Source organism: Zalophus californianus, chromosome 11 (assembly GCF_009762305.2).
Source record: "Zalophus californianus isolate mZalCal1 chromosome 11, mZalCal1.pri.v2, whole genome shotgun sequence".
Taxonomy (NCBI): Eukaryota; Metazoa; Chordata; class Mammalia; order Carnivora; family Otariidae; genus Zalophus; species Zalophus californianus.
In genome coordinates this window covers 106476914-106616137 of record NC_045605.1, presented here as the reverse complement: position 1 = coordinate 106616137, position 139224 = coordinate 106476914, and the positions used below count along the sequence as shown (strand labels likewise).

The 139224-nt window shown below is 52.7% G+C and overlaps 6 protein-coding genes and 1 long non-coding RNA gene across 19 annotated transcripts in view; 2 read left to right on the top strand and 5 right to left on the bottom strand.

Annotated features, from left to right (window-relative positions):
• Window positions 1-29768: 29768 nt before the first annotated feature.
• Window positions 29769-31717, bottom strand: LOC113913523. The gene is made up of 3 exons (XR_003517247.1): window positions 31574-31717; window positions 31195-31277; window positions 29769-31094 (listed from the first exon to the last, which is right to left on the bottom strand). It is a non-coding gene; the product is annotated as an uncharacterized LOC113913523 (long non-coding RNA).
• A 20494-nt stretch (window positions 31718-52211) lies between these two features.
• Window positions 52212-58292, top strand: LOC113914941. The gene has a single exon (XM_027580565.2). The coding sequence runs from the start codon at window positions 57132-57134 to the stop codon at window positions 58143-58145; it is 1014 nt and encodes a 337-aa protein (XP_027436366.2). The 5' UTR covers window positions 52212-57131; the 3' UTR covers window positions 58146-58292.
• Window positions 58293-70593: 12301 nt separating this feature from the next.
• Window positions 70594-91792, bottom strand: FRMD8 (FERM domain containing 8). 10 transcript variants are annotated; one of them, XM_027580678.1, is made up of 11 exons: window positions 91642-91792; window positions 91289-91373; window positions 89442-89621; window positions 85494-85595; window positions 85170-85228; window positions 84886-85052; window positions 82670-82894; window positions 80410-80533; window positions 79315-79458; window positions 74424-74727; window positions 70594-72454 (listed from the first exon to the last, which is right to left on the bottom strand). In XM_027580678.1, the coding sequence occupies exons 2-11, from the start codon at window positions 91371-91373 to the stop codon at window positions 72336-72338; spliced, it is 1509 nt and encodes a 502-aa protein (XP_027436479.1). In that variant the 5' UTR covers window positions 91642-91792; the 3' UTR covers window positions 70594-72335. The 10 variants fall into 10 exon arrangements, with proteins under 10 accessions (XP_027436479.1, XP_027436480.1, XP_027436483.1 ...); XM_027580679.1 differs by having other exon boundaries at window positions 74424-74724; XM_027580682.1 differs by having other exon boundaries at window positions 74424-74628.
• Window positions 91793-97235: 5443 nt separating this feature from the next.
• Window positions 97236-102348, top strand: SLC25A45 (solute carrier family 25 member 45). The gene is given in 8 exon segments (XM_027580644.2): window positions 97236-97355; window positions 98691-98734; window positions 98936-99007; window positions 99311-99376; window positions 99378-99500; window positions 101574-101669; window positions 101671-101833; window positions 101993-102348. Coding segments are annotated over 8 exon segments (864 nt in total). The 5' UTR covers window positions 97236-97318; the 3' UTR covers window positions 102256-102348.
• Window positions 102349-108734: 6386 nt separating this feature from the next.
• TIGD3 (tigger transposable element derived 3) lies at window positions 108735-111663 on the bottom strand. The gene is made up of 2 exons (XM_027579900.1): window positions 111481-111663; window positions 108735-110547 (listed from the first exon to the last, which is right to left on the bottom strand). Exon 2 carries the CDS (start codon window positions 110529-110531, stop codon window positions 109101-109103), a length of 1431 nt encoding a protein of 476 aa, XP_027435701.1. The 5' UTR covers window positions 110532-110547; window positions 111481-111663; the 3' UTR covers window positions 108735-109100.
• Window positions 111664-114865: 3202 nt separating this feature from the next.
• Window positions 114866-128498, bottom strand: DPF2 (double PHD fingers 2). Of its 2 annotated transcripts, XM_027580849.2 has the most exons (12): window positions 128385-128498; window positions 124120-124280; window positions 123380-123487; window positions 122892-123055; window positions 121593-121685; window positions 121353-121431; window positions 120799-120840; window positions 119577-119714; window positions 119323-119451; window positions 119129-119241; window positions 118207-118288; window positions 114866-116186 (listed from the first exon to the last, which is right to left on the bottom strand). In XM_027580849.2, exons 1-12 carry the CDS (start codon window positions 128414-128416, stop codon window positions 116110-116112), a joined length of 1218 nt encoding a protein of 405 aa, XP_027436650.1. In that variant the 5' UTR covers window positions 128417-128498; the 3' UTR covers window positions 114866-116109. The 2 variants fall into 2 exon arrangements, with proteins under 2 accessions (XP_027436650.1, XP_027436651.1); XM_027580850.2 differs by lacking the exon at window positions 120799-120840 and having other exon boundaries at window positions 114979-116186.
• A 7379-nt stretch (window positions 128499-135877) lies between these two features.
• CDC42EP2 (CDC42 effector protein 2) overlaps window positions 135878-139224 on the bottom strand; it is a 5917-nt gene continuing 2570 nt past the window's right edge. For 2 of the 3 annotated variants that reach the window (XM_027581080.1, XM_027581079.1), the window contains one exon: window positions 135878-137392. In XM_027581080.1, the coding sequence (XP_027436881.1) occupies window positions 136410-137054 (645 nt within the window). In that variant the 5' untranslated portion in view covers window positions 137055-137392 and the 3' untranslated portion in view covers window positions 135878-136409. Of the gene's footprint in view, window positions 137393-137851; window positions 138345-139224 lie in introns of those variants that run through there. The other variant, XM_027581081.1, reaches the window with a different exon arrangement.

Below are 139224 nucleotides of genomic sequence, written 5' to 3'. Positions count from 1 at the left end.
CGGGAAGGACTGCGGGGAGCGGCTTGCCCGGAGGCCCGAATGGCCCGTAGGTGCAGGACGGGGACAAAGGCTGGGGGAAGGGTGCGGCACAAGAGCGTAGCCCACAGCCCCCCCCCCCCCCGGCGTAGGGATACGCGGGCCGTGAGCCGCCGCCTCCCTTTGTGAGGCGCCGGCTCGCGGGCGGGCACCGCTGGCTCTAACCGGATCCAGCCGGTCCTAGCCGCCTCCGGGAGCGGTGGCGGCGGCGCAGCGCACCAGTGCGCATGCGGGCCCCGCCCCCAGTCCCTGTGCCTGTGCCAGAGAATGGCGTTGGGGGGGTGGGGAGCATGGGGCAGCAGGGTTTGGGTCCCGCGGCTACGCGGCTGCCCCTCCGCCCTTTCACCGCGCTCGGGCTGCGCTTCCCTTACTGGGGCTGCTGCCCTCCCTCCTTCCCTCCCATTATACAACCCAGGCCTGCCTTTTCTTCCCCTTTCCTATGCTTTGTCATTCCTCCATGTTGTATCAAAGTCATCCATGAATTGAAAGTTCGCACAGGATCCCCCTGTAATTATCAAATGCTATTTCTTTATTGTAACACATTTGGGGTGTTTGCATGCCACCAGGTCTTACTAGTCTAGGATGCGCGAGGTGGAAGAGGGTCTCCGAGACTGACCTAGCAGCTGCCTCACTTTTTGGAAAAGAAACTAAAGCAGAGACAGTGAGGAGCTGAGGGACACCGTGGCTAAAAGCCTGGAATCCGAGGGCGCTTGGGTGGCTCCGTTGGTTAAGCGACTGCCTTCGGCTCAGGTCATGATCCCGGAGTCCTGGAATCGAGTCCCACATCAGGCTCCCGGCTCAGCAGGGACCCTGCTTCTCCCTCTGACCCCTTCCCCTCTCATGCTGTTTCTCTCTCAAATAAATAAATAAAATCTTTAAAAAAAAAAAAAAAAGCCTGGAATCCGCGACTGGCTGGTGACACCCGTCCTCTCTCACCTCCAGGGGGGCTTTATTGTGGAATCTACAAAATGGCAGGTCTCTAGGCACTGAATTCGGAGAGGGTAAGAAGGTGTTTAATGACACGATAGTGTGGCAGCTGAATAGTGACATGGGGAATTGTAGAAACTCGACATTCTCTGTTTTCAAAACCCCTTTGGCGTCCGGGGGCAGGTACTGACCTCCCCACCCTCGCTCGCCTCATGACCCTGCCAAAGCTGTTCGAGTTTAATGTTCTTCCCCACTTTCCCTTTAAGGGCGGAATATTACTGAGATGCAGATGGTTCCCTTCAGACACAGGCTTGATGTTTGCTCTGGATTGGAAAATTTTTAGTGGGATTTTAGCGCTGGAAGGAGGAAAACTGAGTTGGGTCACCTCATTTTACAAACGGGGAGCTGGGACCCTGGGGAGTTTATGATCTGCCTAAAATCAGACACAGCTAATTAGTACCAGAATCTATTCCTGAATCCCAGAAGTTGACCTCGAGCTGCTTCCCTTCCCCCTCCCCTCGGCCTCGCCCCGCCCGCCCCGCCATGCCCTCTCCCGGGGCATCTGTCAGCCTCAGCCTCTGCGGGTTTTCTCCACGGGGCTGGGGAGGGACTCAGGACCTCCTGTGTCATCCATGCTCTCTCCCACTCTAGAGCTCCTGAGATGAAGAGCTTGAAAGTGCTTGATGCAACTCGATGTTGCAAACGTAGTCATTTCCATTCTCTTTACAGATTATAGCAATTTCCTCGTACTGTTAAAATGGCTGTGTATTATTTGGTTAATTCTCCACGGGTTTGGGGAAAGAAATAGAGATTTGAGTGAAAGTCAGCACTCAGGAATCTGTTGTGCAGAAAGAGATGACTTGCCAAGCAAGGCCAGAGAGAAATTTTCTTTTACCGGTTAGTAAGTGAATGATATTTTGGAGGAGATCATGGATGCTAACCCCTGTTTTTACTGCGTAGGCCCAAACATTTACTGACTTCGTCTCTCCTAGCTTTTGTTTGACAAAGAGAGCTTTGCTGTCTCCAAAATATCCTCATTCCTTCCTCCTCTTTATATAGTGAGTGCCTTCTTTTCTGGAAACGTTTACTTAAACAAGTTGGCCCCAAATCACCATGTTCCTTGGTGAGGCTATTAATAATACATTTGATTATGTGCCCTTTTCTCAACTCCTTGAGGATCCCTTTAACATAAAACATTTTTTCAAGGCCCCTCCTCTCTGGCTGCATCCCTGTTGCTTTTAATCAGAATGTCTGATGGCCACGGCTCTCTCCACTGACGCGGCCGTATCCTGCATCACCTCCATCTGAAGCCTAGCCTTCATCTGGGCCTAATGACTCAAATATAAGAGGGCAACTCCATTTTAGCGACTGGTTTCATGCCCCCTCCCCCCATAAAAGCCTTGGCTAAAAATAGGTGGCCCTTGGTCTGTTTGTGGCGGACACTCCACTGACAAACACCCGTGTGACCTCGGGCACTAACCCAGATCACTTCTCATTGGCAGTTTCCTTCTGTGTAAAATGAGGAGATTAGATGAAAGGAGTGATGGTGCTAATTCCATAAAAGGCAGTAAACAAAGATGGGAAGGGAGTGGGGAAAGAGGCCTCCTGGCTGTGGCTTCAAGGAGGTGGGGCAAAAAAAGGACTAAAGGAGCAACAATTTGAGGTTAGGCCTCTGGGCCTTTTTTGTCAGCAAGGCCCGACCTATTGGCCTATACCTATCGCTCCGGACAAACGTCAGGCCAGAAACCTCCAGAGAATGCCAGAGTCCCCTCCACTTCCTTCCCTTTTAAGCAAGGTCAGTCAGGTTTACTCAAGAGAGGAGCCATCAATGGCCTTCATTTCTTGGGTCTGGAGTCCAGAGTTCAGTCTGGGTGAGAATCCAGCTATACCTCTTTTGTTTGATTTTATCTAATCCTGTGATTTTTATCTAATACTGCCTTACCCAAGACTGTTCCGGAGATGCAGATCAAAAACGAAAGGCAAGGGGGTCCCAAAAAAACAGCTCTTTTCTTTTCTAAGGACTCTAGGAATTTGCAGTTCCCAGCCCCCTCCTGTTGCCCGCCCACCTCCCCAGAGCTGATCTCTGGAACGATAATGGTGCAAACATTTGGCTCCCTGTCTTGGAGGGGCCAGCTCCAGCAGCCGGAAAATCCCACAGAGGTGACGCAGCTCAGGGCTCCGTCATAGGGAAGAGAGATCATTGTTTTCTAGGGGATTTTGAACAGCTAAAAACGTATGGTGGAGAAGGTCTGACATCAACCCCTGACACCCACCAGACACACTATTATAACCTTGCAGAGAGCTGAGGGCAATTCCAGCAAAAACAAGTTACCAAAACTACAGGCAGCCATGTCATTGGCCTTCCCCAGAAGGCTGTCAGGAGAGGAAGCCCGGGGCTTCTCCCTCTCAGGCACTGAACATGCCAAGGCCGAAAAGTAAAGGGAAACATTCTCCTGCTGTCTTCCTGAGAGAGGCAGCCATCTTCCCACTGTACCCTCCTTGAAGATGTAGAAGATTCTGTGTGAGATAGAATCCTCTTTCTGGGGGGAACGAAGGAGAAGGTATCCCGGAAGAACCGTTCCCCCACCCCCAGCCCATGAGCTCCCTGCTGCTAGTTCCCTTCTTTAGTTTATTCACCACATAATGTCCTTGGCGCTGGGCCCTGCAGCCTGTTTGCGGATCTTTCGGGAAGGCCTGGCAATGGAGGCCCAGCTGTAGCACCGTGGGCTGCTGGAGGACAGTTATGAAAACAAAGGGCAGAACATGGCTTTCTAGGGGAGCTGCTTCAGCTTTATCTCCCCAGCTTAAGAGCTCTGCGAGGCCCCTCACAGGCTTCACCCCAGCGTTTCTAGACCTTCTTTTTTTTAATTTTATTATTATTATTTTTTTTTAGGCAGTGTTGTACTGCTTTATTTTTATTTTTTTAAAGGTTTTATTTACTTATTTATTTGAGAGCGTGAGAATGAGAGAGAGAGAGAGCACATGAGAGGGGGGAGGTTCAGTCTCTCTGTAGAGAGACCTTCTAAAAAGAAGGTAGAAGTGGTGACCTTTTTCTTCTTAAAAGATTTTGTTTATTTATTTGACAGAGACATAGCGAGAGCAGGAACACAAGCAGGGGGAGTGGGAGAGGGAGAAGCAGGCTTCCCGCAGAGCAGGGAGCCCAACGTGGGACTCGATCCCAGGACCCGGGGATCATGACCTGAGCCGAAGGCAGAGGCTTAACGACCGAGCCACCCAGGCGCCCGTTTCTCGCCCTTCTTTCCCCACACTGTCTTCCTCCCTCTGGTCACTCCTCTTGTCCCAGTTAGTCTGGAGTGGAGACTTTCTATGGACCTCCTCTCCCCAGCCAAGGACAGTCTGCTGTGCTTTCCTGGGCCCCTCTGTTGGCCTCAGTGTGTCTGTAGGTCGGTAAATACAGCACACAGCTTTATGTCCTGTGACTTTTCTTGAGCACTGTGCTGCGTGCTTTCCGTGCATGATCTCCTTTCAGTTCTCACCCCGGTTCCCTGGGAGGGAGACGTTGCTGTTATCCCTGAGACCGATGAGCAAACTGAGGCCTAGGATGTCTCTCTCGCCACCACTAGGGCCTGGCACACAATAGAAGCTCTGTGTGTGTCTGTTGAGTAACAACTAAATGATTACATTGGAAGAGCACCTCTTTGGGAGTTAATGCCCCAAGCAGAATAGGGAAGGAGCATGTGTGGCCCAGGCTCAGCAAGGGCAGTGTGACTGACTGACTCATCACTGAGCACGGGAGGGGCTGTGAAAGACAAAAGGGTCCCCGACCTGGAACGTCCTGGCCAGAGTCACTTGTGAAAAATAAGCTCAGTCACTCTGTGAGGTTTTCAGTAGTTTGTTGTGCTGCTTGAGTCCTGAAGGGAAGGGTGTTAGGAAGGAAGCAGGATGTGGTTAGACAACTTGACGTGCTGTGGTAGCAACAAAAGGCATCTGCTTTTGAAAGAGATGAGACTGCCCATTGGGGTGCAGTGCAATTGTGGGGAGCAGTAAGAAACCGGGTCCCACTTCCCTCTCCGGAGAACTTCCAGACAGACTGATCCATGAAGAAACCCGAAGGCCACCTTCAGTGTCTCTCTCCCTAGAGCTCCAGCTGAACACTCAGCCTCCAGAGCGAGGGGAGCAGCGGCTGAAGGCTCGGGCCTTGTTGTCATTCCCCTGGTGTGACCCACCACGGGAGGCCCCGGTCAAGCCTCACCTGTGCGGGGGGGCCTCTGCTTACTCCGCCTCCAGGGCCTGCCCAGTGGACCTTCACAAATAGCCTTCTCCTGAGGTGTATTTTTCAACACAGGCCAGGTAAAAACAGAAGCCTGTGGCCTTACAGGTCCTTCTCCAGGGCTAATGTAACAGGAGAGCCATCCAGTGATCAAGGTGGAGTAGACCCTAAAGCTCATTAGGTGGCGGGAACTCACTAGAAAGCAGGGGAGGAACAAAGAGGAGACTGGGGTAAGCGCTGGCATGGCTTCAGTTACCTGGAGGAGGAGTTTGGACTCTGCTCTTTGGGCCTCTCCGACCTGGGAGAGGCCCCGGCCGTGGGAAGTCGTGTGGGGCTGCTGTTTACGAGGTGGCTAAGCTGGGAGAGATGGCAGACACGGGAGGGCCCGGGAGTCCATTGTCAGAGCCCAAGTCAGAGGCCATGGAGGCCTGGATGGGGGTGGGTGGTGGCCATGGAACAAGACAAACGAGACAGGGAAGTCTGCCGCAGGCTCTCTGGGCTCCCCACACTGGTGTCCTCCTCGGGCCTCGTTGGCCCCTTCCAGACTCATGTTCTTTAAACACTCAATGACACATCCGTTTGGAAGGTACCTCCCCGACTCTTCAGATGACACTCATTCTCATCACCCTGCCTAGACGTCACTCCTCAGGAAGGGCCTCTCATATCCAAATCATCTCATATCACCACCCCATAGTGATTCTGTCACAACACAGCCTATATTTTCCTGGATACTGATGGGTGTTAACATGTTTCCCTTGTTCCTCTGAAGGTCAGGGCTACTCCGGGGTTTACAGCCGGGCTGGCAGGGAGGGTGGAGGGCCACTTCTAGAGCCTGAGAGTGGGGCCCAAGGAGCCTCCTCAGGCTCACTCACGCACAAACATGGGAGAGGCAGGTCTGGGCCAACCTCCCTGAGGGAGAGTCCCTCCCCAGCTGTGGAGAAGGGTGTGGACACCACAGATACATCATTTGGCTCCATTCTGTCTGGCCCCTGCACCCAGCTGTTGCTATTCAGGAAGAACCTCACTGGAGTGGGGGCTGGGGCGGAGCTGGGAGCCCAGTGTGGGGAAAGCAGGGCGGGGGGCGGGGGAGCGAGAGAACTTCCAGTGTCTTCCCAGCCCCACCCTCTCCACAGAAGTCACTCTTCCACTTAGGAGCTTCTAGAAATAAATATACAAAATGCTACCCCCCCCCAAGAAAATAGAGCATCCAGATAATTTCTCAGGAGCAGAAGTATTGGGGTACCCCCAATACTCAGGGCTTATGCCAGCCCTGCTACCATGTGCTCTGGGGGAGAGACACCCACGTGGAGCTGCCCTGGCTCAAGAATACTGCAGTAATAGTGGACACTGTCACTCCCCTCCTTTGCCTTCCCAGGAACAGGAATCCTGGGGCTTCCGAGCCCATCAGTGTGGGGACAGCCTGGTGATCCGTAGCGGCGTGATGCCCTGTGCCTGGAGCTCAGACAAGTTCACAGCACATGGGTCTTCTCTGGCTGTCACCAAGTCTCTAGGGCTGCCCCAGGCCTCTGTAGCCACAGCCTACACAAGCAAAAGAACTGTGGACACAGCAGGGCCTGGGAAGAAGGTGGAGCTGAGAACAGCTTTGGGAAGAGAACCTAGGTGGAAATTTCCATGACTGTTCTGCTCAAGCAAAGACCAGCTGAGGCCCACGGTGTAGACAGAGGCTAGAGAGAGGTTACCAAGGGTCATCCTTCCTCATTCTCCCAGATCTTTGTCACCTACTGCCCCGCCCTGAACCTGGGCCATAAAGCCCAATCAGTTATGTCCCTTCTGTGTCCCCTCTCCAGCCCTATTTACTGCCAGCTCCCTAGTTCATGGATATCTGCTACCTCTCCCCCAAGGACATGCCCATTCTCCCTGCCAGTCGGAGCCCCCCACCCCACCCCTGCTTTAGGAGCCAGGCAGAGCCCCTTTCCTCCCACAGGACGCCTTCCCTGCTGAATGGTCAGTCTGTCCTGCAGCCATCGCGGGCCAGTGACCTCAGCACTCCTGTGATCACACCCTTCCCCCAGTGACTCATCTGTTGTTTCAGGAAGCTATGGTGTACTGTTTATCATTGTCACTTTATATCCTTATAAACAGAGTCCCAGGCTACCTATAGCCCTGTGTCAGCCGAGAGCAGCTCGGCATGCGGGTTTTGCAGCGTCCACGCAGCTGATCCTGTGTGGCCTCTGGCCTGGGCTGGTCCAGGGGACTCCGTTTTCCAGTGGCTGGGTCCCCAGACCCACCTCCAGCCCAAGCCAGCACTGCCCCAGCAGGAGTCGGCTGGAATGTGTGTAGGCTGGACTCCCTCCCCGCCCCCAGCCAGAATGCCAGCATGGCCACTTTCTAGAGGCTGAGAGGCCTGGGCCCAAGGCCCAAAGCCTTCCCTGGGGCCTGTCTGGTGTCACCCACCGGCCCTCAGCTCCAGCCTGGCAACTGGAGTGTCCCAGAACCAGCAGGTGTTTCCTCCCTGTTCTTTCACACAACCTAAATGTCACCCTCCTTGTTGAAGCTCCCCTGAAGACCATGGATATCTTCCTTCCATCCTGCACCCCATCGGGTCCTGCCCCCCTGCAAGCACTATATAGAGGAGTCATGAAGAGAGTGGCCCCAAGAGTCCCACACACTTGGTCCGAGCCTTGTTCCTCCATGTGCTACCTGCGCTCTGTGACATTAGCAAGTTACTTAACCTCTCTGAATCAAGTTTTCCCTCAGTGAAATAGGAATGATCTGTGTAGTACCCCGTTGTCGCGGTTGTGAGGTTGTCAGCAGCTTAGTACAGTGCCTGGCTCAAATGATGTGCCCTAGAAAGGGTGGCTGTCACTAGCGACCAGCATCTTCCCTCCCCTGCAGCACTAAGCACAGTGCATGGGACGCAGTCCCCCTCCCAGGCCCTCGGGTCTGACTGGAGCCAGGCACATCTCAGGAACGAGTTAAACATCCGCAGTGACTTCATCCCTGCCTTGGAACAGGAAGGAGGCAGAGAAGGTAACAAAATCAGGCCTTAGCCCGATGGAATTTTCCAGTGCTCATAAACAAGACCAGTCAGTTTGCTAAGGGAGGTCACCATGGAAACGGTCCTGTGCGCCTGCTTCTGGTTATTCCAACCTGGCTCCAGGAGGGTGACACAAGCTCCAGGCCTCTTCATTGGCTGCCACCTTCCTCTTGCCACCGAAGCTGGCAGGAGATTGGCCAAGGGCAGTTGCTGGGCTGGAGTTAGACCCCCCCACCCCTCCTACACCCGGAACCTGCTGGAAGCTGTTATTTTGAACCTGAGGAAGAGGAAAATAGGCTGCCAACGATGTTGCCATAGCAACCGATTTCCTTTCTACCCTCCTTGGAGTCAGTAGTTGACTTCTTTGTAGCTGAAGTACTTTTCCAAGGGCAGAGGGGATGTCAGCCATTTTACACTGACATAACCTTCTTTATTTATTTGACAGAGAGAGAGAGAGTTAGCGAGAGCAGGAACACAAGCAGGGGGGGTGGGAGAGGGAGAGGCAGGCTTCCCGCCGAGCAGGGAGCCTGATGCGGGGCTCGATTCCAGGACCCTGGGATCATGACCTGAGCCGAAGGCAGACGTTCAACGACTGAGCCACCCAGGCGCCCCTGACCTTCCTTTGAACAGGAACTCCCTCATCTTCCAGAGTAGTCAAGGAATTTCTGAACCTCCACTTGTGACCTTGGTTACTAATCCACCTCTGGGGGCCTTGGTTTCTCCTTGCAGAACGGGGTATTCATTCCAGGACTCACTACTTCTAGGGCTGGAGTAAGGCTCCCACTTGACCAAGTTTGCAAATGCTCACCGTAAACTGTAAAGCTCGATACAGTTGCCTTGTGTCTTTTTTTTTTTAATTTTTTATTGTTATGTTAATCACCATATATTACATCATTTGTTTTGGTGCAGTGTTCCATGATTCATTGTTTGTTCATAACACCCAGTGCTCCATGCAGAATGTGCCCTCTTTAATACCCATCACCAGGCTAACCCATCTCCCTACCCTCCTCCCCTCTAGAACCCTCAGTTTGTTTTTCAGAGTCCATCATCTCTCCTGGTTCGTCTGCCTTGTGTCTTTAATTGACCGGTATTGACATCAGCTGAGTATGGAATGACCCTATGAAGTAGAGTCGGGGGCCCCACAGACTTGTTTAGCAAAGCCCAGAACCTCAGGACCCAGGGGCCCCTCAGGAGTCTACTTCTGTCGCCAACTGCCTTCTGGAACCATCAGCAGTTCACATAGCCCCCCAGGAACTCATTTTCTCTTTCTGTAAAAGGATTCTTCTGTAGATGATCTCAAGAGGCCTTTTCCAGCTCTGACATTCCATGATCCTAAGTTAAAGGCCTGCCTGCTTCCCACAATAAATCTGTGGAACTCATCATCCTCGTAGGAGGTAAAAACACAGGCAACTGCCCCACACCCAGCACTTGCTATGTGGCAGGAACCGCACATGCATTAGCTCAACCTTCACAACAACCTTAGAAGGTGGGTATCATTATTATAACACCTACCCATTTTACAGATAAGGAAACTGAGGCCCCAAGGTCACACAGCCAGCAAGTAGCAAGGTCGAGATTTAAAGGCTTGGTGGTCTGACAGCAAGTCCATGCAGCTATCTTTCCAGATACCAACTGAAACGAAGGTAAAACACGGGCCGATTAAGAGTAGGTAGAACATTGGGTGGAGCAAGCAAACCCTGGACTAGGAATCACAAGTGTGGGAGTGTGGGTTCTACTCTAGGTCCTGCTGTTGAGTCCCACTGTGTTATCTCCAGAAAGTCACTTTCTGGCCTTCGTTTTCCCATCTATAAAAATAAAAGGTTACGGGCGCCTGGGTGGCTCAGTCGGTTAAGCGACTGCCTTCAGCTCAGGTCATGATCCTGGAGTGCCGGGATCGAGTCCCACATCGGGCTCCCTGCTCAGCAGGGGGTCTGCTTCTCCCTCTGACCCTCTTCCCTCTCATACTCTCTGTCTCTCATTCTCTTTCTCTCAAATAAAATAAAATCTTTAAAAAAAAAAATAAAAGGTAACACCAGATCTTTGAGGGCCTTTCGAGGTTAAACACTGAGTTTTTGAGGGAAAAAATTGGCCTAGAGGAGACAAGTGACAGCCTTCCTGAGTCACAGAGCAAAGTAGGTACAGCCTCAAATGGCCTGTCCACTAGCTTTGATCCCAACTTTGAAAAGACATGAGGTTTGGGAAGGACTGTTTGAAGCTGGGGCCCACAGACCAGTACCAGTCCATGGTAGTGTCTGCTATGATTTTTCCAGAAAGTAAAATACAATCTGTCTTAAGACTTGCCTTTTTTTCAGAGATTAAGCCCTCCCTGCTTTTTTCGGTGTTATAAAATCCTTTTTCTAATGAAATGATGGTGATAGTGGATGGTAGCTATTTTATTGTAATGTTCTCACTTGGGAAATGTTGGCTAATTGGGGAAAGTTCACTAACCTTATGGCAACATATTATGGACAATTTCAAGATTTTATTTTTTAATTTTTTAAGTAAACTCTATGCTCAACATGGGGTTTGAACTTGAGACCCCAAGATTAAGAGTCTCATGCTCTACCAACTGAGCTAGACAGGCTCCCCAATTGTGGAAAATTTCAAACATAAAAACAAGTAATAAGAATAGTTTAATGAATCCCCACGTTACCCTTGTTACTCTTCAACAATTACTAGCCACTGACCAGTTTTGTTTCCCAATCCCCCAATACCTCCAGGCCCTGAGTTATTCTAAAGCAAATCACAGACATCATATAAATCCATCTGTAAAAAAATAAATTAAATAAATTTAACATAACCACCTTAGCATTTTCACACTAAAAAAATTAACAATACTTTTTTTTAAGATTTCATTTATTTATTTGACAGAGAGAGACACAGCAAGAGAGGGAACACAAGCAGGGGGAGTGGGAGAGGGAGAAGCAGGCTTCCTGCTGAGCAGGGAGCCCGATGCGGGGCTCGATGCGGGGCTCGATCCCAGGACCCTGGGATCGTGACCTAAGCCGAAGGCAGACGCTTAACGACTGAGCCACCCAGGCGCCCCAACAATACTTCTTTAATCCTCAAATATACAGTTTGTCTCAATTTTTTTGCAGTTGGATTTAGTTGAGATTTATACAGTCCACACGTTTGCTTTGATTATGTCTTCTTTTTTTTAAGATTTCATTTATTTATTTGACAGAGAGAGACAGAGCAAGAGAGGGAACACAAGCAGAGGGAGTGGGAGAGGGAGAAGCAGGCTTCCCGCGGAGCAGGGAGCCCGATGCGGGGCTCGATCCCAGGACCCTGGGATCATGACCTAAGCCGAAGGCAGACACTTAACGACTGAGCCACCCAGGCGCCCCAACAATACTTCTTTAATCCTCAAATATACAGTTTGTCTCAATTTTTTTGCAGTTGGATTGTTTAGTCGAGATTTATACAGTCCACACGTTTGCTTTATGTCTTTTTTTTTTTAATATTTTATTTATTTATTTGAGAGAGAGAATGAGAGAGAGAGAGAGCACATGAGAGGGGGAAGGTCAGAGGGAGAAGCAGACTCCCCGCCGAGCAGGGAGACCGATGTGGGACTCGATCCCGGGACTCCAGGATCATGACCTGAGCCGAAGGCAGTCGCTTAACCAACTGAGCCACCCAGGCGCCCTATGTCTTTTTTTTTAAGATTTTATTTATTTATTTGACAGAGAGACACAGCGAGAGCGGGAACACAAGCAGAGGGAGTGGGAGAGGGAGAAGCAGGCTTCCTGCCGAGCAGAGCTCGATCCCAGGACCCTGAGATCATGACCTGAGTCAAAGGCAGACGCTCAACGACTGAGCCACCCAGGCACCCCTGATTATATGTCTCTTAAGACTCTCTTGAACTCTGTAGATTTCACTCTCCACCTTTTTCCCCCTATAAGTTATCTGCTGAAGAATCTGCATATGCCCTTGGAATTTTCCACACTCTGGATTTTGCTGATCATATCCCTGTGGTATAACATATTCTTCTGTTCCCTCTGCATTTCTTGTAAACAGGTGATTAGATCTACAGGCTGGAATCCAATTTGGGTTCCTTTTTCTTTCTCTTTTTTACAAGAATATTTTATAGATGGTATTGAAAATATCCAATTAAAAATAAAATTGTTGGGGCGCCTGGGTGGCTCAGTTGGTTAAGCGACTGCCTTCAGCTCAGGTCATGATCCCGGAGTCTCAGGATCAAGTCCCGCATTGGGCTTCCTGCTCAGCGGGGAGTCTGTTTCTCCCTCTGACCCTCCCCCCTCTTGTGCTCTCTCTCTCTCTCTCAAATAAATAAATAAAATCTTTAAAATAAATAAAAATAAAATTGTTAGTAAAAAAATGAAATAGGTAAATAATAAAATTGTGAGTCATGTAAACCAAAAAGCTGGAAGCCACACTGCTCTGAAGGGAAGTCTTTACTTCCAGGCCACAGCCCTGAGTCTAGTCAGAGCCCTGAACTCCTTCCTGGGCCCTACAGGGCAGCTCGTGCTGAGCTCCTACTACCCTGCTCCCTGTGGATGCTGCAAGGCTCTGTGAACAATGCCTTCGGTTGGTTGGGAAAGCGGCTATCCACAACTACACATCCCTATATGAAGACTCAAGTGAGAAAGTTCTTATATATTAAGTGCCAACAAAAAGTTTACTTTCCCTGAGGAACTGGGACACGTTTTCCTTTTTTTTAATTTCTTATTTTATTTTTATTTATTTGAGGGGGGGGCACAAGTCAGGAGGAGGGGCAGAGGGAGAAGCAGGTTCTCCACTGAGCAGGGAGCCTGATGCTCAGGGCTGGATCCCAGGACCCCGGGATCGCGACCTGAGCCGAAGGCAGACGCTTAACCAACTGAGCCACCCAGGCGCCCCAGGAGTTGTTGTTGTTTCTTTTTTTTTTTTTAATTAGTAGCAGAGCAGGACCTAGTTGTCTTGACTTCTAGCTTTCAATTCTTTAATCCTGGGAGAGAACTTCATTTATTCAACAAAAGTCCTCTATGCAAGTCACAGCTAATGAAAATAAGGCAAGAGAAAAGGCAAGGCCAAGCTTTCTTGGAACTTATGTTCCTTCTAGTGGGGGAGTCAGGAGATGACCCCAGTGAACAGCAGCAATATAAGTGTTCTGAAGAGAGTAAGGGGGAGGGGTAAAGGGAACCAGAGGAGGGGACCACTTTTAGACAGGGTGGACAAGGAAGGTGACATCTGAGCAAAGATCTGGAGGATGAGAATGAACCAGCTTTGAGAAGAGAGGGGGGAATTCTAGCTGGAAGGAAGGACAAGGGTGAACATAGGAGATTAGGGCCACAGATATTTCCCTCTGTGGGTGGGCTGCTCCCCAGGCCAGGAGAGGACGTTTCCTTCCCCCAGCCCCTGCAGGAAGTCTGGCAGTAACAGGCCATCTGCCCTAGGCTTAAAACTGGAATATGCAGCTGTTCTTCCCCACAGATTCCAATCACCACCTGTGTTAAAGCATTTGCCCACGTCCTTCTTTGTGGGTGGGGACCCCAGACCTTTTTGACCCTGGGGCTTAATCTTAGAGAGAGGCAGCTTCTGAAGCCCTGGCTTCTTGTACCACATGTGTTCTGTCCCTGATGCCTGCTCTAGGGGCTGTGCCAGGGGCAGGAGCCAGATTTCACCTGGACCACCCAGCCTCGGGGGAGCCAGCTCCCCCTCCCCACTTGCCTCCAGAGAATAGAGCTGGTAGCTGGGGAGGTTTTCAAAGTCCAGAAGTCAGCTTTCACTAGGCGTTGGTGTATTAGTCACCTCCAAATACTTCGGTCAAGTTCAAACCAGAAGAGGCTCCACCCTCTCTGATTTAGGGCTTAACTCAGCAGACAGAGGTAGGAAGGCTTGCAGAGAAAAGTGATGCATACGTTAAAAAAATATATATATCCTAGAACATCAACCAAGAGGCTTGGGACTTGGTTTCGTCATGGCAAATCCGTCATTATCTGAAGCAGCGCCCAGTCTCTGCCACATAGATGCTCGGTAAACATTTGTTTAGTGAATAAATAAGGGAGTGTTAACTTAAGAATTTTCAGGGTAGTAATAGGTAGTGAGCTCCCTATTAGTGGGGAAGAACCAAAGAGCTGCTGGATGGCCATTTGCATGGGGTCCCCTCTCAGGGAGTGGTGAGGGCCTAGCTTTCCCTCGCAGGCCGCTGTCTCTGCACTCGGGCCCTCCACGCGGCGTGCACCCCCCCCCGGACCCGGAAGGCCCGGCCCGCGCCTCCCCCTGGCGCGGCTCGGCCTGGGGGCGGCGGCGCGAGGGCGGCCGGAGCTGACGCGGCCCGGAGGGTCCCTGCGTAATCGGAGCGCGCGCGTCACCGCCCAGTGAGGCCGCCCGCGGCCGCCCGCGCCCCGGCGGCTGGGGGAGGAGGGGAAGAAGGAAGCGGAGGGGGGAGAGCGGGAGCGCGCACAGACCCGGTTCGCAGTTCCGGACCTCACCCCAGCCCCAGCGTGGGCTGGAGCGGCGTCCTCGGGCACCACACCCCTCCTTCCCTCCGACGCTGTCCCCTACCCCCCCACACACACACACCGAGCGTCCCTTGACACCCGATTCCCACAGTGGCCGAGTGACCTGCCCCACTCAGCTCCCGGCCTCGTGCGGTTCCCAGCCCTAAAGCCCTTTCAACGCAAGTGCCAGGCCCTGGGCTAGGGGTGTTCGCACACGCTTTGGTTCCGGGTCTCGGGGAGGCCGGAAAGGAAGCGGGGCCGAGAGCGGAGCTGGTAGACGTTCCCAGAGGCGGCTTTCCCAAAGGGACTGCTCTGGGTACGGGGTTGGGGGTGGGGCTCCGGAAGTGGGAGTCTGGGTGCAGGGAACAGCAGGTGCAAAGGCAGGCAGGAGTGAGAGCACCCGGGTCATGGGTCGGAACCGGCAGGGAATGTGCGCAGAGCAGAAATGAGAAAGGGGCCGGAGAGGGCACTGGCTGGGCTGAGAAAGGGCTTGATGGTAGGCGGTATGGAGCTGGGTGCAGGGAAGGCCGCTGGCCCGGTGAGTATGGGAAGGGGGCAGAGTGGGGCGCGGGACCATGCGGGAGATGCCAGCTCCAGCTAAGGCAGAGCAAGGGCCTGAAAGCTGTTTTGCAGTGGGTGTGAGGACAAGAAAGTGTAGACTACCTTTCCGACCTTTCCGAAGACCCACGTTCCCCCATCTCCCCTCTTGGGCACAGAATCGTGGGTCTTTCCTCCAGTGCTCCTCCCAGGATGCTGCCTGCCCCCATCCTCTCTCCCAACCTGGGACACTCTTCTCCCTCTGTCACTCCTGACTACCCAGCCCCCATCCGTCCAGAAGCCCAGCTATGAGGCGTGGTCTGATGACCCCCCGGTAGCTTCTTCCAGAACCAATTTCTGCCCTAGACTCCTCGTTCCCTGTCTGGAACTCCCTGCATGTCCCAATCCGTAAGGCCAGGGCAGAGACCCTGGGAAGGGGAGAAGCCGGCCTGGGAGCCCTGCCCCCGACCCCGACTTAGGGCGGCTGGGCCCCGAGAGACGGTCCCCAGGTTGACCCCGCTCTGACCCCGGTGCCCCACCAGGCGCCCCACCAGATCTTCCTGCGTGACTCAGTCGGCAAGGCGCCTCACGTGACTGTTATAGTATACAAAGCTCAGGGCTTCTGGGAGTCACTGGCCTGGGCCCCGACAGGCTGAGGGCAGGAGAGCTGCCCCTCATCAGTGAGGTCCCCTCATCCACGTGTGTCACTTGGGGATGGGTGGTCCGGAGGCCCAGGTGGCGTTGGGAGGGCTGGGAGAGGGGAGTCCCGCGGGAGGGAACTCGCGGTCTGTGTGGCCTCTGCCTTGGAGAACAGCTTTTCCTGCTGATTCGGCTTAGCTTGGTCCTTTAACAGTGCCTGGCCTGGTACTGCGGGCCCGGATCCAAAGAAGGCGCAGAAACAGGATCTGGACTGGGGTGCAGGGCTGACAGGTGCTGGAAAGGACCCCCAGGGAAGGGTCCCCAGGGAAGAGTCCCCAGGGAAGAAGACAGTGAGGCAGTGTCTCTGTCCCTGCTTCCTCAGCCGGATGTTCCCTTCCCACCCCGCCTCCCCTCCTCCCTCACCAGGGCCTCAGCCTTCAGAGGCTGTCTTCTCTACTTCCCCTTCTGCTCATCCACAGCACCCACAAGGCCACCTCCCCAGCACTGGGACTCTCCCGGTTCTTTCCTTGGGGTATCCCCTACCTCCTCCCCTGAGTCCCATACCATCTGCCTTTAGGAAGCTTTTGGAAAACCAGTCTTTGGTCCTGTCCCACCCTTGGCCTTCCTGAATAAACTCAGGCTTCTCTGAGGTTACATCAGGCCCTCTAAGACTTGGCTGTCTCCCTCCTGCTCCAGCTCCTCCTGGCTCACCTCAGTCACCCCCCCTCCCGGATCACGGTGAACTGCTTCGTCCTTAGATCTCAGCTCAGCCCTGCAGCCTCCCTGCAGACATAGAGTGTAAGGCTCCTGCCCCAGGACTCCCTGACCTGAGGAAGACAGCCGACTCGTTCCTGCTTCCTGGGGCCCAGCTCAGGCCTCAAGACAAGGGCGCTGATGGCACCAGGCCTCGGAATTGTGTCCTCAGAGCTCAGAGTGCTGCCACCAAGTATGGTCAGTCCACTTTCCACCCAGCTCAGAGTGGTAACTGGGATAGGTCGGGATCAGCAGAGAAAATTCAGAGAAGGGGTTAAGTAACACACACCTCTGTTAAGAAGTATTTATTCAAAAATTGGAAATAAGGCAAAAGGATGACTGCCAGTCCCAATTCAATGACGAGTAGATTGATAAGATGTAAATAATTTCTGCCAGGTAGAAAAGCTGGCTTTGGAGGTGGTTTTATTACCCTATAGGTCATTAACCAGTTGGGTATGTAGCTCAGCAGTCTCACTGCGACAGTTTTTTTTTAATGCCTCTAAATACTTAGGTCTCTCCAATTCTCTTTGAACTCGCTCTTCCTCTTTGCTGCTACCCTCCTTAAGGCATTAAGTAATCTCTGACACATAGTCTGTATAAAGAAGGGTCATGCGTTTAGCTTGGGATATTATATACTGTGACGCTCTTGGAGACCGTCCCATCAAGATGTCCAATTGGACTCAGTGGTCAGAGCCAATTAAACTTTGTTGCAGGAAAAATGTGTCACCTGAAACACCGCCTTTCCTACCTCAGGCTTCCTGGCTCCACCCTATGATTTATTATTTTGTTATCTATTTAGAAATATTAAGCACACAGATATTTTCTTGTAAAATTTGAACAGTACTGTTAAAGTCCCTTGGACCATCACCTCCCATCCTAGGCCTGCCCTAAAGTTAACTATTGTTATTCTGCCAAATATATATATATATATATACACCAATATATATATCAGTTGCAGAACATACCTACTCTAATTTACATGTCTGTATACATACATACATGTCAAACAGTGTGCATGTATACATACCACACACATGTGTGTATATATGCACATGTTCTATTTAATGTGTATATTTAGTACATACATATACAGAAAGGTATTATCATTGTAGTAGCTATGGGATTTTTTTCCCCATAAAAGGTATTATACTGGAGCTATTGTTTTGCAGCTTGCTTTTTCTAATTCAAAAATAGGATTGGAGATCTATTTTGGTACATGAGACCTACCTTACTCTTTTTCATTGCTCCCATGGCAACACAAACTATAAAATACCTAGGAATAAATTTAAGAAACGTGTGAGACTTTACATAGAAAGTTATTAAAGAGTTCATTATAAAAAATTAAAACAAGGTGGTCATATTTACAGCCCTGTAGTATTTTATACATTCTATAAACAGTGAAATGTATGAAGCACACACATGCACGCCTCCAAGGCAGCAGCACTGTTTTCCAGGCGGCTTCTCTACCTCTCTAAGCATATTTCTGTAGCTTGCTTTCAGGGGTTGGGTTAAGATGCCTCCTTTGGGAGAGTCGAACACATCCATAAATAGCTGTGATGCAGCGTGGGCCGTGCAGCAGCTGAGCCACCCGGTGCTCTGGGAACTTGCGTCAGGGACACAGTCATGAGCACAGGGGTGGGGTTTTATTTAGGGCCGGAAGGATGAGGTGGCAGCTGAGTTGGACAGGGCATTCCTGGCAGAGGATTTGATCTGGAGGTGGGCTGATATTTCTGCATGCAGAACCCTGACCAGAGTGGGGCTGAAGGCCCAGGAGAGGAGTGTGGGGCTAAGCCAGGCAGGGGCCACATGGCTGATGTCCTGGCTTGAGCCTGTGTAGAGCCAGCTGCGGCGGGGGGCGGGGGTCCACGGCCAGACCTGAGGCCCAAGTTCCAGCCCCAACAAACAGGAAGGGTCCAGGCTGTGAACCGTGAACCCCCTGTGCCCCGCAGGGTGGGGGCCATGGTGTGGTGGAGCATCTCTTCGCAGCAAAGAGGGGAAGTCTGTACCCAGAGGGTCTTTCCAGAATGCTGGAGCTGAGGACATGCTTGATGACTTGGGAAGTTCCCGTACCACAGACCTCGACCACAGCAGGGTACTGCCCAGAGATGGTGCCGGGAACCCTGCAGGCAGCCACTAGAACTCAGTGGAAGCTTGGGGAGGTAGATTTGCCTCCTTGGTCTGTCTTATCTCATCAGCTGGCAAATGGATGTGTTCGTCCGGTGTCATGGGTCCCAGTTCTGGGACGCCTTGGGCGTCCCTTTGAGAAGCACACATTTCTGAGGGAGCTGGTGCCTCTGGTGCAGGCAAGCAGTGTAGGGAGGGTGACACCTGCTACCTGGAGTGAGGCAGGCCCTTCACCCCCTCAGGCCCTCCCCTGCCAGGTGGGCAGCAGAGTGCTTGGCAGGGGAGACGGAGAGAGCAGGGCCTGGCTCCAAGCCCCTCAGAGAAAGTAAAAGTAGAAGGTCTAGAATTCAGATTGCCTGCCCCTCAGCGTCAGGTCAGGCCTATGGCTGGTCTTTCATTCCCCCTCCAGAATCTCACCCCGATCCCTTTATTACTTTCCCAAAGTCGCCCAGCTAAGGCGCGTTGGCACTAGTGTGCTAGGCCAATGTCTAGCTCTAGCCGACCTCCTTCAGTTTCACCTGAAACTCCCACCCCACCTCAAAAGAACCTAACTAAAAATAGATATTTACTGTATCAAGTAAATAAAGAACCCAGAGGTGGTCTCCGCTCTGGCATGGCTGGACCCGGAGCTCTCCATGGCTCTCTGCCTTGAGGCTCTGCTACCCTCTGGCGTGCCTTCCCTCCCAGACAGGCCTACTCACACCACTTTGATAAAGTGGTTTATATTGTACATAATAAACAGGAAATGCTTGGGTTTTTCTTCTAAGATTTTATTTATTTATTTGACAGAGAGAGACACAACGAGAGAGGGAACACAAGCAGGGGGAGTGGGAGAGGGAGAAGCAGGCTTCCCGCAGAGCAGGGAGCCTGATGCAGGACTCGATCCCAGGACCCTGGGACCATGACCTGAGCCGAAGGCAGATGCCCAACGACTGAGCCACCCAGGCGCCCCCAGGAAATGCTTGTTAAACTGGTTAATGAGTATTTAAAAATTGACAGTTCAGGGACGCCTGGGTGGCTCAGTTGGTTAAGCTGCTGCCTTCGGCTCAGGTCATGATCCCAGGGTCCTGGGATCCGGCCCAGCTTAGGGCTCCCTGCTCCACGGGGAGTCTGTTTCTCCTTCTCCCTCAACCTCTCTGCCCAACTGGTTCTCTCTTTCTCAAATAAATAAAATCTTATTTTATTTTTATTTATTTATTTTTTATTTATTTATTTATTTTTAAAGACTTTATTTATTTATTCATGAGAGAGAGAGAGAGGCAGAGGGAGAAGCAGGCTCCCAAGGAGCAGGGAGCCCGATGCGGGACTCGATCCCAGGACCCTGGGATCATGACCTGAGCCGAAGGCAGACGCCAAACCATCTGAGCCACCCAGGCGCCCTATTTATTTTTTATTTTTTAAGATTTTATTTATTTATCTGAGAGAGAGAACACAAGGGGAGAGGGAGAAGCAGACTCCCCGCTGAGCAGGGAGCCCGACGCAGGGCTCAATCCCAGGACCCCAGGACCCCAGCACCCTGGGATCATGACCTGAATTGAAGGCAGATGCTCAACTGACTGGGCCACCCAGGCACCCCTAAAATCTTATTTTAAAAAATTGACAGTTTAGGGTGCCTGGGTGGCTCAGTTGGTTAAGCCACTGCCTTCGGCTCAGGTCATGATCCTGGAGTCCCGGGATCGAGTCCCGCATCGGGCTCCCTGCTTGGCGGGGAGTCTGCTTCTCCCTCTGACCCTCTTCCCTCTCGTGCTCTCTCTCTCTCATTCTCTCTCTCTCAAATAAATAAATAAAATCTTTAAAAAAAAAATTGACAGTTTACTGTGACCGTCCTCATGCTGTGGAACACCAGAGCTGCAAGGGACCACACGGTTTCACAAGAGGCTCCAGGAAGCTATTTCCAAGTTGTTTCCAAATACTAGATTCATGGGACCACCATGAAACCAGAAGGGAAAGGGCAGTGTCAAGGTCAAAGCAAAATAGTCAAACCTGGCCAAAAGAAATGCAAAGGGGGATGTGACAGTCAAGGGATCACAAGACAGGAAGAGAGACAGGTGCCAGAGAAGTCTGGATGTTAAAGTTCAGCGTGAGTTCAGGAAACAGGTGATGTGCAGGGGCTAAAGGGCGAGGGAGGGACGGGGTGAGGACAGCATGACCGACTCGTTTCCCAGGCTCTGTAACTGGAAGGCGTGCAGTGGACAGACGCAGTGTGTGGCTAACAGGGGCCTTTTCCACAGCTTGCTCTGTTCTATTTGCCTCATTTTTTTTTTTAAGATTTTATTTATTTATTTATTTGAGAGACAGCGAGAGAGGGAACACAAGCAGGGGATGTGGGAGAGGGAGAAGCAGGCTTCCCACCGAGCAGGGAGCCCGACGTGGGGCTGGATCCCAGGACCCTGGGATCACGACCCGAGCCGAAGACGGCTGCTTAACGACTGAGCCACCCAGGCGCCACTGAATTGACCCCTTTATCATTATGAATGACGCCCTTTATCCCTGGCAATGTTCTTTGCTTTGAAATCTAATTTGTCTGGTCTTGATAGCCACTGCAGCATCTTTTTTTCTTTATTCTTATTGTTAGCACAGTGTATCTTTTCCCATTCCTTTACCGTTAACCTATTTGCTTCTTTTTTTTTTAAGATTTGTATTTATTTATTGAGAGAGAGAGAGGATGGTAGAGAGAGAGCATGAGAAGGAGGAAGGTCAGAGGGAGAAGCAGACTCCCCGCCGAGCAGGGAGCCCGACGCGGGACTCGATCCCGGGACCCCAGGATCATGACCTGAGCCGAAGGCAGTCGCTTAACCAACTGAGCCACCCAGGCACCCAACCTATTTGCTTCTTGAAAGTATGTTTCTTGGGCACCTGGGTGGCCCAGTCTTGGCTTGTTAGCTAGAAGCCTTTGTCATGTCATTTTGGTGTTTGCTTTAGGGTTTATAGTGTACATCTTTAACTCCTCACAGACATTCTACCACATCACGTATAATATAAGAACCTTTCAATAGTATGCTTCCATTTTGCCCTGCTCTGCCTTCTATTGTTTTCATATATTTTACTTATAAATGTCATAAACCCCACAATATACAATGTTTTGCCTTAAACACCCATTGTCTTGTAAAGAGATTTAAATAATAAGAAAAAAAAGTTTTTTATATTTATCCATGCGGTTGTCATTTCCAGTATTCTTTTTTTTTTTAAAGATTTTATTTTTTTATTTGAGAGAGAGAATGAGAGAGAGAGAGAGCATGAGAGGGGGGAGGGTCAGAGGGAGAAGCAGACTCCCCGCCGAGCAGGGAGCCCGATGTGGAACTCAATCCCGGGACTCCAGGATCATGACCTGAGCCGAAGGCAGTCGCTTAAACCAACTGAGCCACCCAGGGGCCCCATTTCCGGTATTCTTTATTCCTTGTTGTCTATCCACATTTCCAGTTTGTATCATTCCCTTTCTACCTGAAGGACTTCCTTTCACATTTACTGTAGTGTAGGCCTGCTGGTGACAAATTCTTTCAGTATTTGTATGTCTGAAAAGGTATTCGGCCTTTGTTTTTGAAATACATTTTTGCTGTATATAAAGTTCTAGATTGACTGTTTTTTTTTCCTACCAGTACTATACAGATGTTTCTTCACTGTCTTTTGTCTTGCATTGCTTCAGCGAGAAATCTGCTGTCATCCTGATCTTTCTTCCTTTTTATGAAATATGTCTTTTTTCTCGTTGGCTGCTAAGATTTTCTCATCATCATCATCACTTTTAAGCATGTCGATTTATGTCCCCTTTCTTAATGTTTCTTGTTTAGGGTTCACTGAGCTTCTTCAATCTGAGGATTTATAGTTTGCACCAAATTTGGAAAAATTTTGGCCACTATTTTTTCAAATATTTCTTCCTGTCTCCTCCCCCATTTAGGTTGTATCTTTGGCTTCTTGAAGTTGGCTTCTTGAAGCTTACAGCTCACTGATGGCCTGTTCATGGTCTTTTTCTATCTTTTTGTCTCTTAAGTTTTATTTGGAATAGTTTTTAGAACTATGCCTTCAAGTATATTAATCTTTCTTTTGCAATGCCTCATAGGCAATTAATCTAATATAGGTTTCATTTCAGGCACTGAAGTTTTCAACTTTCGAGGTTTGGTTTGGGTCTTATTTTTCCTCACATGTCTCTACTTAACATGTTCCATCTCCTTTGTGACTTGTAAACATATGGAACACAGCTATGATGCCTGTTGAATGCCCTTGTCTACTACTTCAGTCATCTATATCATTTCTGGGTCAGTTCTGATTGGTTTTTCTCTTTGTAATGGGTCCTATTTTCCTGCTTCTTTGTATTCACATTCTTTTTTCTTTTGAAGTTAAATTGGTTTCAAGGTAAAGTAATAACATTTATTCCTTAGTCCTCTATTTTCCAAAATACATTTTTTCTTTCATTTTTTTAAAAGATTTTATTTATTTATTTGACAGAGCGAGCACAAACAGGGGAAGTGGCAGGCAGAGGGAGAAGCAAGCTTCATCTCCTAAAAGAAGGTGATTAGAGTGAAATGTATTCTTCTTGAATCTTTCTTTTTTTTTTTTTAGAGTGAGCTTGAGGAGGGGGAGGGGTTACGGGAGAAGGAGACGCAGAAGCAGACTCCCCGCCGAGCAGGGAGCCTGATGTGGGGCTCTATCCCAGGACCCTGGGACCATGACCTGAGCTGAGGGCAGACGTTTAACGGACTGAGCCACCTTGGCACCCCATACAACAATTTGTTTATCCATTCCTCTGTGATGGAGATTTAGGGTGTTTCCAGTTTGGGCCTATTCTTCTACAAGTCTTTGTATGGATATGTTTTCATTTCTCTTAGGTGAATACCAAGAAGTACAATTGCGAAGTCATGTGGTAAGTATATGTTTATAAGAAACTGCAAACTTGTTCTCCATTGTGTCATTTTACAGTCACACCACCACTGCATGAGAGTTCCTGTTTCCCCACATCCTTGCCTATACTAGGTATTGTTGGTATCGTTCAGACTTTTTTTTAAAGTAAACTCTACACCCAATGTGGGGACTCGAACTCACGACCAAGATCAAGAGTCCCATGCTCTACAGACTGAGCCAGCCAGGTGCCCGGTATTGTTCAGACTTTTTAACTTAACACATCAACTGTTCAGGTTTTTTTAATTTTTAATTTTTTAAGTAAACTCTATGCCATGCATGAGGCTCAAAGTTACAACTCCAAAATCAAGAGTCACATGCTCTAATGACTGAGCCAGCAGGGCATCCCAACTGTACAGGTTTTATTTTTTATTATTATTTTTTAATGTTTTATTTTTGGGGCACCTGGGTGGCTCAGTCGTTAAGCATCTGCCTTCGGCTCAGGTCATGATCCCAGGGTCCTGGGATCGAGCCCCGCATCGGGCTCCCTGCTCGTCAGGAAGCCTGCTTCTCCCTCTCCCACTCCCCCTGCTTGTGTTCCCTTTCTTGCTGTGTCTCTCTCTGTCATATAAATAAATAAAATCTTAAAAAAAAAAAGATTTTATTTTTAAGTAATCTCTACACCCAACATGGGGCTCAAACTCACAACCTTGAGATCAAGAGTCACATCTCCTGAGGCAGCCAGGCACACCTGTACAGGTTTTATTTTAAATGGGTACCCTCGGGGCGCCTGGGTGGCTCAGTCGTTAAGCGTTTGCCTTCGGCTCAGGTCATGATCCCAGGGTCCTGGGATTGAGCCCCGCATCGGGCTCCCTGCTCGGCGGGGAGCCTGCTTCTCCCTCTCCCCCTGCTTGTGCTCTCTTTCTGTCAAATAAATAAATAAAATCTTAAAAAAAAAAAAATTCATGGTTTAAGGGAATAAAATATCTAGGATGCTTTCTGTTAGTTGGGCACTGTTTACAGGGTGAATTGTCCCCCCCCCCGGTATATTTAATTCTCAATCCTCAATACCTAAGAATGTCACTGTATTTGGAGATAAGGTCTTTAAAGGAGTGATTAAGTTAAAATGAAGTCATTAGGATGAGGCCCTCATCTAACACGAGTAGTGTCCTTACAGAAAGGGGAAGAGATGCCAGGAATGGTCATATATAGAGGCAGCCAGAGGGCAGTCACCTGCAAGCCAAGCAGAGAGGCCTCAGACAAGTATATACCAGCCAACACCCTGACCTTGGACTTCCAGTCTTTAAGAACTGTGAGAAAATAAATTTGTTATTTAAGTCACTGAGGCTCTGGTGTTTTGTCATGACAGACCTAGCAAACTAATACAAGAATATAAAGTTCTATTGATTTTATCATTTTTTGCTGGATCCAGCTGGGTCTGAAGATGGAGGCTACTTTGGGTCTTTTGAGAAAACCTAGTATTGTCATTTCCTAACCATGGAAAGCTAGTTAATTTCTCTGTACTTTGTGTTTTATCATCACTAAAACTGCATCTAATAATAACTATACTATAAGGGTTTTTTTTGGGGGGGGACGAAAGCACATAAGTACAGCACCCAGCACCTGGCACACAGAAAGTGATCAACAGGGGCGCCTGGGTGGCTCAAGTCGGTTAAGCAGCAGACTCTAGGTTTCCGCTCCAGTCATGATCTCAGGGTCCTGGGATCGAGCCCCACATCTGGCTCCCTGCTCAGCCGGGAGTCTGCTTGAGATTTTTCTCTCTCCCTCTCCCTCCGCTTGCGTGCTCTCTAAAATCAATCAATCAATCTTTTAAAAAAAGGGGATCAATAAACATTAGGCTACTTCCATTTTCTCAGACTAGATCTTGTTCAGTATCTTATAATAACCTCTGTATTTATGCTGCAATAAATGTATGAAATCTATATGAAAATCTATTTTTCATATTTTTTCCTAATTAAAAGGCAGGGCAGAGGTTAGTATTTCCAATTTGCAGATTAAAAGACTGAGGACAAGTCCAGTGAGTTGCTGGAGGTCACACAGTGAAGCGGTGACAAAGGCAAGAGACAGGCCAGATCTTCCCTAGGGTGTTTGTGGCCTCTTTGCATTTGACCTCATTACCAGCTGCTGAAATGTACCAGGTGGCCTGTCCTATACTAAAGGCTGGCTGACTGCAGCTGTGCCTTGTGAACTCTGGTTTGGTTTTTGTTTTGAGAGCGAGCATGTGAGCAGGGGTGCATAGCAGAGGGAGGGGGAGAGAGAGAATCTTAAGCAGGCTCCGTACCCAGCGGGGTGCCGGACCCGGGGCTTGATCTCATGCCCCTGATATCATGACCTGAGCCGGAATCAAGAGTTGGACGCTTAATCGACTGAGTCACCTAGGTGCCCCTTAAACTCTGTTTTTAAATAGTTTTCCTGTTTCCCCCTTCTGGGTCAGGCAGCCAACTGCCCACCTGCAGCAGTCCTTCTACACCATGGTAACTTCTTGTCTTAGTGGCTCTGATCCTAGAAGTCAGACTCCCCTTGACACCAATGTATATACAACAGAAATCAGCAAGCTCTGAGGTGGGGATTCCAGGAGCTATATTCGTCCATCTTACGCTATTGATTTTAACCGCTCAGAGGCCTTCAGGGCTCCTTGTGGGGTTTGGGAGGCTAGCTGCTGGTTAGGTAGTACCCTGCCCACCTGCCCAATCCCAGCAACACAATCTCACCAACAGCCGTGGCACACTCAGTGCCTCTTGAATAAATGGTCTAATGGTTTTGGGGATTGTCATATTTGATGTGCCCCCAATCATGTCATCAAAGGTCTCTCCCCAGTGTCACCAGGGATTCCAGTCTCTAAACCCAGTGGGCAATTTTCAGTGGCTATTGGCTATGGGGAAGAAAAAAACAAGGAAAGCTCCAAGGTTTCCAGCCCGAGCAGCAGAATGACAGAGTTGCCACCAACTGCAGTAGGAGTAGATTTTGAGGAAAGACCAGCACCTCCATTTTGGAGTTAGGAAAGAGGGATCTGGCTGGAGGTAAAAATTTGGGAGTTAGCAGCATATTAATACTAATTTAAAGCCAGAAGACCAAGGGAATGTGCACCAACGGAAGAAATATAAACGGAGAAGCGCAGAACCCCGAGGAGCTTCAATGTTTAGAATTTGGGAGGTGAACAGGAACCGTAAAGGAGGCTAAGAGAGACGCCAGTGTGATGAAAGAAAAGCAAAGGAAATGTCAGGGGAGGGAAACACGGACGGTGTCAGATTCTGTTATTAACTGGCTGCCCTGTGAATGGGCCATCGTGAACATGCAGCCCAGGTGAGCCTTCAGGTTGACTTCAGCCTCAGCAGACATGGGCTGCAACCACATGGGCCTCTCCACAGGCCTTCTCACAACACGGCAGCTGACGTTCCTGGAAAAGTCATGAGAGATGGGGATCCGCCAGCCCCACAAAAGCCTTCAGATGACTGCAGGTACACCTGGCAATTTGATGGCAACCTCTTAAGAGACACTGAGCTGAAACCTCCCAGTAAGTCTCTCTCAGATTCCTGACCTACAGAAACCAGTGAGATAATAAATATTTGTTATTTTAAGCCACTACACTTTGAGGTGACTTTAATGCCATAACAGATAACTAATACATGTGTTAATAGCTTCATTTCATGGGTGAAGAAGGTGAAGCTCAGAGGGACAAGGTGACCAGCTCAAGGTCATGGAATGAACAAATAACCGGCCTGCACTCAGAGTAGGATCTCGCACCTGATGTGTTGTTGACAAATATTTGTTGAATTAGCCCAATCATTTTTTTCTGTTATCAAGTTAGGTTATAGTTGAAGTACAATAGCGATGAGTTACAACCCATTATTATACACATAATATCAGTCTATATGACTAAGTAAGTGCTATGGGTCCCAGATACCTCTCTTTTCCATTAAGTGACTTGCTAACCCAGGGAAAGGCAAAGGCCTGTGTATCTGGATATTTGTCCTCTTTGTTGCCCAGAATCCAAATATGCTTATTTTGGGGGAAGAAAGAAATAGGGCCTGGGGAAATAAGAAATAGGGCCTGTATCAGTCAGGGTCCAATCAGAAGAAACCACACAAGAATTTAAACAGTGATTTAATATAAAAATTATTAACCGTCTAGTAAGAATTCTAAAGAAGTACCATGTATAAGAAGTAGCCACTAGCTTAGGAGCTGAGGTAGATGCCCAAGGAAGAGGTCTCTGAAATCCAGACCATGTTGGATAGGGCATGGTTCAGATTTACAGGAGAGATACAGAATAAATACAGAGGAATTATTGCAGTGCCACACTGGCAGAATTTGCTGGAAATCTCCCCTTTCAGGTACTGGGGAAAACTGTTCATGGGGAAGTGTCTCAGCAGAAAGATTTCATCATAAAACTGCCTGTCGGGGTAAGCCAGGGAGAGCTGCTGGCTCTGGGTGTTGAGGACTGCTGGGCACTGTGGGAGTAGGCCACATGACCAAACAAGGAAGGAAAACTCCTTCCTTCTGCAATGTGTCTCCAGTGCCCTCCACTGACAAAGCCTCACACCCTGCCTACTGTCAAAGGCAAGATATTTAAAGGGCCCAGATCCAGTTTTAGAGAGCAGACAAGGAAGAATGAATTTGGAGCTGAGAAGCAATAAATTGATAACTAGCACAACCTGGCTCAGATATTATCCACAGAAATTCTACAGCTCAGGCATTTTGCTCAAGACAGCAAGTGACAGTTCTTTCCTGGCTTGAGGCACGCAGGAAAACAAAAACTAATTATGGTAACCAGCTCCATTAGGCAGAAGTCTCAAACTAAAGTTGGGTAGCCAAGTTTACTTACAGAAGCAAGTACAATAGGCTAGGTATATGAAAAATCAAATGCCAAGGGAGAAAAAAAACCCTGAAACTTTTTTTTTAATTGAACCACAGTGCATCATGTAACATATAAAATTTATGATACTGGATATTTGAAAGAAAAATTTAAAAATACACATTGAAAAACAGAAATCTTTAATTATTAAAATTTTTGTTCATAATCTGTTATTCCTTTGACTTGGAACCAGAAACCTGACACCTTTTTTTCTGCACCAACATGTCAATGTTTCGGGTTGCAATGTGTAGAACTGAATGTAATCTTGTATCCTTTAATTGGGAGCGAAATTTAGTTTTACTCAATTTCATAACAGAAAACAGCTGTTCACAGACACAGGTGCTTCCAAACATGGACAAAATCTTTGCACAATGGTTTCTATATCTGGGGTAACTCTTGCTGAGGTATTGTAGAATTCTGGTATTCCAATGGCATCGTATTTAGCTTTTAATACCATAATTACACTGCAGTTCAATAACTTCCATTTGTAATTCTTCATTAACACTGTCAATGTTAACTGAGAAAGGTGAGCTAAACAATATGAGCTCGTTTTCATAATGTTTGAAATCAAAGAATCTTTTCTGAAATTCAATCTTCAACTCCACAATTTTGGGGATATAGATTAAGCCATCGCTTTCATTTCTTGACACTGATTTCGAAAAGTGAGCCAGAGGGGTGCCTGGGTGGCTCAGTTGTTAAGCGTCTGCCTTCGGCTCAGGTCATGATCCCAGGGTCCTGGGATCGAGCCCCGGCATCGGGCTCCCTGCTCCGCGGGAAGCCTGCTTCTCCCTCTCCCACTGCCCCTCCCTCTGCTTGTGCTCTCTCTCTCTCTCTGTCAAATAAATAAATAAAATCTTTAAAAAAAAAGTGAGCCAGATTATTTACAGACAAATAAGTTTCCCAAAGACTCAATTTTGCTAAGAAAGAGTAAACAATCATACATTTGTGTCACCACTTGTGAATGTCTTTGCAGAGAAATATTCAAAGTGTTTAGATGGTTTGTAATGTCAGCCAAAAAGGCCAGGTGTCTGATCCAAACTTCACTGGTGAGTTGGGGAAGGGGTTTGCCCTTGGAAGACATGAACAAATCTATTTCTTTTATTAATTCAAAAAGTCTCTTCAGTACCATGCCACGACTAAGCCACCTTACCTTTGTATGGTAAAGATTACCATATTGTGCATCCAGTTCCTCCAGAAAAGCCCTGAACGGCCTGTTAGACACACAATTCACTGTTCACTGTATTAATCACTACATCCATGACATGTTCTAGTTTTAACTTTTTATTTTTTTTTAAAGATTTTATTTATTTGACAGAGAGAGACACAGCCAGAGGGGGAACACAAGCAGGGGGAGTGGCAGAGGGAGAAGCATGCTTCCTGCCGAGCAGGGAGCCCGATGTGGGGCTCGATCCAAGGACCCTGGGATCATGACCTGAGCCGAAGGCAGACGCCTAACGACTGAGCCACCCAGGTGCCCCAACATTAAACTTTCCAAGACTTTTCTCAACATACCCAAATAAGTCATTTTCAGGTGCTGGTCTATCATGGGAACCATGTCCAAAAGTTCTCCAGTGATGTCAAAATTCTCATCAACACCCCAGATAAATATAATTAACTGGCTTGAATTATTTATATATGTGCTCTCATCCACTGCAATAGAAAATGTCACAAATGAATTCACTTTTTCTCCCAACTTGTACTGTAGGTTCTCAGCCATATCTTTTACTTGCTGAGCAACAGTGTTTCCAGTTAGACTTATGTTTGCCAATGCTTGTTTCTGCTCTGGACACATGATTTCTGCACACTCAATAGAGAGTCTTTTATAAACTCACCATCTGTGAAAGGTTTTGATGCCTGGGCAATTTTTCCACTTATGACATAACTGCATTTCACAGCAGCATCGGTTATTTTATTTGCATTTGATGATAAATGCGGAAGAAAGTTTAGTCCTTTTTTTAGTTCATTAAGTTTTTCATTACGCATATTTTCTGTACACCAGTCAAAATTCTCACTATGGTTTGTTTCATAATGGCGTCTTAAGTTGTATTCTTTTGATACAGACAAAGTGTGGTTACATATAAAACACTTAGGGCTATTCTTAACTTTCACAAAGAAATATGCTCATTCCCACTAATCTTGAAACATGCAACGCTCTGAATCCATCTTTCGTTTTCCCATTTTTGATAGAGACATAGGTACAAAAAGAGAGTTCACTTTTCTTTACAAGAGAAACAACAGCACAAGCCTGATGATAAATGGTAACTGACACTGCTTTTGAGGAGGGAGGAGTGGAAACTGTAGCAAACTATAAAGCCTTCTAAAGGAAGCAGCCACTACTCAGCTGGGGCCGACTGTTGGTATGTGGGAACACAGGCCCCCTGTCACCAGATCTTCCCAATTTTTGAAGCAAGGCCAGATATTGTATTTTCACACAAAATCAACTGACTTTTAGATATTGTGAATTAAAGCAAAAAACGTTAGACACTGTGAAAGGCAAAGTAAGTCTAAGGATCATAAATAGCCCCTGGCGCCAGTTTGGCCTCTGTAGCCCCACTCACCTCCTAGCATACGGCCAACCACTTCCAGGGTCGCCAGGGCGTCTACCCCACACTGACCCAGGGTGGCTTCATCCTGCAGGGGAGAACCTGCCAGAAGCACTACTTTATCTTCGGTGGTGTGGCCCTCCAAGGAGGCGACATGGGCCTAGGGAAGAAAGGGAGAGTCAATTCTCTAAGGAAGTCACAGAAAGCCAGGCAAAGGACACATGGGTTGGGGAAGCTCAGGGATACACTATTACTTTTACCTTGATCTGAGCAACTGTCTCCAGGCCGGTCACTTAAAGAGTGTGCAGCTCCCAGGCACGCACAAACAGCTTCACGTCAGTGACTTAAGGGCAGAGAAGAGTGAAGTCAGCAGCTGGGAGAGGCAGGGAGAGGGGTGAGGGGTGGGGGGGTGTCCGGGACAGTTCGTGGGGCCGGAGAACACTCGTGGGCGGGACAGCATCCTAGGGGAATGGTGGGGCAGAGCTAACCAGAGCCCACTGTGGGGACACGCGGCGGGGGGCGGGGGGGGATGGGTTAGACCTCCCACGAGCCCGGGCCCAGGCCCTGCTTTCCCATTCCCCTGAGCCCTGCTGCCCTCCGTCCCTCAGTTATCATGTTTCCGCTCTACCCGGACCTTACCTGGGACACACAGCCTCACGCCGCCGTAACCGTGGAAACGGAACCCAGAAGCTGCAGAGCGGAGGCGCAAACACGCCCGCCACTAGGGGCGCATTGCGTTGCTGCCCCGCGCCTCCTCCCGCCTTCCGCCGAGGCCTCGCCCCCGCGCTCTTCGCCACGCCCCTCCACGGCCCGCGCAGGCGCGGGCACCCTCCGGGGGTCAGCCCAGGTTGTCGGGGGCGGCAGGCAAGATGGCGGCGTCTGTTCTGAGACCCTTTTCGTGGAGCTGGAAAGCGGGCTCCCTGCACCCTGTGGGTTGCGGCAGAAAATGGGAGCCGCTTAGCCTGACACTCAGACGGAAGCCCAGCTAGCTATTTGTTGGGACCTCGGAGCAACGAGGCCCCCGCTAGAACTTCGGTTTTTTCTTTCGAGGTGGACATCTGTTTTAGCACAGACAGGGTTAGGGTACAGAGGAGGTGGTAAAGAGTGCGCAAGACTAGGGCCCCTGGTTGGCTCAGTGAGAGGAGCCTGCGACTCTAAAATCTTTTTAAAGCGGTGCGAGAGAGGGACCGTAGGACCCTGGGGCTTCAGGTTTGTCCAGGATGTAGAGGTCCCAACCAGGGAGGAGGAGGCTGGGAGGACCCTAGTGGCCTCAATTATAAGGAACTGCATGTTCAGTTGGGCTCCCTCTTTTCACTTAGACCTGGGGTAGGGGGTAGACTGAATGGGACTGCCCGGGAACTGTGGGTCCCAAAGCCTCAGACCTCCAGCCCACCCTGCTTTGTGGTTACGGGCCTCATCCAGCCCTGGGGTGTTGTGCTGGAAAGAAATACTCAGAGGACCCTTAAGGCAGAATAGTTATGTCCTAGATCTCCTAGATCTAGGAAAAAAATCTAGGTCTGAATCCCAACTCAGAATTTACCCTTGGGGCTTGACTCTTCTGTGAAGCTGGGTAATAATAATTACTGTCTTTTTTTTTTTAATTTTATTTACTTATTTGTGAGAGAGAATGAGAGACAGAGAGCATGAGAGGGAGGAGGGTCAGAAGGAGAAACAGGCTCCCTGTTGAGCAGGGGGCCCGATGCGGGACTCGATGCGGGACTCGATTCCGGGACTCCAGGATCATGACCTGAGCCAAAGGCAGTCGCTTAACCAACTGAGCCAGCCAGGCGCCCATAATTACTGTCTTGCAGGATTGCAGGAAATGTGTAGGACTCTCACTTAGCATGGTGTTGGGTGTGTCTGCATAAAGCCAAAACCAGGAAAAGCCTGTATGAGAAAAATAGACTTAAATAATTGAAAACTTTTGATCTTGGCCCGGTATAATGTTTCAGACTTTGGAACCAGACTGAATTCAGATCGCAGCTCCACGGTTTACTATATCTATTACCATGGGTAAGTCACATAATCTTTACCTCCAGGAATAGGAATAATAGAACCTACTCATATGAGAATTGAGTAAGTCAATATATTTATAAAGCATTTAGAACAGTGTCTGGCACAGAATAAGTGAAACAAATTATTGTTAATAAATAAAACAATTATACCATGTTGAGTTGGACTTGTGATCCAAACGTTTTTTCATAATTCTTCAAACAACTCACTTGAGCCTCACAGACAGAAGCAGACACATCAGAGGCCAGCCCTTCTCCAGCCTTATAACCCACTAGTCTAGACTCCTGGCCTTTGCTTCTGCCCTGCTCCCTATCTGGAATGTTCTTTCACCTGTTGAGTTTCTGCCTATCCTTGGAAGCCAGTGACTGAGAGGAAGGTGGTTGTTTCTTCGCTTCAGACACACACCCAGGGGCTGCCTAGTCACCCTACCCTGGTGGAGTCTGTTGGCGAGTGCTAGTTTGTGGAGCTCCTGCTACCGCCAGAAGCACCCCAAAGCCCCCAGAGCATGCACAATGTTTTATCTTGAGTGGCTGGCATCTCTACCAGCCTTAACGTATGGTTTGCCTGGACGGGACCTGTGGGGAAATCCCCCAGGGCTGGCATCTGCCTCAGGTCCTCAGTAGTGGCCAGAAGTAGAGCCCTCTGTCTCATGCCCATGCAAACACTATTGGATGCTTTACAGGGCTTTCCCAGATGGGGAAAAAATGAAGGACAGAGAAGACCCAAGTGCTTGGATTCCCCCAGCAGGCTTGTGTTCTTGGCATTGCCTGCCTGTCTCATCCCTCCTTGTGGTTTCTTTCTTTATCTCCTTTCTTTCTTGATTTTATTTATTGAGACAGAGAGCACAAGCAGGGGAAGCCGCAGAGGGAGAGGGAGAAGTAGATTCCCCACTGAGCAGGGAGCCAGATGCGGGGCTCGATCCCAGGACCCTGGGATCATGACCCGAGCTGAAGGCAGACACTTAAACAACTGAGCCACCCAGGTGCCTTCCTTGTGATTTCTAATTCAAGAACATGTGGCATAATGAGAACACAGGATTAGGAGTCAGTGGATCTAGGTTTGATTTTGGCCTTGCCATACACAGCTGGTGTTGCTCAGCCTCTCCCAACCTCCATTTCTTTCTTTCTTTCTTTTTTTTTTTTAAAGATTTTACTTATTTATTTGACAGAGACACAGCGAGAGAGGGAACACAGGGAGAGTGGGAGAGGGTGAAGCAGGCTTCCCGCGGAGCAGAGAGCCCGATGCGGGGCTCGATCCCAGGACCCTGGGATCATGACCTGAGCCGAAGGCAGACGCTTAACGACTGAGCCACCCAGGCGCCCCTCTCCCAACCTCCATTTCAACAAAATAGAGATAATACAACATCTGACCTCCAAGGGCTATTAGGATAAAATGGAGGTGCACAAAAATCACTTAGAACTCTGTTCCTTTGTTCCAAAAATTTATCTGAGTCTTCCTGGCCTAAAGAATGGAGAGAGAGAGCATCCTCAGAGTGTCACCTAAAGCCCCCCAGCAGCTGTAGACTTGGTTTCTTCATTTATACATTCATTTCTTCATTCCAGAGATACTTATTGAGCACCTACTCAGTGCCAGGTCCTGTGCTGGACATTGGGGTACCAGGATGACATAACTTGTTCTGGCTCTAAACTTCTGGAAAGGGGAGGCTCTTGACCTGGAGTCTGGAGGTGGCATGGTCATTTGGTGCTGCCTATCTGCAGACTCTTTGAGGAAACAGGTCACTAGCTGTGGGGAGATGAAGCCTAGGGAGAACTGGATTATCATCCATACCCTTTGCAGACCCCCCATTCACCCAACCTGCCCCACTCTGTAAGGTGCTTCCAGATGCACAACATCACCTCTGGTTTCTTCTTGCTTCATAGGCTGTGGGTAAGGCCAGTGGCCGTTCTGCCTGGTGGGAGTATATATCCGAACACAACTCAAGCAGGAGGCAAATTAAGGCTCTGGAAGTGGGTATGGTGCTGGGAGAGGGTGAGCCTCAAATCTCTCCCTCCTCGGCCACTTTGTCTTTGTGATCTCACTCCTGTAAGTGTGGCTGAGCCTCTGCCTTGCGCCAGCCTGGGCAGAGCTGACCCAGAGATGGGCCTGAAGGATAGTCCTGCCCCCTGCCCCCAGGTAGAAGGGCTCAGGGCAGAGGATCAGCCATGGCCTGCTCCCCCCATCTCTTCCACTTCAGACCCCCTTTCTCCAGCCCAACATAGCAGCCTTTGGGCTGGTGCCTGATACAGGGAGGATGGGGAGCAAGGTGATGTGTGGCCTTCCGGCTGGGTGAAGCTCTAAGGAGGGTGTCCTTTTTTCTTGTCTTCCTCTTCTAGGGCAGAAGGGGATGAGCCACCCAAGTACTGAGGGGGACCTTGGAGGCAAGAAGGTGCTGGCGCTTCAGCTCCCCACCCTGTGCCTTCAATGTCGGTATTTGGGCATAAAAGGGAATGAAGGGCTGACACATGCTACAACATGGATGAAGCTTGGAAACATGCCAAGTGAAGGAAGCCAGACGCAAAAGGACAATTAGTTTATTTTTACTAATGAAATGAAGATGTTACTTTTTTTTTTTTCCATTAAAATATAAGGGTGTTTTTCTGGGTGCCTGGGTGGCTCAGTTGGTTAAGCGACTGCCTTCGGCTCAGGTCATGATCCTGGAGTCCCGGGGTCAAGTCCCTCATCGGGGTCCCTGCTCGGCGGGGAGTCTGCTTCTCCCTCTGACCCTCTTCCCTCTCATGTGCTCTCTATCTCTCATTCTTTCTCTCTCAAATAAATAAATAAAATCTTAAAAAAAAATAAGGGTGTTTTTCTTTTTCAAAAAAATTTAAATTCCAATAGTTAACAGTGTTATTTTAGTTTCATGGGACAATTATTTTAGATTCTACTTACATGAAATATCTAGAATTGGCAGAGTCATAGAAAGAGGAAGTAGATTAGAGGTTACCAGGGGCTGTGGGGAGGGGGAAATGGGAGCAGCTGCTTAATGGATATGGTTTCTGCTGTGGGGTGATAAAAGGGATCTGGAAACAGTGGTGATGGTTGCAAACATTGTGAATGTAATTAATGCCATGGAATTAGACACTTAAAATGGTTAAATGGCAAGTTTTACATTGTGTGTGTGTGCACAATAAATTTTTTTCAAGATTTATTTGAGAGAGAGAGCGAGCAGGGGGGCGGGGCAGAGGGAGACCCTGAGATCATGACCTGAGCAGAAACCAAGAGTTGGACACCTAACCGACTGAGCCACCCAGGCGCCCCCACAATAAAATTTAAAAAGAAACACATTTAAAAAAGTCCACAAGGCCAAGCAAAATGCCTCGGGGTCAAATTCAGCCCCCACTCTGGAATCTGACACAGGGAACGGAGGCAGGGGAGGCTGGGGGCGGGGTGGGGGTCTGGGATCCGCAGGGTCAGAATGATGCAGAGGAACCAGCGGAGAATGGTCTGTACCAGACACAAGCCCCACCTTAGCCCTCTCCCCTCCTCTGTCCCCACGTCGCTGCCCCGCCCAGGCCTCCTCATCCTGCAATGGCTTCTTCCTCTCCGACCTCGGTCCATCGTCCATTGGCCCGGGTGGTGACCCTCCTCGAACCTGGATCTGACCACGTGTCTCTCCTGCTTAAAACCCTCTGCAGCTCCCCGTTGCCTCTGCTCAGCCTTGTAAGCAAAGCTGTTCCCAGCTGACTCCAACCTGTTTTCACAGTCCTGCCTCTCCCGAGCTGGGTTCCTTTGTGTCCATAGCCACTTTTGAGTACCTTCCATGTGGCAGTTCATAAACCTTGTCCCTAATTTTTCCCACAACCCTGCAAGGCAGGTATCCTTGACTCCATTTTAGAGATGGGGACACTGAGTCTCAAACAGGTTAGATCAGACTCCGAGCATAGACTCAGGTCCATGCTCTTTGTCACATGTTGGCTCCTCTCTATCATTCACTCCTGGGCTTCCTGCCTTTGCTTATGCACCAGCATAATAAGCCTGTCAGTCCCTAGCAGTGGGATTGATCATGTCCAGGGACAACAGGTCCCAAAGCTGCTTCTGGCCCATGTGGCTGCTGCATTTCACATAGACACCTTGTGGACATTGTGACCTTAGTCTCCAGGCCTGGCTGCTCAGGACACACACAGGCCACCCACAGGCCTCCTGCTGTTTCCTCTCACTGCCTACACCAGAAACACCAGATCCAGAGGGCAATTTTCTGTCACCAAAACTTGCCAAGGGCTGAGGGACTGCAGATGATGGCAAACCGGCCATCACTCTCCTTTAGGAGGGCCCAAGGCAAGGTCCCTTATTTTTTTAAGTCTTTTTTTTTTTTTTTAAGATTTTATTTGACAGAGAGAGACACAGCGAGAGAGGGAACACAAGCAGGGGGAGTGGGAGAGGGAGAAGCAGGCTCCCCGCGGAGCAGGGAGCCCTATGCGGGGCTCGATCCCAGGACCTGAGATCATGACCTGAGTCGAAGGCAGACGCCTATTGACTGAGCCACCCAGGCGCCCCAAAGTCTTTTTTATTTTTTTTAAGATTTTTATTTTATTTATTTGAGAGACACAGTGAGAGAGGGAACACAAGCAGGGGGAGTGGGAGAGGGAGAGTGATGCGGGACTCGATCCCAAGACCCTGGGATCATGACCTGAGCAGAAGGCAGATGCCTAACAACTGAGCCACCCAGGCACCCCTGGGTCCCTTATTTTTTTAAGAGATTTTTTTGCGGGGGGCACCTGCCTGGCTCAGTTGGTAGAGAGTTCAACTCTTGATCTCAGGGTTGTGAGTTTGAGCCCCATGTTGGGTGTAGAGATTACTTAAAAATAAAATCTTAAAAAAAAATTTTTTTTAAATAAATTCACTGTGGGGCTCGAACTCACAACCCTGAAATCAAGAGTCGCACACTCCACCAACTGAGCTGGCCAGGCGCCCTCTGACCCCCAAGGTCCCTGAAGATGTTCTGTCGGGACACCTGTGCGGCTCAGTCGGTTAAGCGTCTGCCTTCGGCTCAGGTCATGATCCCAGGGTCCTGGGATTGAGTCCTTGCTCAGCAGGGAGCCTGCCTCTCCCTCTCCCTCTGTCACTCCCCCTGCTTGTGCTCTAACAACAACAACAAAAAGGATAATCTCTCAACCAAAGCTGACCAGCTTCCTGCCCTTCTGTGTGCCCTGATCCCCTCCCTCTGCCCTGCACATGGCATTTCCCTCAGGCTTGTCCAGGTCTGGTGTCCCCTCCCGCTCATAGGAGCCCAGCTCTCCGGGGAGGACTTGTCCTATCACGTGACCTGAGTTTGGGCTGAGACCAGGACCTGGGACTCTAACTGGGTTCTGAGAGGTAGGGGGGCCCCCCGGCCTGGCTCGGAGAAGGCCCCGCCTGCCAGGCCAACTTTGCACATCTCCCCTTCTGCTTCCAGGGTTCCTGATGAGACATGGATTGTTGAAGGAAGAGGTTATTGCAGTGAGGGGCAGGGGTTCCCTGGGAACCGTGGGCTCAGGCTGGTGCCACGGCAGCCCTGCTCCAATGTGCAGACAGCATCAGTATCATGGCCAGTGAACTGGATTGTGATCCTCTGACCTCTTTCTGGGGATGTGGGGGAGGGATGGGGAGGCTGGCCAAAGCTGGGAGAGAGGCCAAAGGAATCCCAGAGACAGAGGTGGCAGCTGCTAGGGGCTTGCATGGAACTCGCTTAGGATCAGGGCCCACTGCCCCGTCTGGGTCCTGACCTGGGGGGGTCTCCTGGGATCCATCCTCCAGGTCCCAGGTGCCTGGACAGTGCAGTCTCAGACCCCTCAGGGCCCACTCTGGCCCCTCCTGCCCCATTTCCTGCCCCTGGGTCAGTTAGCGGGCCCCTCCCTTCTGCTCCCCCAGGGCCACTCCACACCCCGACCTGCCAGCCCAGAGCTCTGCCCCTCTGACCTCATCCATTCAGCCCTCCCGGAGCCATCCTGGTCCTCCGAGGTGGAGGGCAGTGGGGAGTTGGTCCTGGGAACCTCAGATGGAAGCGGCCAGGGGGGGAGCGCACCCTGAGGAATATGGTCACTGCAGGTGGGCCCCTCAGTCTTGGGGTTCAGATCCCCCAAGCTCTTTTTTTTAAGATTTTGTTTATTTAACAGAGAGAGAGGGCATGAGAAGGGGGGAGGGTCAGAGGGAGAGGCAGGCCTCCCGCTGAGCAGGGAGCCGGACGTGGGACTAGATCCCAGGACTCCAGGATCATGACCCGAGCCGAAGGCAGTCACTTAACCAACTGAGCCACCCAGGCGCCCTCTCTTCTTCTCAAAGGGACTAATTCATCTTCTGCATATGGCTCAGGGCAGGGGGGAGGGGCTGCAGCCGCTAGAGCCCTTGACCACCCAGCCCCAGGTCCTCCAGAGGGGTGAGGGAGGAGACCGTGGAGGGGAGTGTTCCTGGGGAGGCCCGTGGTACCCCAGCCCCACGCGTCTCTCTCCGGACCACAGAGGGGGAGGAAGGGCCTGGAGCTGGGAGCCGGAAGGAAGTTAGGAAGGAAGGAAGGAAGGAAGCAGGGGCGCCACAGGGACTCGAACCCTGGCCCAGCAGTGCTAGGCGTGCCACCACCAGCGCCTTTTGCTTTTTCCTCCTTGTTTTCTCAGACTCAAAGGTGAAAAGCAAAACCTGAATGCGGCCATGAGCCGCATCCAGTAAAAGAAACACCTGCGGCGGCTCCGTGCCAACCCCCTTCCCAGGCTCACCCCTCCCTCCCCTGGTAGCCCTTTCAAAGGTAGAGCGGGGGGGGGGGGGGGGGGGGGGGGGGGGGGGACGAGCGTCCCCTTGGCTTCTTGGCTACGGTTTCCTGTGGTGCTGGATGCACATCCCAACTGCAGGAGCTCATGAAGTCAGAGGGAAAACGGAACCACAAGTTATGGTCCTGCTTACTCTAGGACACTGTCAGCAGTGACAAGTCCTTGTACGGATACAAAAATTTCCAGAAAGATCCTGAGAAACTTGAGAGGCCACCTCTGTGTAGTAGGGCTGAGATGGGTGATGGGAGAGGGATTTTATTTTACTTTACACCTTTTCCATGGCTTGAATTTTTAACTCTCTGCAGATTCCTTTTATAATTAAAGACAAAAATCTCAAGTGTTTCATTGGAACAGGAAATCTAAGAACTAGGGGACACTTCAAGCACCCTGGCTCAGCTCAAATGCCAATGGTCCTCGGAGTAGGCTGTGCCCCTGCTGCGTGCGGCCACACAGACTAGCCCAGCTGCCTCGCCTCCCAGCCTCCATCTCTCCACCGCTGCCAGCTGTGAGGTCACTGCCTGAAAATGAAGTCAGAAGCACAGCGCCCCCACCTGCCTCCCACGGGGGTCTGAGTTCCCGAGAGGACGGGTCCAAGAGACAGGAGGAACAGGAAGCCCGCCCTGGACCCTTAGCCAGTTTACCTGCCCTGGGCCACCTTCCCAGTCTGCTGCCCACAGCACCTGCGGCTCCCAGGCTGGGCTCTGCCTCCCGTGGGCCCACGGCGGGTCCGGAGGAAGCACCCCACAAGCTCCACGGTCCTCGTCCAGGAGTCCTGGCCTGGCCTCTCACTAGGGGAGGGCCCCTGGACCCTCCTGTCGGCCCCGAGGAGCTCAGTAGCCGCTCCCCAGCAGGGTCCAGATGAGAAGCGGAGGCTCAGAGAGGACTGAAACCAGTTCAGGGTCACACAGGTGTATCAGGTCAGGCTGAGAACAGGGTCATCTCTACTAGTCCTGAGGAACTCAAGTAGAGCCAGTCCCATTTCACACACACACACACACACACACACACACACCCTCAAGGTCTGGGGCTTCCAGGCTTCCATCCCCCCTCCCTCCATCTCCCTCATGCCCCCCCCCACTCCACGGCCTCCTAGCTTCCCTCGTAGGCTCCCTTCAGGCTTCAGCCCCCCAAACACACCACAAAGGACAGGCACTTACTTACTGCAGCAGGAGAGAGGAATCAGCCATCTAAGTCCCAACCTGACAAAGCAACAAAGCTCTGACCTTAAAAGGCCTCAGAAATGGGGGGGTGGGTAGTCAAAAAACACTCTGTAAGAGGAGGAAAGAATTAATTCAACACGTTAGTGACAAAACCCTTGAGGTGTGTAGTTAAGGAAATCCAGAGAATGATCTACACCGGGAAACGAGTCCCCGTGAAAATTAAAATCGCTTCCAGGAAGCACTACGCACTCACAGTCAAAACCAGGACAAACTGTGTTCACAGGGCCGTGGGGAAAACAGGCGTATATCACTGGCCCCTCGAACTGCCTGGAGGACACAGGGCAGGGAGCAGAGAAGCCAGAAATGGCCACTCCTTCCCTCTGGCCAGTGGGGAGTGCAAACCGAAAGCAGCCTTGAGGTATAAAAGGGATTTGCCCAAAGGTGTCTGTGACCGTGTAATTTATAATCACAAAATGCTGGAACCAGCCCACACGGAAGCCTCCAGCGGCCCGGGGGCAGGCTCACACCCTGGAATGTCCTGGGGGCCTCAATCACAACAGGTGGGTTATTTCAGCTCGGGTAACCGTGCCCACCCAGGAACCTGGAGTGAAAAAAGCAAAATAACTACCAGTCCCAACTGTGTAAGATGAACACGTATGTGAGCAGGAAACTGAAATTAGATGTAAAAGTCATTTCAAAATTCACCTGTTGAAAATTCCCCAACACACAGGCACTTCATTCAAATGCAAACGAGAAGGCAGTCCGGCTGGGGGCGGGGTAGGGGGGGTAGGTTCCTGGGCCCCCCCGCCAGCATCACGCACTCCACCCCTGCACTCCACCCCTGCAGGGGCGGATCATGCCATCTGGAGTCTCCATGTACCACACACACTGCAGCAAAACACAGAACAAAACTGGTAAGCAGTCTGGGGGCGTGGTGGGCGGGAGGGGTGGACGGGGAACCAGAAGTGGTGGGGAAAACATCTTCACGCTTCTCATTACAGAGGAATATGGTGGGTCTGGACTGGACCAAAAACCATCAAGAGGGACCAATCCAAAAATAGGGAACGGGACAAAGAATACTTTCTCAAATGCCACAGAACGTATATAAAAATAGTCATACCTTAAGCAATGAAGAAAGTGAGCCACAGATTCAAAAAGGCAGAACTGTACAGGGTACTTCCTTGGGTAACCATTCATTAAGACAAAAATAGATTATAATAGTTAAAAAAAAAAGCCTTTCCAAATCTTGGAAATTTTAAAGCATACTCTTAAATAACTATGTTCAAATTATACACCAGAACTGAAACCACAAAGCATATGGGAAATAAGGACGGCAAACTCTTTCCCCCAAATACAGATGGGAAGTCTGCAGTGTCCTGCGGGGCACATCCTGAACCCTCACCATGGCCCGCCCCCACACCCCTAGCTCCCGCCAGTTCCCCTCACTGCTCAGAGGCTTTGCTCATGCCCTTCTCTCAGCTGGGAATGCTCTTCTTTACAGCTTCATGCACCCTTCAAGGGAGAGCTCAAAGACCCCCCTCCCTGGGTTTGGTGGCCCTGCGGGGCTGGCGCAGGACTGACAGCCTCCTGCCCCAGCCTCCATTACTTCGCGTTGCCTGCTGCCTGCCCAGTTCAGCATGACCATGCGGGACTCCAGAAAGATTAACAAAACAACATCTGAGGAAAGCTGCAGAATTAACAAATTACAACATGAAGGCAGTAGAACTGCTTCCTCTATCTGAAGCTGCTTCTTTGAAAAGGCTAATAAAATAGATAAATTTTTTAAAGGTTTTATTTATTTATTTGAGACAGAGAGAGAGAGAGAGAGAGAGAGAGAGCGCGCACAAGCAGGGGAAGCAGCAGGTGGAGGGAGAGGGAGAAGCAGGCTTCCCGCTGAGCAGGGAGCCCGATGCGGTGCTCAATCCCAGGACCCTGGGATCATGACCTGAGCCGAAGGCAGACGCTTAACGACTGAACCACCCAGGCGCCCCAATTAAATAGATTTCTTGAGAGCCTGTTTCAGATCAAGAAAAACCAGGAAAAAAAGTGAAAACTATTAATAAAGATATTAAAATGCAAAAAAATGCTCTACACTAATACATATGAAAATGGCAATTTTCTTAGAAAATTTAAGTTTGAAAAACTGACTTACAATGAACTAGAAATACGGACTAGCCTGTAGAAGAAATGGAAAGTTCTCGAAGACCATCGAACCTCCAAAAACAAGTGGCAGCCCCAGGCAGTGTGACAGAACTCTGCTCTGCATGAGGTGGGCACTTGCCCGCGGTATTTCTATCCTGACAAGGACAGGAGACGGCAGCGCCCCTCACTCCCAGCCCCTCGGCCGCTCGACCTCATTTCAGCTTCACACCAACGACGAATTATGTTCCAACTCGATTTTTGTCCCCATCTTATTGAAGAAACTGGCTTCCAGGATTTAAGAAATTTGGCCAAAGTCATGTGCTAATAAGTAGCAAGGCAGGGAACAGAAACCCAGCTGTCCAGCTCAAAGCTGGGCTCTTGATGGTGTCTTTGCCTTTCCGGACATTCTGATACCAACACCAGCCTGACCGCACCCTGAAGGTGAAGTGGACCTTCCAGTTCATTTCCATGCTGACAGACTAAAGCTCCAGGCCTGGGAATGGTGTGTCTCAGAAATCACAGGAGCGCTTAATAATCCACGATGCAATTAATCATGAGAAAATGAAAGGAGAAAAACTGGATGCTCATTTAAAAAGATACAGGAAAGATAGCTGAATAAATCCAGTATCTATTATGGACTTAAATGACCAAACAGCAACTTCTAAGCAATCTACTGACATGATCCCAGCTCACGCACCAGGAGATGCTTGGTGACACCGCACGTGAAGGGACGCACCAAGGGCAGGACCGGGTCACACTCTGTTCTCTGCCCCCACCACCTTAATCATTCATACAACACCTGGACATTTTCTGCCACATCTGAGTACGGCCAGTCCTTTTTTTTCTTTCCTGAAATCCAGTTACTTTTAACATATAAATTTATGTCAAAGAACACTACCAAGAAAGTAGAAACACAACCCCCAGGAGGGGAACACGTATCTGCAAATCATCTATCTGACTGGGGTCTAGTATCCAGAATATACAAAGAAACAAAGAAATTCAATGAGACGAGAAACACCCCGTTAAAAAGGGAACAGAGGCTCAGTATAGACACTCCTCCAAAGAAGATCTACACTTGGCCGACAAGCACAGGAAAAGGTGCTTCGCAACAAATGCAAACCAAAACGACACGAGAGACTACTTCACCCCCATTAGGATGGCTATAATCAAAATGCCAGACAGGCGCCTGGCTAGCTCAGCTGGAAGAGCACGTGCCTCTGGGTCATGAGTTCAAGCCCCACATTGGGCGGAGAGCTTCTATAAAAAACACAAAAAGCCAGATAAGAACAAGTGTTGAAGATGTGGAGAAATTGGAACCCTCCTAGGTTACTGGCGGGAATGAAAAATGGTGCTGCTACACTGGAGAACAGTTCGGCAGTTCCTCAAAAAGTTAAACAGAGAGTTACCATCAGACCCAGCAAGTGGTCCCACTCCTAGGTCCATGTCAAAGACAATTTAAAACATGTTCACATAAAAAGGTCACAGCTGCATTATTCATAATAGCCAAAAATCGGACACATCCCAAGTGTCCAAGTGATGACTGGATAAACAAAATGTGGTCTAGCCAGACGATGGGATATTATGCAGCCTCACAAAGGAATGACGTCCTGTTACACGAATGCACGCTGGAAACATCATGCTAACCGAAATAAGATGGACACAAAAGGACAAATGTCATATGAGTCCACTTACATGAGGAACCTAGAATAGGCAAATTCATAGAGACAGATGGTAGAATAAAGGTTACCAGGCACCAGTGGGAGGGCAGGATAGAAGTTACTTACTGTTTTATGGATACCATGCTTCTGTCTGGGAAGATGAACACGTTCTGGAAATGGATAATAGTGACGATTGCCAACACACTGAATATACTAAAAACCACTGAATTATACACTTCAAAAGCATGAATTTTATGGTATGTGTAGGATATTTCAATTAAAAAGAGGAAAAATAAATTCCTTTTAAAAGGAAACATTAGTATCATAAATAGAAAACCAGCAATTTTCAAATACCTGTTAAAATACGCAAATATTAAAATTTAAGATGTTTCTAGGGTGCCTGGGTGGCTCAGTTGGTTGGGCGACTGCCTTTGGCTCAGGTCATGATCCTGGAGTTCTGGGATCCAGTCCCGCATCGGGCTCCCTGCTCGGCAGGGAGTCTGCTTCTCCCTCTGACCCTCCCCCCTCTCAGGCTCTCTCTATCTCATTCTCTCTCTCAAATAAATAAAATTTATTTATTTAAAATCTTTAAAAAAATAAAATAAAATTTAAGATGTTTCTCCCCAGCAGATCACCCCAACTGAGGACCACCAGAAAGATGATCAATGGGCAGCCTGACATGTGCTGCTGGGGGCTCACCGGCACCTCCCAGGGCCAGCCTGACCCTTCTCCACCTGCTGACAGATCCCACCAGAGGGTTGGGTGGGAACAAGACCACAATGCTCATGGCTCATTAGCGATGACAGCCAATGCCAGTAAGACAGGAGGAAAGAAGCACGAAAAATGGAACAAATCACATGGAGGACAGAACCATTAGATGACTCTTACTTTAATATCCCAACAGAACAGTGCTCACTCCGTGTCAGCAGAGCCCCCAGCACAATGCCTCCATCATTTCATTAACCCTCATCCCGCTTCTTAGTGGATACTAGGATTATCCCTTCTTACAAATGGAGAAACTGAGGCAGGGAGATGGTCACACAGAAAATAAGTAAGAGGCAGGTCCAGCAGGAGAGCGCACGGTCATCTGACTCAAAAGTCTGCCCTTTCAGCCAAGATGTCTTATTGCCTCCCAATTGGCCCTAATAATCAGCATATTTATTTTCAAAATAACATATATATACAAGTCTTACCATATGCTACCTTAATCAGAAATTTTAATAGAAAAATGTATCTAACCACAACACAGAATATAACATTTCTAGAAGCAAACTTCATAAATGTACATAACTTGTACAAGTCTCAAATTCCTGAGGGACATGAGAATCATCCTATCCTGAATGAACAGGGAGGCCAGTTCCTAAATGGGATGTCTTGATATCATAATATATTGATAAATGTAATGCAATTCCAGTAAAAATCAGAATACCTTCAAAAAGAATGCCAGGGGATGGTATCAGCCCATATTACAATCAGGTAGGATAAAGCTAACATACGAAAACATTGGGCTGGCAGAGGAAAGACAAACTGGTGGAAGACCAGAAAGTTCAGAAATAGACTCAATTATATTAAAATATTTAGTCCATAACTAACAAATGCCATTTCACATCAGTAGAGAAAGCATTATTCAGGAAGTGGTACTAGGAACATCGGTTAGCCCATCTTGAAATATTTAGATTCTTACCTCATACTGTACAAACACCCAAACAACTTCTAGGTGGATTAAAGAGTTATGTCAAATGTCAAAAATGAAAGCACAAAGAAACCAGTGGGAAATACAGCATTAACATCAAAGTATGAAACCATGATAATAATAATAGATTTGATGACAAAACTTAAAACCATCAGCAAGATCCAACATGTACATTTAAAAGACAAACTACAACCTGAAACCGATGTCATGTCGTGTGTCAACTATACTCAAGAAAGAAAAAAGAGAAAAGAAAGGCACACTATAAACTTGAAAAATGTTTTGTAATATACAAGGGTCAATGTCCTCAAGTAAAGAGTTCTCAGGAAGTGAAAATGTAAGTGAAACACAAAGCAGGCACACACTTCAGCCAACAAAATTCAACTTCACAGAATCAAACAGTGCAAACTGACACACGGAGATGCTGGATCTGCCTTCCAATCAGCAAAGATAAACCCCAAAATGGCCAGGGCAGGGCTGCAGGGAACCGCAGCTGTTGGCGGGTTGGGGAAGGCGGAGGTGTGCCCATCTTTAAGGAGGGTACTTGGTAACCTGAGTCCTAAAACCCAGAAGCCATAAAAGAAAACACTGATAAATAACTAAGTATATTTAAAACCCTGAACAGGAAATTTTTTGCATGAAACGTAAAATCAAGATCAATGACAATCAGTAAAGTATTTGCAGCACAAATGACAAAGGGTTCATTCCTTCAATATATAAAGCTCTTGAAAATCCATAAGCACACAGCCCGATAGAAATAGAAGTCAAAACTACAGTGAAATACTATTTTCACTTCTCACATTGACAAATAACCAAATTTAAGAACACAGTGTTCGTAAAGGTGTAGGGAAACATCAACCAGAACAACTTAAGGACCGTGTTAGACACCGTGTACATAGGTGGGCAATGCCCATCATGTTTGGAACCCAGAATCCTCCTGTATAGGAAGCTTTCCCCAGAGGCACAGTTGCCCATGTACACAAAGAACCATGTAGACCCATATTCAATATAGCCTTATACACAGTAAAACTTGCTAGAAACAATCTAACTGTTCCCCAAAATGGAAATGGGTTAATTCAAACATGGACTATCACACAGATGTGGAAAAAGCCCAAGGTAGACCAAAAAAGAGATATGCAGTGAGCTCCTTGATGTACTGCTGTTAACTGAACAATCCAAAGTACAAGACAGGGTGTGTATAGCAGGACCTCCGTAGGGAAATACGTACACAGGATTCTCCAGAAAGAACCAGCAACTGGCCACAATAGTTGCCCCTGTGGGAAGGGAGGCTGGGGGTTAGAGAAAGAGGTCACTCTATCCCCTTTACAGGGTTTGAATTTTTAACACATGCAGGTAATACTCTGAACATTTTTTATGCCTTGAAATAAATCGGAAGAAAACCAGCAGAGCCTCGCCGTTGGGGTCAGCATGCGGCAGGGGCAGGGCCTTGCTTTGACACACAGACAGCTGCTCACACAACTGTTACATAACAGAGGAGGCAGCGGGACAGTGTACCGATTACCCCAGAGGCTAAGGGGGCAAGAATGAGGCTGCCGGGGCAGATCCTGGGCTTTGGGATCCCCAATGTTAAGCTCTCTGTGACCCTATTAGGCGAGTAAGAGAGCCAGGTTCCCACCTGTGCTCCTGGCATTTGGTGGCCTCTGAGAGGCAGTGCTGAGAAAAGGGCAGGAGAGAGAGTGGATTGTGCCCCGCTGGAGTGCAATCCTTTTCCACTTAGGATCAGAAATGCCTACAGATGGATACCAGGTGAGATTTCAACAGACCACACAAACCAACAAATAAGATATAGTTAAATGCTGCTTTCTGCACAGGTCACAACTGCTGTCCTAGAATAGTTCAGGACCTGCTTAGGGGAAAGAGCACCAGAAGCAGACTATAAGTCTGTTAGTCCATTCTTGTTTTGTGCTAAATGGGCAGTCCCAGACCCAGACAGCACAGGGAGGGAGAGCTACTGTGCCGTGCTGTCCCCAAGGGGCTGTGAATGCCTGGAGCTTACTTAAGAAACATACTTAGGTAGATTTTTTTTTTAGAGTTATACGAAAAGAAAGCAAGTAAAGGTAAACCCAGTATTCAGGATGATGATATGCTGGCCTAGAGGGAGGCAGGGAGATGGCAGGAAATGGCAGGGGTGGGCACGACCTCATAGGTAGAGGAAGCTACTGTCTAAAGTCCTAGTTTTCATACTGAACAGAAGATTCCGAAATGCTTACCACATTATTAAAAACATCAGTGTAGCAAATAAAAGAGCCATGTTATACCATGAACCAAAGATTAACCCAGTTTTGTGTACTTGAGTTCCAACAGGGAGAGAATATTCTTGCCTTAAGAGTAGCAGAGTCAAAAAAAAAAAAAGAGTAGCAGAGTCTCCATTTACTAAACATAATAAATAGTGACAGTCATTAAAATTTGCTGTATTTGATTAGAAACAACAAAAACTAGAGGATAAAAACTCCAGAAACAGATTTAGGCAGATGATCTTAAGACACTAATATTGACCTGGAACAAAACAAAGATAGTGTTTGCTTAATAAAAGTTTGACATTTCAACTTTATAAGTAGAATTAATTTAGATCCACTCCTAAGTTGGATTCATAACTCCTTAAATGGTGACGAGTACTTATTAAACCATGAGAGTACATACATGTTTAGATACTAAAGAAAAAGTAATCAGAAGCAAAACCAACAGACTTATTAGTTATCACTAGACTTGGTAGATGAATGTTTTAAAAGTCCTTGTGTGATAGATACTTTTTGCACCAACAACAAAAGGGACAAAACAGAATAAGTTTGACAATCGTTAACTGGCAAAAGCTTACCTTCTGAAGTGAACAAAGAATTCACGATTATGAAAATCAATATGGAATTTCATATGGTAAGTGGTCAAAGAGGAAAAGGCAGATGGTAAATCAAATGGTAAAATAGACTAACCATTAAGTTCAAAAATAGGGATTAAGACTACCGAAGTACTTTTAAAAGTAGCAATAAATAGTTCATAACATTGGACTTGGCAATGATTTCTTGGAAATGACACTAAAAGCACAGGTAACAAAAGTAAAAAAAGGATAAACTGGACTACGCGAGAATTAAAAACTTCTGGGCATCAAAGGACACCATCAACAGACTGAGAAGGCAACATACACAATGAGAGAAAATATTTGTAAATCACAGATCTGATAAAGGGTTAATATCTAAAATATATTTGAAGAACTACAAATCAATAACAATAAAAAAATAACCCAGTTTTAAAAATGGGCAAAGGACTTGAAAAGATATTTCTCCAAACAAGACATACAAATGGCCAACAATCCTATAGAAAGATGCTCCACATCACTAATTATTATGGAAATGTAGATCAAAACCACAAGCAGACACACTTCACACCCAGTAGGATGGCCGCTATTTCAAACAACAATAGAGAACAAGTGTTGGTGACAATGTGGAAAATCGGAATTCTTGCAAACTGCTGGGGATGTACAGTGGTGCAGCTGCTACGGAAAACTGTGCGGCTCCTCAAAAATAAAAAATAGAAATACCGTATGATCCAGCAATCCCACTTCTGGGTGTATTGCCCAAAGAAACGAAAGCAGGGTTTCAAAAGGTATTTGTACACCCATGTTCATAGCAGCATTATTCACAATAACCAAAAAGGTGGAAGGAACCCAAGTGTTAACTGACAGATGATAAATAAGATGTTACATACCATGGGATATGTTTCCGCTCGCTTATTTATTTAAAGTCATCTCTACGCCTAACCTGGGGCTCAAACTCATGACCCCGAGATCAAGAGTTGCACGCCGTACTGACTGAGCCAGCCAGTCGCCCTTGTTTCAACTCTTTTAAGAAGGAGGAAAAGTTTGACACATGCTGTAACACAGATGAGCCTTCAGGACATTATGCCAAGTAAAATAAGCCACTTTATGATTCTACTTAACATGAGGTACCTAGAGTAGTCAAACTCACAGAGAGAAAAACAGAATGACGGGTGCCAGGGGCTAAAGGGATGAGGGAATGGGGAGTTTACTGGGTATATAATTTCAATTTTGCAAGATGAAAAAGTTCTAGAGATTGGTTGCACAACAATAAATTGAACTCTACTCAACCGTACACTTAAAAATGATTAAGAAGATAAATTTTATGTTACGTGTATTTTACCACCATTTAAAAAACCTGATGTTAGCAACTATGTGGGGAAAGGAATACTCACAAGAGGAAATGTAAGCTTTCCGGAGAGTATCTGAGTCTGTGACAAGAGCTGTAAAACCACGCACACTCACGGACCAGGCCACGCCATTCTGGGGAACAAACGGGACACCAAATTCATAGAGATGCTCACAGCAGGCGCCATCTAAAATAGTCAAAACATTGCTTACAACTTGAGACTTGACTACACATCCTACAGCATAAGCACCGTGGGATAAAATAATGCAGTTGTTCATTTGATCTTTTTTGAGATCATGGACTTCTTCAGCAAGCTATATTATTTTATTTATTTATTTATTCATTCATTCATTCATTCATTCATTCACAGTTTGAGCATTCACAGACCTCTAGAAGCCCATCTGTGGCATTCTTGTGGGAGAACCAACAACCCCGAGAAAAAGCCACTTCCAAGATATTTGTGGACTCCGCTGATACAGGGAGATGTGGATGGAAACAAAATTAAATGCAAAACCAGAACAGACCAGAATATGCACACTGACTGTCGTTCCATAAAAGGCTCAGAGCAAGGCGGGCAGGTGCCTAGAGGGCAGGGAGAGGGAACCGGGACCAAGGGGTCGGCCCTGAGACTGGGCAATGGAGAGGAAGGCTGCACTGCCAGCGATGTGTGCCCAACATGCCTATGCCTTTACCGCCGTGGTGCAGATGTCGGAAGCAGGCTTGGTCGGTGGGGTTAAGTAACTTGTTCTGGTTCGTAAAGCTGCCGAGTGGCCAAGTCAGTAGAACCCAGATCCATCTTTGTGTACCTGCTTTTGACCTCCCCCCACCGCCCCGGGGAGGGTTGCCATAGGTCCCAAACAATTAGGATGGCGGAATGGGGAGCCGGGAGGGGAGCCACAACCAGCACCCCACTAGGAGACCATACCTGCCTGTTCCCACAGTCCTCTCCACTGTGACAACAACCCTCATGGCCCACAGGACTCTGCCACTCACTCCATCATGGAGCCCCAGGGAGGCCGGCACTGGGAGGGGAGCAAGCTCCGGGGGCTCTGAGAGCACATCAGCCCCTGCCCCCGGCCCCCAGGCGGCACAATGAACTCCAGCTGCAGCACATGTGTAAATGTAAAAACATGAACCAGAAGTGTCACAATATAGAATATTTATATACTTCTGGGGTGGGAGAGATCTAAGCACAACACCAAGTATAGAAACCGTAAAGAGTGATGACCTCAGAAAACCGGTGTCACTTTTGTATGTCAAACACAATAAGCAAAATGAAAGGCAATCTATAAACCAGGAAAAATATTTGCATCAAACATAGGTTATTAATAGCCTTAACGTGTAAGTGCTTTTACAAAATAACCAATAGGAAAATGAACAATTAGGAAGCTGAAGCTTGTGTGTACTTGTGCACGCACACACAGACACACACAGATACACACACACCACCGCAGATGGCTAATCCACACAAATGTTCAGTCTCAGCAGCAGCAAAGCAACACCCTAGTAAAGTAGCCTGGATCCCCCCAAGGATCTAAGGTTTTTAACACGGCAATACCCGTTCTATGGAAAAGGGAAAAAAGCCAGGTTTACATCAGTGTGAGAAAACAAATTTAAAAAATCCCTCCCAGGAGGGCTATTCAGCATCATGAATGAACCTTAAGTCCTAAGTTTGACATAGGCATTGCATATATTCATATATTCCAAAGAAGTCATATCAGATGACTTCAGAGAAAGTGTGAGCTACAGGGAAGGTTATCACAGCTTTACTACCTAAGAGAAAAAAAAACAACTAGAAAATAATTTAGGTCACCTAAATGAGATTGTTTAAACTGATAGAGCCACACAGCGGAGTACTTCACCACCACAAAAGATGCTTCAAATGACAGGAAAAGATGTGAAAGGAGTTGCAAAAACAATTTACAGTATAATTCCATTTTTGTTAAAAAAAAATTCATATCCTATGCATAGGAAGAAAGAAACCTCTAGAAGCAAATATGCCAGTAACAGATGATTACTGAGGATTTTGTTTTTTTCCAACTTTATTTGTAAACCCCACGATAAACCCTTTTTATACACGAGAACTCAGTTAAGAGTTATTTAAAAGAGAGGGAAGGAGGTACAGAGCTGGGGGGCCTGGAGGGTGGAGGCCCCCAGCACAGCAGGCACTGTCCTACCCAGCGGCCAGAAGGTAGTGGAAGGGACACCCACCAGAGCAAGCTAAAGGCCACACTCCCGGGGACATACACCATCACACCTTTTTATTTTGGGTTGTTTTGCTACCTTCCTCTTGCCACTTCCAGACTGCATCAAGTTTTGTGTATTACATATGAACGTTTAAAACATACAAGAATCCGTAAGCCTGTTTTTGCACTTCATTCAATATCAGCACCGCACAATAAAAAAGCATTGCACGAGACCAGAGGTTAACATTTCCGCCAGAGACTTAGTGACACAGAGAGGTAAGGTTCGGCATAAAAGGTCCTACAAGTCCCTTGATGTCCATGGTCACTGACACAAACGAAAGACCGCTGACAGGGCGGAATAGGGGGCCGTTAGGGTCCAATCCCTTTTGTGACGCCGGCCACTCCTGCAGTGTCCAACCTGGGCCCGCAGAGGAGCCTCCACCCATACTCACTCTTGGGCTATTGTCCTTTTTCAGAGGACTTCCAAACGTGCTTTTTGCTATCCTTATGCCCCATCACTTTTACTTTGCACTAGATCACCATTTGCTACCTAATCAATTTCACTGTATCATCCACTGCCTGTGGGAGTTCAAGAGTGAAGGCTGAATTTTATGCACTAGAATGCAAACTGATTAGCAAAAATCACCAACACAGCCATCCACACCTGCAACCCATCCCACTTGACCTGAGAGTAAGTGCACATAAAGACAGGTTAGAAATCTCTTTCACTGACCATCTCTGGAGCCCCCGGATTGGGCGGAGGCTAGGAGGTAGGGGCTCAGCCTTCAGCTGCCTGCTCTCAGCCAATGGCAAACATTTACACCCTTATGGAAATTCTTTATCAGCCCATCACAGTTGCTAGGAAACTGTGACATTTAGAAAGGCATTTATAGCAGTTATCCTCAAGGCTGGAAGCAAGAGTTTCATAATCACCATGTAAAAAATGAGGAGGAACCAGTTTGGCATAAAGGGCAGGGCGGATGGGGGAGGGCTGGGGTACAAAGCGGAGAGAAGGGTTAAGTAGGAAAGGAGGCCTAGGTTGTTCCAGGGGGATCAAGAACCAGAGAGGCAAGCAGGGAAAGGATCCCCAAACCCACATGCAGCGGCCCCCACTCAACAGCAGCTCCATGACCTCCCCAATAGGCCACTTCCTCCTCCCCAGCACCTAACTCCAGGTTCTTGGAAGCAGGCGCATCAGGGTTCTTGAGGACCCACAAGCAGGCCACCTGGATGCAAGGACTGAGGGGGACAGCGAGTCCCACAGCTGCTCTCCCGGAGGAATTCTTCAGGCCACGCTCTCCCACCCCCGTTTAGGTCACAGCGCTCACCTGTCCCCCTTAACTCAGGTCTTAGCTCCCCTTCAAAGGAGAGCTTCCCTTTCAGCTTCCTCCAAAACGAAAGCCTTCTTCACAGAGCCCGGCCTGTCTCCCATGAGGCCAAACCTTAGGGCCCACGGGTAAAGGCACCACCAACAGCAGGACTTTGCTCCCTGGTTGGAGCTACCACCACCTCCCCAGCCAGGAAACACAATTCAGAGTCAAGAAGCAAACTGTGCTTCAAAGAGCTTCTTCTCACGCCCTCTGCATAACCTTGGCCTGCTTCATACAGCAGGTACACCCGAGCCCAAACTCGTGTCACCCAATAAAGAGCCAAACGAAACATTTTAGTAGAAAATTATGTGCTTAGACCCACACCTAGTTCCATTCCAGCCTCCCCCAAACCACAAACATGGAAAACATGTATTACACGTGTTGTATTTAGACGGTTTCCCCTAAGCAATGATAGGCCCCCTTTCTGACACCATTTGTAAATCTAACCAGTTAAAAGTTCCAGTATGCCCCCAGCACCTTGACACTGACCTTCACCAGCTGTAAGGTTCAGCATCACATTATCACATTTTGCACAACCACTAGACACTCCCAACAGTGAGCAGAGCCCCCATTGCCATCCACCAGGCTCCGTACCATTCAAGACATCCCAGTTCTGTTTGAGGTTACGACGCTCCACTAAATGACCTCAATTATTTAAAGCTCCTAAAGAGCAAATCACAGCCTAAATCTACAGTAAGAAAAACACATCCAACTTCATTGAAGATAACTTGGTTTACAGAAAAGATAAAGATCAAGAAACGTAACATACCAATACAATTGAGTTTAGAACTCAAACCTTTATTTGTGCTGTAAAGAGGGAAAGAAAATGATTAGTAATCACGTACATGATGCAGCAGAGCTAGTTCTTCCGACACAGCAACACAAAAGTACTTGAACCAATACACCCACACATATTTCCCCATACAGGCATGACCAATACTCTTTAAATTCCCAGGACAGCAGTTTCATCGTACTCAAGTCACTGATTAAAAGCTGGACTATACCAACAGATTTTTAAACATTAAAAAAGAAACCAGAAGACAGAAATCCCAGAGGCTTATATTGGGGAGTTTAAATTTAAAGGGAAATTTAAAGGGAAGAGGAACAGGATCAAAAGCCACTGGTTATTACCTCACCAATTCAATAGATACATCTCAAAAACAAGAATCACCATAAATGGTATTTCAGATCTTTCTCTGAATTTTTAAAAACAGACCACATCAAGTATAGGCTCCCCACCCCAACCCCCCCAACCGCCCATTTTGTTTATTCCCCAAACTGATTTTGACTGAGTTGCCCGGCAAGTACTGATCAATTTAAAAAGCACAAACATTCAAATAAAAGATACAATCGGTTAACTCTAACCTTTGCAAGGATACATGGTTTGCTACCAAGTATTACAGTTACAGGGACCATGAAAAGGTTATTCTGTTACAAGAACTAAGGTAATACCAACAATTTTTACTTTGCTGTTAATACAGACCCCAAAGAGATTTTATAAAACAAAGTTCCTTTAAAAGCCATTGCATTTTCACTTTGCTCAAAATTTTCAATCACAAAATCTCAGTGAACAGAAACGTTATAAACCTGTTAAGAGTACATCTAAATCTCCAGTGCACACCAAAATTTTAAACTTTTTTTAAAAAATTTAAATACTTTAAAAGCTCACAACTGGGGCATTTACAGGTTTCCTAAAACTTCTAGCTCCAACACTGACTGTACACCTTCACATAAACCACTGAAGAAGCTAGTGAAGCAGTGAAGGTTATTACTCAGCTGATGTGAATTTCTGTACCCCTCCCCCACTTTCAAGAGATGAGCATTCCTGTTCAACTACAGCTTTTCAGTCTTCCCCACGTAGCAAAGCAAAACAATTTTGCCTTCCCTGCATTTAGCAGATTTCTAAAAGACTTTTTGGAAGTTTCTAAGCAATTTTTGTGCAAGAGACAATTACTAGCATTAACTAGTATTTTCTTTGTCCAGTTGTCTGTTACATTCCCCAGAGCTCTACTTGACCTTTTTTGCCAAAATTCCTTTCAACCCACATTCGCTACCACCCCCACCCTCTGCAGCATATACCTAACCAACCCAACCCTCTCCCTTTCCTTACCCCCACCCCTCCCAGTACCAAGTCAAGGTGTGCCCCACCACCACCTCTCACACCTCAGGGTCCTCCCATTTAAAGATTACTTTGAAAACTCCCTCAAACAAAATTCACTTTTTTAAAAGAATAGCATCAAAGATAACAGTACCCCAGCTATTCTCCCTTCACTTAGTTACCCGCCATGCAATTGCAATGCCCAAACTAGATCCGCCATTTCTAAGAATTTGGCCACAACCAACCCGTACCCCCAAGACTGTAGCATAACACAACGACCCCCCCCAATTTGCCAGTATGCTTCATTTAAGTATTGCCTAAGGCATTTCAAATGTGAACACTTTCCCAAAATACAGGTTAAACCATCACACTAATTCCTCCAACCAATGCACAGGCAGGCAGGCTGGCAGGCAGGCGGGCGGGCAGGTGAGTGTCACTGGGGCTCCATCTGCAAGATTCATCTACAAGGCATCCCTCTGCTCGTGGCATGTTAGAACGTCCTACAGCTTAAGAATCTTCTTGAAGCAAAGTTCGTAGCCCAGAACCAGTTATGACTGGAGGCTCAATTTAGAAGATGCAGCATCTGAAAACCTCCACCCCAGAAAAGGAGGGGTGCCTGCTGGCATCCACATGCCTGGAGGTTGGCGCTCCTGGATCAAAGCAACACATCTGCGGATGGCACGATGCATCTGCTTTGGACTTTTAAATGACTGCCCCCTCATAAGCTCATCTGAAAACCTTAAACAGCCTCCTGAATACAGGGCTTCCTGAGCAAGGCCTGGAAACAGGACATCGGAGAACTTCCACCTCCTAAGCCTCTGGAAATTCCATCCGCAGACATCAATTTGGGCGGGCTCTCTCCTTCAGGGTCTCCCCTCCTGCACTGCTATGACTCACACTGGCCAGGGGCTCCATTTCTCCTGGATGCCATCTGATCACCACGATGAACACTATAGTAACAAACCATGGTCCATGAGGCGTTTTGTAACTTTGAGCTGTTACATTGCTGCAGGCCCACCCAAGGTACACATCCGATCCCCACCCTCTCCACAGGCAAGCAACACCACCCCATCCCACCCCGAGTCTCAGCAGGGAGGGCCTTTCCTCCTTCACGATTACCAACACAACCGAATTTCTCAGGGCCTTCGGCAACTTTCCCAGGCTTACCAGGTTACCAGAAGCAATGTTTTAAGCGAATGGATAACCTCAAGAAAATTAGGAGGAGGAGGAGGAAGAGCAGAGTGAGCTCACAGAAGTTAGCACCGAACCTAGAGGAAAAGTCCAAAGGGGAGCACTGCCACCTGGAAAATAAAGTGTGGGTCAATTTTGTCCGCAGACACACAAACATCCTGCCTCAGCAGCCCCAGCCTGTCAGACATCAGGCGCCACAACAATTAACTGTTTTAGATGGCACCTTGCCGCCTCAAATCACTTCTGAGACCACCCTCACCTCCAACAAGGGGTCTGGCCTCACACCCAGACCAGGGTTCCACCAGGCTGGGCACGACCTGGACCCTGTCCCAGGCCGAACCAAAATTACATACCACCCTGGGCCAGAGCTGTCCGCCCCGCCAAGGTTAAGTTCAGTTTCCACAAGACCAGGCCTCATCCCCACGCGGGGTCGCAACCCTCTGAAAGAAAAGGGGGCTGCTGGTATTGACAAGTTCAAGGTCTGCCCACCTGCGGCCCTACACCCCACTGCCTTCCTTCCTGATCATTCTCCTGGCATCAACTGCCCAGTTCCACTTCCTCTCCAGCAAAGGTGGCGAGATCCTGCCTCCTCTCGCTTCTGCCTTCCTCCTCCCACACAAACCAGGACACTGGGGCTCGCCAGGGCCACACAGGGCAGCGCCCTCCTAGAGGTCAAGTTCCCCTTCTCCAGCAGGCAGCTAAAGTCCGGCCTGAAGGGCTGTCCTCCCCTGGGTTACTGCGGGAACTGTCAACGCAACTCTCCCCACCACACCTTCCCCAAGATCTAGCTCCTTCTTTAACCTTCCTTGCCCTTGTACCCCAAACCCCTTGAGTCGCCTCTAACTCTGTCATCTCCCCCATCTGTCCCCTGACGCCCTAAACTGGCAACTTCCTCCCCACCACTAAACCCAAAGCCAGGACCCTCCCTGTCGCTGACTCCTGATAGACGGGCCACAACTTTTGCTTTTATAGCCCTGTGCCGCGTCACTCGAGGGCATTGCTCAACGGGACGATTCCTCCACCGCCACGGGGGAGGAAAAAAGTCCCTCCCCGACCCTGCCCAAGGAGACAAGTCGGGCGGGGCTCTGTCTCCCCCCTCCTCCGCCTCCCCCGTGTCCACCACCTGGATTCCCCGGTTATCCGCGCTTCCCCTTTAGCAGTGCTTTGTAACACGCAGAAAAAAATTTCAAGGTCACACTGGGGATGCGATTTCTGTGCGGGAGAAGCCCCCTTTTCCTTCTTGGGGGATGAGGGGGTGGGAACAGCGCTCCCTGAAATGGGGGGCGGTGTGCGGGAGGCGGGCTGGGGCCGCACTCCCCAGGGGGCCGACCGAAACGCTGGGGTCGCCTCAGGTCACCCCGCCCCGCACAAGCCCGAAAGAAGGGCCGGCAGAGCGTCTGGAAAATTCCAGGCGGCGGCGGCGGAGGAATCTCTGCAGGGGGCGCGTCACTCCCGGCGGCTGCGGGGTGGGGGCGGGGCGCCTCCGCGTGACTCCTCGGGCGGTGGCTGGGCCTCGTGAGCGCCGGTGACGTCAGCGCCGAGGCGCGCGCGCGGGGGCGGGGGCGGGGGCGGTCCGGGCGGGCGGGAGAGTTCGGGACCCTCCTGAGGGAAGCGGGGCGGGGCGGGGGGGGGGGGTTTGTCCGCGGGTGGTCGGCTGTGAACCGCACACAGAGCTGCGCGTGTAGCATCCCTGCTTGAGAAACTGCTGTGATTTGTGTAGGATTAGAAATGGTTGGGGGCAAGTTGAAACGTTGAGGCCCGTGAGGTTGCTGCGTGGTGGCTTGTGGGGAATGTGTTAGGTTTTGTTATTCTGTTACCAGGGGCCTGAAGGTTTGAAGTATTTCATAAGAAAACTCCGTCCTGGCATGGGCTACCTAGGGGTTTTACATGATGTATTAAGCGGAAATAAGTAGTTGCAAAATAATTGAGATCAAAGCCTTGTTTATGCGGAAAACAGTACAGAACTGCATGTCTACAAGACCAAACGGGTGTAGATACTCAACCCGTTTTACTTTTGCACTGGGAGGTGGGGGAAAGCGTTTGTCCAGGGCAGTTTACAGCCAGTGTTGGGCCTCAGGGAGCCCGTTTGATGACTTGGGGGCACTGCGGGCTGGCTGCTTACATAGAGCAGGCCTCCAACTTAGGTCTTTTTTTTTTTTTTTTTTTAAGATTTTTATTTATCTGAGGGGCGCCTGGGTGGCTCAGTCGTTAGGCGTTCGCCTTCGGCTCAGGTCATGATCTCAGGGTCCTGGGATCGAGCCCCACATCAGGCTCCCTGCCTGGCGGGAAGCCTGCTTCTCCCTCTCCCACTCCCCGCTGCTTGCTTGTGTTCCCTCTCTCGCTAGGTCTCTGTCAAATAAATAAAATCTTAAAAAAAAAAAAGATTTTTATTTATTTGAGAGAGCACACGTGAGTGGGGAGGGGCAGAGGGAGAGGGAGAGAGAATCTCAAGCTGGCTCCAGGCTAAGCGTGGAGCCTGACATGGCTCTCGATCCCATGACCTTGAGATCAGGACCCTGAGATCACCACCCAAGCAGAAACTAAGAGATGCTTAACCGACTGAGCCACCCAGGCACCCCCAGCCTGGGGCTCCTAAAGCAGAGGCAAAAGCAAACCCCTCCGACTCTCAGCCCCTCCACCTAGGCCAGGGCAGGCCTGAATGCTTGGGTGAGGCTTTTGCAAAGGGCAGTTGTTGGCATCTCCTCACCAGGGTGAGGCAGAACCACAGCTTGAGACCCCCCATGTGGCCTCCGTTGAGCCCCGGCCCCAGAAGCATAGGGTGGAAGGACTGTGGTCTGATCAGCCAGAAGTGAGAAGAGCTTCTTAGACCAAACCCTGCCAGAAAGTCTCCTCCCAGGGTAACCACCCACACCCCAAACAAAACCTTCCCTGACAGTAGGCTCCCTTGGCAACTGGGAGGAAACTGGGAAAGAATTCTTCCCCAACCTCAGTGAGATGGCATCTGTAGGTGGGGCTGGGCTCCTCCTTCCCTGTGGTTCTTGCAAAACTGATGAGTCTCATGTGACCCTCAGCACTGAAGACTGAGTTGGAGGCAAGCCCAGGCTTGTTTACCAGCTGCTGCTTCGCTGAGCTCTTTGTCCCGGGAAAGATTCTGGCAGCTCACCCTTCATCAAGACCTGCCCCCTCAGTCTAGTCCTGGCAACATTTTCATGAGTTGATTGGAGAGACTTGGCCTGAAAGAACAGTGTGGGAAGAGGGACTTATCAGAATGTTCTAGAAAACTGTGAGGTGTGTATAATACTAAGCAAATTCCTTTCCTGCTGTGTCACAGTACCAGGTGGTAGGGTCAGCCCTTTATTTATCTACAGGGCGCCTGAGAGAGAGACGTTATTGCTGTGTGTCTGCTTCCTGGGCCCAGGTTGAAGTCTTAGCTTGCTTTTCTCTACCTCTAGTCTAAAAATCGCCCTCATTCACACATATCATTCCCAAGTCCCAGAAACAAACTTCCTTAGATTTTGTTTTTCCAAAAAAGTAGGAGTAGGTGGAATAGCAACAGAAAACATTAGGATTTTACAAAGCTTGGGATTCTCCATCACAAAAGGAACTAAAGCCCTTTGTGCCCTTGTGTCTGGAGCTGCCCTGGCCACCCACTCCATTTTCTTTCTTTCTCTATCTCTTTCTTTTCTTTCTTTTCTTTCTTTTCTTTCTTTTCTTTCTTTCTTTTCTTTCTTTCTTTCTTTCTTTCTTTCTTTCTTTCTTTCTTTCTTTCTTTCTTTCTTTCTTTCTTTCTTTCTTCCTTTTCTTCCTTTCTTCCTTCCTTTCTTCCTTCCTTTCTTCCTTCCTTTTCTTTCTTTCTTTTCTTTCTTCTTTTCTTTCTTCTTTTCTTTCTTTCTTTCTTTTCTTTCAACATTTTATTTATTTATTTGATAGAGAGAGACACAGCGAGAGAGGGAACACAAGCAGGGGGAGTGGGAGAGGGAGAAGCCGGCTTCCTGGGGAGCAGGGAGCCCGACGTGGGGTCCAATCCCAGGACCCTGGGATCATGACCTGAGCCGAAGGCAGATGCTTAACGACTGAGCCACCCAGGCGTCCCTACCCACTCCATTTTCAAGGACAAAATGGCAGTTTCAGAGGGTCCTTGTTTAGAGGCGCTCCTGGCCTCCGGTTCCACACAGCTGGTTTTCTTTGGGAAAGGGATGTACTTGAGAGATGAGAGGAGAATGGTGTTAACAAAGAAACAACGTGTCTAAAATGGAGTCACTTGTGCTAAGCCCCACCAAGATTTAATACCTAACTCAATTGCAGCTTCAGACCGATCAGTCTGGAATTTCCTGACCAGCTATAGTGAGGTAGGCTCACATTATAAGGCCCCTTGCTCTTCCCCTTAAAAGAAGGTGACCTTGCTTGAAACAATGTCTCTTTTGCTAATATCCTCCTTGCCATACCCTATTTCTGTCTCTGAAACCCCTCGATTTTGTAGAGCTCCCTGGAGCCTCTTTCTGTTTATCAGATGGAACCTTACCCAATTCAGGAATCATTGAATATGGCTGGTTGGGTCTTTAAGTTTACTCAGTTGATTTTTGTTTTTTAACGGTAGAAAACCACACAGGGACATCCCTGTCCTGCCTTGGGGGTGGACAGGGAACAGGACAAGGTAGTCTCACAGTAAGGTGAACGAATGTGCTGCCCGGGTTCTGCCTCTTTTTCTGCAAATAAGGCTAAAAATACCTCCACCCTGGGGGAGGAGAGCGGGCAGTGCGTCAGCAGATTTCTTTGGGTCAAAACAAGCTGTTCCAGGAAGCGTCCATAAACAGGAACTTGGTCCCTGGGCGGGGCCGGTGATGGGTCCACCCAACCTGAGTGGGTGGCTGAAGACTTCTCCTTCCTGGGCAGCCCACTTAGGAGCTCAGGGTTGGAGGGGAAAGGACAGGAAAGGGCCCGTTGGACAGCATCTGGATTTTTCAGAGTCAGGGCCTGGATTCCAAGGCCTTTCTCACAGCCATGGCCGCCTCCCCATCTTGTTCTGAAACCAGCCCTGACTTCTGTTTCCAAACACACACCAGCCTAGGAAAGCACCCAGGAGATTTCCTGCAGGAGCCCCTGGAAAAGGGAGAGAAGAAGGGCGAGAAACCAGTGGTACTTCAGGTTCACACCAAGGGCAGGGCAACTAGAGAATGTGCCAGAACCAACCCTCCCGTTCCCCACAGGTCCAGTTCCAGAGCTGTGGCCGCCCGGGTCACCCTGGCTGTTCATGCACAGGAGCCCCTCTCAGCTGGGGCCTTTTCCCTCTGAGCCATGAGGCCCCTTGCCTCAGAGCCTGGGAGAGGAAGCTGCACAGTCAACTTGTGCTGGCTGGGAGCCCTTCCTACCCTGCCTGGTGTTGCCTCACGGCGGCCCAGGCAGGACCCACAACCTGCCCCCGCCCAGCCCCCACCAGCCTCTGCTGCGCGGGGTGGGTAGCTCGGCTCAGCCCTGACTCATACACCCAGCCCCCATCTCACAGGGTGACCCTGGGCCCGCTCTTTTTTTTTTTTTTTTTTTTTTAAGATTTTATTTATTTGACAGAGAGAGAGAGAGAGTGAATACGAGCAGAGGGAGCGGCAGGCGGAGGGAGAAGCAGACTCCCCGCTGAGCTGGGAGCCCGACTCGACTCCGGGGACTCGATCCTCGGATCATGACCTGAGCCAAGGGCAGACGCTTAACCTTAACCGAGTGAGCCACCCAGGTGTCTCCTCGGGCCCACTCCTAACCTGTCCCACACATTCTTTTCTCGGATCCACTTCATAAATCTGACCGATATTGTTATGTCTGAAGTCCCTTCGCCCAGGGGCCATCTGGCCCGGCTGTCCCTCAGCCGCTTCAGGCCTCTGCCCAGAGGTCACCTTCCCAGTGGGTCCTCTGCCCGCCCTGGGACTTGAGTTTCTTGAGGGGGCAGGTTTCTGTTTGTTCTGCCCTCCACTGGATCCCCCAATCCCCAGTCCCTGGCACACGGTGGGCCTCAGTAAATGTGTTGACAAAAGCAGTCGATGTTTTGTAAAGGTCACTCTGTCCACTATGAGGCTCTCGACAAATATTTGTGATATTGGCGGACTGAAGGAAGGAAATGGGTGCCCAGGTCAGCAGCAGCCCCACAAACTCAAAGACAGGCCCAGATTTGCGGGCCTGTCCGGCCTGGATGCCCAGGTCAGGAGACAAGGAGAAAGGGCCCCGGGGCTGCTCCCTGTGGGCTGGGGCCCAGCAGCTCACCCCGAATGCCTGGTGCCAGCTGAGGGAACTAGGGGAACCTGTCTCTGCTGGAACCGGCAGAAGGCATTTGAGGGAGAGGGTGTTGGGGTACAGACTCCCTAGGAGGTGGGGTGGGCACACCCTAGGGCCTGGTTTATAAGGCAGAGGAGGAGATGGACCTCCCTCCCTCCATTTCATGCTCAAATTTTCTTAGCCCGCGTGCACCAAAAGGCAGGCAGCCAGAGGGGGGCGGGGAGCAGGGAGGGGATCCTAAGGTAGGAGAGGGATCCTTACATACTTGACTTTTGTCTCTTGTCGGGGGACAGGGCCTTTGGGCTCTCAGTCCCTGAAGCCCTTTCCTGAGGCCCCCTAGTTCCCAGAGCCAGACTTTGCACCTTGGCCACGCCTCCAGGAAACAACTTGGATGGTGTCAGTCCCCGGCATCTGGAGCTCCTGGACTCCCTGCCACGTACACCTGATACTCCTGAGTCTTGCCCAAGCCGACTTTCTGCCTAGAGCTCGCCCTGCCCTTCTGCCAACTCTTTCACCGGTTCACGGTCACCTCCCTATGTCCCGCAGCCGCTGTCCCTAAGCGCGCCCCAGACCAACCTGCCCCCTTCCCCTGAGCACCTGTGCCATCACTCCCCAGCCCCCAGCAGAGGGAAGTCCTGTGGAACTAGGGACCCGGTCCCACAAGCCTTGAATCCTTCGGCCCCTGCGGTGTCCTGCCAGTGGCCCCCAGACTTCCTCAGCCTCCCTGTCGCTGACTGAGCAAGTCCCACTTTCCCAGGCCTTCACCCACGTTGCCAGTCTCTCCCCAAGCCCCACCCACCAGGAATCCTGGCGACAGTTTGTCTGGGCAGGGAGCCGGGGGACGCTGACATCCTACCAGGTTTGCATGGAAACCCTCCTCCTCCTCCAGGCTGCCTGCAGCCCCCATGGCCAAGCCTCCCCCTTGCACTAGGGTCCTGCTGCTAGAGCCCCTGTCCTCAGGCCCGAGTCTTGTCTTGTCCCGACCGTGACTCCACTGGAGCACTGGTCGTTGAAACTGTCCTTGAACCTCTGAAGGAGCCTTTTCTGCTCAGACCCCCGCTGTGCCCCCCTGAGTGGCATCTGGGAGCAAGCTGTGCATGGCACCAGGCGTCCACACGTACAGCAGAAACCCTGAGCTGTGCCTCTGGCCGCCGGAGGCTGCTTACCTTGACACTGTGAAGGAGGCCTGTGCTTTCACTGGCCTCGAGTACCAGCGACTACCTCCACGCCCTCCACCAAATGCCAAGGTCAGATAGGCAGGGGACACAGAAGTCCAGAGGAAGAGCGGGGACTATTATTAACCTCCTTCTTGCAAATTGTATTTATGACAAGTAGTTTAAAATAGCTGGCCGGCTCAGTCTGGGTGGGGGAGGCAGGTGCTGAGAGACAGCTGGGAAGAGGGGGGCCTGTCTGGAAGTCCCTGTCTCTGTCCCTGTCGGGCTGGGGCCTGGGACAATCAGTTCCTGTAGGCACAGGGTGGAGCAGGAAGGAGATGACCAACCCAGGGTGTGCCCACCCCACCTCCTAGATTTCTCCAAATAGCCCTAGTTTTAAATATTTTGACTCGATTTTCATTTCGCAGAACAAACAAAAATTCCAAAGCAGAATCTGTTTGCAGGATATGGATCCTGATCTTTGGAAAAAGGGGTCCCTTCACCAATTGGTGCCCTTGGAGGTCCAGGACCCCCTATCATGGGCTGTAGGAAGGTGGTGGCGGTCGGGAGTCAGGGCCCCTGCCCTGAAAGGAGGGATATATGCAGCGCCAGACTGAAGCCCCCCCCCCCCCCCCCCCCCCCCCCCCGGTGCAGATTACAGTGGTCTGGGCAGGAAAATGCCAGCTCACTGCCTCTGTGATGGAGCTGGAGGAGGAAAGGGCGGGCTCAGCTGCCCCCTTCTGGCCTTAGCTGGACCTGCAAGCAGTGACCTTGGCCGACTCTCCCCAATTCCGCACCCGGCTCCCCCTGCCAAATTGTGAACCCGGTTGGGGCAAAAAAAAAAAAAAAAAAAAAAGGCAGCCAACCCAACCCTGGGGCACCCGACTTGCTGCTTAAAACTGAAGTCCTGACCCAGGGCTAACCCTGCCACCATTTCTGGGTGACATCAGGGTAATCCAGCCGCCTTTTCTGATTTGGACAGGGAGAAAGTGTCAGGCGGCTCTGAAATGTCCTCCTTGCCTGGGTGTAGGAGGAGCAGTGAGAATCTGCCCCGAAGTCTCCCACTTCCCTTGGCTCAGGGCTGTCAGTGTCTGTCAGGCAGGAGGTCCCAGCCAGGCTTTGTGGGACTCCTCTGCCCTGCCCCCCACCCAAACCCCCATGCCCTCTCAGAGTGCTCCTTTTGGCTCTGTTACACCGAAGCTGTCAGGCAGGACCTCTCCTCTAGGAAGCCTTCCTTGATCACCCACTCTCCTCCCCATCTGTTGTCTGTTCCCTTTGTCTCCTGGAGTTTGGGTGTGGCTGGTGCATCTGTCTGGGACAATGTGCATGTCCAAAGTGGCTTGTGTCATCTCCCATCCCTGGTGTCCCTTGCAAAGCTGGTTGGACTTTGAGCTAACACCCTTTGGACGGCTCAGTCACCGATACTCTCAGCTCCTGGTGCAGGGGCATCTAGAACGGTTTGCTGACACGTGTCAGGGGCCCCTGGCACGGTCCCTCCAGACCTCTCCTTCCCAGCTTGTGTGCCCTGAGCCTTTGGCTTCTTGGACTGAGGATGACAGCTTCCTGGGTTGCCCTGCTGTATTCGGAGCCCAGCAGGGTTTCTGGCTTCCTGTGGGTGTCTCTGTGTACGGCGCCCTGCTGGCCACAGCATGAAGCACCAGGGCCCCCTCCGGTGGCTGGATCTGCCTGACTAGCTGAAAAGCTGGGATTGGGGAGGCCTGCCGAAAGGTCCCCCGATGCTGTAAGTGGTAGAGAATGCTCCAGAAATGCCCCGGCTTCAGAAGGGATTGCCTGTGTTGATTGTTCCCGTGACTTCCTCTGTTCAAGTTCTGAAGCGTTAAGGGGCCAGGGGGCCCTGAAGACCCCGGACCACTGCACTGACCCCCCTGGACCTCTTCTGGTCTGGGGGCCTCTGGAGCCAGGTGCTGGCTGGGCCAGGCTGTGTGAGCCAGGCTGGTGGAGGTAAACCACTATGCAACCCAAGGGCAGCTGGTATTTTAAAATAGCAACGTTTGGTGCCCTTAAAAGCCCCGAAGACCAAAACAGTACGCCATTAGGGTGGTATTAGGGGTTGAACTGTGTTCCCTGCAAAAAGGTATGTTCAAGTCCCAACCCTTGAGACCTCAGCATGTGACCTTAGTTGGAAATAGGGTCATTGCAGATGTAATTAGTTAAGACGGAGTGGCACAGGGCGGGATCCCTAATCCCCAGTGAGACTGGTGTCCTTAGAAGAAGATAACACACAGGGAGAAGCCAGGTGAACGACAAAGGCAGAGACGGGATGTAGAGCCAAGGAATGCCAACGACTGCAGAGAAGCACCAGAAGCCAGGAAGGGGCAAAGGAGGGCTTCCTCTGTAGGTTTCAGAGGGAGCATGGCTCGCCCGACAGCTTCGTTTGGGACTTCTGGCCTCCAGAACTGTGAGATACATTTCCATCGTTTTAAGCCCCCCCAGCTGGAGGTACTTTGCTATGAGAGCCCCAGGAACCTCCTGCAGGTGGAACAGATATGCATGAAAATGCCTTCTGGAACGTGGTCTTCAGGGGCGAGTGAATGAGCGAACCTGACACAGTCACACGGAGATGCAGCCACACGGGCTGTTGCTCGGCGTCACCCACGACCTCCTAAGGCAGGGCTGATCATCCTCACTTCACACATGAAGGAGCCGGGGCTCCCCGAAGTGCCTTCCGGCCTCACGACGGTGGGGGATCCTGATCTCGCTGACCGCCTCTCCCGCAGAGAACACCGTGCTCTGCCCTTGGGCGTGGGAAGAAATCATTACACAGGCCTCCTGTCTGTCCCAGGAGCCGGACCGGTAGTAGGTATTGCTACCATCCCCATTTTAGAGATGAGGCAATGGAGGCCCAGAAAGGTGAGAAAATTTGCCTAAGGCTCCACAGCTGGGAATAGGAATCAGACATTGAATAGGGTCTTGGCCTCCAGGGGAGAAAGGTGTGATCCCAAGGTCAGGGACGCCTGTCCAGTGTGGGGAGCTAGGGTGAAGGAAATGTGGCTGGGGCTGTGTTGGGAAGCCAAGGTGGGGAGGGGGTTAAGGAGTGCTGAACAAAGGCCCCCAGGTGGGGAGACTGCAGGGTAGGTTCTAAAAACAAGGGGAGCCAGGGCGCCTGGGTGGCTCAGTCGGTTAAGCGACTGCCTTCGGCTCAGGTCATGATCCGGGAGTCCCGGGATCGAGTCCCGCATCGGGCTCCCTGCTCAGCAGGGAGTCTGCTTCTCCCTCTGACCCTCCCCCCTCTCATGTGCTCTCTCTCTCTCTCATTCTCGCTCTCTCAAATAAATAAATAAAATCTTTAAAAAAAAAAAAAAAAAACAAGGGGAGCCAGTATGTCTGGTGGGCAGAGACCAAGGTAGGATTTGTGTGGACTGAAGCTTAAGTAGTTCTAGGGGCTCTCTTTCCAGAAAAATAATCTTCTAAATCCTTTTGCATATTTTACAAAACCACTGAACACACTGATAGGCCATTCCAGAGCCTTGGGAGGAGCTCTTGCAAAGGGGAGGGCCCTGAAGCTTGACCTTCATTCAGTCCAGGTGACAGCTGCTGGGCAGGCTGCATCTGGTGTGTGGGGGGGGTGGACGTGGCCGAGGGCCTGGAGTCTATGTTGCTGCCCTCACCGTCCAGGCAGATGTTGCTGACCGCCCACTTGGAGCAGGGATTTGGGCTGGTGCCACCTCCGGGCCCTACCCCAGGGTGCTCATGGGGGAGGCAGTGGGACCCCCCCCCCCGCCCCGCATGCTGCCCCCATGAAGAAGAGAGGGCAGAGTGCCTCACAGACCAGGAAGACGCCCGCCAGGGGACCTTGGGGCAGCCACCTTGCCATGTAGGGGCACACTCCCCACGGGGAGCTGGTTCTCAGTTGGGTTCCCTCCCCTGACCCTTCTTTGTTCATCTCAAGGGTGCCTGGGGTTGGGATCACAGGCTCCAAGGCCTCAGACAACTAGGAGGCCTGCCCCAGCCCCCAGGTCTGCCCCCTCTATCTGCTGGTCCCTGTGCAGATGACAAGGGGTGGTTTGTCAGGGTCAGCCGGGGTCGGGGGTGGAGGATGACACACAGTGACGGGTGGGGGCCGTGTCCTCTCCGTCGCCGTGCTGGGTGGCCACAGAGAGAGCACAAAGGCCCTTCTGCGACAGGGACAGCCCGCTGCTGACTGAAGCGGTGTGTATGTGTATGGCTGGGGGAACACGTTCTGCACTTAGGCCCATGCACCAGCTGGAGAACTGGTGGTGGAGACTGGCTGGTGGTCCTAGAAGGGGGCCCCCAGTCGGCTGGAGCCTGCCCACGGACAGGACAGGTAGCTCCCCTGGCTTCCAGGGCAGGGAGGGGGACGGGGCCTGGGCAGGGGAGGCAAAGGGGCCGACCTGGAGCACAAAGTGGAGCAGGGCTGTGGCGGGAGGGGTGGCATGGGGGGCAGAACAAGGTCCCTCCGAGATGTCTGCGTCCTGATCCCCAGAGCCTGTGAATGTTAGGGTATGTGCCAAAGAGGAATGGAAGGTGCCAGTCAGCCGGCTTTAGCAGGGAGACGGACCCCGATTATCCACACTGGCTCAAGGTACTCACAAAGGCCTCCGGCCTGAAAGAGGGGAGCAGGAGAGAGAGATTTGGGGGGACATCCCTCACCTGCACTGGCTGGAGGCAAAGACGGAGAAAGGGCCACCAGCCAAGGAGTGCCGGCGGCCTCTAGAAACTGCAGAGGGAAGGGAGCCTCCAGAAGGAAGGAGGCCCTGCCAACACCGCGACCTTTGTGCAGTGAGACTCGTTTCAGACTTCTGACCTACAGAACTGTGAGGCAATGAATGTGTATGGTTTTAAGCCATTAAGGCTGGGCCCATCTTTTAGGGCTGATGGGGCCTGGGGAAGAGGAAGGGGCTCCAGGTCGGCCAGGCTCCAGGCTGTTGGCACACCCTTACCCACCAGAGTGGGGGTGTCCGTGCCATCGGCAGGCTCTGGCCTCTCAGGGGGTTCCTTCATCCCTGCCAGCTGCCAGACACAGGACTTTCAGATGATGGTGAAAGTAGCTAAGACCTACCAAGTGCCTCGTCACCACCAGACCCTCAAGCACCCCAACAACCCTACGAGATGGGTACTATCATCGGTCCAATCTTAAAGGTCAAGAAGGGGAGGCTCGTGTAAGTGCTCCCAGTTGTGGCATCATGCTGACCTTGCCAGATGGCGGACCCCACAGAAGGCATGACTAGGGGAGAGGCCCTGGTCCCCGTCCTCACTGCCACAGAGACACATGGCTTGCTCCCTTCTAGCTCCCAAATCGTTCACAGTGTGAACTCCAAACCCCGAATGGTGTGCTTACCCCACAGGGCCGAAGCCCGTGGCTACCCACAACACAATCTGTGGCAAACAAACTGCCTCCTGGCCAGGCCCGGGGCATGAGGAGCCGTCAGCGTGGGTGAGAATCACCCAGACCCCCTGGGTTCTCTGGCCTCTTGGCTGAGGTGCCGGAGTCCAGACTGTGCCCGGGGCCCCCTCCCCTAGGTGTGCGGAGGAATGGGGACGCGGGGCGTCTAACAAGCCATGGCGGTATGGTGTAGGCTCCAGCCTACATGGGACAGGGACAAAGGCTCCAGCCTGCCCCTTGTCGGCTCGTTCCCCTGCCTCCCTGCAGACCTCCCTGCTTGGTTCCCACCATGAACCCCCAAACCCCTCCTGGACCTCCTTACCCTGGGAGTCCCTGACTAACCACCGAGATTGGAAAACGTCACCCTGGGCCCTCCATCGAATTCCGTCAGCAGCGTACCTTGATGGGTATTTGATACAAAGCAAACACGCAGCCTGTAATCCACTCCCGGGGTATAATTAACACACTCTCGTTACTTCACAACGTAAACCACCCAAAGTTTGTTGAAAATTTATTATTAAGAAGTCACATGATACAAAAGAATGAGTATATTGAAAGGTCACTTGGTAAAATACTGCTTTGTCCAAAGGGCGGGCAGAAAAGGCCATGGCACACAAGGGATGCTCAGAGAACAGCGGAGAGACTGAAGAGTAAGAACAAGTGATGTGTGTCCACGCCAGCCCCCCCACCCCCCACCCCAACGCGTCAGCCCAGCAGATAAACATTCACCTGGGTCAAAACAGTGAGTGGGAGGAGAGAACCAGACGGCTGGGTGCCAGGCTGGCTGGGCGGCCGCTCCGGTCCGGTGACTCCAGGAGGGGAGACGAGATGGCCCCTGGCTGGAACATTCCAAAAGCCTGGGGACCCCAATTTATTTTAACAAACGACAGAGTCCCTACTGCTGGAGGCAAGCCCAGCTCAGAACCCCGGGAGTGCTCCAAAGTCACCAAAAGGAAGAGGAGGGAGCGGGCTCTGACCCTGGAGGCCAGTTTGCATTTCCTCTGCCAAGGCGCTCCATGCGGAAGGGAGGACAAGGCAGAGCCCAGCGCTGGGCCGGTCTGGCCTCTTCCCTGCAGAAAGTCTCAGGAAGCGTCGTGCGGGCCATGGACCCACCACGGAGGCGCAGAGGGGCTGCGAAGGCCGTCCTCTACCTCCTCTAGGCTGGCTCCTCTGGGAGAGGCCGTGACGGTGAAGCAGGGGGAAAGGCTCCACCCAGCGCCAGATCCAGCCTCCCTATAATGTCCTGGGAAAGAGGAGACCAGCTGGCATGGCACGTCCCCCGCGCATGGGCCACCCCCAGGGTCGGGCGGATGGACACCACGTCGCCATCTTGAGGGAGAGCCAGCAGCTCTGAGGTTGGTGGGGGCGTCCTCAAGTTACCCCAGAGCTCCCAGGCTTCGTGGAACCGAAGCAGATGAAAAAAGAGCAAAGCGAAAACCTGCAGACCAGGGTGGTTTGGGAGCTTCTCCAAGTGTGGAGTGTGGGTCTGGTGGGCACATTGGTCCCCAGGACAGCCACCTCCAGGCACAGTGTTGTCCCCAAAGGCTGGCAAAAAGGCACTTTCCTTCCGGTCAGAATGTGTCCTGACCACGAGGCCGGAGTGAGGGGCACAGAATGCTCCCTGAGCCAGGCCCCGCCTGGCTCCCTCCAGTTCCATCCAGCCAGAGAGGGTATGAGTGGGGGGCTTCACCCTCTCTGTCCCTGCTGGGGTGCAATCCAGGAAGGCCTCCTTCCCACCCCACAGGGCCACGCCCAGACTGGCAGCGTTGGTGGAATGCGGCCGAAGGCAGGCGGGGATGTGGTCACCAAAGTCCGGGGAAAAGACCGAAGACACACACTGGACCTACGGGTCCCAAACCGTATTCATCGGTCCCCTGCTGCCAGCGCTGCCACCGAGAACTTCAGAGCAGGGGACACTGTCCATCTTGAGAGGGGCACAAGGCCAAGTCCCTGGCTGGGAGGGGGTGGCCAGAGCCCCCTCTGATGGTCCTGAGACAGCAGTGGGGCTGAGTCCAGGGGAAGGACAGGCAGGCTGCAAGGAGGACCCTGCGGGAGTCCCCCACCAGCCTGTGTGTGGCCCGTGCGCCATCACAGGCAGAAGCCACTTCTTCCCTCTCGAGGTAGCCCTCCTGCCCAGCCCCAGAGCCGCAGCCTGGACCTACCCGTCTGGGAGAAGAATGCTGGGCCAGGACCAGGGGGAGCCTCCCCCTGCGCCCTCCCCCTGCCCTGCGCCGCTGCCCTCAGCCCTGCTCCAGGCTGTCGGTGGGCTGCACCACGGTGTAGCTCCCCTGGACCGTGGACAGCTGCCGGCTGAAGAAGGATGTGGTGCGCTTCGGCTTCACCCGCTTGATCTGCTGACCTATCAAGGAAAAAGGAACACACTGAGGGTGGGCTTCCCAAGGTGCCACGGTCCAGGACCCCAGTGGAGCCAGAGGCTGCCTCCTTCCAGAGCCTGTTCACACAGAGTCCGCCTCGTGGCAGCCATGAACTGTCTGAGCCTCAGTCCCGCACGGAAGCTCGAGCCGTGTGGCCAGCCTCCCGAATCAGAGGCGGATCTGGGTTTGCATGTGATGTCGGGCCAGCTATGCTGTCCCAGGGGCTTTTGCTCAAACCAGTTCAAGAACAGACCAAAGAAATAAAACACCTACAACACAGACGGCTGGCTGAGGGTGAGCCTCAGTAAGACAAAAAGAATCCTTACAAGTCAGAATTTCAAGCCAGGTGACAAGGTCAACACTAATTGTCCTAATGCACCTTTTTTTTTTTTAAAGATTTTATTTATTTATTTGACAGAGAGGGAATGAGAGACAGAGAGCACGAGAGGGAAGAGGGTCAGAGGGAGAAGCAGACTCCCCGCTGAGCAGGGAGCCCGATGCGGGACTCGATCCCAGGACCCTGGGATCATGACCTGAGCCGAAGGCAGACGCTTAACCAACTGAGCCACCCAGGCGCCCTGCACCTTTTTTTTTTTTTTTAAGATTTTATTTATTTATTTGAGAGAGAGAGAGAGAGCAAGCACATGAGAGGGGGGAGGGTCAGAGGGCGAAGCAGACTCCCCGCCGAGCAGGGAGCCCGACGCGGGACTCGATCCCGGGACTCCAGGACCATGACCTGAGCCGAAGGCAGTCGCTTGACCAACTGAGCCACCCGGGCGCCCTGTCCTAATGCACCTTTATGACGTGATAAGAACGGCACTTTACCTCCGGGACCTCCCTCCCCAGTGCACAGCCCCTGCCTGAGCACAAGGACAGCACCAGGCGAATTCCGGTAACGTGGCACCCCACGGTATCGCCGAGCGGTCCTCCTCCAAACTGTCACGGCCATCAGAACCCAGGGAAATCTGAGAAACCTTCGCAGCCCAGCGGTGCCTACGGAGACTTTGACAACTAAATGTAGTGTGGCGTCCTGGATGGGAGCCTGCCACTGGAAAGGACATTAGGCTAAAACGAAGGACTTTAGTTAATAATACTGTATCCGAGGGCGCCTGGGTGGCTCAGTCGTTAGGCGTCTGCCTTCGGCTCAGGTCATGATCCCGGGGTCCTGGGATCGAGCCCCGCATCGGGTTTCCCCGCCCTTCGGGAAGCCGGCTTCTCCCTCTCCCACTCCCCCTGCTTGTGCTCCCTCTCTCGCTGTGTCTCTCTCTGTTAAATAAATAAATAAAATCTTTAAAAAAATAAATAAATAAATGCAGGTCTTAGTTACCGCATTTAAAAGTTTCTTATTTTCAAATAATTCTAGATTTATCGAGACGATGCAGAGATAATAATACAAAGAGTTCCTATATGCCTTCATCCAGCTTCTCATGATGCTGGCTGGCATCCTCTGTTACCATTGTATGTTTGCCAAAACTAAAAAACACTGGTGCCACATGATTAACCAAACCACACACTTCCAGACTTCACCAGTTCTCTCATAAACGTCTGTCTGCTCCAGGGCTCGGTCTGAGACACCACGCTGCATTCAGAGCACTGCCCGTTTATAAGCTGCCCTGATTCCACCGGACGTGGCCCCACTGTTTCTGTGCCCACACCTGAAATAACAGACGTCGGCAGTTTCTAGTGTGTCACATCTGGACACGGCCGCAGGGAACACATCTGTGGACATGCAATGACAGGGACAGCAAAGGGCCGTTCCCGCCAGGGCCCCAGAGGCCCCCATTCCCAGTCCCAGAGCTCACGAGATGCGACCCTCACCCGGCTTCACGCCCTCTCCCCACTTAGGTCCCTGCCAGCTGGACCCTAACTCGCTGTCTCCGGAATTGCTCAGCACCCCCATCCCTGGGGCTCCCTGTGGCGTGCATATGTGCGTGTGCGTGTGAGCGTGCTCACCTTCCTCCACGTAGTCGATGGTGGAGAGATGCTGGAGGCGGCTGCACACCACGCTGCCCTGCCTCCGCAGCGGTGGGCGCTGAGCAGGGGGCGGCGGGGAGCCGGTGGCGGCGGTGGGGCCGGACACGTTCTCCTGGGGGGCGGCGGGCTCTGATGTCTGGTTCAGCTCAATGCAGTACTCGATGAGGCTGCTCATCAGCTCGGCCTGGGGAGGAGAGGGGGCCACGCTGAGGCCTCCCTGAGGCCGAGCCTTTCCATACTCTGTGGAGTGAGCTGGATGAGATGGACGGGCCCCTGCCTTCTGCTGGGGCAGGCAGATGACAAACATTTACACAGGAAAAGGAAGGGGGCGGGAATCAGGTGCTCTGTGGGCCGGGGCACAGGGGAGGCATCCATCTGGGGTGACTTCGGAGGTCAGTCCTGATGGACAAGGAGGGGTCCCCATCTCAGGTCTGGGAGGTGGGGTGGGTAAGAAAGCATTCTCGGCAGAAGGCCCAGACCCGGAAGGCTGAGTGCTGTGGGCTGCAGCAGTCAGGCCAGAGTGGGGGGGCGGGGGAAAGAAGCTCCGCTGTTACGGGAGGAGAGGACCCAGGCGGGGCTTTCCGGGTTGCAGGAATGGAGGAGACTTGTCTGAGAGAAGAACCTGCAGGCCTGTGAGGAAGGTGGTGGTCAGGCCACACGGGGTGAGGGTAGGTGGCTCCCTCTGAGCCCATTCTTCAAAAGCGCTACCTTTTCAACAAACTTGACACGTAACACATGTTGACAGAAAAGGGGAAATGACCGGGTGTCAGCGAGCACGGTCTGGACACCATATGCTGGGGACACCAGGGGTCAGATGAATCCATAGACAGGAAGCTGTCGGCGGGTGGCGTCCCTTAGTTACGGAGTGCCTACCCCATGCCAGGTGCTGCGACAGGCCGTGGGACACGGCAGCGACCGAGGCGGGTCGACGCCTGCTGGTGCCTCCAAGAAGAGGACCCACAGGAGGAGCGGGTCAGAGGCCAAGGGGATGGCCCCCTGGTGACACAGGAGTGGCCTGGTGCCTGCCCCCACCCGGTGCAGCCCAGGGCTGCCCTGCAGCAACACAACCCATCCTGGGGAGGGGGCCCAGGAGCAAAAGCCAGCATCCATTCTCCACACCTGCCTCCTTTTGTCACTGAGAGACTCCACCAAGCAGACGTGCAGTCAGTCTGATGGAGAAAAGGACGGCAGCCAATGGGGACAGACGGCCCTGGGCTGTAAGCACAACAGGGAGCCCTCGAAGTTCCTTGGGACAAAGCCTCAATCATAGCGCGACGCTCCCTGAGGTTCAGGGAGCCTGCCACTGAAACTACACCATGTTTGACAAAATTAATATCCATTCAAGATAAAGCTTGGCAAACCAGGAATAGAAGGGAACTTCCTCGACCCAATGACTGTGTCTCTGAAAAACCTGCAGCTAAAACCATACTTATTTCGAGCAAGACTGAACATACATACTACCCGCCCCCGCCCCCCCCCCCCCCCCCCCCGCGGTGAGGAGCAAGTCGGGATGTCGGCTCGCACCTACTCGACACTGTCCTGGAGGTCCGAGAGTGCAGTCAGGCCAGAGAGAGGCACCACAGACTGGAAAGCCAGAATACAACTGTCCCTATTCACAGACGACACGACTGTCTACAGAGAAAACCCCAAAGAATCTGCAACAAAACTAACACAACCAGTGAGTGAGTTTAACAAAGTGGCAGGGCATATGAGTATGCAGATGACAAAATCAGCTGTATTTCTTTTTTTTTTTTTTTTAAGATTTTATTTATTTATTTGACAGAAAGAGAGAGAGCACAAGCAAGGGGAGCGGCAGGCAGAGGGAGAGGGAGAAGCAGGCTCCCCACTGAGCAGGGAGCCCGATGTGGGGCTCAATCCCAGAACCCTGAGATCACGACCCGAGCTGAAGGCGGACGCTTCACCGACTGAGCCACCCAGGCGCCCCTCAGCTGTATTTCTACAAACCACAGTGAGCAACCGAAACTTGAAATTAAAAGTCATGGTGTTCCTCCCTTTCTCTTCTTCCTGTTGTCTAGCATGTAGATGTGATGGCTGGAGTTGAAGCAGCTCTCCTGGACCATGAGGTGAATTTAAAGGTATGGCAGAGCAGCAAGGTAAAGGACTGTGAGTTCACAATAACAGATCTGGACTGGACTGCCTACCCATAATGTTATTTGAGAGAAGAATAAACTTTTAGGTGACTAAAAAAAAAATAAATAAAAATAAAAAGTATCATCCACGGTAGTACGAAAAAGAGAAAGAAAGCAAAGCAAAGCAAAGAAATACTTAGGAGTAAATATAATAGAAGATATACAGTATCTCTATGCTGACAACTAGAAAATATTAGTGAAAAAAATCAAAGACAAATAACGGCCTGGAAGACTGAGGATGTCAGTTCTCTCCAAATCAATCTACAGATTCAATGCAATCTTAATCTAAATCCCAGAAGGCTTTTTTGGGGAAAGAAGGGCAGAAATCAACGAGCTTATCCTAAAATTTACATGGAAATGCAAAGGAACCGGAATAGCCAAACACAATTTTGGAAAAGAACAAAGTTCTGGAAATCATACCACCTGATTTCAAGACTTACTATAAAGTTTCAGCAATCAATACGGCAGTATTAGTGAAAGACAAACACATAGATCAAGGGCACAGAACAGATAACCCAGAAATAGACCCACACACACTTGGCCAACTGAAATGCAAAAGAGACACAAGGGCAATTCAAGGAAGAAAGGGTAGTCTTTTCAACAAATAACACTGGAACAAAACGGAAAAGACTCTTGATCTCTGTACCACACCTCACGTGGAAAAGGAACTTGAAATGAATCACAGATTTAAAATTATAAAACGTTTAGTTTCTGAAATTTTATTAAGAATTAGAGGGGCGCCTGGGTGGCTCAGTGGGTTAAGCATCTGCCTTCAGCTCAGGTCATGATCTCCAGGTCCTGGGATGGAGCCCCGTGATGAGTTTCCTGCTCAGTAGGGAGTCTGCTTTTCTTTCTATCTTTTTTTTTTTTTCTTTATTTTTTGGGGGGAGTTTGCTTTTCTATTTCTCTCTCCTTCTGCCCCTCCCCACCGCTCGTGCTCTTTCAAATAAATTAAAATCTTTTTATTTTTTATTTATTTATTTTTAAAAAGATTTTATTTATTTGACAGAGAGAGACACAGCGAGAGAGGGAACACAAGCAGGGGGAGTGGGAGAGGGAGAAGCAGGCTTCCCGCGGAGCAGGGAGCCCGATGCGGGGCTCGATCCCAGGACCCTGGGACCATGAACGAAGCCGAAGGCAGACGCTTAACGACTGAGCCACCCAGGCGCCCCAAGCTGAGTGTATTTATAGAATGCTCTGGAGAAAGCGAAACTCTAGGGAGAGCTAAGGGGAGGCTACTTGATGCCTTGGTGGGGCATGACTCTGAAAGCAACAAGAATTATACAAAATGATGAATTAAAAAAAAAAAAAAGACAACCCCAAAGAAAACCTGGCAAAGACTTCAACAGACAGGACCTCCCGATGGCAAGGAAATACATAAAAGCTGCTCAACGTCATCAGGCAGGGGGGAGATGGCAACAAAAGCCATGTGTAGATTTGGGGGGCGACGCAAGTTACTCCAATAAAAAACGGACAAAAGGTGTAAATAGACGTGTCAGGTCTGGGAAGATAGAAGCTTAGCAAATAAGCTGCTCCATCGCCTGACTGTACTCGCTACACAGGCACGTTAATGCATCAGAACTTACTGCTAAAATGGGTGCTGACTGTAAATCATACCTCAATACAACGGACTGAAAAATAAAGGAAAAAAACATAAGGAGATCGCGCGACTCTCCTTCCAGAGCGGCTAAAACGGGCCAGGCCGGGGAGCGGATGCGGGGCAGGCTCACATCGGCATGACTGCGGGGGACAGCGGGCCCTTCCGCTCCTGAGCACGGGCACTAAGGACACGCGTGACCATGACTGGGCAGTGTTTCTGGCAACGGTCCCAAACCGGAAACCCAAGCGTCCCTCAGTGATGGAATGCGATAAAGTCAAGACTGGCGGATCTGGATGCTGGAAGACCAGCGAGCACCTCGAAAGATCGAGCCACTACTACCCGCGGCAAGGACAGAGCGGAACAGACCAGACAGAAAAGAACACCCTGCTGCTAGAAGGTTCAAAACCAGGCAGAACGACTCAAGGTGAAACAAGTCAGGATGGGGGTCCCTTGGTGGTGGGGGGGGAGGGAAGGCCTGGGAGGGGACTTGAGGGGTCTCCTGGGGTCCTGGTTCTATTTCGCAACCCGAAAGGTGTTACAGGGGTTTATTTTGGGAAAACCTGTTGAGCTATACACTTAGGATTTGGGCGCTTGTCTCTATGTATAATTCAATAAAATATTTACTTTAAAAAAGGGATCTAGGGTGCTCCAGATGGCGGCCGGGGCAGAGGTGTGCTTGGGGCAGGAGTCCTGACCGGTGTCAGTGCCGAGCGGGAAGGACGAGGTGTGGGAGGGAGGCCTGTGCCATGACCAGGGCGGGAGCAGGAGGGCCGGGGGTGGGCGCTGGGTGAAGGGCATGAAACAAAGGCGCTCTGGGGCCTTCGCCCTACCCTGCCTGCCCTGCTCCGAGAACACCCAACTCCAGGGGGCCTCGGACGGAGAGCCAGTGCGGGCTGGTCACAGAGCACCGGGAGGCCCAGGGAGGCACCAAATCAGGCCTTCTGACTCACAAGAGTGGCTCCAGGTCAGCTGGTGTCAGCTCCCCCCCCACCCCGGTCCCCAGGCCCTCAGCAACCCTCTCACGTCCTCGTCAGCCAGCCTGGAGCCTCCAAGTGTCTGGGGCGCCCTGCGCCCAGCTACCCCGCCCCGCCCCTACCCCGGTGCTGGCCACGCCCACTACCTGCTTGGAGTAGATCTTGAGGAGCTTGTTGACCGGTGTGCCCTCGTTGTCCCCATCGAACTCGAGCCACAGGACAGACTCCTCCTCCTCGGGGGAGGTGTGGTCCCACGACAGCTCCTGGAAGCGCAGGCCCAGCAGAACGTGCTGCCCAGAGGGAGACGCAGAGCTTGGATTCGGCTGAGTGGAGTCCATTCGTCTACCCTGTCCCGCTCAGGTGCCACCAGGAGGGGACACCTGGCCAGGCTATTTACCTCTAAGGCTGAGTCTAAATTCCCGTGTGAGTCTCTCCGAGGCGTCCCTGCTTTCATCAGACCCTCACAGGGGGCTGTGTTCTGGGGAGGTGACAACTCCTAACCCGCGGCACTTCCACAGGCGGGCCGAGCCCCTAACAGCTGGGGCAGTCACGTGGTGGGGGGGGGGAGCGACAGGTGGGAGGGGCCCCCTTCTCCAGGAGATCAGCTGGGTGGCACCTCAGCAGGAGGCTGAGCTGGGCTCGGGGCCCAGCATGTTTGGGCTGAGGTTCCACTCTGGCGACAAGCAGCAGTCACCTAACACTTTGCCGCTGGTTTAGGAGAGACTCCTGCCCAAGTGCCTATCACCCCACAGGGCGGGATGCGGATGCCACCTTCGACACAGGGAACCAACAGAGAGCCTGCGCCAAACATGGGGCGGTGGGTGGGGGGGTGGGGAGGAGCAGGACTCCGGCAACCAAGGAGGGCTTCTAGTCGCGAGGCTTTTCTGGAAAACCAACAGCGAGTCTCTAGCCATTGGTCCAACAGAGCGGCCAGGCCGTGCCAGACTCCCTCCACTCAGAGGGTTAATCCCAGCTGCAGCCTCCCCCTGCCCCAGCCACCCTCCTGCTTCAGCCCGCTAGGCAGAGGAGCTGATCCAGAGCAGACCTCAAGGAAGCTCCCGGATGACACTGGAAGCCCCAGGGACATCGGAGGGAGGGAGGCCAGACGAGCCATCAAGTCGGCCTCCAGGCCAACCACGGGCCCAGGAGAACCAGGAAGGCCTGGGTAAGGGCCCTACTCCCTCTCCAGTGAGGCCCCCTGACCCCCCACCCAGGTCCCACCCTGGAGGAGCTGGAAGTACCTTCTCCCTGCTGTCAATGACGTGCACGCCCTCCAGACTGATGGCCACAGTCACTGGCTTCCGCCCGCCCCGGTGCAAAAAGCCCTGGGCTGGCTTGTCAACCTCGCCATGGAAGAAGGCGCACCTGGGGAGGGGAACTGCTGTTAGCCTGTCACCTCAGGCACCAAGGACAGACGGTCCAGGGTCTGGGCTCCAGGGTCTGGGCTCCCGTCACCACAGTCTCTTGGTCAGGCCCTGTCCCGGGCACATGAGAAGTTTAAGCTCTTCTGGCGACTGAAGGGTGAACGAAAACTGAGAGGGGAGTGGGAGGGAGGCTTCCTGGAGGTGGTGGCAGCTGCGCTGGTCACGCAGGACAGGAAGGTTTGAACAGGCAGGGGGAGGAACTGAGGGGCACAGAGAAGGGTGGGCACTGCAGACGGAGAGAAGAGCGTGAGCCTGGGTGTGGGACAGCAAGTTAGGTTCGGGGGACGGCCAGGAGCCCCAGGACGCTCGGGCTGAGGCTGGGGGAGGCAGCCAGGCTACGTCAGGGTGGGAGAGCCCCGCGGCCCACCGCCTGTCAGGCCACGACCCTTTGGGAGCAGTGGGGTCCAGCTGCCCCTGTGTGGGGGGCCCATGAGAGAGCACCCCGGGAGGCTTAGGGCTCGACACCGGGAAGGAGACGGGACAGGGTGTCGTGGCCCTGATACGCCAGCTCACGGAGCTGCCACCCTCTCACGGCCCCGACGCGTCCTTCCCCCTCCTGTGGCTGCCTGGCCTGTCGCGCCCTGCACCAGGCTCAGCCAGAGCCCTTGCCGAATCCCGCCCTGTGACTGCGCGTACCCTCGCACCGGCGCGGGCCTGGGGGCAAGCACATGCTACCTCCGAGTCCTGCCAGCAGCCTCACTCCTGTCGCTGCTCCTGCAAGACCTCCCCAAGGTCAGCAAACGGCTGGGACTCCTACTCCACCGAGTCCCTGAAGCGACCCGGGGCAGCCACTTGCCTGCCCTCACCTACCCCACTTTGTCGCCGATCGTCTGTCTGCACACACGCATTTCGCCCATCATAAAAATTAAAGAACTTCCGCCCCCACTCCGGCCCCAAATGCTGCATCTCTTGACTCCATTTCATGGCACTGACGCCCGAAGGAGTTGGTCACACTCGCTGTCTCCGATCTTTTCTCACTCTCCTCCACCCGTTGCCCCCCCAGTGATGCTGGAGCCAAGGTCAGCTATGGGCCGCACAGGGGATGTTGAACTTGACCTGGAAGGAGCAGCAGGGGACGCCCGGTCGCTCCCTCCTGCAGGACACTTCCCTTTGCCTGGCTTGTGGAGACGCACCTGCCTGCCCCGCTGGCCCGCGTCCTCCCTGTGCCTGGGTCCACACTCATCTCCTGGGCCACGTCTTGGGGCTCCAGGTTTCAAACCACCCAAATGCTGATGCCCACCAATCATGACCCAACTCTAGACTCAGAAACCCGAATGTCCACTCGGAATCGCCAAGCTGGGTATCTAGCAAGCATCTCAAGATCAACACATCCAAAACCAAACCCCCAACCTTCCCCAACCCGCTCCATGGCCCGGGCCCATCTCAGCTGATGACAACGCCATCCTCCAGTTGCTCGGACCAGACCCCCGGAGTCCCTTCTCCTCTCCTTCATCCGTTCCACTGCACATCCGTCTCGCAAATTCTGTCGACTGTACCCTAGACATCTCTGGCGTTATCACCGCCTGGCCTGAGCCGTATCTCCCCTTCCAAGTACTGTCACGCTGTCCCCACTGTCGCCCGGCTGCCGCCCCTGCCTGCACTCTTGTTCCTACCTCTGCCGCTGTCTCCCTTCCCACCGGAATGTCAGCCTCACCAGGCACGGGCCGGGCCCCTCTGCTCCCGAGGTATTGGCAGTGCCTAGAATGCCATGGTAGGTACACGGGAGCCACCGAGCCGATGCGGACAGCGTGAGAGAGAGAACTGGCTCAATGGAAGGTCAGCAGGTCCACCGACCCAGTGACCGTGGCGGGTGGAAGCACAGGACCCGTCTGGTGGCCTGGCCTGTGACGGGAGCGAGGGAAGGACAGGCGTCCGGCTTGGTACCCGTGGGGGCCCGAGGTGCTGGCATGAAGACACACCTCACGTGAGGACAGAGCGTGACTGGCACAGAGATGCGCACGCTGGCAGGCCGTGCTGGCAAAGGCCAAGACAGACCGCTGGGCTGCCGGGGGAAGGGGACAGCAGGGCCCCCAGGGCTGCGGCTGCCCATGAGGACGCCAGCCAGGGAGTTGCTCACCCGTAAAAGGGCAGCTCGTGGCTCTTGAGGAGGTAGGCGCGGTAGTGGGGGCTCAGGGAGGCCCCGTGCTCACTGTCGCTGCCGACCGCTTCCTTCACTTGGCCGTAGGCATTCAGCAGGCCCTGCTCGCCTGTCCCCGCCTTGGCCCCTCGGCCCCGGAGGGCAGCAAAGAGCCCGTGGCCCCGCTTGCAGAGGTGGGCGGGGAGGAAGGAGTCCAGCTTCTCCCTGCGGAGGAAGGAAGATGGGTGCCCGGCATGAGGAGGGGCTCCGGTGCTGGGGGCCAGGCCAGAGAGGCCGAGGGCTTCAGGGGGTGGCACGCTCCCGGGCAAGGGCAGGCGAGGCCCCGGACCAGGACCGTGGGCCCAGCAGCATGCCTGGTGGGCGAGGGGCCTGAAAGGCAGGCCGGGAGACCAACAGGGAAGCCGCAGCCAGGCCCGGCTCCCGGCCAGCCCGTGGCCAGAGGGTTTCAGCGCGGCGCCCGTGTCACTGACTTGGGAAGGTTTGGATTTCCAAGCTAGTGGAACTCCTGACAACGGGAAAAGGGTGCAGCAAGTGACCTATACCTCTCCACATATTTTCTGCCAAAGAGGGATATATTGAAACACAAACAAGAACGAAAACAAAACCCACCACCGACCCACAATCCGTCAGCACAGGTTCGAGAAGGAAAGGTTTCCAATCACGCAACCGGGAAGCAGGCAGCCAGGGTACCGCGCTGCTCCCGGGCTGAGCGCAGCTGGGGCTCTGTCTCGGAGCGGCGAGCACCTGCTCAGAGGTCCCCGCGGATAAAACAAGGACGCTAACCGCTACTCGCGTGGAAGGGCGACGGCACGGGCCTGGCACCAACTGTCACTGAGGATGCCATTCTCACCTCGGAGGGGAGGGGCTTCTGCTGCCCGAACGCCCCAGGCCACCGGCAAAGGCGGCCCGGCCAGCAGCAGGGCTGAGGCGGGGACGGAACCCGTGCTGGCCCAAGGCCCAACCGCGGGGCGGTGTGAGGCGGGGTGTCTAGGGGGCTGTCACCCTTCTCGGGGCTGCCGTGGGCACCTTCGTGGCTTTGTGCCCCCACATGCCTTTTTCCAGCCACAACTGTCACTTGTCATCTGGCAATCCAGGCCTCCCCACTCCCATCCATGGGGGCTGTACGGGCTCAGGGCCCGCCTACCAGCGCCCTGGCCACGGTGTCCCCTTCGGGTGGACCTGAGGCTCCAGCCAGGGGAAGGGGACGTCGGTGTGAGTCTGAGGACTCTGGTGCGTTAAGGGGAGAGCCCTCTCCCTGCCAATAAGCAACTGCTGTGGCTACCCGGCCTGCCTGAGTGTGAGCCGGCCCAGAGGACACGGGGCCGGGCCAGAAGAATGGGGACTGTCCGTTGCTCGGGCTGACAGAGTCCCTGGAGCATTAAACACTTTGGGCTGCGATTGTTATCAGCTGCAACAGCAACAGACACGCCCCAGGGCTGGGCCTCCTATGGCCACCAGCCCAGCCGGGGAGCCCTGAGGCTCAACTGAGCGGGGCGGTCCGAGCGGGGCCCCGGCTGCTAGTCACCCAGCACAGGGCCCTGTCTCTGCGCATCGTCTCCTCCAACACACTGTGTCCCCTGCAGTGCTGGGGTGGGGCGTGGGGTCTAGGAGACGGCTGTGCTGAAGTTCATCTCCACCGGGGCTATCTCTGAACCTCAGGATCACGGTTCATGGAGGTGCGAGGATGGCCTGGTCTGCTTCCAGGGCAGACTGAACTGACAGAGCGAGGAGTCGGGCCTCTTGGGGGGGGGGTGGGCAGCACAGAGCCAGGGTGCTGGGGTGTCTGAGGAATGGGGCCTCGTCCCTGGAGTTTGGGACAAAGCTGGGCTGTCACTGGTGATGGGGGGTCAGTATGTGGTCAGTCCCGGGCTGTGACCCCAGAAGAACAAGAAGAACAAGCTCAAGCCCCTCCTGACCTCAGGCGGGGGCTGGGCTCCACCCTCACACACACCTGGGGCTCCTCTCCCAGATGTCACTTCACCCAAATCTCCCAATTCTCAGGCCCCTCAGCCCAGTGCAGACGAGGGCAAGGAGGTTCAGAGAGGTGGGGTGACTTGCCCAAGGTCACACAGCATCAGGGCCAGCCCTAGGGCCAAGGCCTCCTGACTCCCGATCTTGGAAGATCACCTGGAAGTAGGATTCCGGGGCAGCCCTCCCCACCCCAGGCCCCTGCCCTGGGTCACACTGGCCCTCACCTCAGGGTGCAGGCAGTGGGCTGGCCCGGCTGGTAGGGCCCGAGCTGCACGCGGCACACCAGGGCACCCAGGGCCTCACAGTCCTCCACGTCACACGGGTACCGAGCGGCCAGCACGTTGCCTTTGGCCTCCTCGTAGAGCAGCCGCAGGACCTCCTCATCGTGGATCTGTGGGCCGGTGCGGTAGGGAGGGGCTGCTCAGCTGGGTCGGCGCACTGGTGACCAGGGGTCTAGGGACACAGGGCACCAGCGATGGGTGGTCCCACCCGGGGCTCGCGGCCTCACCTGGAGCTCCCGCCGCTTTGGGAAAAACACGTTCCTTCGGAACTGCAGGGAAGGCTCATCTGAGGAGAGAGGCTGGGGTCACTGCCCGGCCCCCCTGCCCGGCCGGCCCTCACCCCCAACGACTGACAGAACCTGAGGGCTGTCCAGAGAGTGGGACACCTGGCTCATCTCGACGTGCTTGCTGTACCCCCCTCTCCCTCCCCCTCCCCCCCGGCCACCCTCTCCCGGCTTCCCCTCAAGGAACCTGTAAAAGCTGGTAACTGAGGCCCAGGGGCCTGAGGGGCTGCCCTCCCCCCGCCGGGCCGCACAGGCGGTAGCACTAACCCATGGCCACGTGGTCAGCGGGGGCGTCCGTGAAGCGCAGCAGCAGTTCGGGCCACTGGCGGCCCAGCTTGTAGGGCTGGTGCTTGGGCTTCAGCTGCACCTCTGCAGGACGAGAGGGCAAGCGGCCTGTGTCTGTGGCCTCTGAGCAGCACGACTGCCACCCGCTGACACGGCAACAGGGATGGCAGTCGTGGCCGATAGTTTTTTCTTTTTAAGATTTATTTATCTATTATTTGAGAGACAGAGAGAGCGCGCGTGCGTGCCTGCACATGCAGGGGGCGGGGGGGGGGGGGAGGGACAGAGAGAGAGAATCTCAAGCAGATCCCCCGCTGAGTGCGGAGCCGATGCGGGGCTTGATCTCACGACCCTGAGGTCACGACCTGAGCCGACACCAAGAGTGGGTCGCTAACCGACTGAGCCCCCCCCCCCACACCGGGCGCCCTAGTCACGGCCAGTATTAACTGAGCAGGTATAAGGTTCCAGAAGCACTTCCAGTGGATTACATGCATCTGCCCCGTGATAACAGTATCACGCATATGGAGAAACAAGGCTCAGAGAGGTTAAGTTACTTGTCCAAAGTCACACAAGTGAGAGAGGGTCGGACCCCAGGCAGCACCGGCCTCTGACTATGGCACCGAGGGTGGGCTGGAGCGCAGGCTGTGGCTGACAGAAAATGCCAGGGATGGTGGTACAGACGAACCTCACAGGGCCTCAGTAAGCAGAACCCAAAGCCGGTAAGTGAGGCCCAGAGGCCCGAGGGGCTGCCCTCCCCTGCCCCTAACCCAGCCTGGGCCTCCCCCTCACCAGGCCTGACCTCCGGCTGACCTTCATTCCATGCCATCCAGCTCCCCCACCTCATTTCCTTCTCGTTTCCCTCTCCCACTCTGCTCCTGCCATACCGGCCTTCGCCTTCGATTGCTTGAACCTTCCCAGCCTGTCAGTGCCTCAGGGCCTTTGCGCTTGCTGTTCCTCCTGCCTCAGGCACTCGCCCTCCCCAGACCCTCACACGGCTGGCTGGCTTGGGGCTTGGTTCTAGTGTCCCCTTCCCCAGACCCTTCGCTGAGGCAGCGCCCCCATCATCGTCTGCCTCGCCAACTGCACCCTCATTTGGTTGCCTTTACAGGATTTACCACCATCTGATGTCACCTCCCTGTCGATGCCCCACTAGCCAGTGAGTCCTCAGGTCACTCTGGCAAGAGTGGCTTTGTCCCATCCACTGCTGTACCCCTGGCCCACCAGAGGCCCTCACAGAGGTGGGCAGAATGGCCACGTGCACCACTCACGCCCGGCCCCTTGACTCTGGGCAGCCAGCTGGTCCCGGGACTCAACACCCTGGGCCAGTAATGAGAAAGTGCTTTCACCTCATGTGCCGGTGACCATGGCCTTTGAGAAGTCAGAGGCCATTTCCAAGCCATCAGTGATGAATGAGTATGGCTGCCGGGGGTAAAAGAGCAAGGAATGGTAACATCTATGCCATCGACTGACTTCCCCTGCCTTCTGACCTCGCTTCTGAGCCCTATCTCCCTCCTTGACCCCCCAACCAGAGGGCCCGGTGCCGCATCCCGCCAGCTTAAAGTCAAAGGTCCTCATCTCTGTTCTTTGGGCTTCCATCTGGCCCCTGATGCTAACCAAAACAGTAGCCACAGCCCCCAAACTGGCCTCCCTCCTGCCTGCAGCCTCTCCCATCCACCCCTGTATTTGGCTTCCTCACACCCCTTCTCCTCCGACGTTTCTCAGATTTAGCTTTCCCAGCAGCTCCTCAGCCCTCATTTCCAACCTAGATCCTTGACCACACCCATCCGTCGCCACCCCTGCCTCACCACTCCCTAGGAGGGGGACTGGCCACGTACCCCCAACGATAGTGTCCTCTCCCCTCCAGGAGAGGCTCCCTTTGCAACCCCACCAACCCGGCCACTCAGCGGGGCCTCCGTGTGCTCTCTGCCTGGACACTCCTAGGATGCCAGAGCTGGAGGGCACAGAGACCACCCACGGAACAGGTGGAAAATGGAAGCCCAAAGAGGGACAGTGCCTGCCCAAGGCCGCCAAGAGTTAGTGGCTGAACCAGGATCCGAGCTCCTGTACTGCACTTTAGACAGCGTGGTCCCTGAGGGCAGGACACTTTCAGTCCTGCTTCCCACTGTGTCCCCAGCGTTTAGATCACCGGCCAGCAAGGGGGTGCTGGAGGTGGCTCTACCTGACGAGCTGGGACCCCTGGAGACACTGAGGAGGAGAGTGGACCCGGGACAATGGTGCCCTTCCTTCTGCCTACAGCCCAGTCCTGACCCCGAACCCCAGCAGCTCAGAGGACTCCCATGATCACAGCCGGACCTTGACCCTGTGGTCCCACACACTTTCGGGTGGGGCCTTCCCCTGGAGGTTTTCACCCAATGAGACTGGTGGCCCCTGGAGCCTGCTCCACGCAGAGTGACAAGGGCACTGAGGACAAACGCTCCAGCAGGCAGTGCCCCGTCCCTGCCTGATAGCCCTGGGGCATCTGTCACTGCTTAACCCACTCTGGGTCGGGGGCAGCCAAGGGTTCCGAGGGACCCGAGTCAGAGCTGAAATGGCCTCTCAGGCTTCCTGAAACCCAGCCTGGGAACCAAGTAGGCGCTGACTTCATGCTGGGGCCTCTAGCCACCCTCGTCCTGACAGGGCAGTGGCCCAGGGTGACCCTGCCGGCCACACAGGCAGCCCATTCATGTTTTTGCGAGGGGGGAGCAGGAATGTGATGAGAAGGGAGTGGGGGCGGAGGAAGCGGGAGGAGGAGACAAGGGGCCCAGCTGCAGGGACAGGGAGCCTGAGGCGGCACCGGGACCAGCCACCCCCCGCTTCCCAAAGATACAAACCAAGGGGCCCACAGTTCCGACCAATACCCGGAGGGTGATAAAGGGGCAGCTGAGCTGGGTGGGGAATGGGTGGAGGAGACGTGTCAGCAGGAAGAGGGTGGGCGAGAGCAGCAGCTGTACAGGAAGCTTCCATGGGGGCGGGGAATGGACAGGACGGAGACACATGGGAGGGGCACTCCCTCTCCTACTAGGCTGGCAGAGATCCCCCCTCTAGGGTAGAGGCACAAATCTCGCTGGCCTCAAGAAAGAGGTAACTGCTAGGGGCCCTGAGGGACCAGTCACCCCCCTCTTGCCCCTGTTTCTCTACAAGAAAGGAGAGTATATAAGCTCAGCAGACATGCCTGGCCCTGGCACCTCCTGGGGCCTCCTCGCCTTTGACCCTCTTCCTGTGTGAGCCAGCAGGCTAGAGGCCCTATTTGGAGGCCCCAGGGACCTCCTCTGCCCCCACTCCTGCTCCATCCCCGCCCTGCGATCTCAGCCTGAAAGGGCAGGACACAGATGGTCCTGGACCAGAAGCCAAGCAGGGTTGCAGAAAAGGCGGGTTCCCGCCTGTCCTGCCCTCACCTTCAGGGGTGGCTGCTTCCCGGGCCAGGCCCCACCTTCCTCCCTGCCCCCAAGGAGCAGGATGCAGTTCCTGCTTCCATTCTGTTCTGAGTCCTACTACTCACTGAACCCACCACTCCAAACTTCAACTTCTTCATCTGCAACACAGAGCTGGGCCACTAGGGTAAGAAGAAATTCCGCTCAAGAAACGCCAGCTCAGGTTGTGGCACAGACCACGGGCTCAGTGAATGTGGATCCCTTCCTTCCCTGTCCCCCAGTCCTGCTCCACCCGATGCCCCAGGCTCCAGCACCACCGAGGCTGAGGGGCAGGCTTGACCCTTCCTCTGCCACCAGCAGAAAGAAAGAAGGTGCGGGCAGAAGAGCCAGGAGGCCTCTCGGGGCTCTGGGGCTGAAAAGTGGAGGCTAGCTCCAGGCCAAACACAAATCCCACCTTCTCCTGATGCACAGTGGCCAGAGGTTCCGGAAGTGGCCCCCTCCCCCACCCCTGGTCACTGCCCTTCCAACCCTCCAGCCTGGGCTTCTCACTGCCAAGCCTTACCCAGCAGAGGGGACACAAGCCAGAGTGCGAAGGCATCCAGGGCGATGTCCGGGAGCTGCAGGACCTCACGGACAGCCCGGTGCAGCTCGTGGGCACTGAGCGACGGCAGGTTCTCCACGGCCAGGGGCACCACTGTGTCATCCGCCAGGTACACCAGCACATCAGCTGCTGCAACGGAGGCTGGGCGGGGTCAGCTGGGCCTGCTACCTAGGCATAGGAACCCTCTACCCCCCACTGGGGCTGGAGCCCCCACCCTACACCCCTTGAGGTGATCAAGGCTACACTCCAGAGACAGAGGCCCAGCAGCCCCAAAGGACCCTGTGAAAAGTGCTGTTAAGACTTACTCGAGATCCTCAAACCACCCAGAAACCCAGCAACTTTGGCCCAGGGACCAGCCTAGCCCCACTCTAACTCGCAAAGGTTCAAATTAGGCTGGCCACTGCACCCCCGCACACTCTCCTGGCAGTACCAAGGACTCTGCTGGGCTTCTTCCTTGACAGAGAACAATCCACAGGTGGGGATGGAGGCAGAGATAGGCCCAAACCATCCTGAGATTATAGGAGTTAGTATATCAGGCTGGGAGGCAGGAGAGCTGCCAACCCAGTTATCCTTAGGCAAGTAGCTGTCTCTCTCTGGCTCAGGCTAAGACCGGAATAGAGGATTCCTCAAGCTGCCCCAGGGTAAAGCAATTTCCAGGGCTTAGCTTCCATAGGATTCTTCAAGCCTCAGGACTCAATACCATGGCCTTTCAGGACTGTCTAAACAGGCCAGGAGAAATACAACCTAAAAAGTTGAGTGTTTACTTGTGACAGCCCATGGCATTCTTATTTGGAGCTTGGTGCCAAAGGGAGACGCTTGGAAGAGCAGCCAGATTCAAATCCCCATCCCTGGAGCTGCAGGTGCCGTGGAGGAGACCGAGATTGGAGGCCGATATACTTGGGTCCCAATCCCAGCCTGGGCCCTGGCCAGCAGGCTGACCTCAGCAAGTGTGTCAGCTGCCTCATCTGTAAAGCAGGGCGAACACCCCTCTCTCAAAGCGTGGCTGTGGATCAAATGGGGGTGAAGCCTATGAAAGGCAAAGGTGTAGTTTATCATTGACACAAGTGAAAGTGCATTTTGGATTTCCAGTCTGTTCTGCTATAACTGCTTTCTTTTTTTTTTTTTTAAGATTTTATTTATTTATTTGAGAGAGAAAATGAGAGAGAGGGAGAGCACATGAGACGGGGGAGGGTCAGAGGGAGAAGCAGACTCCCTGCTGAGCAGGGAGCCCGATGCGGGACTAGACCCTGCAACTCCAGGATCATGACCTGAGCCGAAGGCAGTCACTTAACCAACTGAGCCACCCAGGCGCCCTAACCGCTACTTTCTTGACAGACCATAAAATCATCTCCAGGAGGCTGTGATTCAGACTCACTTTTCAGGTAGGGACAACTGAGGCAGTGTGGGCCAGTGACTTAACAGGCAGTATCCAGTGACTTAACCTCTCTAGGGCCCAATTTCCTTCCTTATAAAGTGAAGATAATGATCCCTGCTTTCAAACCGCTGTTAGTGAAAAAGAAATCAAAGAATGGAAACGTGTCACCTTTCATTCATGAGATTTCATTTGAATTTCACAGCTCTGCAAGGCATGCTCCTTTTGCAAATGAGAAACAGTACCCACCCTGGCCAACAGCCTAATGACAGAGCCCAGCTGCTCTTCTATCACTTCTCCACACCTCCACAGACCTTATTTGTTAATGAGTATATAAAATTCTCTCTAATGAAAGAGATGACAAACCAGGGCCACTTCCCCAGGGCTGGGGCCCCAACGGCCTGTGCAGGGTGAGGTGATGGAGACAGGGACTCACCTCGGGTTCCCACGGAGGACACGCTGCTTCGATGGGACCGCTCAGCGGGGCCCGGTTGCCCAGCATTGCCTTCTGTCCCGTCCATCTGCAGAGGGAAAGAGAAAGAACGGTTACTGTGGGGTCCAGGGATGTAAGGGTTGGGTAGCCCCTCAAGCTCTCACTTAAGAAAGGCAGAGTCCCGGCTGATCTGCGAAGGTGAACAGTGTTAGTTGGAGGCACCGGTGTGCAGACTAGTGGGTCTTCAGCCAACTCGAGGTCGAGGCTGGTGGGAGGGGTCAGGGCGCCGATGGTCAGGAGCGGGGTCCAAGCTCGGCTGGCCGGGATGCCCGCGCAGGGCGTCGCCGCGCTCTCACCTCGCAGGGAGTCAGTGCCCGCGGCTTCAGCGCAGGTCCCCGGTCTGACCGCGAGCCCCAGCTCCGGCTCCCGCCCCGAAGTGGGCCAGGACTCGGGCAACCGCTCAGGTTCCAGCTCCCGGGTCCGCGACGCGGAAGCTGGGGCGGAGGAAGCGCGACGCGCACGGCCCCGCCTCCCAATCCGCAGGAGCCAATGGGAGCCCGGGGCTGCGGCGCACGCGCCCTGCCCGGCGCCCGCGCGCTCACTCCTCCCGCGGGCCCGCGCAAGCCTGGGACGCCCCGCCTTGTGGCCTCGCGGGTTCGCTCACGCCCATGGCCACCAGGTGGCCGCCCACGGGCCTGCCCACTGTCCTGTAACAAGGTGTCGCGAAGGTTCGAGGAAGTCGAGAATGGTGGCCGACCTCTGGGCGCTCACTCGCGTGTGGTTTGGGGCTGGTCCCCTCACCTGTAGAAGGGAGATGCTTCCTGGGACGTGTCAGGGACACACAACGTTCTGGGTGCTGGGTAAAGGTGACTCAGGCAGCAGCCTATACTGCAGGCGCGCCTGGGCCATGAGGGGTGACAGACTCTTCGCCGTGGTCAGAAGACTGGGTCCTTGGCCGGACTCAGCCCGGACAAGCCCCTTCTCCTCGGGGCCCCAGTTTCCTATCTGTAAAATGAAGAGGTTGAACTCAGTGACCTCCAGCGACTCTCAAATTATATGCTAGAAACCCAAGCCAGGCATACTTGATTTTTCAAGGGGCAGTCACATGAACCCTCTCTATCTTAGACACACAGTCTGGAGACCTTGAGCCATTCCCAGGCTGGAAAGAAACAGGTGTGAAACCACCTATCCCAGGGTCACGTCACCAACATGTCCTGGCAACACCAGCATGTGTATGCCTGAGGTGTAGATCTCAGGGAGAAAAACAGGTCCATGGGTCACCTTCCTGAGCCAGAAGAACCAGAAGTTGTTCTAGCTACAACAATGGGCTGGATGATCAGGGATGGGGGTGGGGAGCAAGAGGAGGAATGGGCTCACCCTGCCTTTATTCCCTGGCATGGGAAGGCAGCCCCATCTCCTAACACAGTCCAAATATTCTCAATATAAACAGCTCTTTTTTTTTCAAAGTTTTATTTATTTATTTGAGAGGGAGGATGAGATAGAGAGAGCATGAGAGGGGGTAGGGTCAGAGGGAGAAGCAGACTTCCCGCTGAGCAGGGAGCCCGATGCGGGACTAGACCCTGGGACTCCAGGATCATGACCTGAGCCGAAGGCAGTTGCCTAACCAACTGAGCCACCCAGGCGCCCTATAAACAGCTCTTTACCTGCCCTCCAGAATCCATGCTACCCCACACTTGAGCCCATTACAACATGTCTTCCTTGCATGAACTAAGGACTCAAAGAATTTCAGATGTGAGCTGGAGAGAAGAGTGTGCAATAACAAGCAACTCCTCTAGGGGTGTTTGGGTGGCTCTGTTGGTTAAGCGTCTGCCTTCGGCTCAGGTCATGATCCCCAAGTCCTGGAATCGAGCCCCACATTGGGCTCCCTGCTCAGCAGGGGTCTGCTTCTCCCCCTCTCCCTCAGCCTGCCACTGTCCCTGCTTGTGCTCTCTCTGTCTCAAAACAAACAAACAAACAAACAAACAAACAAACAAACAAGCATCTCTTTCCAGGTTCTAAGCTCTGAGACCCTCAGACCAGGACACAATGGCTTGGTGGCCTCCCTTAACCAGCTGGATCAAAGTGGGAACACAGTTCAGTGCTTCCCGGGTGTGGGGTCTGGCCTAGGGCAGGGGACAGAGACCCAGGTGAGACACTGCCCTGCCCTCAGGAAGCTAAGTTATGATTTAATCAGGGAGTGGAGGTAGAGAGGGGGAAGAGGGAGGGCCAGGAGAAACGCATGGTTATTTTATTTTTTAAGTAATTTCTTTTAAAGATTTTATTTATTTGAGAGGGAGAGACAACATGAGTAGGAGGAGCAAAAGGGGAGGGAGAGAGAGAATCTCAAGCAGACTTCACGCTGAGCGTGGAGCCTGATGCAGGGCTCGCTTCCAGGACCCTGAGATCATGACCTGAGCCCAAACCAAGAGTCGGATGCTTAACCGACTGCACCACCCAGTTGCCCAGAGAAATGCATGCTTAAAACTACATAAGATGACAGAATTGCCTTCAGAGCCATGAAAAACTACAAGCAGGAAGAAAAGGGTCCTCAATTCCTGAGCCCTACTGTGTGCCAGGCCCTTCCCTGTGTTTCCTCATGTCATCCTCGGGGTCCCTGTGAGTGGAAATAACAGTAATAGTAGCTGCCGTTCATGGTGTATATACAATGTGCCAGACTCTTTCCTAAGTGCTTTAATTCTTACACCACACCAGGAGGTGTGCAGTAGAGAAAACAGGATCGGAAAGGTCAAACCACAAAGCCGACGTCTGGCAGTATGTACAGTGGTAGTAAGGAGCCTGGAACCCCGGTCCAGTGGGGGGGGGGCACTGGAAGAGATTCCTGAAGGTGTTCCGGTAGGGGGAACTGTGGTGAGGACCCTGGGGAAGCCCTGGGCAGTCAGAGCACAGCAGGCGAGGCTGGGAAGATGGGGTGGCATGGGGGCAGGGGGTATGCGTGTGGTGGGTTTGGCAGGTGGCAAGGAGGTTTTGGAGGTTGTGAGCTAGAGGGGGGCAAGGTCAGAGCTCTGCCCTGCCAGGCAGAAGATGGGCCTGGTGGGACTTGCAGGAGAGCCCAGCCTGGACTGGCGCTGCCCTTTGACAAGGCTCCAGGGAGGGGTTGTGGGTCTGCCTTAACTGGGGTGGTGGGGTGGGGCGAGAGAAGAGAGTGGCACTCATTCTGATGTGAGGGCAGCAGGCATCAGGCCTTTAGAGCCAAGAGGCCTGAGACTCAGCCATCAGCCGGGCTGATTTCCTGCTTTTGTAAGCAGGAAAGGACCCAAGGCCCACAGAAGGGATTGCCCACTATCCCTTGGGAGAGAGTGAGCAGCAGAATGAAGACTGCAGCCCAGCCCTCGGTGAGAAGCCATGCTCAGGAAGGTTCGCTGGGGCAGCCCAAGGAGCCCAGGGCGGCTCTAGGAGGAGGAAGTCAGAGATGAGCCCTGCTTCCTAAAACCCGTCTGCCCGTGAGAAAGTAGCGGTGAGTGGGTTCTACTTTGGCCACAGTGGGAAAGCGGAAGGGTGAGTGGGATTGGTCCTTGGGTATCTGACGGGGAACAGAGAGTTGCCACGAGATCAGGAGAGGCAGGCAGGGATATTGTTGGGACTTCACATTCTTTGGGGCCGTTTGGAGATGGGGAGAGAGAAGTGGAGACCCAGCGCTGGCTGCAGGGCTGCCCCCTAATGTTGCTCCCTCGCTTGTCCACTCAATCATCCTTGCACCAAATATGTATTGAGAGCCTATTCTCTGCTATGTGCTGTGCTGAGCGTTCGGGATAACATCAGTGAACAAACAGCCAGAGATCCCAGCACAGACAACAAGTTAATTACTGGTACATCAGAAGGTCACAAGTGCCAGGGAACAAAGAAGAGGAAGAGCCAGGGAAGGGGCACCAGGAATGCCCAGCAGGTGACAAGTTTGAATCCAGGCTAGACCAGGCCAACAAGGCCTGGAGGCAGGAGCCCATTTGAAGAAGAGAAGGAGGCCAGGGTGGGTGGGACAGAGTGACCAGGGTGTGCCCAGAGATGAGGTCAAAGGACTGGGGGGCTGCACCTTGAGGGCTCCTAGAGCCTAGGAAGGACTTCGGTTTTCACCCTGAGCAGGATGGGACCCTTGCAGGGTGTGGAGCAGAGCACAGACAAGGTCTGACTTAAATTTCAACTGCATCACTTTGGCTCCTGGGGAACAGACTGGACGGGGGCAGGGGCGGAGGCAGGGAGGCCGGCAGGAATCCAGGTGGAGGCCACAGTGGCTTTGGGCCAGGGCGGTAGCAGTGGAGAAGGCGAGGAAGGGTGGGATTTGGGACACGCTTCGAAGGCAATACTAACACAATTTCCTTACGGGAAGGTGGTGAGGTGTGAGACAGAGGGAGGGGGCAAGGGGAACTCCAAAGGTTGGCACCCACATTTGGAGCCTTCACGCAGATTTCTATGGGTGGTGGCACCTGCGCCCTGGATCTCTGTGCCCCGGAAAGAGGACCCCGCCCCGGCCCCACTTCTCAGCATACCTAAGAATAGAACCTGACAGAATATCCTGTGGCCGTGGATGTAGACAGCAGGTTACATCAGCAGCCCCCCTCCCCCCGTACACTCTGTTAATGTCGGATGCTCATCATTTGCAGCAGCCTCAGCACTTGGCCTGCCTGTGCCCTCATCCTCGGGTCTGTCCTGATGCTCTGCCCCCCCCACCCCCACCCCGTGTGCATCCCCGTCCATCCGCATCCTGTCTCCAAGTCCATGGGACTGCCTAGGAATCACTGAAGTGTAATGGAGATGATCCTGAACATGAACCCCCCCACCCCCCGCCCCAGAAGCCCCCTTGGATGACCTCCAGAGCCTCCCAAAGGACATGGGAGAAAAGAACCTCAGAAGCATGTGCTTTGCCACAGATCACTGGGCTGGTGGGGGCAGAGCTGAGACTGGAACCCCAGTCTGGACGACACCAAAGCCCCTCCTGCCTCTGCTAGTGTCCACTGCCCCCTCTCAGGCAGAGAGAGAGAGAACAGGAGCAGGAAAAATAAAAGTAGCAGGCAGGTGTGAGAAACATGGGGGCGTGAGCCGTCATCTGATTTGTAAAAAGATGCAACGAATTTATAAATGATGTAAAATATCACTTTCAAAACAACAGGGAAGAGTGAGCACATTTAACCAGACTCCGCTCGTAAGGAGCCGACGGGTGAGTGGAATCATAACTCACGCTCTAACACGCTTTGTGTATTGGCCACAGAGAAGGTTGGTCGAAGGAAGCAGAGAGGAAGAGAGAGGGATGCAGGTCTCCCTGCTTTGTCAGCTTGGGTGATTGTCCAAAGAGAAATGGGCTTTCATAACCCCAGAGCTGAGACACCCCCACCCTTTATACACGCAAATCCCCAGCTTGTCCCCTGGCAGGGAGGCCCAGAGAAGAGACGGCCGGCCGAGCGAGGGAGGCTGTTTGTGACTCACACAAGGGAGCTGCGGGAGCTGCACACCACCCTGGGAGAAGGCAGGGCTTCAGGACCGGGAGTCACTCCTCTCTGGGTTCCCACCCTGCCGGCTCTGGGGGTTCCTGGGGTGCGGGGACTGCGCAGGGCCTGCCCCCTGGTGACCATGCTCTATCTCTTGCCGGCCTGGCTGCTTGTCGCAGGCGGGCGGCAGCCTAGTGGGTGGCGCTGTGGGGACGGAGGGAGTTTGGGCCAGCCAGGCAGGGCAGGCAGGGTTAGTTATGGCCTTGCTGGCTGGGGCCTGGCTGCCCTGCCTGGTCCCGCTGCAGGGCTGCAAGGCCATTGTTGGCCGGCAGGGGGCGGGGCCACCCGGGCCATCGTCCCTGCCCCGAAGATTTCACATTCCGTACACACTTCCTCCAGGGTCAGGGCCACCCAAGGTGGCTCCCTCCCCTCTTCTGGTGCCGAGGTCTGGGCACCGGGCCACTGCTCATTCTCCAGGCCATGTTAAACATTAGTGGAAGGTTATCGGGTGGGCGAGGGGGAGGGAGATCAGGGACCGACAGACGCTCCCCAGCGTCTCCTCTCCGGAGCCACCGGTTCCCGCCCCTGCCAGACAATGCCCGTGGAGGAGTTTGTGGCCGGCTGGATCTCCGGTGAGACGTTTTTCTTCCTTCTGTCATATCCCCCCTAGCGGTCGGTCACTGCCTGGGGACATAGAAGGAGCTGAGACCAAAGCCCTGGTGGCTCTGGAGTGCCAGACCAGCTATCCCCATGCCTCCTGGCAGTTGCCTCAGGGGCGCGGGGCGGAAGGTGCAGGTCCCTAAGCCACGCTGTCCGCACCTGCAGGGCCAAGGTGAGCCCTCTCCCAGACACACCTGCACACCTTTGCCATGAACCCCACTCTCTAGGCCCACCCTGTGGGGCTCAGAAAGCAATTTCACTGTTGACCCCAGCAGCTGTCCTGCATTCCCCTCTGGGCCTCTGCCCTACCCGGCGATGGGCTGCATGTCCTGGCGCTGAGGCCTGCTGTGTTGTGGACCCAGCCCAGCTTCTGGCTGACAGTTCTCTCAGAAGAAAGAGAGGGACAACCCCCTCCTGGGGCTGTGACCTCGCCCAAGCCTCCAGGGCCAGCACTGCTATGGAGGGCAAGATCAGAACGTGGGGAGGTGGCCTGGGGGCTGGGCTCCCCTCCCCGGGTGCCAGCAAGACTGCCCATAGGGCCCCCAGCTCCGTACCGCTGGCTGAGGGGGTAAAGCGCTGGGAGGGCAGGGCCTGGTCTGGATCAAGGCCCGATACTCAACAGCAGTCGTGCGTGGAAGGAAGGAAGAAAGGAAGGAAGGAAGGAAGGAAGGAAGGAAGGAAGGAAGGAAGGAAGGAAGGAAGGAAGGAAGGAAGGAAGGAAGGAAGGAAGGAAGGAGTCGGGCTGGCAGGCAGGAGCGCTGGAGAACCTGTCCCACGGTCCCACAGTTGGGTAAGCAAGCAGGATGGTCAGTGCTGGACTCTGTGGGGACACCGCGTCTGGGGCTGGCTCCTCCCTTCTGCCTGGGTGTCCTCTGGGCACGGCCAAGGCCGTCTCCACGGTCCCCTTGTCCTACACCTCCCTAGCCCAGCGCTCCGTGTGGAGGAGGATGCAGAGGGGCTGGCTCGAGTTTCTTTGGAGGCTGGCGGGAAGGCCTGGCCTCATTTCCTCCTGCCCGAATCCCTCTCTCCTCAGCCAGGCGCAAGGGGCCTCACTCATAGCATCTTCTTCTTCTTCTTCTTTTTTTTAAAAAAAGATTTTTATTTATTTATTGAGACAGAGAGAAAGAATGGTAGCGAGAGAGCACGAGAGGGGGGAGGGTCAGAGGGAGAAGCAGACTCCCCGCTGAGCAGGGAGCCCGACACGGGACTTGATCCCGGGACTCCAGGATCATGCCCTGAGCCGAAGGCAGTCGCTTAACCAACTGAGCCACCCAGGCGCCCCCTCATAGCACCTTCTTATTACACAGGAGCTCTGGGCTTGGTCCCGGGACACCCTTTTGACACCGTAAAGGTGAGTCGAGGGGAGGCACCCAAGGAATGAAGGATGTCACCTGAACCAGACGTCAGGATGCCTTGAGAGCAGGGCCTGGCTGATGGGCATCTTTCCTATCAATCCTGCCCTGCTGGCATCCTGCTGGGCAGAGGGAGGAACGGGGCTGGAGCCATCCCTGCCCGTCCCTACTGGGCTGCCTGCTCTGTCCTCCTCACCAAGGTGCGGCTACAGACCCAGACCACATACCTGGGCATCATCGATTGTATGGTTAAGACTTACCGCCATGAGTCGGTGGGTGTCTTGCTTCTTTGGGGCTTTGGCATGGGAGGCATCTGGGTGGTCAGTAGCAGCTTTCTTCTCCCCGGCAGGGCTCTCTGCCCCTGGAAGAGAGGAGACCAAAGTCGGGGCCTCCTGGGGGCTGGGTGGTAGCTCAGTGCCCCAAGGAGGGACCTGAGGCTGTCCCCAGCCTCAGCCTGCCTCAGCCTCCCTTTGGCAGGGCTCAGGAGTGGTTTCCAGCCAGAGGAGACCCTGCCAGAGATGGGAAGGGCAAAGAGGAGGCCCCCTTTGCCCTAGGGTCGCCATGTCTTTCTACAGCTTCTGGGCTTTTTCAAGGGAATGAGCTTCCCCATTGAGAGCATAGCTGTGGTCAACTCCGTCCTGCCTGTTCGGGGTCTACAGCAACACGCTGCTGGCACTCATAGCGACCTCCCACCAGGAGCGGCGGGCCCAGCCACCCAGCTACACGCATGTCTTCATAGCTGGCTGCACTGGAGGGTTCGTGCAGGTGAGGGGGAGGTGCAGGGGCATGCGTACACAGGTGCTATCAAGCACACACACACAGACCTCTGGAGGGGTCTGCCAGCCTCAGTGCTGTCCCGGGTCGGCGGGGGGGAACCTACTGCCCTGGAAAACCGATAGCCCTGCCAGAGCCCCGAGCCCAGCCCCTCCAGTCCCGGAGTGGTCCTGGCATCTCTCCAGCCCACACCCTGCTCAGCTCCTTTGCCTGCAGCCTCACCAGGCCCCAGTCCACAGATCTCGCTGGGAGAGACCCAGGGTATTAATCATTAAATAGCTCCCATCATTTAGTTTTGGTCTTTGTTCTCAGCACTTAAGTATCTGGCTTTTGATTGGTGGGGTGGAGGAAAGAGGGGCCTCTAGGCACCAGGGGGAGCCCCAGCTGATTGAGGGGCATGAGCATAGAGGCAGAGGGGCCCGTGTCTGGCTTCACCCCACACCCCAGCCAGGTGCCTGAGGTCACCCTCTATTTGGCACCTGCCCTGATGCCCCTAACACACTTTCTGGGGCAGAGAGCAAGGACAAAAGACAGAATCAGGTGGCTCACTCCAGTGAATTAATGATTCATGAGGCCCCCAAAAGGTCCTGGCTTTTCTTCTGCCCCTTCTTGTACAGGGCACACGCTCGCATATTTCCCAAGCCCTGAGACCTGCACCCCACCAAAACGAGGAGGCAAACTGAGACTCCATGCTAGTGGCCGGCCCAGCCAGGCCCAGCTCCTAAGTCACCCTCCCCTCCAGCTCATTGCAAAGCCGAACAGATAGCAGAAGTGGGGACTGGGCTCAACGACCAACAGAAACCCGGTTTGCCATCAAGCCCATGGACTCGGCTTAACAGGTCTGGGAGCGGAAGTTGTGTTTTAGTGTGGAGATGCGGAGGAAGAGGCAGGATGTGACTCTGGCCAGCCCACGGCAGGGAATGACCACCTGTGAGGTGCACAGAAGTTGCTTTTGGCTCAGAAAGGCTGACGCTGTCAAACACTGGCAGTGTGTGCCATCCCCACAGCGCCCACGGGCAGGATGGGGAGCCGAGGGGCCCTAACCTGCCCCTGCTAGCCACCCTATCTTTGGCTCAGCCATTTCCTCACCGTCGGGAGCCCTGGGCTCAGGGTCACGTCCCCTGGAGAAGCCCTGAGCTTGGCACTGCCCACAGGCTCTGAAGGATGACATCAGGATCCTGCCTTATAGGGAGGAAGCCCAGCGCACCATCCTTCCAGCAGGGGAGGAAGCAAGCAAAGTTGGCCCGCCGCCCTGGGAACATCATCGCCAGAGCCAGCTTCCAGGGCTGAGGGACTAGGCTCGTGTACTTTCCGCAAAAGAAACAAAATCCACAGAAACCCCTCGCAACACGCTAACCTCAGCCTGACCTCAATTCCCATCTGAACTTTAACAGCTGACCTTGACCTTAGTGCCTCGTGACCCTCACATTAGCCCCTGGCCCCAGCTTCCCTCCGCCCCCACCCAGAACCACCCTCAGTTCTAATACTACCCCAATTGTTTGTCCCTTCTACCTCAGCCGGGTGATAAGAGTCCTGGGACACAGATCCCACCATCGCCCACCTTCTGTTGGGATCCTAGTAGTTGGGGGTTTGCCGGAGGCAGGAAAGGCTGGCCCAGCGCTTGACCCCCTCAGGGGCCTCTGAGAGGTGTGTCGCAGGAAGTGGGGGGAGCGAGACTCTGAAGTTGAGTCCCCAACAGGACTGAGGTGACCTCCTTCACTGTGGGGAGGGGTCAGACCTGTCTCACGGGCAGAGACTGAATCCTTTCTTCAGACGTCACTGCAGGTGCCTGCTCACCCCTGGCTTCTGGGGGCTAGAACCTACCGCCACTCTTGGAGAAACAATGCGGGATTGTTTCTGAGCTCCTTGCACGGGCCAGGCCGGCCGTCAGGGGCCGAGGCTAAGGGCAGCGGTCTGGCCTGTGCTCAGCCCTGCGGGCAGCGGGAGTGGCGAGGCCCCGCGGGCAGATGCGGCCCTCTCTGCCCGCCACCTTCCTCTTGTTAGGGTGGGCCGCCGTTTTCGCCCGGAGCCCCACCCAGGCTCTCCGTGCTTCCTTCCCTACAGGTCTACTGCTTGGCCCCTTTTGACCTCATCAAAGTTCGGCTACAAAACCAGACGGAGCCGAGGGCGCGGCCGGGCAGCCCCCCGCCCCGGTACCGGGGGGCCTGTGCACTGCGCAGTCTCCATCTGCCAGGAGGAGGGGCCCCGGGGTCTCTTCCGGGGAGCCTGGGCCCTGACGCTGAGGGACACCCCCACGCTGGGCATCTGTTTTGTCACCTGTGAGTGGCTCTGCCGCCAGTCCACGCCGGACGGCCAGAACCCCAGTAAGTTGGGGGTGCGTGAGCGGGTGGGGGGACAGAGAGCAGTGGGGGAGGGGAGCTAGCCCTTGCCCTGGAGGTTGGGGGAGGGACCCTAGGGATGGGGTGGGGGCTCTCTGCTCCTCGGTCTGACACCCGCCTGGGCTTCCTGTGCCCCGGGCTTAGCCACAGTGCTGGTGGCAGGGGGCTTCGCAGGCATCGTCTCCTGGGCCGTGGCCACCCCCTTGGACGTGATCAAGTCCTGGATGCAGATGGCCGGGCTGAAGCACAGGGTGTACCGGGGGCTGCTGGACTGCATGGCAAGCAGTGTCCGGCAGGAAGGACTGGGGGTCTTCTTCCGGGGGCTTATGATCAACAGCGCCCGCGCCTTTCCTGTCAGCGCTATCACCTTCCTCAGCTACGAGTACCTCCTGCGCTGGTGGAGATGAGCGTGGCCAGGTGGTGCCCGCAGCTCCCCCGCCAGACCCCCGCCCGACCGCCCAGATGGGAGGCCAAGGGGAAAGCACCAGCTTGCCATTCCCATTCGAGAGGCCCGGCCCTTCCTTATGGGCACGCAGATGTGGGGGGCCGGAGGCCCGGGGTCCTGGCCTCGGGAACACAGGGCTGGCTTCAGCCTCCCAGCAGCACTCAGTCTTGGCACCTGTGCTCCCCAAGTCTGTGAAACACACTCACGGCCCCTGGTGCTGGTGACATTCTGGCCTCCACCCGTGACTTCACCCCTCAGCGCTCTCAGGGCCTGCGCTCCTGGGTGCTAGCCACCCCCTGGATTCCAGCAACGGTCCTCACCGCCCCCCACCTTGCCTCCTTCCAAACTGCTCCCGGCACGACCCCACTGGAGAGCAGCCTTCTGTCTCCTGCTGGTCCAGAATCCTTCAGTGGCTCCCTCGGCCTGTGGGAGGCCTCCCCACCTCCCCCACCTCCTGGGGGCTCTCCTCCCTGGGGGCTTGGGCAGCACAGCCCTGCGTGCTGGGCTGAGCACAGGCTGGGCTGTTCTTCATTCCCTCCTGCCCAGCAGAGGGCGGCACCCCCAGGGTGACTCCATCACCCCTTGGCTAAGCCTGCTCCTCGGCCCAGGCGGAGCACTGTCCCCTGGAGTCGTTCCTGGCAGGCAAGGGAGTCCCCTTGGTCCCCCACTGGCTGCGGGGTTTTCATACCACCCCCCAATCCCCACCCCGCCCCCTTCCCTCCCACATCCCCCACATGCGTCCTTGATCACAGCCCCCCCCCCCCCCCCCCCCCCCCCGTGCTTTGCCACAGTTGTTGATTCACTTCTCAACCTAACCCCGTGACACAGGGAGCTCCTTGAGGTCAGGGATCAGACTTCTGATCTGTTCCCCCACTCCAGCCACCACACCTGCTTCCTTGGTCCTGTCCTCCCATCTTTCCACTGAGAGGTTTTGCCTGCCCGGCCCCTCTCGGAGTCTCTCGGAGTGGTTCTAGAAGCCGGGGGCCACTCCCCCCGGGGGTGTCTCCCGGCCCACCCTCACCGATGGTCCTTGTTTTCTTTACCCACCCCAATTGCTAAGTGGCAATTTCAAGCTGGCTAAGAAGGTTTACTTAATTGGCAATAAAGCTGAGCTGAGTTTGTACCCACTAATGTCCCGATCTGGTCTGAGATCAACCTGGGGCTACCTCATGGTGACCCGAATGCCCGGAATTCTTGCCATTTACTGGGGGGTTCCTCTAAAAACCATCACAACAGGGGCACCTGGCCGGCTCCTTCGGTGGAGCGGCCGGGCAGCCCCCCGCCCCGGTACCGGGGGCCTGTGCACTGCGCAGTCTCCATCTGCCAGGAGGAGGGGCCCCCGGGTCTCTTCCGGGGAGAGATGATCTCAAGGTTGTAAGTTCGAGCCCCACATTGGGTGCAGAGATTACTTAAAAAAATAAAATCTTAAAACAACAACAACAACAACAAAAGCCATCACCATATTATCACAGTTTATAACGTTACAGCTATTATCACAGCCTCAGCTCAGAGACAGGGTTTACCTTGTCCAAGGTCACACAGCCAGAATGCCACACATTCTGGACACATCTGAGCCTCCAGCTCCAGAGCACAGTTACTCAGCTGCTCTGCTCTACCTGGGGCCTGAGACAGTCTCCCACCAAAGTTCAAACGTAGCCGCCCCAGCCAAGGATATTTTTAAAAACCATGTGTTTTGGGGCGCCTGGGTGGCTCAGTCATTAAGCGTCTACCTTCGGCTCGGGTCATGATCCCGGGGTCCTGGGATCGAGCCCCGCATCGGGCTCCCTGCTCAGTGGGAGGCCTGCTTCTCCCTCTCCCACTCCCCCTGCTTGTGTTCCCTCTCTCGCTGTGTCTTTCTCTGTCAAATAAATAAATAAAATCTTAAAAAAAAAAAAAGCCACGTGTTTTTATATCAGAAGGGTCTCATAATACTCATGTTAAATTCCTCAGGAAATTAACATGTTGTTAGAGGTCATCATTCTTTTTGAGAGCTCACTGAGATCGAAGGAATCCCTAAGAACCAAACAGCAAATGCACCTGCTTTGAGGCTGACAATGGGGCTGGTGTCTGAGCCTTGCACATAGGGAGCCTGTGACTTGGCCAAACGTGAAAAACATCGCGCTGGTTTTCGTGCTGTCAAACGTGACACTTATTTTTATAGCAGTGATCACAGTAGGAGAAATTACAGGAAGCTAACTGATATGGACTCCATGCGAGCCGGGATAGGGAGAAATGACACACCGTGGGACGATTCTGGCTTAAATCACTTCTTCCAGACTCACTAAACAGCTGAGCCAGGGGGATGTACTTTGCGAATGTGACTTCATTGGTGTTTCCAGCCTGACCACTGCTGGCTGTCTCTTGAGCCTCCCAAAAGTGCCTCGCGTTCCCCCGCAGCCTGCTTCTGCTGAAGTCAGTGCTCTATGACCCAGGAATGTCCTCAGGCCAGAGGTCTCAGAGAAGCTCCCCTCCTCCCACATCAAAGGAGTCCCCAGGTCCTGCTAACCCTGCTCCCAAAGTTTTCTAAGACTCACTCCCTCTTTCTCAGTCCTAAAGCCACAGCCCTGGTCCTGTCCTGATTCTGGACAAATAACTCAACTTTTTCCTACTCTCCTTGTCCCCCTTGATGGCTTTCCATTACTCTGAGGAATCAGGGCAAGCTCCTTCTACAACCTTCATGGCCCTCGGACATTCCTCTTCTCTTGGTTCCTTAAACAACCATGTTCCCTCTCACCACAGGCCATTTGCATGTACAGTTCTCACTGCCTGTGCACCTCCCACTCATCCTTCTGCTGTCATCACCACTTCCTTAGGGAAGCTCTCCTTAGCCCCTCTGTCTAGGTCAAGTTCCTTTGGCTTATGCCAGTGGTTTAGAATCACCTGGGAGGCTTGTTCAAATACAGATTACTGGGTCCCATGCTGGGGTTTCTGAAGCAGTAGGTTTGAGGAAACTCCAAGAATCTGTGCTTTCCTAGGTTCCTACTGATGCTGCCGGTGTGGGCCGCAGTTTGAGAACCACTAGCTTGTGCTCTCACGTAATCCCCACTTCATCTGGAATCACAGGCTTTTCTGTGTGTGATTCCTTTATGGTAATTGTCTTTCCTCTAAGCTATGAACTCCGTGAGGCAGAGACCTTGTCTGTTTTTGTTTATCATCAAAACACTAGCAGGGTACACAGAGTTGCTCAATGAAGAGCTTTGAACAAATGAACGAATGAGTAAATGAAAGAAGGAAAACCGGTCTTCCGGACATCCCCTCTGGCAGGCTGGTGCTCTAGGCTTTACCTAGAGCCCTGCTACTACAAGGCAGCGACATTCCAGATCTGTTATTACAAATGCGATCTTAAAACCATTGCTAACTTTTCAAGAAGTAAGGGAACTTCCCAAGCGCCCCTTCAAAACAAGGAAGTACATCTCGGCTCCTTCCAGTTTGGCTATTGCGGACATTGTTGCTGGGAACCTAAGGAACAGTATGGAGGACGCTAGGAGAAGGAAGGGAAAAATGAAGGGGGGGGATCGGAGGGGGAGACCAACCATGAGAGACGATGGACTCCGAGAAACCAACTGAGGGTTCTAGAGGGGAGGGGGGTGGAGGGACGGGTTAGCCCGGCGATGGGGATTAAGGAGGGTACGTACTGCGTGGAGCACTGGGTGTTACACGCCAACAATGAATCGTGGATCACCGCATCAAAAACTAATGATGTACTGTATGGTGACATAACATAACATCATAAAATTAAATTAAATTAAAAAAAATTTCCTCAGATGAAAAAAAAAAAACCAACAAAAACCCAAGGAAGTAAGTGCAAATTGGGGTGTTGGAATTGGAGCTGCCCCTAGGGCTCACACTAATGCTGAGACCTGGGAGGTTAAAGAACTTCACAGAGCTGAAGACTAGACTTTGAGTCCACCACACACACGGGAGATGAACCCAAGACTCAAAAACCAAGATCCTGGAAAGGCATACACCTTTAGTGAAAGCGTAAACCGGCAAACGTCCACCCACCCACCAAAAAGGGTATTTACAAAGAAACCCTACCACTCCCTCGTGGTGGACGGAAGTTAAGAATAAGAGTCTCCTCTGTGAACCAGGAACCACGTGCCTAACTCACGGCGCTTCAGGTCTGGAACATCTCTCCGGGAGAAATTTAATTTATCACGGCAGTAGCGCCCTCTCGTGCCTGGTAGGAGTAATCACACATCTTTTGATGCCTAAATCAGATCTTCAGGTGTTCCAGAGATGAAAAATAAAAAATAAACTAATAAAATATCTTAAAAAATTATTCCCACAGCCGGAAATTAAGAGACACACAAAGAAAAAAGCCACCATGAGTTAAAGCATCAGGAGAAACAAAAAGCAACAGAGAACCCTTCCTTGGGAACCAGAGGTGCTTCCTTACCATTCGCGACTCAGCCCAAAGGCCTTCTACCTAACTGCCCCCTCCCGGCCTGTCTCGAGGGCATCGTTATTTTATTCTCGTCTTGGCACTGATTGCCATCTAAGATGACCCATGTTTATTGGTTTACTTGTCTCTTCTTTATCTCCCTCTACCAGAAAGAAAGGGCTTGGAGAGGAGGGATCCTTTCTGTCTTGTTCTCTACGAGCTGCAGGGTCCTGGAACAGGGCCCGACCCACAAACAGAAAGGTCAGTAAATACTGCTTGAATGAGCCAACAAAGTCTCCTGCAAACAGGCAAAGCATGATATAGGACAGCAGTGCACGAAAGGAAGGGGTTCCTTGTGGCTTTAAAAGAAAAGCTCTGGGGGCGCCTGGGGGCTCAGTCGTTAAACTTCTGTCTTCGGCTCAGGTCATGGTCCCAGGGTCCTGGGATCGAGCCCCGCATCGGGCTCCCTGCTCAGCGGGGAGCCTGCTTCTCCCTCTGCCACTCCCCCTGCTTGCGTTCCCTCTCTCGCCGTGTCGCTCTCTGTCAAATAAATAAATAAATAAGATCTTTAAAAAAAAAAAAAAGAAAAGAAAAGCTCTAGGAGGAAGGAAGTAATATGGCTGTCTGGCTGCGCTGCTCTAATGGGAATACGGCACCCAGAACAGAGGGCTAGTGTGTCCCCTCCTTGTTGCTTTGGTCAGGTCTTCAGAGATCGTATAATTTTGGTTTTAACATTTAACGAGATAGGTCAGAACTGGGATGATTTCAGAAAAGGGACAATTGAAAGAGGTAGGAAAACTAAGATCTGTGAGGAAAGCCTATAGGATTTGGGACATGGAAGACTAGCAGGCAGCCTCAGCACTGTTTAAAAGTGAGTTGTCAGGGCGCCTGGGTGGCTCGGCCGGTTAAGCGGCCGACTCTTGATTTGGGCTCAGGTCATGATCCCAGAGTCCTGGGATCGAGCCCCGTGTCAGGCTCCACACTCAGCAGGGGGTCTGCTTAAGACTCTCCTCGCCCTCTGCCCCTCCCCCTGCTCGTGTGGCTGCCCTAGGCGCCGAGTCCTGGACCGCAGTGCCCTCCAGAAAGCCGCACCACACTGGCTTGTGATGGCCTATTGCCTTTTAGGCCACAGGAGGATTTTGGCCTGAGCTGGACTCCTCACCAGCCCAGGTCTGTCTGTGTCCATGGCCCATGGCCTTTCCGGGTAAATCCATCCTCTTCAAGTCCTACTCCCGATCTGGCTCAGGCTGCCCATCTCTCACCTGGACCACTTGGCCTCTTTCTGCCGGTAGCTCTCACATCTTTGTGATGTGAGCTCTCACCCTCCGTGTCTCGGTCGTTCTAGAACCCCCACGAATGACCTTCCCCATCCTGACTGAGACCCTCAGAGCTAAACAGCCCTCCTGCTCCCCAGGCCTCCCCGTGCGCTCTGGAGGGACCACCTGCTTCCCCCACCACGCTGTGCTCCTTCCCTCCGTCGGCCCCTGCGCCTGGACTGTCCTTTCCTCTCTGCCCGCTGTCCTTCGAGATGCAGCTGGAAGCGCACCCCCGCCAGGAGTCTCCCCAGGCTCTGCGGGGCCACGGCACTTTGCACGCACCTGGGTGAGAGCCTTGAATCACGCCGGGCTGTCACTGTTTGCAAGGTCCTGCCCAGTGGGGATGCCATGTTTGCCACCTCACCACGCAGGAGGCTTGCGGAAGAGATGCTGTGAAATGATCAGATGAACAAATGACTCTTCCAAGTTCTGGCTCCTTTTGGTTTCTCTGGACTGTCCCTAGCCTGGGCCCCCTCCTTCCTAACACCACTGCGCAGCCGCGACCTGAGAGCAGAGTCCTAGAGCCGCAGAATGTCCCAGGGCGGTACTCGGGATCTGACTGTCGGTGGGTAAGGAGTCCCCATTCCCTGGGAGCCCTTGCTGCTGGAATTCTGGGAGAGGGGGAGTCCTGCTGGTCATCTGCCCAGACAGCTGCGCTGCGGCAAGCCTCGGCAGCCAATTTAAAGAATCTGAGTTGAAAGTGTTCGCCCTCCTCCCAGGAAATTAACACCCTGACCTCTTTTCTGATTAAAAACTTTATTTCCAGAAGCAGAACTGTTTCAAACACAGAGTTCGAGGGATCGGCCTGTCTGTAAAGCCCCAATTCCACCTTCCCAAGTCCCAGCCTCCCTAGAGGTTCGGAAACTCCGCGCTAGCTCGCGCCCCATCTTTAGACCCCTCTTCGCAAGGCTTGGACAACTTTCTCTCAGAGCTTAGCCTGGGTCTCCTAGCTTGTCTCCCTTCTACACCTTTCACAAGAGCTCCATTTCCACGGGAAAGAGGCCAGCCTCCAGTCGGCCTCCCTGGAGAGGGCGTTTCCATGGGAAACAGGAGAGGAGAGGCGCTGGCGAGCGAGCGAGTGGCGAGCGGGGAGCAGCAAGCGGCCCTTTACAGGCAGCAGAGCCTCTCCACCTCCTCTTCACAGGCGTAGAATTTTTCAAATAGCTCAGGGGAGGTACTGTTGCACTCCAGCCACCTTCTCAGCGTGCCCAGAGCCCGGAGGGCATCGGCTTTGGTGGGCGGGGGCTGGAAGCCGTCCTCTAGGGCCCCCTGCCCGTCCTCAGAGCCCGTCTCCTCTTTGCACGCTCCAGACGCGGGCTCCTCGCCCTCCAGGTCCACAAAGCGGGCAAACTCCTGGAGGCTCAGCCCGCTGGGGACTGGCGGCATCTGGGAGGCTTCGTCCGGGCACAGGGGCATCTTGCAGGGAGCCAGCCCTTCCTGAACAAAGCTGCTGACGATGAGCTGGGGGGGCACCTTGGCCCAGGCCGCCGCCGCCATGTGCAGAGCATCCAGCACCGTGATGCCTGCCCCCGCCTCGGCCAGCGAGATGCCGGCCCTCTTGCTCTGGACGGCGGCCAGCTTGCCCAGCAGACGGTGCCGGTAATGGGTCTTAAAGGCCCGGACCACGGAGCCGGGCAGGGCCGGCGTGCTGCCGGCAGCGGCGGCGGCGGCGGCGGACAGAGGCAGGAGCCTCACGTGGCAGAGTCCGGGCAGGCTTGCCAGCTCCTCGAGCACCCGGGCGGCCAGCAGCAGGGTGACCTGCCGGCCCTGCTGGCCCATGTCCCGGTCAAACTGCGCCAGCCACTCGGACCAGGGGATGCCCAGGTCAGGGTGGTAGGAGGCAGGCAGAGCCTCGCTGCTGACTCCGAAGAAGCACCTGGGCGCGGCCCGGAGCCCGCTGACCAGCACCCGCCGCTTCTCTGTGCCTCTGCTGTTGGCACACAGCAGCACCCGCACGCGATCACAGGCACCCCCCCTGCCGGGCACGGCCCGGTACAGCAGAGGCACTTCGGCACAGCCAAAAACGTCCTCTGGGGAGAAGTCTTCAAGAGAAAGAGGAGGCTGGGCCCGGGACGTGGGGCCCGGGGGAGGTGGCTCAGGGGGGAAGGAGGCGGCCAGTACATGGCGGGCCCCGAAGCCTACATTATTACGGCGCTTCCAGCGGACCAGCCAGCCGATGCTGGGTACAAAATCCTGGCCCATGATGTCGGCCAGTTCCTTGGCTTTGTGGAGCAGCATGGGCCCCGTGACGTCCCAGGCCTTGGCCCGGGCAATGTGGTACCAGCAGAGCAGGGCCTCGTCAATCCCGCTGTACTTGGACTCCCGCTTGCGCTTGCGCTCCCGGTTGGCGGTGCCGCTGCACCAGTCTGCCAGCAGCTTCTCCTTATTCTTGCAGATGCGCGAGATCTGGGGCTGGGAGACTTGGAAGCGCCGGGCCACCTCCGACTGGGACATCTTGGACTCATCCAGGAGTTCCAGCACCTGGATCTTCTCGGCCAGGGACAGGGCGTGAAGTTTCTTCTTGCTGCTCAGCTCCATGGCTTCTCCACGGCACCTGTGGAAACAGTGAGCAGGGGGGGGGGGGGGTCCAGATGGCCGAGGCCGGGAGGACGGGAAAGGATCACAGGCAGGGAACGAGGATGTATGAGGACAGGGAAAGAGGCTGGTGTGTGGGAGAGACCAGGGAAGACTGGGCCAGCTGGGAGAGAGTGAGAGGGTGCACTGGGGTGGCGTTCAGAGGGCTGGGCTGGAAGGAAGGGAATGGCTAGGTGGAGGGAGCACTGGGCTGGGCCCGGACCAGGAGGAATGCCCCAGCAGAGCTGGGGAGGGGGTGGCTCACTGGTCAGAGGGAGAAGGAGTCTGGCCTGGGGTTGGGGGGAGAAGGAGGAATAAAGCCAGGGGGACAGCTGCAGAGACAACAAAGGAGTATGGATGGGGGAGGACAGGGGACTGGGACTGAGTGGGGCAGGTGTAGGAGATAATGGGGGGGGCGGTAGTCCCTGGGAGGGGGAGGGGGATGATGGCCTGGGCTGGATTTAAATGATGTTGGGGGCGGGGTGGCGAGTGGATGAGCTGAGTTGAGGTGACAAGTATACAGACGACAAAGAGGGACAGATGGGGGCAGAAGGAGCGAGGCTAATTTGGTGCTGGGTCCTGAGGAGGTAAGACTGGGCGGGGGTCCGGCCTGGCGAGGGAGAGGGAGTGGGAGCACGGGGCCGAGATGGCAGGTGCACAGGCGACAAACAGCAAGAGGGGTGAGGAGGCCGCGGGCAGCGAGAGGGACGGGGTGTCCCCAGAGGGGAGGGAGGTAGCCTGGGAGGGGTACTAGAGTGCGGGCACGAGCGCCTGGGACCGAGGCAGGCCGGAAGCCGAGCTCCACAACCTGGCCGGCCTCTCCCCACCTCGACGCGGGGTCCGTCGGCGGGGTTGTACCCAGGCGCCCGCCCGCCCGGCCTCCCCGCCTCCCGGCCTCCCGCTCCGCACCCACCTCAGGCGCTCGTCCCGCGGCTCCCGCCCCTGCCCCGGCTCGGCTCGGAGCCCCTGTCCGGGCGGCGACGAGAGAGCAGAGGAGGGACGGGCGCCACGACCCGGAGGGCGGAGTGGGCCGAGGGGCTCCGCAGGCGGCGGGTGGCGGGCGGCGGGCGCGCGCACAGCAGGGGCCCGTGCGCGCCGCCCGCGCCGGGCTCTCTCCCGGCTGGGAAGACCGCGGTGCGGCCGCTCGGCTCCCACCCGCCGCAGCCCCGCCCAGGCCCCATCAGATTGGCCCTCAATGACGTCCCGTCCCGCCCCCAGCTAAGTCTCATTGGACGTCGCAGAAGTGGTGGCGCCCTCCTGGGGGCGGTGCTTCCAGCGAGACGGGCGGTGAGGCGGAGCCAAGACCCCGCGGGGAGTCCCGGAGGCGCCGCCAGCAGTTGGGGCCTGAGGAGCCTCGGGGCAGCGCGGGGGCCGGAGAAGAGCCCGGGCTTCTTAAGGCCTTCTTGGCCGTGACCTGAGCAGTTGCAGCTTTTTCATCTACCAAACAGGGCTAATACCGCTCACGGAGTGGTTGTGAGGAACATGGACGAATGAAAGCTTTAAGCCACACAAAAGCTGTTACCATGGACAGCGCTGGCCTCAGGTAGATCTGTCCAGCTAGGGATAAGGGACAACTACCTGCCTGGCGCCCGGTTTTTTGTTTTGTTTTGTTTGCTTGCTTTAAGTAGGCTCCATGCTCAGTGAGGAGCTCCAACTCACGACCTCAAGATCAGGAGCTGCATGCTCTACTGACTGAGCCAGCCCGGTGCCCCATGGCCCGCTCTGATTTAGGGCGAATAAGGACTAATGTTTATTAGTTTTGGTAACTGGTGGCAAGATTCAAGTTTCTTTTTCTTTTTTTAAAGATCTTATTTATTTGACACAGAGACAGAGATGGTGAGAGACAGCACAAGCAGGGGGAGTGGCAGGCAGGCAGAAGGAGAGGGAGAAGCAGGCCCTCCGCTGAGCAAGGAGCCCGATGCTGGGCTCGATCCCAGGACCCTGGGATCATGGCCTGAGCCGAAGGCAGCTGCTCAATCGACTGAGCCACCCAGGCGCCCCCCCTTTTTTTAAGAGAGGGAGAGAGAGAGACAGGGTTGAGGGAGCGACAGAGAGAGAATCTTAAGCAGGCTCCATGGCCAGTGCAGAGCCGACTTCAGGCTCCATGTGGGGCTGGATCTCACAACCCTGAGATCATGACCTGAGCCGAAATTAAGAGTCTGATGCTTAACCAACTGAGCCACCCAGGCACCCCACAATTCAAGTTTCTAAACTCAAGATCTAATGCCAGTCCCTTCCTTAGTAACCTTTAGTCCTGCCTGTTCTTAGCAACTGAATGTAGGCATCTTTTTTTTTTTTTTTAAAGATTTTATTTGACAGAGAGACACAGCGAGAGAGGGGAACACAAGCAGGAGGAATGGGAGAGGGAGAAGCAGGCCTCCCACGAAGCAGAGAGCCCGATGTGGGGCTCGATCCCAGGACGCTGGGATCGTGACCTGAGCCAAAGGCAGACGCTTAACACCTGAACCACCCAGGCGCCCCTGAATGTAGGTATCTTAACCTGCGGTCGAGTGCTCCCCTTCCTGAACTTCAGCCTGCTTTTCCTCCCCAACTCCCAGCTCTGATGGGAAGCCCAGGGCCACAGATGAGTCACCATCTCTCTGCCTTTCTCACAGGCTTTCCTCCCCAACCCAATCTATGGCTGGTCCTTCTTCCATCCTTCTATGTCCCATCCTAAACCCCAACTCCTGCAAACCCTTTCCAAAGTTCTTCTCACTTATGCCTACTACGGCATCTTTTATTTTTTAAAGATTTTATTTATTCATTTGAGACAAAGAGACACAGAGGGAGAGAGAGAGAGAACATGGGCAGGGAGAGAGGCAGAGGGAGAGGGAGAAGCAGGCTTCCCGCTGAGCCAGGAGCCCGACGTGGGGCTCGATCCCAGGACCCTGGGATCATGACCTAGGCCAAAGGCAGACACTTAATCATCTGAGCCACCCAGGCACCCCAGCATCTTTTACTTTTTTTACATTTCTTTTTCTTCTGACTCCTAGACTACTCAGCCACCAAGGATCTTTGCTTTACTCCCTCTGCTTCTGGCCTACTTCCACGTAAAAGCCTGAGGACAGGGGATATGCTCTGTTACTAACAAAATACCCAGCTCAGAGCACCCTGCTTATTTATTGAATGCAATCGCCAAGGCCACCGTCTTTCAGTGGCTAACAGTGGTTTTCAGACTGTTTCAAAAAACCCTAAGGATACCTCAGGGGGTTCATAATTGAAATCTTGCAAAGTTTAAGAACTACAAAACACACTTTCAAGTGAGATAGAGAAGATCCATTACGGAAGCTGTCAACAATAAAATGTTGGCTCCAAAGAAAGGAGTCATTTCTTGTGCACATAAACATTCCCTGAGGAAGGTGGCCGTGCAGGTGGAGTTTATGCACATGGTAGGTAAGGGAAGGAATGCCAGGCAAGCAAGGTCGAGGTGCCTCTATGCTCCTCATGAACAAAGCTTTCACATGTCCCACCGTGATACTTTCTCCTGTCATTCTTTTGTATTTATATAATAACTAACCTTCTGAAATCCCAAGATCAACCATTAGAAAACTGTCACCACTTGCACATACAAGTCTAGCAGAATTACCTTCAAACCAACCAAAATATAGAAACAGGATACTAAAGTTGATTTTAACTCAAGTTTTGTATTAATCAAAACAACTTCTCTTTTGTAACAAGGAATTGTTAGAACATGAACTTACATGAAGAAATTAGAATAGGGACACCTGGGTGGCTCAGTCGGTTGAGGCTCAGACTCTTGATTTTGGCTCAGGTCATGATCTCAGGGTCATAGGATCAAGCCCCGAGTCCGGCTCTGCGCTAAGTGTGGAGTCTGCTTGAGATTCTTTCCCCCTCCCTCTCCTCCAACCCCCACTCATGCTCTCTCAAATAAAAAAATCTTAAAAACAGGAAAAGAAATCAGAACAAAGTTCTCAATTTTATATCTGCTTTACATATTGGACTTCAGCAAAAATTTTCATTTGGGATTAAAAGTTGTATTTCAAAACACTTAAAAACCACTGCCCTAGGGGCGCCTGGGTGGCTCAGTTGGTTAAGCGACTGCCTTCGGCTCAGGTCATGATCCTGGAGTCCCAGGATCGAGTCCCACATCGGGCTCCCTGCTCGGCGGGGGGTCTGCTTCTCCCTCTGATCCTCCCCCCTCTCATGCTCTCTCTCAAATAAATACAATCTTTAAAAAAACAAAAAACAAAAAACAACACTGCCCTTCAGTTTTAGAATGAAATGACTTTCTCAATCAGGAAAGGCAGTCAGGAGATAAACGACCCAGCAGGGAATTCTGTGTAAAAACGTTTATTTGTACTAATGTTTAGAATACAGGAACTAAAGAAAGAAAGACACCTCAACTCCAAAGCGACAGTGAATTAGGACCTGCCCACAGCCAAGGGGAAGGCCACTCCAGGGGGTCCTGGTATGGACTATCTCCCCCCACTACTTCATGTCAGTGTCACCAGACAGAAAACTGAGGAATCAGGGTGTGAAGACCTTACCAGCTGCTAGCGAGCGTGCAAGGGAAGAAAGGGATGTCTATGTGGCTTCCCTGTGACCCAGGGGCCAGGATACACCGAGCAGGAGGCAGAGGCCCCCAATTCAGTCAAGGGCAGGAGCTGAATGTCCAGGTCCAGGAAGAACAAAAAGGGGATTTCGGAGGTAGGCTTTTTTCATCGAGTTAAAAAACAGGCACATTATCCAATGTCTCCCTGTGGCCCCCAAGCTGCTCGCCTGGCCCCGATTCTTCCCCTCTCCCCACAAAACCAAAGGGAATAAGGAGGGGAGGCAGAAGATAGGAAATTTCAAGGACGGGGAATGCTTCGGTCATTAAGAGACCGCCTGTGAGCGAGCCAGGTGAGCACAAGGAAGAATCAGGTGAAGCTGCGACTCCCCCTGGGGTGGGGTGGGGTGAAGTGGGTCAGGGCAGAGTAAGGAGAGTGACCAAGAGCATCCTGGCTCGGGCAAAGGATCCTGGGTAGCAGGAAGAGAGGGCTGCGGACAGCCGCTCTGGAGGAAGGAGGCAGCGAGGCTAAGCGGCACAAAGGGCCTGGAAAGCTCCTTGCAAGCGCTGCCTCAGCTTGCTCAGTTGCTCACGCCCAGCTGCTCCTGGCAGAGAGGCCCTGGTCTGGCTCGCCTCCAAGGGAAGGGAAAACCCTGGGGACCAGAGTGGAGGCAGAGCTAAGAGAAAAGTGAGCTGCTCTCCCACTCTTTCTCGGAGGACACTGTTCGAACCCTGTGATCGCCAGGGCCGGGGCCCAAGGCAGGCAGAGTGAATGCACTTCACGGAGAGCAGTGAGAAGCTGGGTCACAGGTATGCCTTGGGGCAGTGTGCTGCTCCATTCTCCCTGAGGGCCTAGGCCAGAGGCGGTCAGAGCTGCCACCTCTGCTTGGTGCTGCCAAAGGCGGATCGGCACGACCACCCGCGGTTGTCTGGACTTATGAGAGAAGAGGAGGGGAAAGGTGGGTATGAAAAACAAGAGAGGAAGAGAGAAACAGCCCTAGATGTATGGGGGGAGCGAGGGTGGGGGGCACATCAAGAGGAGTTCTGGTTCTGGTAGATGGAAGCTTTCTCCTTCAACAGGTCCAGACACAAGTGGCAGCTCCAACTTCCTGCAGAGAAGCAGAGAGGGGTCAGGACGGATCCCGCACCACCCTACCGTGCTGCCCTTCCACTCCCCACACCTTGCTTCCCGTAGCAGGATCAGCTACAGGAAAGCTGGGAGACGTTCTGCAGTAGCCAAGTTTCACGGTTATCCTGAGCTAGAAGAAACCTTTAGGGCTTCAAATGTCATGAAAAATAATCCTCAGTGGTGACGAAAGAAAGAATCACCTGGAGGCCTACTTCCAAGCACAGACTCCTAGACCCTCTTAAATCAGAATCTCTAGGAGGGCCTGGGCAGATAGAACTTTTTAAAGCATCTCAGCTTTAGACTTGTGATTATAGAAGAACCAGACTTTGTTCTCACGGCCCCAAAGGTCAGAATGAAGATCATGAATAGTGGTTCTAGAGAAACCAGTTTTGACTCCACATAAGATAGCTTTCTGGGAAAACCATGGAAAGATGAGATGGGCTCTCCACCATCACTAGGTATTTGAGAAGAGGCCGAGGACCAGTGACAGGAAAAGGGGGTAAACTCTGACATCCCAGTATGTTATGATCTATTTTTAGAATAACTGGGGAAAATGTCCCTTGCCAGAAAAATAAGTGTTTCATACTTTGCTTATTAATATTTATTATGGTTGCATTCTTCTGTGTTTTTTTTTTCTTAAGAAACAAAATTAGCCCTCAATGCCTCAAAATTTTAAGTGTAACTGTACATCTGTGTATGTAGACGTGTATGGGGGAAAGAATCCACCCCTTTTAAAAGCTCTTCAGAGACACAGGACTCTCAAAATGTAAGAAGGTCCTTTCTAACCCAAAGGTCAATACCCCAGGGGCTGGCAGGCTTCTCTGTAAACAGCCAGCCAGAATGTTAAATATTTCAGGCTTTGTGAGCTACATACAGTCTTGGTCCCATGTTCTTTTTTTTAAATCTCCTTTAAAAATGTAAAAACCATTCTTAGCTTATGAGCTATACACACTAGCTGCGGTTGGATCTGGCTTATGAGCTGTAGTTTGCTGACCCCTTGACTTAAGAGCCTAGACCATCACATGGCTTCTAGAGGATTCTCCCTCAGCTGCCTGCAGCTCTTCACTACCTCAGCCTCTGACAGTACTTCAATAGGAAGGCCCTTCTACAGTTCACGTAGAATTTTGTCTGCAAATTGGTATTTTAGGGTTAAAAAAAAAAAAGAGAAAAAACAGAACACACTACTTCTCCCCAGAGTAGATTTATAAACTGGGCATGACAGATAACAATAGCTGTGTGCTCGCCTGCAGCTTCCAAAGGACTCTCAGACTTTGCTCGTGGCTCCTTCCCGGGTGGGGGACGACGACGACACAGCAGTGTGACCTATATTACAAGTCAGCCTAACCCCACAGTGAGACACTTTCTCTTGTCTGTAATGCTGGCCCACATCCTTTGTGTACAGGAAAAGCCACTGGGCATTCACATCCTCCTGAGTAAGCTCCTGAATTTCCGTAAAGAAGGGGTTTGGGCACAGAGACCTGGCTGGAGGGGGACAGGCAGAGAGACAGCCACTTTCTGGTGCCACCACTGGTTTGGCTGAAGAACTTCTGCAAACTTGGGAGCATTATTAAGCACACTACTGGAGGGGCAGACTGACCCATTCAGGTTCCAGGTTCCATACGTTTCCAGACTGGGCAAGGGAAGAGGGATGAAATGGACACTCAAACCGGTCACATTCAAAGAGCTGATACCAAAGCCTGACATCAGACAAACTACAAACTGAGTTTCCTGGACTGGCTGGAGGAAAGCAAACCACTCCTTGGTAACTGTTTTCTGCTCAGCACCAGTTTTCTCTTTGGCTGTTGATCTTCTGCATTTCTAAATGTACCTAATGTGCAAATGTTAAACCCTCCAAGCTGAAATGCTAGGAAAGCATTCTGAGTGAAGGCAAAGTGTCTATGCCCTAATTTGGAAGAACACTTAAGAGAACTTACTGTACAAGTGATTTTCCAAGTTACTAATATGATACTTGTTCTGCGTAAGAGACCAGGGCAACCTACCTTCAGGAGGCTCAGACATGGACGGGGTGAGACAGTACATATGGTAGCCACGGTCACAGTCGTCACAGAAGAGCAGCTGGTCCTAGAGAAGGCAAGATGGAAGAGGAAGGGGCAGGTGAGCGACCAGTGGGCCTCAGGCAGCCCACTGGGGGAGGGCAGGGATGGGAGCTTCTGTAGACACTGCTACTCTTTCCAAGAGGGGCGGGGCAGGTGGCAAGCAAGAGCAGACTCAGGAATTTCTGGAGGAACTTCTCCACCCGGACCAAGTGAGTCACTGTCATTCCACCTGAACCCCAACAGCTTCCAAACACGGCTCACAGCCTCCACCCTTGCCCCCTACATTCTATTCTTCACAGAGCAAACTTCTCTTTTAAAAATGTTAAGACAGAGCACGTCACTCCCAATTAAACCCTCAGACCTGGCGACGCCTGCCTTCCAACCCCTTCTTGTGCTGTGCTCCTGCTGCAGGGAGGCCCCGGCTGGCCTGTCTGCCTGAAGGCCCCTGCCCTCGTTGCTCCTCTCCCGGGCAGGCTGTGCCCGCAAACCCTCTTGGCCTGGCTCCTCCGCATCATCCGAATCTCGACCCCAAGCACCACCTCCTCGGAGAAGCCAGCTCTATCTACGTCAGGTACCCGGCGACCCTGCCACACCGCTGCTGTCCTTCTCCTGGCGCGCCTTTCCTTGCTCGCTGCTTGTTCCCCGCAGGAGGGCAGTCCGCCAAGGGAGGGACCCCCGCTCGTCTGGTCTGGCGCCCTGAGTGCCCGAAACGGCGTCTGACGCCGAGCTGGTGCTCCGGAGACACCTGCCAGGCCAGTGCCCCCGGGGGCGCTGGGGAGGGTCTGGCTCCCCTCTGGGAGGCAGCTGCGTGCCGGGGGTGGCGGCGGGGGGGCGGGGGGGGGGGGCGCGGCGCAGGGACACGCACATCGTTCTCGGAGGTGCCGCAGATGTTGCAGCACTTGCACTCGATGCACTGCCAGCGGTAGGTCTTCACGGCCGCCATCATCACTGGGGTGAACTGCAGGCAAGACGGGTGCCCTGTGGGCGGGGGAGGGGGTGTCACACAGGCGGCGGGGGACTCCTACTGGGGGGGGCTCTGGGCCCTGAGGCTGGAGGTACCTGAGCGGCCACAGTCAGAGCAGGACACCAGCTCCTCGGGCTGCCCCGTCTTCTTGTTGATCTTGGAGTCCCCCAGGCAGAAGTCACAGTAATTGTTGGGCAGGGCCAGTCCGTCGGGACCCTTCTTGGCTATGGAGAGGAAGAAAGCTCCGACGAGGCTCACGGGGGCCTGTAGGCACCCAGCGGCCCCGCGGGGAGGGCGCGCCTTGAGCAGCCTGACTCCCCCTCGCGCCGCCTCCGACGCGTCAGCTTACATTTCTGCTCCTCCGACCTCTGGGAAACCGGGGTGGGCGGCTGCGAGTCCTCCTTGTCCTCGCCCTCCTCCTCAGCCAAGTGGGAGTGGGCGTAGTGGTAACTGAGGCCCGGGCGGTTCTTGTAACGTTTTCCACAAACTGAGTGGGAAGAAGATGACAGAGAAAGGCGTTAGGACCGGAGGTGTGAGCGCCCGAGGTGTCAGGACCCGAGGCGTTAGGAAAGGTGCCACATCCCCGCCGCCCCCTCCAGCTACGGGGCTCCGCCTGAGGCAGAGGCGACCACCCCTGCCCCCATCGGCTCTGTCTGCAACAGGCCTTCCGTGCCGGCCACCTGCCCTCCCCTCGGCGAGGAGCATCAGGCCCTGGGGCTCTCCAGTCTCCGTGGCTCTTGCCTCTGTTAAACCCCAGCCCCTGGCCACCTCTGCTCTCCCACACGGGCTGTGTTGGGAGGCCGGACCCTGGCCCGGTTACCACTTGCCCTGGGAATAGTCTGGGGAGCTCCAGGTCAGGAAGGGAGGGGACTTTCTAAAATCTTGTTAATATGGCAGGAAGGAAAAAAAGGTAAGGAAGAGACTCCAAACTTTTTTACCTCTCAGTAAACGTGGGAAGCTCAAGCTATTCCATGTATACCACAGAGCTCATCTCTGCCCAATGAGGATAAAGGAGTAGGGAGTGGATCACTTGGGGGATCACCTATCAATAAGTCTGTTGGGGTCTCTGGCCCCCAAGGCAATTTGAAGACACTCCCACATCAGTACCCTGCCCAACCCCCGCCAACTAGCAAGGAATGCAGATCCCCACGAGGCATCTTGTACTCTTAAGCAGTGATACTGAGAAGAGCAAGGCGGCCAGCAGGAAGGAATGGGGGAAGGATGGGAGGAGGTGGCGGGATGGTGAGAAACATTAGCTGACCACCGAGCGTCTGTTCTGGGGAAGGGGAAGCAGAGGGATCTGTCTGTAGCGGGTTCCTTCGAATGCTTTTGAAGCCACCCCATGCAGTGGGGCCGAGCAGCCCTAGGAGCAAGTCTGTGGGAGACAAGCGGTGGTAAAGGCAGCTTCCAGGACTGTGAGGAGTGGAGTACAACAGAAAGCCCACTGCTCCTACCCCATGCCATTCCAGAGATTTTTATACTAGCATCACAGGAAATGAGAAAGGTGGGAGAAACAAGGGAGGAGGGAAAAGGGATAGGAAAACCAAAGTCTGAAAAGTTGAGAGAGCTACCTCTCTGGGGCGCTTTCGAGGTATGCTTTTGTTTGAAACTATCTGAAAGACAGAAAGAAAAGTCATGAGAAGAAGGCCTTGATACACTTGAGACAGGAGCGGCAGCAGCAGGAAAGCGGAGCAAACGAGAGAGAAACCAGCGGCGATGGTGCTCCCAGGGTGGAGGGACAGAAGTGGGGCGAGTCAGAGAAAAGGGGGAGAGCAGACATTGAAAAACTCGGTGCTGGACTCTGGGGGCCCTGGCTTGACTGGGGCCAGCAGACCTGGATGCGGTCTATCAAGGGGCCGATTCTGCCTGCTGTGTGTGCCCCTGGCCCCAGCACCCCACCCCAGGGGACAGCAGAAACCTCTCCCAGAGCATGCAGGTCCCACCCTTTGGGTAGCAGAGGCTGGGGCCTCCCAAGGGTCTCAGAGGGAACCAGTGAGCAGGCAGGAGAAAGCATTCAGGCCTTTTGTTACCACTCTGAGCAAGAACACAACCCTCCCTCCTCTCAGATCCTGAGCAGGGGCTGGGTCCAAGGCAGGGACTACCCACCCACTTGTGAGGCACTCACTGTCACAGGCATAGGGCTTGTCCCGATCCTCCAGGATGGAAGCGTCAAGCTTCTTACGGGCACTGCCCACACCTTTACCCTGCCAAAAAAACAAAAAGATGCCCTTATTAAGATGCCTAGGTCTGAGGAGTAAACTCTCCGGGAAGTGGCTGCTAATTTCACTCGAGAGGAAAAATGGCAACAAGCAATAGCGCAGGGGGCTCTGGAGGCTCCCCAGTAGGCAGCGCCTTGCCTCCTCACCTTGGATTTCCCCTTGCCCCGACGCTTGGGAGTGTCTTCTTCATAGTCCTCGTCATCCAGGTCATCGAGGAAGTCATCCGGTTCTAGGATCCGCTGAGTGGACAGGAGGGTTACGCTGGGCAGATACAACGTACGCCCAAAAGCTCCCCCACGATGGGCCTGGCCAAGCCACCCAGAACCTCCTCCGTGAGACGGCCCCTCCACTCTGGCCTCACTCCTCATTGCTGCCCTTCAACGCCCTAGAATCCCACTGCTTCTCCCTTCAATGCTTTGGGTTTTCCTTCCTTTGTGCCTCTCTCCGTTGCTCTCCTGGACTGCCTTCCCCACCATCTCCAAGGGGCCGACTCAACTGCCATGTTTTCACAAAGTCTTCCTGGTACCCCAAGTAGCCATGCCCTCTCCTGCCTCTCATCTGCTGCCCTAGGAACACACTACGAGTGGTTCCCTTCTTTCAACTCATTTCGTAGATTACTCTTTAAAGTCTATTTATTTTTTTTTTTAGTAATCTCCACACCCAGTGTGGGACTTGAACTCACAAACCCGAGATCAAGAGTAGCGTGCTGTGCCAACTTAGCCACTTCTTGGATTTAAATGAGAGCTCTGTGTGACACCTGGGTGGCTCAGTTAGTTAAGTGCCTGCTTCTGGCTCAGGTCATGATCCTGGAGTCCTGGGATCGAGCCCCACATCGGGCTCCCTGCTCTGCGGGGAGTCTGCTTCTCCCTCTCCCACTCCCCCTGCTTGCTTGTGCCCTCTCTCTCTCTCTCTCTCTCTCTCAAAAAAAAAAAAAAAAAAAAGAGTTTTGTTGCTTACTTGTGTGGGCTTATGGGAAGTTTATTTTTCTAACTTCTCTGCTTCAGCTTCCCCATATGTGAAACAGGGGCCACGGTACCTACTTCGTATGGTTTAGAGACTTAGAGAAAATGATGGAAAAGTACTTAGCCCAGTGCCTGCCATATTTTTTTAGCTCTTATTATTTCTGTGTATAGTTTTATCTTCCCTCTATGGTAGGGACCAGGTCTGCTTCACCCATGTAACCCCAGGCACCAAAAAACATCTAAGACAAAAGAAGATGAATGAGGGAGAGTCTGCACTTAGAAGGAAAGGAACAGGAACAACTGGATGCTAAGAGCAAAGCCAGTGAGTACTCAGTGCTAATTAGGGAATGAGCACGAACAGAACCCCAGGGGCCTGCCTCCTGGCCCAAAGCTTCTGCTTCCATTCTGATTACTGGGTGGCCTCTGATAAAGAGGAGGCTGGTTTCCATCAAAGCTCCCTTAGCCACAGTGTTCATCTGATACCTTCCGTGCTCGACTGTTGGTCACAGGAAACTCGCCCAGGCTGTCATCATCCACTCGGGGATCTGGGGCACCTCGCTTCTCCAGGGGGTCGGTGCGCAATAGAGCCTCTAAACTACTGCCGTCTTGAGAGATCAGCCCCTCTTTCTTCAGGGTCTGGTCTGTGTCTGCAGGCAAGGTCAGGATGAGGCGAGGCTCAGAAGGGCTGAAAGCAGACCGCTCTGGGTCTACACAGTGCTAGGCCAGCTATGGGCCAGTCACTGTCTTTTGATCCCTGGCTGCCCAGGAACCAAGACACCCCAGTTTACTTGGCACCGTAACTTATCTGTTTACCTGTCTCCTCTATTAGACTGAGCTCTTTAAAGGAAGGAATGGCATCTCATTCATTTTAGCATCTTCAGGATCTAGCATTGGGCCTGGTACCTAACAGGGGATTAACAGGCCTTACATGCAGCAGGCCATACCCCTGATCAAGGAGGGGTGTGCTTTACCTGGTTTAATAGACGGGAAAGAAAGTCTTGGATCCTCAGGAGGGTGGGCTCGCCGCTTTTTCCGCCAGCGCCGGGCAGGGTAGGAGTATAGCTGCCCAGAGGCCAATCCTGTGGAAAAAAGAGAGAGAAAAGTCAAACCCTAACCCAGTCCTAGGCAATAATACCAAATACTTTATCTAGAGGAGTAGCACCCCTCTGCCCACTGCCCACTGAGTTCTACAGTGAGGGAGGAATATGGACAGTGAGGGCCTGGGGGTAGGAGGAGGGACAGTTCATGGAAAAGAAAAACATATGTAAGCTTGGAGCCTTGGCTAACACATATCTCCCCAAAAGCCCAACAACAGCCTCAGCAGGGCAGTCCTGCAGAAAACAAAAATGCTGGTATGAACCTGTCTGCTTCATCCTCCCTGGGCTTCTAATCAAGGCAAGACTATATTCATCCATGTGTGTGGAAAGCAGTAAGGAAAACTCTCAGCTGGCTCATCACTTAAGATGAGGAAGCTTCAGGGGCGCCTGGGTGGCTCAGTCATTAAGCGTCTGCCTTTGGCTCGGGTCATGATCCCGAGGTCCTGGGATCGAGCCCCATGTCGGGCTCCCTGCTCAGCGGGAAGCCTGCTTCTCCCTCTCCCACTCCCCCTGCTTGTGTTCCCTCTCTCGCTGTGTCTCTATCAAAAAAAAAAAAAAAAAAAAAAAATGAGGAAGCTTCTTCCTTCCCTGTGCTCCTGAGTCTGAACCCTCACCTGGACCCCGGTGTCGCTTTTCCATCCAGATATAACAGTTGCTCTGGGCTACTCCAGTCTGTGAGTCCAAGAAAGGAAGGCGCACACTGCGCTCAGCACAGAGGCGGGCATTATAATTGTGGCACTGCTCCATGGCATCTTTGTAGTATTGCTCCCCAAGGCTGCAGGAGAGACAAAGATCAGGTGCGTGTGTGTTAGTGCAGGGCGGAGCTACCCCTCTCCTTGCCATCTGCTTCTTTAGAAGGCTCAAGGGACCGGGAGACTGTGGCTTCTGCCCTACTTGCCTCCATTTCTGCCTCATGGGACACCACACCCCTTCACTAAGCCATTATGAGGAAAGGCACTTTATAAATAAATTACCATCAGGAACACATGATCTCTCATGTGCCTACTCAGACTTAAGCCTAACCTACCACAAAGACAGGGAGAAACTAATGTTCATTCTGTGCCTCTCTTGAGTCCAGCCCTGTGCTAGTCAAGATGCTGTTTCTCTTAACCCTCATGACTCTGAGAAGCACACGTTAGCTTTTTTTCACAAATGAGGAAGAGTTCAACAAGGTCTGGGGCCCTTACTAAAATATATTTAACAAGCTGCGGCACGTCTACACAATGAATTTCTATTAAGCCATAAAAAAAGAAGGAAGCTCTTCATGTGCTGATATCAAACAATCTCCAAGATGAGTGTTACAGGATGCTACCATTTATGTAACAAGAAGTGGAAGAGAAACTCCCGGCCTCCAGAGAGAAAAACTGGGTGACTGGGAGGGAATTTCTCCCATATGCCATTTTATATCTTTTGAATTCTGCACTAGGTACAGGTTTCTCCCACTATCTGATGGTGTACTTTCTGCCACTTCGCTTTTATAAAAGACCGACGTTAGTACCTGTTTTCACTAACCAAAAGAGATCCAGAGAGGATTTTTGCTTTTAAGAAGTGGCAATTGCTTCTTTGCTTTATGCCATGTCGGCTTATGAACAGTTTCATAAGAACACTCTACTTTTGGATAGTGGGGGGAGACCTGTATTTAGCCAACTAATTAATTCTATATGCTAATTTTAAAGTCAATGGAAACGATCTGAAAATACCTGAACTTCCTTGAAGCCTACTTTTTTCCTGAGTGCCATGAGACTGATATAAAACCTGCTTGCTCACAGGCCCATCCGAGGCCCTTTTCCACTCTCGCACCATCAAATTATATAGGAAAGAACCCTCTTTCACTCAAAAGACTCGGTTTGAAATCTAAATCAAGAGTAAACCTTTAAGTGCTTTAAAAAGCTGGAAAACTACGCAGTGCCAGGAGTTACCTGGTTCTAAGCAGCATGTATATAGAACCAACCTTGTTCTCATCCTCAGGGTTGAACAAGCACATTAGTACTGGAACTATAAGTGATTCATATTTACATATTCAGTCAATCTTAAATAAACTGAGAGCAGAGGTGGTTTCTTTCCCATAGTATCCCCAGTACCCATGAAGGTGTCTGGGACATCCTGACTTGACTTGGGAGTAAAAAGACCTTGCACGGCTGCAAGTCACCACACGAATGTGGACATTTAGTCAGCCCATGTGGAGCTCAGGTTCCTCTGCTAGACTGAGGAAGCCGGACTAGATAAGCTCTAACGACCCCTAGCATGAGAAGCTGGACAGTGAGTCTCTGTTGCTTATGTCCGTAACTCAAGCTACACTGACAAACCACGCTCTGGAATCGAGGGAGGCTTTCACAGAGCAGTCACAATAGACCACTTAGGCATAGCTTAGTATGTTCCCAAGCAACTGAAAAAGACACACCACACACAAGGCGATGACAACACAAGATGGCCTAGCTTGATTCAAGGAGTGGTAATGACTGTAATTTGAGGTAAGCATGAATCTTGTGTTGGAGAGTGAAAAAAGGGGAACAGGCTCACATTGGCTGGCCTTTAGGAGGCAGCCATGTCCTCACCAGAGGAAAATTGGATAAACAAGCCCGAGTGCAGCAGCTCCTTTGTTTCTGCTGATGGGAATGGATACTGACACTGTAAGTCAAATGGAAGGAAGGGGGAGATGGGCTGAGGGCTGCAGAGTCAGAGCACGGAGGCTAGAATTGGTTTTGGGGAGAACAATGAGAGACGTTCTATCACAGCACTTGGGAGTTAAGTGGGATTTCAGAAGGTGATGCAAACTGTCTCGTAGGAGAAGTGGGAATGAAACACATAGGTTAGCGGGAGAGAGGATCTAATGAGAGACTAAGAGAGAATGAGAGAGAATTTATAAATAGGAAAATTCTTCTCCCAGAACAAGATGCAAGTCAGAAAAGATGAGCTGGTAGTCCTGACCTCAATGTATTACCTCAGCCGTTCAAAAAGCAGGCACACCACGATCAAGAGAAGCTCCAGAAAAGTATCTCTCTCCTGGGTGAGAACGTTACAGGAAGAAGGGAAGCCCCTTCTTAAAGGGCAAGTTCTGTAGGGAAATGTATTAATTGTGGTCCACAGCCCTCTGCAGCTAGAACTGAGGAGAAAGTTGGTTTCTCACTACTAGTACTCAGGAACCAGTGACTGGTGACCCTCACAATCTCTGTAGTTCCTTTAAGAGAAATAAGTCGTGCTCTGTTGAAAGGGGCAACTCCTCTTTTCTAGCACTACATGAAAGGTTTGGCAACTCTATTTCCCCGAAGAAAGTCTTCCAACATAAAGTCTCATTACCTGTTAACTCTCAACCTAGGGAAGTCTGACATTCCCCCAGGACAGTAAGATTTCCAAGGTAGGAGCTCTGATTCTTTTCCGGGAAGCATGAAACCTGTGTAAAACCTCCCTTTACAATGGGATTGGGGTGTGGGGGGGCTAGTCAACAAAGAGAAAGGCAGGGAAACAAAGAAAGAACATCTGAGTCAGGAAGGATAACTATATAAATGGTAGATCAACAGCGACATTTCTAAATTGAGGGAAATGTCAGCCTGAAGAGAGAGCTGGGGGAAACTGGAGTGGGCAGATCAGAGAGAAAGATAATAGTGTTGGGAGGAGGGGTAGCTGAAAGAGGCAGCAGGATGGAGCTGAAAGCAAGTTTAAAAAAAAAAAAACACAAACCACAAGAGGAGAAGAAGGCACTTAGCTTAATGGAAGTGGGAAGGCATTCTCAAAAGAAAGGGCTCCAGGCGGGGAGGGGGGGCTGTGGGCAAAGCAATGTACTCTTTAAAAAGGCTCTTGGGAAGAGTGGGGGCTCAGCCCACCACAAACGGAGATGAGAAGCTGTAAGTCCCTCAGAAGAGTTCCCAAACCTTTATCTTGTCATCCAGTCAAAATCCAAAAGCCCTGCCTGGACAACCGGTCACCTCTCGATTTTCCTACCTCTGCACCACAGCCCAATTTACCCACTAAAAAGAGCGTGCTCTATTCGCCCACCAGGCCTGAACCCACTTCAGTCTTCTTCAGGGAGGAGGCTAGGCTGAATCAAGTCCCAAAGCATCTTTAACTCACGGCCAACAGACCACTCTCCATTTTTCCCAACCACCATTAACTTTAACTTTGCTCGAAACCTGACCAGCACAAGGGGACTGCACAGCGCGCAGCATGCCGACCTAGATGCCCCTCTAGGCTGCAGAGGCGTCCTGGACCGCTTCCGTCCAGTTCCCGTTTTTTGGTGGCTCGACTGACCGGTGCAAAGGCCCTCTCCCCTGAAGTTCTTTCCCTTCTGTATCTGCTCAACAAATTCCTCCCAATAATGTTTTTGGTCCTGCGAATCAGATACTCAAGACCCCCACCCCCCACCCCCCACCCCGACGTCGAGGGGCTGTTAAAACAAAACAGACCCGCGGTGCTTAACCGCACAAGGGCTGCTGAGCCTGTTGCTCCAGGACCGGCCGCGGGCAGCGGTTTGGGAGGGGTCGGCGTCGGGCTTCGCGGGGACGCGGGTCGGTGCCGGGTCCGCCCTCAGCCCGGCCCCTCCGGACCGAGGCGTCTGGTCTTGGGAGCGCACCCCGACTGTTTCTCATACGCAACGAGGGCGCCATACTCAGGCCGCCGTAAGCCCGAAGGACCGCTCTGACCGCACAGCCCCGCAGGGAGGCTGCCCGCAAGGGGCTCCCGTGTGCCCCCCTCAGGGCCTCCACAAGTTTCCAAAGAAGCGCAACGTCTTCTTGGAGTCTCCTGTTGCCCTCCCTACTAGGAGTCGCAACAAGGCCTTCTCGGGTACGTCCTTCCCTCCGCCTCGTCCCGTCCCGCACCGTCCCCTACTCCCAGGCCCATTACAAGACCTCCCGGCCTAGGAGAGAAAGAAACGACTACTCACAGCTTCACTACATTTTCTACCACAGCCGCCATCTTCCCTGCTCCTCTCCCTCAGGCCGGGAGGCCCGGAGCCCTCAGTGCGCAGGCGCCGGGACCGCACCGGGGAACCGGTTTCCTCGTTCCTCTGCGCAGGCGCTGCCCGAAGGCGCGCGCCCGAGAGCGAGGCACGGAGAACAGGCTTCGTGACTGCCCCCCGGGCCAGGGAGCCAAGGGAGGCCGTTGCGCAGGCGCGACGGAAACGGGCGCGCGCCCCGAGGCTCTTGCGGGAGCCCGGTGTCTTCCACGGGGAGGGCGGGGCCAGAGAGGGAGGAGCTGGCCTGGTGCAGAAATGAGAGGATTGATGAAATGAAGATGTTGAAAACTGGACACCCAGAGATGGGCTAGATGGAGCATATAGGTTCTGCTACCTCACCGACCTTTAACCTTGTGGTTTAACCCTTTGCCGTCACTCATGGGCGCGGGGAGGGAGCTGTTGGTGAGTAGCAGAAGACAGGAGTGATGCACGATCCACCTGGGGCCTCAATGGTGTGCCCATTCAAGGAGAGGAAAATTAACGTCCTGAACTGGGCAGTTCTTTGGCCTGAATATTGGAGCCTTGGCAAAAGTTACCACCCCTTCCTGCCACCAAACCCAGCCACCAACCTCAGTGATATCCACCTCCCTTGCTTCCTACTTTTGTCCCTCCACTTAGGCTCTGAAGAACTTCCCTCCTGCAACTATCCGTGAATCTTTTATACCACTCATTTCTCCCCCACTGTTGAATCATGCAAATTCATGTACAAACATGGCTTAATATCCTCTTAAAAAATAAGAGCCCTTCCTTCAGGCCTTTCTGCCCAGTTTAATGGCAATTTTGTTCCCACTGGTTCATTGAAACAGGTCCTAACCAAGACACCATGACACTCTGACCATTCCCTCCTTTTTCTTTTTTTTTTTTTTAAGATTTAATTTATTTATTTGAGAGAGAGAGAGAGAGCATGCGCAGGGGAGGAGGGAGAAGCAGAGGGAGAGGGACAAGCTGAGCGTGGAGCCCAATGAGGGGGTTGGAGGGGGTTGGATCCCATGACCCTGAGATCATGATGTGAGCCAAAATCAAGAGTCCAATGTTCAACCCACCCAACCACCCAGGTGCCCCACATTCTCTCCTTTTTCAAGCTCTTTTCAGGGTCTCTGAGATGAGCATTTTCCTGGCTGTGCTCTGAACACACTGGCAGTTCCTTCAGCCTCTTTTGCTGATTCTGTCCTTTGTTCCACTTTTAAATGCCACAGTCCTCAGGGTGTGGTCTTTGGTCTTTGCCATATACCTTATTCCATCAAGTCCAAGATGCACATATTCCCTGCCCCCCTCCCCTCTTTTAATATTTCAGAACCAGGGGACATCTTTTACCATCACTGTGGCAGATGGGAGTTGTGGGCTATTTGTCACTGCCTACCCTGCACTAAACTTGCAGAATAGGTACCAGCAGCTTGGAAGAAAAACCCAGAAACAATACTGCTGCACTGTTTTACCCCTAGGAACCAAATGATTGTGGGGACAAAGAGTATCAGAGGTGACTCCAAAGCAGGAGTCAAAAAAAGTACAATATGTGGGCGCCTGGGTGGCTCAGTTGGTAAATATCTGCCTTTGGCTTAGGTCATGATCTCAGGGTCCTAGGATCAAGCCCCACATCGGACTCCCTGCTCCGCGGGGAGCCTGCTTCTCCCCTTCCCTCTGCCTGCCACTCCCCCTGCTTGTGCACGTGCGTGCTCTCTCTCTCTGTCAAATAAATAGAAAATAAAAATAAAAGTACAATATGTGTTGTGGCCTGAATGTTTGTGCTTCCCCCCCCCCCCCGCTTCATATGTTGAACCACTAACCCCGAATATGATGGTATTTGGAGGTGAGGTATTTGGGAAGTGATTAGGTTTCGATGATGGCTCATATGAGGGTGGGGCCCTCATGATGGGATTAGTGCCCTTGTAAGAAGAAGACAGATATCTCTCTCCCTGAGGAAAGGCCATGTGATGTCACAGCAAGAAGGCAGATGTCTACAAGCTGGGAAGTGGGCTCTTACCAGCCACCAAATCTGCTAGCACCTTGATCCTGGACATCCCAGCCTCCAGAATGGCGACATATAAATGTCTGTTGTTTAAGCCACCCAGTCTGTGATATTTTGTTATAGCAGCCCAAGCTGACTAAGACAGTATGCTAGCACTAAAGCTGAACATACAGACTTCCTGTGATCCAGCAACTCCACTTGTGGGTATATACACCCAAAAGCATGTGCAAGGATGTACACCACAGCATTCATTGTAATAGTTCCAAACTGGAAAAAACCCCAATACCCATAGCAGTAGAATGGATTAAACAAAGTGGAAAGAACAAATTATTGTTCTACAGCAATATGAATGAATCTCAAAAACGTAATACTGAATACAAGAAGCCAGTTTCAAAAGACGACATATTGTATGATTCCATTTATATAAAGTTACACCAACAGACACACTAATTTCTGGGGCTAAAACTCTGGAGAGTAGTTATCTTTGGAGAATAGTGACAAGAGGGGGCATGAGGTGGCTACTGAGGTGCTAGTAATGTTCTTTTTCTTCATCTGGGTAGTGGGTACATAGGTTTGTTCACTTTAGAAAAATTTATTGAACTACACAAAATTTGGGCACTTCGCTGCGTATATATATTTCAGTAAGAAATTTAAAATAAAAACTATTCGAAATAATACACAGGCTAGTTCTATAATTGGAAAGGTAGCTTATGGGCCCAGAATCAATGCCTTTCAGTTCTTTTAGGATTCTTTTAAGAAATGCCGCATCACTGAACAACGGATACTCGGAACCAGTGACCAGTATATAGTGTTTCTCTTACCGGAAGGAACCAAGGAGTGGAAGAGGGGTGCAGCCTTTCGCAATCTCAACGAATGACTCTTGCAAAACGTTTCCTATTCCTCTGGGGTCAGCCTGATCCAAGGGAGGAATGCTTCCACCAGGGGGCACAATAATGATTTCTCTAAATTTGGAGCTAAGATTACCAACGGGCCATTTTTTTGTTCCACTTGCCACCTGGCGAAAAAGTAAAAAGGGAGTACTACTTACTACTGGCTGGGGTGATTGATTTTTTTTTTTCCTTAAGATTTTATTTATTTATTTGAGAGCGAGCAGAAGCCAGGGGAGGGGCAGAGGGAGAAGCTGACTCCCCCTGAGCAAGGAGCCTGATGTGGGACTAGAGCCCAGGTCCCTGAGATCACAACCTGAGCTGAAGGCAGACGCTTAACTGACTGAGTCACCCAGGTACCCTGGGGTGATTGTAATTGTCAAGGTTATTGTTGTAAAATAGGATTGTTAGTACCCAGTAGGGGCAGGGAGAAATAGAAATGAAACTCAGGGGATCTCCCTAATATTAATTTCGGGTAGTTAATGGGAGACAAGCTCCTAGTTAGGTATTTAATTCCAATCTTACCAACTGAACAAACTAAAAAAACAGAGGAAATGAAAAAAAAAAAATCCCTGCAGGGGGCAAGTACTTATTAAGAAATGCCACAACAGAATTTTAAAAGAACAACATAGAACTTCTCAAACTGAACAATACGATAATCAAAATTAAGAACACAATGAATCCTTTAAGCAGATTACCCATAGCTGAAGAGAGAACATAGAAACTAGAAGCTGGATAGGCAGAAATTGTCCTTAATACTGCATAGAAAGACAAAAGAATAGAAAATACAGAAGTAGAGCAGAAACATAGTTATTTAGAGAGATCTAACATACATTTAAAAAAAAGATGTTTTTATGAAATCAGCTCCATGCCCAGTGTGGAGCCCAGCGCAGAGCTTGAACTCACGATCCTTGAGATCAAGACCCGAGCTGAGACCAAAAGTCAGAGGCTTAACCAACTGAGCCACCCAGGCGCCCCTGAAAGATGTGAATCCATAGATTGAAGAAGCCAAATAAGACTGAATTGAGCTAAATAAAGACTTCATGCTGGAGTATTTGGGATGAAGTGTTACAATGTCTGCAACTTATTTTCAAGAGGTCAGGATAATAATTTTTATGGGCAAAGAGATAAAGCAAATGAGGCAAAATGGTAAAAATGGGCAAATCTGGATGAAGGTATATAGATGTACATTGTACTTGTCTTTCAGTATTTCGGTAGGATTAAAACGTTTCAAAATAAAACCTTTGGGGAAAAAGTCAATTCTATACAGGGAGAGCCACTAAAGACTCAGATTCTTTAAAAATGGAGGTCTGGGATGATCTGGACCTGGTAAAGAACCCTGAACCACCAAGATGCAGGCTGAAGGCAAAGGGAAGGGGCCCCTGGCTGGCCCAGTCAGTACAGTGTGCGACTCTTTATCCTGGGGTCATGGGTTCAATCCCCACGCTGGGGGTAGAGATTACATTAAAAAAATAAAACCCTTAAAAAAAAAAAGTAAAAGAAAATCTTTGAAGGCAAGGGGAATACGAACTGGATAGTGAAGGAGTGGAAGTTATTCATACCAGCTACATTTTGTAGAAAAAGTCTGTCGCTTTTACATATATTTCTCTTCTTGCTGTGTCAAGTATATTCTTACATATTTTAATTCTCCCATTCTTCTCTCCTTCTTTCCACTCTTGCATATAGGGTGTATTGGTGGTAATTAACTTTACAGCATAGTTCATAGTTTGCAAAACATTGAGATGGGTTGGTAAAAAAAAAAAAACTGCAGGAGGGAGGAATGAACATCCGAGAATCCTGGCCTTGCAAGTGGGTGTGATCATGAACAAGATTTTGAGTTGTCTCCCTTTGGAAGAAGAGTGAATATATTTTTGACAGAAAGAGGAGTAGATGCATTATACTAGGGAGGCTTGTATTATCTTACGTTTATAGGAAGTAATGCACGGATGTTGGGCATCTCAAACAGCGGATGGTTGGGGACACTGGTCATTTCTTTGGCTGCCCAACAACTTCTTCTATTTTGGGGAGTTCCTTTTTGTGGGTGGTGTTTGGAGGGCACAGTGCCTGAGCAGCATTATACAAGCTGAAGAGGAAAGATCCTTCTCTTCACCCATGGCTACTTTGGTGCAAGCAAGTATTCCCAGTTTAGTGAATCTGACGCTTCAGGTGCCCTGCCTAGTTCCCTTTATCCAGCCTGACACAGTAGCCCCGAGTGGTTTTCCAGGGCCCTTGGGCAGCTGCCTGATGCAGGGTGGGTGGGGAGCAGTTCCAACGGACCCAAGACAGGCATGGCTTCTGTGACCTCAGCTCAGGTCCAGGGTGAGGTGCGGCCTTCCAGCTGGGCAAAGCTCTAAGGAAGGTTTGCTTTTTTTCTTGTCTTGCCTTTCCAAGGCATAAGGTACAAGCTTTTCAAGCACAGAGAGGGAGCCTGCAGGCAAGGAGCTGGGCTCTTCCGCTCCTCGCCCTTTGCCTTCACACTTTACCAGGGTCTGGGGTGGAACCCGTGTTGGGGGAGAGGGTTGCAGTCGAGCATAGGCTTCAGGGGCTCACAGACCTGGGTAAAATGCCACTACTGATAGTGAAACCCCTAATCTCTAATGATGGCAAAATTTTCCGACTAAAAAGACAAAGTTTAGTGGGGATGTAACATGATGCAGCTTCTATGGAAAATAAGATGGTGGTTCCTCAAGAAATTAAATATAGAATGACATAGTATGATCCAGTAATTCCACTTGTGCATATATACCCAGAAGAATGGAAAGCAAGGATTCAGGTATTTGTGCACCCATGTTCACAGCAGCATTATTCACAATGGCCCAGAGGTAGAGGCAACCAGGTGTCCACTGATGGATGCATGGATACACAAAATGTGGGATTGCAGACAATGACATATTATTCAGCCTTTAAAAGAAGGAAATTTCAACACATGGATGAACCTCGAAGACGTCAGGCTAAACGAAATAAGCCAATCACCGAAGGACAAATAGTGTGTGACTCCACTTACATCGGGTCCCCAGAGTAGTCATGTTCGTAGAGACAGGAAGTAGATGGTGGTTGCCAGGGGCTGGGGGAAGGGAGAGTGGGGAGTTAGTGTTTCATGGGTATGGAGTTTCACTTTGGGAAGATGAAGAAAGTTCTGTAATGGATGGTGGTGATGGTTGCAGAGTAACATGAATGTATTTAATGCCACTAAATCATACACTTAAACATGGTTAAAATGGTCAATTTCATATTGTATATATTTTAACACACACACGTAGCCCTGTGGCCAAGCAAAATGCCTCGGGGTCAAATTCAGCCCCCACTCTGGAATCTGACACAGGGAACGGAGGCAGGAGAGGCTGGGGGCGGGGTGGGGGTCTGGGATCCGCAGGGTCAGAATGATGCAGAGGAACCAGCGGAGAATGGTCTGTACCAGACACAAGCCCCACCTTAGCACTCTCCCCTCCTCTGTCCCCACGTCGCTGCCCCGCCCAGGCCTCCTCATCCTGCAATGGCTTCTTCCTCTCCGACCTCGGTCCATCGTCCATTGGCCCGGGTGGTGACCCTCCTCGAACCTGGATCTGACCACGTGTCTCTCCTGCTTAAAACCCTCTGCAGCTCCCCGTTGCCTCTGCTCAGCCTTGTAAGCAAAGCTGTTCCCAGCTGACTCCAACCTGTTTTCACAGTCCTGCCTCTCCCGAGCTGGGTTCCTTTGTGTCCATAGCCACTTTTGAGTACCTTCCATGTGGCAGTTCATAAACCTTGTCCCTAATTTTTCCCACAACCCTGCAAGGTAGGTAGTCAACCCATTTTAGAGATGGAGAAACTGAGTCTCACACAGACTATGTCAGACCCAGAGATCTATGCTCTTCTCACCACTTGGTGGCTCCTCTGTCATTCACTCTGGTGCCTCAGTGCCTTTGCTTATGCACCAGCATACCTTAGCCTTCAGGTTTGGCTCAGAATCACATCTGACCATCTTAATGGGCCCTGACACCAGCGGCACCTCCGCCCCAGGCATTCTCGATCTTGTTTTCTTCATAGTCATTCAACATGGTAGGAAATCCTCTTACTTGCTTACAAATTCAATATCCTTTTCCCACTAGAATCGAAGCTACAGGAGAGCAGGGATTGCATCTGTCTGATATCCCCAGCACCTGGAACGCGCTGGAGTGCCCTGTAGATGCTCATTAAATAGCGCTGACGAGCACCGTCGGATCCCTCCCGGCCCCAGGCCGGGCCCTCCCTCCTGCGTGCTCCCTTAGTCCTCTGAAGCTGGAGAAGCTGCTGGTCCCTTGCACTAGGGGTTATTCTTTCATTCTTGGGTCTCCCCCAATAGACCCCCGCAGCCTGGGCACGGCGCCTGGTTTACACCAGTGCTCAGCCACCTCTTGTAAACGCCAGAAGCAATCTTGCAATATCTCTCTCCAGTTGGCATTTGGTTGGTTCCTACTCCCCGATAGAAGCTTTCAAAGGCACGAAACCTTCTGGGAGTGGGGTCCCCCCCGCCCCCAGGTCAGCCCAGTTTGCAGAGACCGGTCTGTCTGCCGGAGGGGACCTAGGTCAAGGGTGCAGGGAGCACAACCACCAGCAGCAGCAAGTTTTATTGCGACCAGAATCTCCTGGTCATGTGAGGGGGATGGGCTGAGGGACATTCGGTCATCGATGCCATGTTCTCAGTCCAGGACACAGAGCCAAAGGTCTGGCTGGCTGTGCTGTGCCTCCACCCCCCCCAACCCCCCCAATCAGGGCATCCCACAAGGATGAGGCAGAAGGAAGGTGGAGAGAGGAGTCCATCTTGGCAAAGCCTTCATCCAAGGGATGTGAGGGAAGGAGGAGCGGTTGGTGGTGGGGGTCCAGGTGGCCCAAGATGCTCAGGGCCCTTTGGGCTGACTTCTGCAGGTGTCCTTAGTGCGTTTTAGGGGAAAGCAATGAGGCACACTCTGCCCCTAGGGAGGTGCTGGGAAGGAGGGAAACAAAGGCTCAAAGAAAGAAATCACTGGCCAGCGACCACACAGTGGGACCTTGGGAATCCCGACTTCTAGACCAGGGCTGCATCGCTCCTCTGCCTCCCAGCATTCGCTCGATCCTGAGCACCCGGCCTGGCCAGCCTTGGTCCTACGTGGGGATCTGCATGTGGCCCAGGTCCTGGTCCATGATCTGGAGGACGTCATCCAGGATGGAAGGCCCCAGGTCCACGTGCAGGGAGAGCAGGGAGCTGGCATGGGACAGGAAGGGCTCCTCAGCCCCTGACTCGGGGGTCAGCCCGTTGTGGGCAGAGCCAGCCTCTGGAATTCTCCAGATGTCCACACTCCCTGCCTCTTGCGGGGAAGGCTGTGGGGAAGGCTGTGGGGTCTCCAGGTGCAGGCGAGGGGGTTTGGGTGGGGCCTGGGCTGTGGGCAGGGTGAGGGCCTGGGGCCCACCGATGACAGGGAGGGAGATGGCATTCTTGAGCAGAGGAGACGGCCCTTCGGGGAGCTCCCGCCCGCACAGCGTGGCGGTGCGGGTGAACTGGAAGGGGAGGTCGAAGGCGCCATCCTCCTCAGGTCCCTCGACCGCCGTCCCTGGCAGGAGGTGAAACTTGCCCTGCAGGAAGGAGATGTCACCGAACATGTCGCTGCCCCCGCCGCTGCCGATATGGATGGTGTGTCGGAAGTCCCCCAGCGGCGGGCTGATCATGTCCGACGACAGCAGGTCCCGTAGCTTCTCCTTCTTGCCCTTGCGGCTGCCGCGCTTCAGGTAGATGGGCACCTTGGTGGACATCGTGACCTCAGCACCCAGGCCTGGCTGCCGGCGCTGGGGACGGTGCAGCCGTGGGGACCGCGGCCTCCTGCTACCTCCTCTCACCGCCCTGGCCAGAGACACCAAGACCTCGCCGAAGGGCGAAGACTGCCGGGTGGGGTGTGACCAAAGTTGGCCCGAGGGATGAGAAAAAGAAAGAGTAATGATCAATGAAGTCAGAGGGCTGAGACAACGGAAAAGTACTTTCTCCCGAAAGAGTCGAAAACGCTCTGGAAAATTAGCAGCCGCAAGGTGGAGGTCTCGCAGGTAGCAACGCTCTCCAGTCTTGTCCTCGTGAGTGTCTCCCGGGGACTGAGGAGCTGCAACACCAAAGGTCTAAGTCAGGGACAGAAGGACACGGAGGCATCCGCGTCATTCCTGGGGGCCCTGCGTCGGCCCCGGGAGCCCAGGTGGGGCCACTGTCCCATGGAAAGCCACGTTGGAAGAAGTGCCTGTTCGCTTACAGACTCACTGCCCCTTGGAGCCTGGATCACTAGCGCCGAGCCCCTCTCTCCTGACCAGTGGGGAAGCTGAGGCCCGGGAACCTGGGTGACAGGCCCAGAGTCATATCCCAAGTCCTGGCTCTGGTCTCCTGCCCTGGGTCTCCGGCTCTGCTCTTCGCCGTTGTCTGGGTACTCAGCCCCTACTGCACATCAACTGTGCCCCAAGACATAACAAGTGTCAAGTTTGTTGGCCGGGGCGGGGGGAGGGTCTCACAGACTCGTCTCTATCCCCTAGTTGACCAAGGAGAGAGATCTCGTAACCTCTGTCTCGCCCACCTGTCTGTGCCAGGCCTGGACACGCGGCAGGTGTTCAGCCAACAGGGCCGAATGTAGACACCTTCTGATCGGCCCAATCTCGTTCCACCTGGAAGTGGGGTCACATCGGAGTTCCCCCTTTTTCCTCCGGGTTAGCAGTTTCTAGCTGCCGGACCGAGTCTGACGTAGTTGCTGTCCCTCCACCCCACCCAGCACCTGAGTGTTAGATGGAGTGGAGGGTACAAATATCTTGGGGGGCTCTGCTCTGTGCCTGGCATTTTGCTGAGTTCCTTGCAAACACATCTCATTTAATCATTGCACCCACCCTCCTCTCATCCTCATTTAAACATCGCAGTCAGAACACATTTTGGAGGGATTTGCACAAGGCATTGCCGAGGGAGAGAAGAAAATGCAAAAGCATAGTCTGGAAGATTCCATTTCTGGGGCACCTGGGTGGCTCAGTCGGTTAAGCGTCTGACTCTTGGTTTGGCTCAGGTCACTATCTCAGGGTCGTGAGATCGAGCACTGCGTTGAGCTCCACGCTCAGCAGTGGGTCTGTTTGAGATTCTCTCCCTCTCCCTCTGCCCCACTCGAGCGCTCTCTCTCTAAAATAAATAAAATCTTAAAAAAAAATTCCATTTCTGACAGCAGTGACCAACTCCCCTCCCCCTCTGCCCCTTCCCCGTATATGCATGCATGTATGCATACCTACAGACACAGGTCCGCATAGGATTATATCTTACATAAAAAGAGAGAAGAATCTGGAAGGCCAGCACTGGGTTGTCATATGAGCTATGTAGACTGGGGTGGGGGGCAGGGAAGGGGTGTGGGGTCAGTGTCATGGGAGGAAAGGTGTCCTCGATAAAAATTACCTATAATATTTGGTACTGTTACTATACAATGATATATGTAACTGTGAAAAGGATGGTTGCCAAAATGTTGGTGATGGTTCTCTCAAGGTAGCAGATTCAGATGACTTTGCCTTTTTTCTTCATACTTTTATAAGCTCAAAATCTTAATAATAAGCATGTGTTACTTAGGTGCACATATTATTTATGTAATCAGAAAAAAAACAAAGCTATTTTTAATGTGGAAAAAAATAAGTGCACTCTGGCAGGGTGTCATACTGGTTTAACAGAAAAAGGAAGCGTTGCAGGCCCTCCTTGGCGTTCCCACGGTGGGGGACGAGCCTCATACGTGGCTACGAGAGAGCCCAGATGTAGAACCTGAGCACAAAAGGCAAAGAAAAGAAATATGTCCAAGGTCATCCAGAGGGTAACCAGATGAGCACCCCTCCCCCACTGCCCCCTCCTCAGGCCGCCAGGGGCCGAGCAGGTAGGAAATTGGCCAGGAGGGGTGGAGCCAGCCACAGCTGGGAGCCCTGGCGGGTCCTA

What these genes read in the sequence shown, in the direction of transcription:
- DPF2 (XM_027580849.2), bottom strand. Translation starts at nt 128,416, where the DNA reads ATGGCGGCTGTGGTAGAAAATGTAGTGAAGCT. An exon ending in GGGGCAAGGGGAAATCCAAG is followed by an intron (nt 121,432 to 121,592) that starts GTGAGGAGGCAA and finishes TTTTTTTGGCAG; the next exon opens with GGTAAAGGTGTGGGCAGTGC. An exon ending in GAGGTCGGAGGAGCAGAAAT is followed by an intron (nt 119,452 to 119,576) that starts GTAAGCTGACGC and finishes TCCTCTCCATAG; the next exon opens with CCAAGAAGGGTCCCGACGGA.
- FRMD8 (XM_027580678.1), bottom strand. Translation starts at nt 91,373, where the DNA reads ATGGACGGGACAGAAGGCAATGCTGGGCAACCGGGCCCCGCTGAGCGG. An exon ending in TCAAGATCTACTCCAAGCAG is followed by an intron (nt 74,728 to 79,314) that starts GTAGTGGGCGTG and finishes TGCCTGCCCCAG; the next exon opens with CAGAAGGCAGGGGCCCGTCC. An exon ending in CATCGACTACGTGGAGGAAG is followed by an intron (nt 72,455 to 74,423) that starts GTGAGCACGCTC and finishes TTTCCTTGATAG; the next exon opens with GTCAGCAGATCAAGCGGGTG.
- LOC113914941 (XM_027580565.2), top strand. Translation starts at nt 57,132, where the DNA reads ATGGTCCATGAGGCGTTTTGTAACTTTGAGCTGTTACATTGCTGCAGG.
- TIGD3 (XM_027579900.1), bottom strand. Translation starts at nt 110,531, where the DNA reads ATGGAGCTGAGCAGCAAGAAGAAACTTCACGCCCTGTCCCTGGCCGAG.